A 139,857-nucleotide genomic window follows, 5' to 3' on the forward strand; every position below is an offset into this window, starting at 1 on the left:
CAGCTAGATGTGAAAGGTTACCACCTGTCCAGAATTTCCCTGGATCATCCTGGATTTTGGTAGTTTGTCTAGAATAAAATGCCATTCCATGCCATTCTTTCTATCCAGTCAAACCACTTTTATACAAAGAATGGTTCTGACTGGTTCGGACTACTCTCAGCATAGGGACGACTGTTTGGGAAAGGTGCACTGCTTGGCAAAGGCTGCTTTGTGCGCATAGCCACCCATCCACTGAATTTAGCAAAGATCAAGTGACCAAGTGTCCAGGAATTTTGCAGGTGGCAACTCTGGAAAGTGTGAATAACATTGTAAAGTTATGGAAGCTTCTATATCAATTTCATTTAATTTTTCCCCCGATTTTCTCCCCAATTTAGTCGCCTCCTATTCCACCCACTAGTTAGGACTCCCCCAATCACACAATACCACCAGTGCTAGGAGGGTGAAGGCAAACACAGGCTTCCTCCGAGACCTGTGAAGCCACTCACGCAACGTCATTGGACAGCCGAACGCGCTCGGAGGAAAGCGCCAACCGCCAGATCTGTTACGTCAGCTAACAGACGCCTGCACTGACTAGCATGGGGTTGAGTGATAGGGGGAGAAGAGGGGGCCATCCTACCCACCCAGAGAGCGAGGCGAACTGTGCTCTCTTGGACTCCCAGCCGTAGACGGCTGTAGCATCACCAGGGATCGAACTTGCGATGTCCTGATGATAGGACCAACGCTTAGACGGTTGCGCTACTCGGGAGCCCCTATGCCCAAGAATCATTTACTAGATCATCAATCATTACTAGAGCTAGGCCTCCAGTTTGGTCCATAAATGTCAAACCTCCATTGAAATCAAGGAAAAGGAACAGAAGAACCTCGTGACAATGCTTACGTGCTTCACTGCTTAGCGAACCTGTTCTTTAAGCCGATGTGGTCTACTGTCTCACGGCTGAGATGCTGTCGCTCCTACACACCTCCACTTCACAATAACAGCACTTACAGTTTACTAGGGCAGCTTTAGCACGGCAGAAATGTTTTTAACTGAAAGGTAGCATCCTATTACAGCATCACATTTAAAGTCACTGAGCTATTCAGTACAATCCACTGACCGGCCAGTCATCTGACAAAATCTTAAATGTGACACAAGCACCCTTAAGGGGTTCTAGTAGTATGTATGGGAGTGCTATACTTACAACAATTCACAGGAACATTTTTTGGCCATTCTAGATTACACATGGATATTTGAAGTTTGTAACAGACATTAACATATTGCTGCTTTCAAAACAAAACCTTGTATCTCCATGATGGTCCTTTTTCAGTTTTTGGCATTGTTTAAAAATGCCTGTTGCTCTCTTACATCTTGCATAATCTTTATGATGAATGGACCAAAAGAAATGGTCTAAAATTACTTGAGGATAAGTCTGGTTCCATTAAGTTACATTAAAAGTAAACTATGTTTTTTACTTCCCCTGTAAAGTTATCAAAGTTATCTGATAAAATTACCATCCTGGCATAGAGCTGCTGCTGTTTTCTATTCTTAACATCTGACCGAAATACACCGGTCAGGATACCACTCATTCACAGTCAGTGTAAAAATCTAGGACTTCCAGAAGGCATAAAGTGATGATTATTGTCAAATAATTGGCCCCATATATTAAAATTTAAAATGTAATTTGCTCATTTTACTGTCAGCTCCTTTCTGGTTAATCTGTCACATTTGGCCTTCATTCCAGCTCCTGAAGTCCTAACCAATGATAGAAGAGACTGGAGATAACTGATAGGATCTTTTTCTGTTGGCATTTCATTACCACAATAGTTGCACGGTTTAAATACAACATGCATGTACAACCCTATTTCCAAAAAAGTTGGGACACTGTGCAAAATGTACATAAAAAAACAAAATGCAATGATGTGCAGATCAGTTAACCCCTATATTTCATCAAAATTAGTACAAAGACAACATATCAAATGTTAAAACTGAGAAATTTAATTTCTATTTTTTTTTTTTAAATTAGAATTTGAATTTGATGCCAATTTATTTGAATTTGACACCAACAACACGTTCCACAAAAGTTGGGACGGAGCAACAAAAGGCTAGATTTTTACACTGACTGTGAATGAGTGCATAAAGATTATGCAAGATGTAAGAGAGCAACAGGCATTTTTATTTTATATGGACGAATCAACATGTGAAATTCTTTTTGGAAATCATGGACACTCTGTTCTCTGGGCCAAAGACCACTCAGCTTGTTATCAGTGCACAATTCAAAAGCCAGTATTCTAGTATGATAATGTAGGGGTGCATTAGTTGCACATGGCATGGGTGACACGCACATCTGTGAAGGCATCATTAATGCTGAGTGATATACATATATCATTATATACATGGAGGGCAGCTCACCACTTGAAGCTCAATCCTAGCAAGACTGAGCTACTATTCATCCCTGCAACTACAGGTCCTCATCATGATCTTGCCATCTCATTCGAGAACTCTTTGATTGTTCCGTCAGAAGATGTAAGAAGTCTTGGTGTGATTCCGGATGAACAGTTGTTGTTCTCGGCTCATACTGCAAACGTGACTCGGTAGTGCAGGTTTCTCCTGTACAACATCCGGAGGATCTGACTCTTTCTCACTCGAGAGGCCACCCAGGTGCTCGTTCAGTCTCTAGTCATCTCAAAGCTTGACTACTGCAACTCGCTCTTGGCTGATCTTTCTATGCAGCCATCAGGCCTCTGCAACTCATCCAGAATGCAGCAGCGCGGCTCGTCTTCAATATTTCCTAAGTTCAGTCACATCACTCCACTGCTGCGCTCCCTTCACTGGCTTCCTGTAGCTGCACGCATCAGATTTAAACCCTGATGCTTGTCTTCAAAGCCAAAAACGGACCAGCCCCTCCCTACCTGATGGCAATGGTCAAAACTCAAACTGTACCTTGAACCCTTCGAGCTTCGAGTACAGCTCAGCTCGACCCGCCATCCTTCAAGACGCGTGGAAGACAAACATCAAGACTTTTCTCTGTACTGGAGCCCAGGTGGTGGAACGAACTCCCGCTGGCTGTCCGAACAGCAGAGTCTCTCTTGCGGCCTTCAAACGCAGACTGAAGACACGTCTCTTTATACAGCACTTAAGTGAGCGCTGAGTTAAGTATCTATTGTAATGTATTGTACTGCACTTACTGAAATGTATTGCACTGCGCTGTGTTTAACTCTTTTCTCTGGGTATCAACATGGACTTTTGTTTCTAGCAGTATCTGAGCTCAGGACTAACTTTCTCTCTAACCTATTTGTTACTAGCAAAGATACTTTCTCTAGATAGACAAAGCACTTTTTGTATGTTGTTCTGGATTAGAGCGTCTGCTAAATGCTATAAATGTAAAAATGTACATATTTTGGCAACATATGGTGCCATCCAGACAATGTCTTTTTCAGGGAAGACCTGCTTATTTGAGCACTACAATGCCAAACCACATTCTGCATGTATTACAACAGCACTGCCCCGTATTAAAAGAGTCTGGGTCCTAAACTGGCCTGCCTGCAGTCCAAACCTGTCACCACCGAAAATATTTGGTGCATTATAAAATGAAAAATACAACAAAGGAGACCCCGAACTGTGGAGCAGCTGAAATCTTATATCAAACAGGAATGGGAAAACATATCACTTTTAAAACTACAGTAATTGGTCTCCTCAGTTCCCAAACACTTACATAGTGTTGTTAAAAGAAGAGGTTATGAAAAACAGTGGTAAACACGCCCCCATCCCAACTTTTTTCGAAATTTAAAATGGGCATATAATTTTCAAAAAACAATACAGTTTCTCAATTTCAACATCTGATAAGGTTTAAATGATTTGCACGTCATTGCGTTTTGTTTTAATTTACATTTTGCACGGCATCCTAACCATCCTTTTTTGGAAATGGGGTTGTAAATTAAAATCTATTTAAAATATTGAAATCTATTTCTATTTCAAGGGCCTGAGGGGACCTTTTATTTGGAAGAGTGCATAACAGAGAAGCACATAACCTTTACTAATGCTACTCTGAGCATCAAAGGAGCTGACGTCCTTCACTAAACGTTTTAAGAGCATCTTCATTTGCATCGTATAAGCACACGGAACAAAACAGAGACAGAGAAGTGGTGGAAATAAAACAGATTTGGAAGTGTGTGGGGAAGGTGAGTCAGTGGAAGGGTGTTGGCGTGGCCTCTCATGGCCAAGTCCTCGGCTACAAGTGCCCTTCAATGTACTCTTACTGAAGCTCTAGAGCTTTTTCACTGATTATGGTATGCAGGTGCACTGAAGATCCACTTCATAACCCAGCACTCTGACCTATTACCAAGCACAAAAGCCACAAGGAGAGGGCGGAGCTCACTGCATCATCCAGCTAGCCCTTTCCTGGTCATGAATATGGAATATTGTGCCCATGTGCTGACTTGTGACCATAAACAGTTCAGCAGGTAATACATTAGCATCTCTGATCAGCCATATCACAATATCTCTTCTGCATTATCATGGACTGGGATGGAAACAGACTGACGTACTGAACGCTGGATTAGATCACTACAAAAATAGACTCTAGCACATCACATTAAATGTCACCTTTAATACATGGAGATTTACATTTGTATTGAGTGCATAAAGTAGGAATCACATACCCTTTTTAAAAATAGCCTCATCTCTCAAAATTGACTGGATGTGATCAGAGTTCACCTTCTGCTGAGTATGTAATGAGGGGGGGGCTTTATAAACTTAGTACCACCAATATACACCAATACCTGCATCTTGCAGAGTTTAGCTCCATTCTTAATCTTACATACCCCTAGAGGACTCTACAGAGTGGTATATTCCCAGGGACCAAGATAAGGTGATTATACACACATACATATATATATATATATATATATATATATATATATATATATATATATATATATATATATATATATATATATATATATATACATACACAAACATATACACACACACAGTAAAGCAATAAGCCACGAGAGGCTGCGATTTTGCCACGGGGAAGGGTGTTCTTAGGCATGACGCCAAGCGCTTTATAAGTACTTTTTGGTCACCAAATTACCACCGTGAGTCTTATTTAGCGCCAATCCAGCGGAACCTTCTTCTCACGCTGGGCCTGAATCTCAAATGGTTCCCAGCTCCATACATAGTGCTCTATGTAGGAGTTTAAATATTGCTTCCTGTACCTCAACAGTGCAAAATAGCTAAAAAATAGTCATTTGCGATTCAGCAACATTCATACTCAATAAATGATGCTCTATTTGGCTGTAGAGGAAATAATTTCTAAACTTTCATTGGTAGCACATTTAGGTACAGAGCTGTTTGGGATTCAGCCTGGGTTTGACGCGACTTCTGACTGAAACACGGACATTTGAAGTCATTCAAGTGACATTTTTACTGTTTTATGTTGCTCTTTACATTGAGTCATATCGTAAGCACTTTAATTCAAGCCTGTGATTATAATGATGAAGTTGCTTAGGCTGTTGGCTCTTTTAGCCTGTTAGCTAGCTGACCAGCCTAGTTGTAGTTAAGAAAATAAGGCGCCAGCCGCTCAGTTTAAACAAAAAAAACAGGTTTTTACGTCATCAGTACACTTGGTGGTTCCTTTGAGCAGCATTAGAGTCAAAGATCATTCCATTAACAGCAGAAGGATGTTTCAGGACATGGTGCAGTAATACAGAGTTCAGTTGTGGTCAGAGGTGTGCATATATCATGGATTTTACAAGGGCTTCGAACTCAGCTCAGCCAATCAGATTTTAAGACCGGAACTAGTACTTTCATATATATATATATATATATATATATATATATATATAACTGATAGCCTTTGCATCCACATTCTAAGACTTTAAAGGTGTAGAAAAATATCTTTGCAGATTTCCTTGAAAAGCTGAAAGCAAAGGGTGGACAAACTAAATACTGAAAGATTTTATTTTATATTTAGTTTTTGAGACTTCTGTGTTTTCTGATTTTTTTTCCTAATGCTGAAAAATATATAGCTTGTACTTAACAGTCATTTTGACTGAAAATTTTAAAAATTACTGGACTCCAGTAGTGGTGACTTTTGAAGGGTACTGTATACAGAACAACACAATGTGGAAAAGATGACTAAAAATGATGCGTCACCATGTGCAACACTTTCACTCCTGTTTGGGCAGCTACGGTGACTGAAACGGTAAAAAAACAACACCAATGCTGTTTATTACTCACAAATGTGCCACTGCTGCTGTGATTGTTCATCCTTTTAAAGAACTTAGTAAGGCTGAGAAAACCCAGTGGCTACTGAAGTGAATTATGTTTGGGGAAAAACACATTAGAGGGAACTTTAACACTTAAGAACCTGTTAACACACTGGTTAGTCATCATATCCAGTGTTATAGGGAAACACTGGGCTACATGTCTGATGTACCTCTTTTTTTTGTTTCTTTTTGTTCCAGAACCTCCACCCACTCCTTGAATCCATCACTGCTCGGTGTTACGGGGCCTCAGCATTTACAAATTAAGCCCTGTGCGAAGGATAATTGGCAAGGGTGAGCCGGAGAGGCTGCAGACAGTATGTTGTAGACTGACTGCAGCCAGGCTGGGAGGGACGTCTTTTGTTTTTCAAATCTTGAGTAATCAGCTGGTTTGGGAGTAGATGGTCTCCTGCAACATTTGGGGTCTCTTCCAGATGGAAGAACAGTCTTCTGAGGAGAAGTGCTGTTCCAGTTTATCTCTGTATTTGTGCTTGGCAGCCTTGACTGCCTTGTCAGGTGCACACTGGGCCCTTTTTGTTCAGCGCTCCTCACATGTTGGCATGAACTTGACCACCTATCTTTTGTACACAGCAAATTCAGCAAAGCATTACTACTTGCAAACATAGAAGAAAATCATATGATTGCTGGGCTGTCAAATGAGTCATATTTAATTGTGATTTAATTATATTTTTTCATGTAATCAAAACTGAACACATTTGTCCAGTTTGCTCAGATTTGTCCCTAATGATTTTTTTTCCCTATTTAACCTCTTATTCACCAGGGTAAATTTTGTTTTTTCCATCCGAATGGATCATGACCAAAATTGTAAGGCAAATTATTCAGTAACTGCATGAAATAAATGTACATTTTTATTTTATTTATATATATTTTTTAAAAGTTCCCCTCAAATTAACAGAAAATGTGTTTTATGATCACACATATTGCTATATGCTTACAATTTACTGCTGAAAGCCCAAAATCTTAGACGCTCTTTGTATTATTTTATAAAAATAATGTTTACAGAGCAGATCACTGAAGAGACGCCATCTGTTTATAGTTTATAGCCCAGATTTGTGGAAAAATGTGTCGACTTTCAGTAGAACAAAAAACTGTGAGTTCAGCTTCTTTTATTATAAGGGTTTAAAATGACATCACCCATCTATTTGACTGGAAAGAAGACAGTTACAGCTCTTATACGACCCCCACCTTTTAAATGTAGCTTATGAAATATGAAAGTTATGAAGAATATGACGAAGTGTGTTTTGGAACCACCGGTGGTCTCAAGGAGTTGAAAAGGTTAAAAAGCAGTGCATTTTATATGAATGGCTGCAATCATCATCATCATCAAAATGTTTTTATTACTTTCAATAATGCAATAACCTTATTTTCATCTTGTGAATGCAGGGTTCACATGATTCTGAACATGAAAACCACAATTTCCAGAGAATTAATACAGCAGTTTCCAGTGAGAGCAACAGTGGCTGCATGGTCCAATCTATGTTTATATCATATACTATATCATTATATGTTTCCAACACCTTCAAAATCATAGCTTCTCACTCTCGTTCATACATGTTTTGTATTCTTGTTGCAGTGAAGGCTCTTGAGGGGAACTGTAGTGTTGCACTTAGCTGCTGCTTTTGTCTGTTTACTGCTCATTGATTTATCTACAAGTTTCCCATGAGCATCATCCAGCATATTCTCCTGAAGGTATCGCCTTTAAAAAGCAACATACTAGGAAAATACTTTAACAGTGCTTTTAAAACTAAGTAAATAAAAAATAAAATGTTGCTTTAATAATTTAGCACATTTACATGTTAGTGCGTTAACTTTTACAGCCCCAGTTGATAATATAAGTTTTTGAAAATGGAATAAATCATGGAAGTAATGGAAGTCGCTGCAAAATGTTAACAAGACACTGTTCATAAACCCAGTTGGAAAAGAGGAGGTCATCTGACTGTTCAAGGGTATTTTCCAATTACATTGACAAATTGATAACCTTGTCTTCAATAATTGATTCAAATTTTAATAAACTGCTATCAGCTTAAATTTAATATGTAAATTATACTTAAAATGTGCTTTCTAGGCTAATTATGCTCACATTTATCTTGAAGTCAAAGAGGATAACTCAGCCAAGCCCAGCACCATCTCTGCCAGCGATCAAAGATCAGGTGACAGCAAACCCAAGCCAAGCCTAGTTTACAGCAGATCAGGTCATTCCAACCTAGGGACAGATTTGTGTCCAGATGTTCGACAGTCACAAACTCCATTACGGAGTTAAAAAGTGGTGCTTTAGAGCTTTTATGGCCCTTTAGCACCCATAGAATGACCACTGCTCTTTTGTGTTTCATTAAATATGTACTTATAGGACTTATAGTCTCCCTATGGGCAAAATACTGGGAGAAAATTATTGTAATGAAGCACTTATTCTGATTTACCATTTAACATCTGTGAAAAGCTTGTCTTTTAGTGCTAACATGGCTGCCACCAAACAAACAAACAAAAAAAAGTCTCTTTTTTTTATTTTTATTGAAAAAGACAAAAAATGAATGTGTGTTCAAAGCAAAGTTAAAGCAATCAATTAGATTTTGGAATAAAATCTCTTTACATTAATTTACATTACAATTGAAAAATGTTTTTGCCTTTTCCTGTAAAGTTACTATTTTGAAGATTTTTTAATTTTTTTTTTGGACAGTGATGAAATGCATTTACTTATTTTTGATGGAAAAAAACACACTCTAAGATGTTTTAAACTGCTATTTTCTAATATTTTGGGTTTCGCTTAAATAATGATCTTTTCTTTCGCCAAAAATGTTTAAAGCACATTTATAGCTACTGTCTGCTGCGTCGTTCCTCTTATACGCTCTGGCTACTGGGCACTGTGGTTTGTGTGTGCGCTGTAGCAGAAAAGTCACTTCACAACACAGCAATTCTTTAATGTGCTGTCTGTAACTAAGGCTGCGTTTACACAGCAGGTAAAAGTGGCCCAAATCTGATTTTCTCACCAAATCCGATTTTTTTGTTTGGCTGTTCAGATTATCTTTTAAATGTGATCTGTATGAGACATCAGTCTGAACAGATCAGCTCCTAAACTGACCCACACGCGCAAAAGAACAGAGCTTCACGTGGCGGCTCGTCCAGAGGTAAACAGTCATGAAGGCCAGCGAACGCCAGTCGCTCCCGCAGCTTTCAGTGTTGTCTTCGCCAGCATCACAGGAGCGAGTATAAAGTTCCAGTGGTTGACAGCTGGACTCATCATCCAGAATGTGTTCGAGTTCGCCCTATAAAGGGCGCGTTATTCGGCCTCGGACACTTCTTCGGTTCGAGTCCTCTGATGCTGCAGCCTCGGGCTCCTCTGACCGCGTTCGGCCGTTCCGTTTGAACTCTTCTAATGTTTTGCTACAGAAACATCAGCCTAAATGTTTCTGAGTCTCAGCAGCGTAAAATTATGATAAATGTCAAGTTAGATTGACGTAAAAGTCGCATGAATTCCGATCTGGCTGTTCAGACTGAGTCGCATTGCCGCAGATCGGATACGGACCGGATTTCAGTACCACATATGAAAGCGTCTCAAATCGGAATTGAAAATGTCAGATTCAGTGTGTTTATCTGTTCACACTGACACACAGACTCACATCTGTGTCACATTTGAGGAAAAAAATCGGATTTGGGCCACTTTTACCTGCTGTGTAAACGCAGCCTAAGAGGTTACGCTCAAAATCATAGCTCCCAAACGACCAGTGAAATTAAAAAAAAGAAATTTACAATTTCATGTGGTTTCCAAAAGCACCTGACACAGAACTTCAGCTCATCCCAGCAGCGGAAAATAAATGTTTTTTTTTTTTTTTAATTTTTCAAAAAACAATCAATTTTTCCTCAAATATCTGATGTGCTATGTTGAAATAATGTCTTAATTCTCAAATATCTATTATGTTGGAATAATCACATACTTTCTTGATTAGTAATAACTTTTTTTGTCATTATTTTGACTGATTAAGCGTCGTCAGACTGACAGTAATTAGTGCCTCTCTTAGTAAATCTGAGCCCTAGTCTCTTGAAGACCACTGCTGTACGGGTCAGTCAAGCACAGCTGAACTAGAAAAAGGACCAACATTTACCACTTTTAGTTCCCTGATGTATCTTTCAATGGATGTGAGTGTGAAGAACCTTTTTAAACTTCCACAAAACATAAAAGTTCTACACCAATTAAAGCTTTCCATAGAACCATACATCCAGGCCAAGAACAATTTAGGAACCTTTATTTTTATGAGTGTTGTTAGCAATGTCCCATGCAATGTTTGGTAACCCCTTAAACTGCAAGGGCCTGAATCTGAACCTGTGTCAAACACATGGTCCACGGGCCGAGTCAGGCCCGTGACACAGTCCTAATCAGCCCACGAAATTATTTTATATTCTTATTAGCCCGTTTCACCCTGAGATACACTATAGTCCAGCATGCACTGCAACAGTGTGCGTTCTGACCTTCTTCCCCCACCAACAAGTTATGGCCCAGCGATTACACAAAAAGAAGCCTGGTGTCTACATACACACATACATACATCATCTAAACCGCTTATCCTTCTGGGTTGCGGTGGGGTGCTGGAGCCTATCCCAGCTGTCATTGGGCGAAAGGCAGGATACACCCTGGACAGGTCGCCAGTCCATCGCAGGGCAGGCCTGGTGTCTAGCTCAATTAAAAAAACACCAAAAAACAACTCATTTTTGTTTATTTTTGAATAAGTAGTCAATGCCTATTTTGTTGTTGCAGGTTTGGCATATTTTGAATAAACAATGACCTGTTGTCATGGCAAAATATTAAGTGAAAATGCAATAAAAACACATAAATATATAATAAAAACAAAAAAGCTGGGCCACTGATTTGCTGAGATTTGTCAATATGGCCCTTTTAGTGGTTGAGTTTGACACCCCTGATCTAGGCTATAACTACAGTATTTACACAATCATTTCTTAGCAGTTACCAATTAATTCATCATAGTTGCTCAATTACATGTTCTAAGATTACTAACTGAATAATACGCTTGTGGCTTATTGGCTTAATAAGCAGAGGCAGCACAGATACAGAACACCTTGTTATCATGATTTTCAGGGAACTCCTTAAGAGCCACTGGTCACTTTGAACACTGACCTCTTGTACGCCGAATTCTCCACTTCTGCAATCATATTTTTTAACACATCGACGCAAATGCACTCACGTCTTAGCAAACCACCAATTACTCTCCCCTTTTTCCTTTCATGTTTCTTTCACTCCTTTTTCCCCCCCTCGCTGCACTCCTCCGCACCATTCCTCGTTCGATGGTCGAGATGAACGCGCAGCGACGGCAGAGTTTTTGAGGGATCCGAGTTCATGACGAGAGTAAGAGGCAGGTGATCGTTCAGAGATAATTATGATTATGAACGTGGACTACCTGAGCGTGAAAGACGGAAAGAAAAAGAGAGAGATGCCCAAGAGACAAGCAGCAAATGAATACAAGGTAATACAGTTGCCATGCTGATTAATAGGGCGTGGTGGTGGCCATTAAGGCATAGCAATATAATATGGAAGAAAAAGGGAAAGCAATGAGGGAAGATGGATGGATGCGGCGGAAAAGTGTGGGGGGGACGGAGGACATGGCTGCTCTGTAGTAACAAAACGGGATGGAGGACATTACTTCAGTGCAGGTTCTGTCACTGAAGAAGCATTATTTTACAGTGGCTAATCACGGTCATTAAGTGCTAATGTGAGTCTATAGTATGGTGTGTGAGTCATAATGATTATGATTTATTACACTGACTGATGATTCACTCTTAGGTGCTGATAAGCCAAATAGACTGATACGAACATAATCACATTCTCTGCATGTAGAACTTTAAAGGAGGTAAATTTAACCCACTCTGCCATCCGCAATTACTGGCACTTTCATTTAACCCTTTGAACTGCAAGGGCTTCTATGTGGGTCAACATTCCAGTTTTCCACTCTCACAGCTGCATAATGTTGTAAATTCTCATAGCAATTTGGATCATTTACAGTCAAATTACATGCTTTGTTGATTTTCTGAGCAAAAAATGTACATTTTTGTTTTATTTATTAATTTTTTTATTGGTAAAAGCTCCCCTCAAATTAACAGAAAATGTGTTTTATGATCACACATATTGCTATATGCTTACAATTTACTGCTAAAAGACAAAAATCTTAGACACTCTGTATTATTTTATAAAAATAATTTTTACAGAGCAGATCACTGAAGAGACGCCATCTGTCTATAGTTTATAGCTCAGATTTGTGGAAAAATGGGTCGACTTTCAGTAGAAAAAAAAACTGTAAGTTCAGCTTCTTTTATTATAAGGGTTTAAAATGACATCACCCATCTATTTGACTGGAAAGAAGACAGTTACAGCTCTCATACGACCCCCACCTTTAGAATGTAGCTTATGAAATATGAAAGTTATGAAGAATATGACCAAGTGCGTTTTGGAACCACCGGTGGTTCCAAAGAGTTGAAAAGGTTAATATTAGCTAGTTTCACAATGCGCTGCACTACAGTCCCCAGCATGCACTGCATATTAATACGCACTATTCCAACAACAATCTATGGGACAGCAGTTACAGCTCAGTTCTACACAGCAGTTGTATCACCAAACAACTAACTGCAGTTCAGCCAGTATAAACGTTTAATTTTAATGTTAAGTTAAATTTAGAACATTTCAAGTATTCATGTAATGCAGGGGTGCACAACTCTGGTCCTGGAGGGCCAGTGTCCAGCAAAGTTTGGAGGTTTCCCTACTCAAATACACCCACTTAACCTGGCTATTAACAGATAAGTGTAATCTGTTGTGTTGCAGCAGGTACGTAACAAAACTGTGCTGGACACCAGCCGTCCTGATGTAATATGTCAAGGTCTACATTACAAGAGTCTATATTTTTACTGTAGAAGTTTTTGCGTGTGAATAAACAATGACCAGCTCGGTTTATAGCAAAATGTTAATTAAAAAGGAAAAAAAAACATAGTGTTCTCTGGCCCACGGGTTTGTTGAGATTTTTTAATATGGCCCAGTTAGGGGTTGAGTTTGACACCCCTGCTCTACAGAGAACAGGTAAAAGGGGGCTAACAAAGTATGCAGAGAAACAGATGGACTACAGTCTGTAACTGTAGAACTACAAAGTGCACCTATATAGTAAGTGGAGCTGATAAAATGGACAATGAGCGTAGAAACAAGGAGGTGGTCATAATGTTATGCCTGATGGGTGTAAAATACATTGTATTTGTGGCCATATATGCCATGAAACCTTTTGTTATATTCTGTTGACTCAACACGCTCGCAATCATCAGATTCAGCCAATGTTACAAAATGTTCTTCTGCACATTGTGTGCAATGACACCTTTCCACCAGAGAGGTCTCCAAATTCCCAAAATGTACATAGTGCAGCTTTAAGGCCTTAATATTACAAAGCTGCATAAAAATCACTTTATTTGTCAGAGGTTTACTATAACGCTTACTCTATTTTTGTCAAAAAAGTCAAATGCTTTGATCTGTGGTAAGAATAGATGAAAATAAAAGCCTTCATTTGATTAGAACTGAATAATGTTCTGGGGCTGTTTTTTAGGGTTGGGGAAAGGCCTCTTAGTTCCAGGATAATGAAGGATTATGTTAATGCTACAGCATACAAAGCTATTGTAAACAATTATATGCCTCCAAATTGTGGTATGACTGTCCCCCTGTGCACAAAGCGAGGTCCATAAAGACATGATTTGATGAGTTTGGTGTGGAGGAACTCCACTGGCCTGCACAGAGCCCTGACCTCAGCCCCACCAAACAACTTTGGGTTGAACTGGAATGTAATTGCGAGCCAAGCCTTCTCATCAGATCAGTGCCTGACTTCACAAATGCTCTTTTGACTGACTGAGCACAAATTTCCACAGACACACTCCATTATCTTGTGGAAAGCCTATCAGGAAGATTTGATTCTGTTATAGCCGCAAAAGGAGGGGGCAACACCCTGTTAATGTCTATAGATTTGGAGTGGGATGTCCACCAACCTCAAAGGCGTGGTGGTCATCTGCCTACATACTTTTGGCCATATAGTGTAGCTTGCTGACACTTCAATAGTATTGTTTTCCCTTTCATGGCCTCATCTTTGGAGGGCATTCCAATGGAGGGCATTGTAGCCTGTAGAGAAAAGGTTCTGTGATCTGCTATAACAGACGTGTGTATGTTTTATGTAGCTTCTTCTGAACCGCACAGCACAGCAACAGAGGGAAAACAGTGTGAATGTGCCAGGCTTTGCAAAAGAAAGCATGGTAATGAAAAGGCCTGATGAAAATGATCATATTCATTTTGGATCTTTATGCAACGCACGATGATGATAATGATACAATGCTTGATAAGTGCTATCAAAACTGAAGCCTTCAGGGCTTTTTTCAATCAGACTCAGAGGTCCCTGTTCCTCTTTCTCTTTGGCCGAGTAATTGCAGTAAAGTGATACAGGCTCAGTCAATTTGGTGCTTTTTAAATGTCAAAGACTCCACACACACACGCAACACTGCTAAGTGGAAATAGATTCCCCCGCCCAGCTTGAATTTCATGGTTTGATCTTGTAATGTGCGAAAAGGTTCAAAAAAGGTTTGTACAGCAGCTGTATTCACTCAATCAGCGACGAACAGTACAAAAAGTATTTATCAGTACGATGGTTTACTGTTTACTCGAATTGAAAATAATATTTTTCATGGAATCTCAGTTATGCCGTGTTATCTTGGGTGAATTTATATTGGGGATTAGGTGAAAACATGTGGCCGTTCAATCTTTTTTAAAACCTTTTCGCTTGCTGTAGTTCCAGTGTCGCTTGGTATTGTTATCTGTTCAGTGAATGTGCTGCCTGAGGACCTGATTTGTCAAAGGGAGCGTGAATTTGAGGGGGAAACTGAATCAGATACAGCACCTGTAGCAGCTTTTGATGACAGTTTATTTAAACAGTTTTCTTACCTAATTTTGGAAGATGGCAAAATGTGTGGAGGACTTCCATAAGGTATGTTTCCAAAATGTTGTAAAGCCAAATTGATTTCAACCACAAATGATTTGCAGCGGCTTGAAGAAGAGAGAGCCTGAACTCGCCGGCGAATAGAAATTATCGGTGTCAACAAAAAACTGCTTGCTACTGCTTAGCTGTTTAGGGGGATGAACCGGAAGGTGCAACTGTGATCTATCGCAGCTTCTCTGATGAATAAATTACTCACATAAGCTCTGAGTTTTGCTGACACTGTGTGACGAAACACCACCAACCGAAACACCACCAACCCAAACACAATAGGCATGCAGGGCGGAGAGGTACATATAGGCGTTGTAAGGAAAAAACAGTACCCAGAGAAAACGTTCACTGGTCATTTTGGATAGCAGATAAAATGGTCATATTTCTAGTGCAGACATACGGACGTCTGGTTCCTAGTACTATAATGGTGAACAATTCTGACTGTAAATTTCTCTAGGAAGGCACATTTCACACCGAACCACTCTGAATGACATTGTTTCCATCTAAACCATTAAATGATTAGGTCATTTTGCAAAATCAGTGGATTTTCCCTTTAACTATTTTAGCCTAGCAAGAGGTCTTCACAACTATGCAGCTAGAGAGAGTGGAACACATTACTAATTTCACAGCTTGACTGGTAAAAACACATTTTTATATACAGCTGCAATTACATGGAATAAGCAGCTTCTTTCTCTTCAACAATTACAAGTGGAGTAGCTTTAAATGTGCTTTGAAGAAACGTTTGCTTTTATTTTACAACCCCATTTCCAAAAAAAAGTTGTGCAGAATGTAAATAAAAATAGGATGCAATGATATGCAAATCATGTAAACCATATTTTTAAAGGAAAACACTACAAAGACAACATATCAAATATTGAATTAGAGAAATTTTGTTGTTTTTTTTTAAATATATGCCCATTTTGAATTTGTTGGGACAGGTCTGGACTGCAGGCAGGTCAGCTTAGCACCCGGACTCTTAATTTGAAACAATGTTGTTGTAATACATGCAAAATGTGGTTTGACATCGTTTTGCTGAAATAATCAAGGCCTTCTCCGAAAAAGACGTTGTCACGATGGCAGCATATGTTGCCAAAACATGTATATATTTTTCAGCATTAATGGTGCCTTAACAGATGTGCACGTCATGCATGCCACGTGCACTAATGCACCCTATACCATCATGAATACTGGCTTTTGAACTGTGCTCTGATAACAAGCTGAGTGGTCTTTAGCCTGGAGGGACACAGTGTCCATGATGTCCGAAAAAAATTTCAAATGTTGATTTGTCGGACCACAGGACACTTTTTTCCACTTACCCTCAGTTCATTTTAAATGAGCCCGGGCCCAGAGAAGGTGGCAGCATTTCTGGATCCTGTTTATATTTGGTTTCTTCTTTGCATTTTAGAGTTTTAACTTGCATTTGTGGATGCAGTGATGAGCTGTTTTCATAGACAGTGTTTTTCAGAAGTGTTTCTGAGCCCATGCAGTGATTTCCACTACAGAATCATGTCTGTTTTTAATGCAGTGCCGCCTGAGGGCCCAAAGAACACGGCCAGCAAATATTGGTTTTTGGTCTTGTCCCTTGCATACAGAGATTTCTCCAGATTCTCTGAATCTTTTAATGTTATTATGTACCGTAGATGATGAAAAGGAAAAGTTCTTTGATATTTTACGTTGAGAAACGTTATCCTTGAATTTTTGCTCTATTTGCTCACGCAGTCTTCCACAGAGTGGTGAACCCCTCCTCGTCTTTACTTCTGAAAGACTCCGCCTCTCTGAGATGCTCTTTTTATACCCACTCATGTTACTGACCTGTTGCCAATTAACCACCAGGTGTTTTTATAGCATTACACCACTTTACCAGCCTTTTGTTGCCCCCGTCCCAACTTTTTTGGCCTCAAATTCAAAATTGGCATATATTTTTCAAAAAATAATAAAATTTCTCAGCTTCAACATTTGATATGTTGTCTTTGCACTATTTTGAATTAAATATAGGATTTAAATGATTTGCACTTGATTGCATTTTGTTTTTGTTTACGTTTTGCACAGCGTCCCAACTTTTTTTTGCAAATGGGGTTGTACTGTCATTCAGTGTTTTTTGCTTGACATTTTAACATCTTGATGTCTTTCAGAGGACCACAATGGAGATAATTCCACTTATAAGTTTGTATAATGCAGTCTTATGTATTTTGTATATAATTGTCTAATCTATCTATCTATGAACCCCTGCTCTACAAACTTTTCATCAAGCTGTAATCACTGTAAAACATCTCTTCTAATTACATACACAAATAAGGTACTGATTGAAAGTTAATCTGTACTTCCAACCAAATTTCTCTGCTTTCTCAATAAGCTACAAGTAAGAAATCAATCAAATAAAACAACAACCTGCTGTTGCTATGGCTGAGGATAACTGCAATATCTAAAGGCTAAAGCTAAGGTCACATCCTGACCCAGGAATATCTAACAAAAATGAACGTTGCAATGTTACTTTCAGAAGCTTGGAAGAAAAAGTCAAATGCGTTAGTGAGCACAAGAGAACGGAGAGAATTAATTTCCTCTCACTCACATCTGCATTCTTTAACCACCATCTGTCCAGTTCTTTTGGAATCGCCCTCAGGTGGCACTGACCTCAGGGTGGCATTCTTACAGCCTGTATAAAATATTCTGTATTTAGAAGCCCACATCATAATGGTGGCATGGGGAGCAGAGCTCACCACTTCAAAACTTGTGGCCACATAAGAGGCAACCGGCTCTTAACAACCAAAAGTATTCTAACTTAATTATTCATGCAGCTGTGAAACCTTTAGAGTGGGAGGAAATATCATGTGCCATTTCGAAGGCAATCAGACAAAAGGAGTCAAAGAGCAGAGGCAGTCACTGCTGAGAGAGTTAGCATTCACAGTCAGGGGAAGGGGGAGCGAGAGCACAGGTGAATGAGTAAATGAGCTCGTTTATAGCTTTTAATGGTGTGGCATTTGATGAAGAATGCTTTGCTGCAGCTAACAAACAGTAAAAAGCCCTCCTTCTTTTTTTTGACAGTTGCCAGCACTAGGTTGTCGTCTATTTTTGAGCTTAGAGTGTACATTTCACGTTAACTTTCTAGCTATGGACGTCATGGACACATTAAAATCAATGAAATGATTTCTACCTGAGCCCAAATTCATAACTGCAAATGGTCTGATAGAAGCAGATATATGAGCAGTGCTTAAGACAATTTCAGTTCCAATCCAGTATTCCACTATCAATAAATTACATCAGGCTTATCATGAATCACATATTTCTCTGCTCTAAGACAACAATAAAATGAAAATACAGTTTTCATATGATATATCTGTTCCCTCAGCATGAAATATTCCTTATCCGTCCAAATTAATTTAATAGTCACGGTCAAATGACCCACAGAAACGAGCTGGGGTTTTATCTAGAGAACTCGGTCATGGTGCATCTTCTAAATTGGATGAATTCGGAGCCCCCTGTTTTTTTGGAATATGAATAACTTCTTCATACGTAAAACAAATGTATTATAGTGCTTTGATATTATTGAGTAACTGTGCTTTTTACTGAGCTATTGTAGACATTTCAATTATATCAATCTTTTCATATTAAGGTAATTAAATTAACACTGACATTTTACACTTTGCAGTGATTATTTAATAGAAATTAGGGGAATGGAAAATCCTCAAGTGAAAAAAAAGGTGAGTGGCTGACATCTTCTAATTGTCTAGGCATAACATTATGACCACCTCCTTGTTTCTACACTCATTGTCCATTTTATCAGCTCCACTTACTATATAGGTGCACTTTGTAGTTCTACAGTTACAGACTGTAGTCCATCTGTTTCTCTGCATACTTTGTTAGCCCCCTTTTACCCTGTTCTTCAGTGGTCAGGACCCCCATGGACCCTCACAGAGCAGGTACTATTTGGGTGGTGGATCATTCTCAGCACAGTAACACTGACGTGGTGGTGGTGTGTTAGTGTGTGTTGTGCTGGTCTGAGTGGATCAGACACAGAAGTGCTGCTGGAGTTTTTAAACACCTCAGTGTCACTGCTGGACTGAGAATAGTCCACCAACCAAAAATATCCAGCCAACAGTGTCCTGTGGGCAGCGTCCTGTGACCACTGATGAAGGACTAGAGGATGACCAACACAAACTGTGCAGCAGCAGATGAGCTATCGTGTCTGACTTTACATCTACAAGGTGAACCGACAAGGTAGGAGTGTCTAATAGAGTGGACAGTGAGTGGACACAGTGTTTAAAAACTCCAGCAGCACTGCTGTGTCTGATCCACTCGTACCAGCACAACACACACTAACACACCACCACCACCACGTCAGTGTTACTGCAGTGCTGAGAATGATCCACCACCCAAATAGTACCTGCTCTGTGAGGGTCCATGGGGGTCCTGACCACTGAAGAACAGGGTAAAAGGGGGCTAACAAAGTATCAGAGAAACAGATGGACTACAGTCTGTAACTGTAGAACTACAAAGTGCACCTATGTAGTAAGTGGAGCTGATAAAATGGACACTGAGTGTAGAAACAAGGATAATAATGTTACGCCTGATCGGTGTGTATATACTGGGAGGACTTTAGAACTACTCCTTCACCCAGACTGCTTCAACTGTATGATGTCTAGAAGCTTTCATAGAGGTAAAGCCTGCTTCTGCCTATGGCTGCATTCACAAGGTCATTTTTTGTGTTGATAGATGATGGCAGTGCATGAAAATTACACCCTAACTGCTGAGAAAAGCTGTGTTTAAAATAGCCCATGACACACTGCTCAAGTACTTACTGTGCCTTAAAGCAGTAAGCAGTATGCTGTATATGACCAACATAATTTTTTCCAGTATGCCAAAAATACCCAGATACACTACTCTGGCTTAATATTCCAGCATTTTTCATGATATACTGCATCCAAAAATGCAAAAAGATCATTTCAGGAGGACGTAACCACTGATGTACCCAATTGGTTGGCCCAAACAACAGCCCTGGATTCAGCTGTATGTTATTTTGAGCACAGCCAAAATTAATCAGAGTTGAACTAGACTGAATGTACACTGTGTAATCATGTGTAGCCAATAAGAGACCGCCAGGGCTGGGGCTTCAGTCAGTCACATCAGCGTTGAACAAGATATGGGTGAAACTAATCACTGCTGTCAGCTCTGATCCAGAGCTGTACAATCCAACTCTAAAGATCTATCCAGAGAGTTTACGACACTGTCGGTGAGTGTACAGGACTATTGGGTTACAGATCAAATGCATACATTTTACCTTAAAGTCAACCTGATTGTCAAAACTGACCTTTTTTTACCTTGTTAGTTCATGGCCCTGGTCATATTACGCACAGCTCAGCAGACCATGCCATTTAAAATATAAAATTATGTTTTCATAATCTAATCAGTGAAGCGACTTCGAAAATGTCTCCTGAGTTTTGATTACGTCATCGTGTACCAGTGGGCCGGGACAATAATGTTAACCAGTAATTTGTTTCACCGCCCCCTCCCACAGTATGTGAGCGGAGCGGCAGGAATTTCCTCTCGTCGCTCAAAGAGTGTTGTGTTCACTTCATGAAAATATGCTAGGCTGCGAAGTAATATTACAGTAAACACTACAGTAACATTAATTCACTTTTAGTTTGTTGCTATTGTTTAAAGAAAACCTCGTCTCCAAAATGGGAACTTTACAGGAGAAGGAAAAAACTTGCTTTACTTTTAATGTAAGTCAATGGAACCAGACTTTTTTCCAAGTCATTTTGGCTCATTTCCTTGAGTCCATTCATCATAAAACATATGATGTAAAGAGCAACAGGCATTTTCAAATTATGTCAAAAACTGAAAAACGTCAAAAACAGCAATGTGCATAATTTAACATTCTGGACAGATATGTTTGGATTTTTAAGCTCACTTTTTAGCTTACAGTTCAATATGATTCTATTTTAGTGACAATGTGGCTACCAGTTATTTTAGTATGCAGTGAAATATATGATATGTTCCTGGTAGTACACTATATAAGTTATATATCTATGCTTTTTTGTGGACTACTTTTGTGAAATAACCACTTCACAGTGTCAAGACATCACTATGATTGCACATTGTTGTAATGCATGTGCAGCCAGTCTTTTCTCACGGGTTGGAACGCACTGTTCCTGCTAATGCCAGTTTGAAACCTGAAGCAGCACGACTGCCAATAAAGAATAATGTTTCTGTGATTATTTAGTATTCAATGAAAACTGTGGTGGACGTGTACTTGGTTTTGGATGTATGTCACTAGTGCCAAACAGCAGAAACCAGACTACAATAGATAATCACTCACATTGTTTAGATGCATAGACAACATATACAGGCACCTCAAAGCAGCTCCTGACTGTAAACATTTAAACACCTTTGTTATCTTCTGAAAATGCACTTCACTGGATCAGGTTATTTTAGCCTGGATATTTCCAATTTTCATACTCTAACAGTAAAAATTGACCTTGAATTTATATATTTATATATATATATATATATATATATATATATATATATATATATATAATCTTTAGAAGACAATCTTTTAAAAAAAATGAATAAATAAGAGTGAGAAAAAGTGGGAAAAGTACAAGCAGTCATGGAGCACCTGAGGGATGGCATTCTAATGTCTGGGGGCCAAAGCACTAAAAGATCTGCCCCCTATTCATTCCATTCTGGCCTTAGTGACCACCAGCAGACCCGCAACACAATCTATTTTACCATTCACACAACAAAACAGAAAACATAAAAGTACTTTTTTAAAATATAAGCTGAACTTTGTTTGATCAATTTCCAGTATAGGCCCGCTGTACCACTTCACAGTGCATGTAGGCTGTAGCAGTAGACCTGCCAAATCACACATCAGTGCGGAATAAAGGACTTTAGGCCAGGAATATCAGGTCTTATCCACAAAGAGCCGGTGTGGATGTAGGTTTTATATTACAACAAAGCAGGAGCACGTGAGATCAGATGTTTAAGACTGAGACCAACTGAACAAGTGGAACCAGGTGTGTTTCTGCTTTGTTGGAATGAAAACCTGCAGCCACACCAGCCCTTTGTGGATAAGACTGGACACCTCTGCTTTAGGCTCCACATCACTCAAATACTCTGCCTCCCACCCCCATCTATCATCGAGTGAAATGCTCAGCAAGCTCGGACACCGCCCCGCCGATACACACTTCAATCTGAAATATATCACCGTACAGAAAGGAGGTGATTTCCCATTATCACTGACTTTAAGGAAGCTAACAGCACCACAGCTAGCTCTGATGAAATGGTAAGAACTGTCAAATGAAGCAGTATTGCATATCATAGGCTGGGCCTGGACCCCCAAGTCACCAGGGGGCACCGCAAGGAATATGGAATAATAGTAAAAGCAAGTGGAGCACTTTTCAATGATGTTCCTTTGACTACATCTAATGTTAACTTTCTGACTTGCACACATAGCTAGCCACCGTTTTTAGCCTTAGCTACCTTGGAACTCCTTAAGACTATTAATGTAAGTTGTTTTGATGTGTTTGAGTTCCACCAATTTTTCCTACACAATTCAATGGTTGAGATGTAAACAAAATCATTCAGAGTGATTTGATTTGAGATGCTTCGTTCTGGAGAAACTTACTGAGTCAGAATGTTCACAGTGGTGGTGATAGGAACCAGACGTCTGAAGAGTTTAATGCCTTCAAAAGCTCCCTCACAGACAGTTTGGAGAGAAGGGTGCAGAACCAGAACCTTGTTTCCAAAACACATTTCATGCTGAAGGGGTTCATGCAGGTGTGATGCAAAATAGTTCCCAAAGCAATGACTATTTTTCAAATCTACCACTATTTTACCATTATCAATGTTACGTATAAAATTCAGAAGACGTGTACGTTCAATGAATTAGTCTATTAATATAACTAATATACCACAGCGTGATTCAAAAAGATTCATCCGATTTCAAAATGATTTATTTCACTTGTAAATCATTACAGATCAATGCAGTGAACTGTAAATGGTTTAAATGAGCATAAAGTTTATTATGTAATTGTACAAGGTCTCAGTATGAACCTCCTCCAGCTGTACAGACAACATCAACACCATAGTCAAATTCATCCCATACTGGATTGAGCATGTCGGGTGTCGCTGCACTCACGGCTCTTTCAGTGCGATTTCGGAGATCATCCAGTGTTGTGGAACCAACAACGAACGCTCTGAGCTGTTGGAGCTTCACTGCCCACGAAAATCACACTGCACAGTTATGACGGATTCACTCTTATTGAAGTGGAGAACGCAGAACGCTTTATGCTCAGGGGTCGCATCTCCTCTCAGACTGAAGGGAGCAGTCAGAACCTCTATGACCCCCTCTTTCAATTGGATTGTGATTGGTTCCTAGGCGCCTCACGGTTGTAAAAATATAGCGCTTTGAAATCGGATTAATCTTTTTGAATCACCCTGTATTTCAATAAAATGGTGATACCATTGCAGAGTGATATTTATTGTAGCTTCCTGACCGAAATTCATGTTATTTATATGAAGAAACATCAGCCTAGCAGAAGACACATCCACACTGAAACTGGCCTTTCTCTTATACAGTTAACTCACTCTGGAGGCTCTTCCATTTAAGCAAGAATTCCCATTTGTCAGTCAATCCGGCCAAGGGCTAAACGGAGCAGCCTTTCATTAAGAGGGATGTTGGACAGCGCCTGCGATCTGTGTCCTCCTACATAAATCAAGCCACACATCTTTCAGACTTCTCATTTAAAAAGGCCTGAACTTTTCCATCCTGAAAGAAGCACAACACGGGTTATACGATGGCACGCTGCAAACAAGATGGGATCGAGATGATGTGTCTGTCCACCTGCTGGGAGAGACAAACATTAACGTCAGGCAGCAGGAGGAGAGAAAATGAAACGTTATTGTAGAGCGAGACACATTAGAAGCTTGTCTGCTGAACTGTCCACTGGCTGGACGCATGCCTGGGGCTGTTCAGTCAGTGGAAGCGGCTTTGCTCCGTGATGAGCCTGGCTACAGCTTTTGCCATTAAGCACTTCCTGATGCAAGTCCTTCATTTGCCTCGCTGGATTATCTTTCCTTGTTTGAGGGTCATTAGCGCTTGGACGTCATTACGTGAGCAGACGTTAAAGGCTTATGTCGTCCACTCCACAACTGGAAAAAGCTATTTAGTCATGTTTTTCCTTACATTTGAAGTGGATGGTCAATTTACACATAATGAAAAAGTGATGCACTGAAATTACATTATTTAAATGGGTACATCATTTCCATATAAACATAATATACACAGATCAGGCGTAACATTATGACCACCTCCTTGTTTCTGGACTCAGTGTCCATTTTATCAGCTCCACTTACTGTATAGGTGCACTTTGTAGTTCTACAGTTACAGACTGTAGTCCATCTGTTTCTCTGATACTTTGTTAGCCCCCTTTCACCCTGTTCTTCAGTGGTCAGGACCCCCATGGACCCTCACAGAGCAGGTACTATTTGGGTGGTGGATCATTCTCAGCACTGTAGTAACACTGACGTGGTGGTGGTGTGTTAGTGTGTGTTGTGCTGGTATGAATGGATCAGACACAGCAGTGCTGCTGGAGTTTTTAAACACTGTGTCCACTCACTGTCCACTCTATTAGACACTCCTACCTTGTCAGTCCACCTTGTAGATGTAAAGTCAGAGACGATAGCTCATCTGCTGCTGCACAGTTTGTGTTGGTCATCCTCTAGTCCTTCATCAGTGGTCACAGGACGCTGTTGGCTGGATATTTTTGGTTGGTGGACTATTCTCAGTCCAGCAGTGACACTGAGGTGTTTAAAAACTCCAGCAGCACTGCTGTGTCTGATCCACTCAGACCAGCGCAACACACACTAACACACCACCAGTGTTACTACAGTGCTAGAATGATCCACCACCCAAATAGTACCTGCTCTGTGAGGGTCCATGGGGGTCCTGACCACTGAAGAACAGGGTAAAAGGGGGCTAACAAAGTATCAGAGAAACAGATGGACTACAGTCTGTAACTGTAGAACTACAAAGTGCACCTATATAGTAAGTGGAGCTGATAAAATGGACAATGAGTGTAGAAACGAGGAGGTGGTCATAATGTTATGCCTGATTGATGTACTACATTAATGCAAATTTGTCTTTCAGTTTACTTACTTTTAGCAATAACCGTGTTGATGTAATATGGTTTAGTCATGTGGGAATGATGTGCAGAGTTCAGTACAGTTTTCAGTACATATGATACTATATTTATGTAGGCCTAAACTGTCTGTTCTAATCACGCTGGGAATATCAGGCTTTTTCCTTCAAGAAATAACCTGAAATTTTCCACCACAAATTTCATCTTTTTCAAATTAGCTCCTGCACCTTGATATTGCTACACTTTCCCTTTTGCAGTGACTGGTCCTTAGAGGCAGCTTTGCTCTATCCAGCACCTGATTACTCTCCTAAATCTGCAGCTCCAGTCACAAGTGTCTCTAAGAGCTCTATCACACACCTTGAGTGCTCCTTTCTGTCGTTCTCCAGGCAGATCAGACACATCTATTGTAGCTTCAGATATCTTAACTGGCTTCCTTCTTCACTGTCATCCTAAACTGACTAGGAATTGTGACACACAGTTATCCACCATGAGACCACAAGCAAAAGCTCAAAGAGAATATAGTTTAACAGAGTTTTTGAACAGCCTTAGTAAGAAATTGTTAAGCAGACTAAACTTCTCCAAAAATGAATGGATCTAGAAATGCCGACATGACTTATTTCTGGGTCGTTCTACAGAAACACCCACGCTTCTATCTCTCCATAGGAGTCACTGGTGTTACCGATCCTAATTGGTGTTACACATAAGAAAGGGAACACCAGAGACATTTTAATAAAAATGCATTTTACTAAATGGCTGCTACAGAGCATCCAACCACATGTTGTCAATCATGGAATATCCACTAAAATATATAATTTAATCCATTTGTATTCTATTTTTTTCCCAATTACCTAAGAATGAAGTCGGTCACACCAGTGACTTCAGCTAAAACCTTCATATGAAATCATGAGCTAAATGAGAAAATCTCTGATAACTGAAAGACACAGTGGACTCACCATGAGCTTTTCTTCATAGATCTTCAGAAAATAGGTAAAAGGAAGTCGAGTGATGTCATCAGTGTGATTTTTATTTCAAAATAAGAGATTTTTTGTTACACAGTAACACCAGTGACACGACTCCTGGGGAACTTTCATTATATAATATTTATTTGTTTTCTTTATATCATTTAATTTATATATTCCACACTCATGTATAGATTATTGTAGTTACAATAGCAGAAAACATGTTTTTTTTCTTCAAAATATGGCCTCAGCCTTCACACATGACTGTGAGGACGAGCTCTTCTGTGGTCCTTGGAATTCTATATGATTGATTTAAAAACCAATATTGCTAAATTGGTTCAAGAAGGTGTAATTGTTAAATTAACATTGCTTTATTTAAAAATATAAATAAATCATAACTCTAACATGTTTTTCAAGTGTAATATATCTGTAAACGCTAGGGACGCGAAAAATAGACGTTTCTGTAGAATGACCCTTCTGGATTTTCCTGTATACCGTCTGTGTTTGGATTTTCCGTCTGTGTTTGGTTTTACATAGAAGAAAAAACTGTTTGGTCTTACAAAGAAAGACAGTAGTGTGATCTTATTGAGAGAAGTGGTCTGGTTTTATATAGAAATAAATGCTTTGGTTTTATATAGAAAGAAGTGGACTAGAAAAAATAATCTGGTCTCATATGGAAAGGAATGGCTTGGTCTTACATAGAAATAATTAGTCTGGTCCTATATAGAAAAAAGTGGTTTGGTCTTATATAGATTGAATTATTGGTCACACATAGAAACAAAGGGTCTTAAGTAAACCGAAACAGTCTTTTGTCTTAAATAAAAAGGCTTATACAAAAAGAAATGACACAGTCAGACACAGAAAGAAATGGTCTGGTCTTATATATAAAAAAAAATGTCATGTCACATAGAAAGAAATGGTTTGTTCCTATATAGAATAAAATGATGTGGTCCTTCATAGAAATAAAGGGTCCTAAATAAACAGAGCAGCCAAATAGTACCTGTTCTGTGAGGGTCCATGGGCATCCTGACCACTGAAGAACAGGGTAAAAGGAGGTGGTCATAATGTTATGTCTGATCAGTGTATACAGAAAGTATTAGTCTGGCCACATATAGAAAAAATGGTTTGCATCCATTTCCAACTGCCATGATGCCTTGCTAGACTTCGTTTCCACAGTTTAAATGTTCAGTGCTGATTATAATGGTGCACTGTGTGTAAAATACTCTACAGTAAATAATGTAGTTAATAAATATAATACTTTTATGTAATCAGTAGACGGTTCACGTTTTCAGCCCGAGGCCTCACTCTATCCCCCCGACAGAAACGACTTGGTGACTTGCCAGTAAATGAGCCACTTGGACTAAGTACTTTAGGGGTCAGTAAATGTGTCTCCAAAAAAACATCTAACCCTCTGACACACCCACAATGGCCATCCATTCCACAACTTGACACAATCACTTTTTTGTAACCATATTCAAAACAATGATGGCGTTATCATCTTAAAGCACACAATGGACAAGGCTTTCGGCTCTGAATCTGAATGAGATATCTCAATCAAAGCAATTTGGAATATTGAATTTCGGCTACATAATGACAACGTCTATGAGTCTGGCTTCACACAAAGAGAGCGCAGAGCCCAGCCCCATCCTGGTACATCCAGACTGATTTAATTAGAGATGAGGCACTATAAGGAGATGAAGCTGGCAGCAGAATCCTGAATGCCAGCTCATTCCCATTCGTCCTCCTCTATCCCTCCCACTGCCGGAGCCAACATGCAAACCCATACATACGCACATCACGGACATGATTATCCTCACTGCACAGCTCTAATGATGTCATTTACGGTTCTGTGGGGGCAGAGTTTAGGAGTGGGAAATATGATGTTGTCATTATAGAAATAAATTACGTCACAGTGCATTATTCTGAATATATTAATGGATATCTTTTTAGCATTTCTAGACTGGTTCTCAGCCTGTTAGGCCATTTTCTTATTTTGTGATTTTTTTTTTTTTCTATGCACATTATTCATAAATAAATAAATAAATACATATATTCATACATATATATATATATATATATATATATATATCACTGTATTCATCGTTTGTCCAAGCCTGTTTTTTTTTAAGCGGTTTTACTTTTCTGATTGTGCATTTGTTGGTGTTGACTTGCTCACAAACCTCTTAAAAAAAAAAATACAAATGTGTATTAAAAAAAAGGCTTAAAAAAATTCTTGATCTTTTATTTGTGCCGTATTGTTTGCTGCGGCAGATCCATGGGTGGCGCCACAGGCACACTGGTCCCAGCAAAAATCTGATTGGCTCCTTAAGTGCCCCTTTGCTGTCACTCACCACCTCTGAGACTGTTAATATGCAAACTCCCCTCTTCGTGGTATCTGCCGTTTTGAATGATGACTCACATGAAAGTTTTTATTTTAGATTCCTGCTGTCAACAAGGAAAATTCTGAAAAATATTCCCCCTTTCCAAGCAGATTTTTGTCACTTATATACAAAAAAGTTGGTAATATGGAAATAAAAACAGAAAGCAGTGAATTATAAACTGTCTTTTTATTTAACAATTTACTTAACTGTTTATTTAACTAAAAACAGCATAAACAAATCGAAATTTACTATTTTATTCTGTTTATTGATTTTTGCCAATGTATGCTGATGCCTGTAATGTATCATTGGGATGGATCAGTGTAAGATTGGGATGTTTGTGAAATGATCACGAACACCTGTTCTGGAACTTTCCTCAGGTGATGCTATCATGATTGGGTATAAAAGAAGGACTCAAAAAAAAAACTCTGTCGTCTCTTTATGAAAAACTGTGAGCAAATAGTACAAGTTTAAGTTTACAAGTTTAATAGTACAGTTTAAGAACAACGTTTCTTAACACACGATTGCAAGGAATGCTGTTATGGATCTACAGTCCATAACCTTATTAAAGGATACAGAGAATCTGGAGAAATCGCGGTGCATAAGGCCAAAAACCATTATTGAATGCCTGTGACCTTTGATCCCTCCCTCGATATAATGAACCACATGGGCTTGGAAAAACTTCAGAAATCCCTTGTGAGTAAACACACAGTCACATCACATCCACAAATGCAAGTTAAGACTACATAGAGCGGAAGCCAAATATCAACAACATCCAGAAACGCTGCCAACTTCTCTGGGCTAAAGCTCATCTGAGATGAGCTAATGCAGAGTGGAAACGTGCTGTGGTCTGACCAGTCGACCTTTTAAATTGTTTTTGGAAATAATGGACATCATGTAGATGTGATGTAAATTTCACTTTCACAACTACAACAATGGTCCTCAGTGTCCAAATGATTACTGAACATTGTTAACAGGAAAGGTGTTGTAACATAGTGATAAACATGCCACTGTCCCAACTTGGAACATTTTACAGGCATCAAAATTAGAATAGGTGTGTATATATACACAAAAAAATAATTAATTAAAAGATATAAAAAATCACTGCTGTCTGTTTTTATTAACATTTTAGCTACTGTTCCACATTTTTTGGATTTAGGTTTATACTATTTCATTTTATGACTTATAAAATTTCACAAATTGAGGAAGGAATGAAGACTTACTGGTAGGGCTGTGATAACATTAACTAGGCTAACGTTACTGGAATTCAGTGCCTTAATGGTTCTGATTAATAGAACATTTCAATTTCATGCACATGAAATTATCTTTGCAAACAACACAACCAACTGCTGCTTTGTTTTTGTCTAAAAATGAATATTCTATGACATTTTAATGAACTGTCATAACCGCTATAAGAGCTAAGTATCCATGTATGAATCATGTTACAAGCGGCAATCATGGGGGTCCAAGAATGCTGGTGCCAGTAAAAACCTTTGAGCAGATGGAAAAAGGTTTTGTTTTCTGTTCTCAATTTAGAGTAATTGTTGAACAGGGTTCTCAAAAGGAGATGTAATCTCCCATAAGCTCTGACCTTCTGACCTTGGTATGTTATGTAACAGGTTTTTAATAAATAAGTCAGAATACCTGGACAGGTTTTGACAGGATTTACTGGCATATTTGTTGAACTCAATAATCTAAAGAATTCTACATCAATTACTCAAATCCCTCTTCAGTCAACCACACGTAAAAAAGGATGGGTTTATGTAGAACCATGAACACCCAAAGAACCCTTTGCTTCACAAAAGTGTTCTTCAGATTGATGGAGAATGTGCTGTAGACGGTTCTATATAGTGTCAAAAAGGGTTCTTCTATTGTAACAAGCTTGACACCATAACAATAGAAGAACTCTTTTTGGTGCTATAAAGAACCCTTTTCAAAAGGTTCTAAATAGAACCATCTACAGCACATTCTCCATCAATCTGAAGAACCCTTTCGCAGTGCACAGAACCATTTAATCATGCAATGTTTGAATGAATGTTCATGTTTCTCAACAGAACCCGTTTCAAAAGGTTCTAAATAGAACCATCTACAGCACATTCTCCATCAATCTGAGGAACCCTTTCGCAGTTCACAGAACCCTTTAATCATGCAATGTTTGAATGAATGTTCATGTTTCTAAACAGAACCCTTTTCAAAAGGTTCTAAATAGAACCATCTACAGCACATTCTCCATCGATCTGAAGAACATTTTTGCAGTACAAAGAACCATTTAAACCTGCAAAGGGCTCTTTGAATGTTCATGGTTCTATATAGAACCATTTTCTTTACTAAAGAACCCTTGAAGAACCATCTTTTTGTGTATGCAAAAGTTTGGGCACCCCTGGTCAAATGACATGTTTTGTTTATAGATAGCTTATACACATTCTACAAGGTAAAATAACTAAAATTAATGCACAATTTCGATTTATCTGCTAAGTTTAACAACTGAAGGAAGAGTGTCTTGGACTGGCCGACCCCTGGTCAGTATAGCACCCACTTCAAATGTTTCAGTAGCCCTGTAGAACAAAATAATCCTGTGCCAACCCCGGCCTTGTGACCAGATGTTTCACTATGTCTGCAACGAATGTAAAGGACACTGGATAATATGTGGAATGAGCTGTATCAGTAGTGAGGCTGATGCTTAATAAAGAATTCTCTTTGTAACATATGTGTTTAGAGATGTTGAGATAATTATGGAGTTCTTTGATTTTTGAGGCATTATTATGGTTCCTTTGAAGCTTTGGTCTTTTTTCAGCCCCACAGTTGTCCACTCAATAGAGACCAAGTTATAATAGCCTTTTGACTCTACATAGACAAGTTTACGAGTTTAAATCCGGGGTTCCAAGTGTTGATTTCATGCACAGCCTCTAGACCAGGGGCGCACAACTCCGGTCCTGGAGGGCTGGTGTCCAGCACAGTTTGGTGATTTACCTTATCAACACACCTGATTACACTTATCTGATAATTGCCAGGTTAAGTGGGTGTGTTTAAGCAGGGAAACCTCCAAACTGTGCTGGACACTGGCCCTCCAGGACCGGCTCTAGACACTGCAGGTGTAAACATACTGCCCACAGCAGTGGAATAAGAGCTCCACTCCTGCTGTATATCTGCGTTCCAGACTTTGTGCCAAGTCCAGCGTTTCTGTGAAGCGCTGGGAATAAAACTGGTACACCTGTTCAGGTCGTCAAGGCTGCACGACAATTCCTCTCTGCAAATAAACGTGGAAAAAAAAAGAAGCAGAGCGCAGCCGTCCTTCAACGGCGCTGCGTCACCGCTCAAGGTTTCGGACGCAGCGCGCCTCCTCCTCGCCCGAGAGATATAAAAGCGCGCGCGCTCCAGCTTCTCCAACCCTGAGCGTCTTCAGACGGAGAGTGCAGCCTCCTCCTTCTCCTCCTTCTCCTCCTCCATTGCCCGCGGCTCTCTCTGCTTCTCTTTCAGACTTTTAATCCAAACACATGCGCGCCAGATGCGTCTGGAGCGCAGTCTGCTGACCGGTCGCTCAGCTTGCTGACGAACTGGACGAAGCTGAGCGCCATGGACGCGAACGGAACCCTGACGGAGCGGAACTTCTCCAAGTTGCGCGCCCTGACGCAGCAACTTCTGGCCAACCACTCGGCGCCGTTCCACGCCAACGCTACCGCGCCTCAGGAGGACCTGGACGTGAACACGGATGTGTACTCCAAAGCGCTGGTCACCGTCATCTACGTGCTGCTCTTCGCGGTGGGCTGCCTGGGCAACTCCATCACGCTGTACACGCTGCTGACCAAGAAGTCGCTGCAGAACCTGCAGAGCACCGTGCACTACCACCTGGCCAGCCTGGCCGTGTCCGACCTGCTGATCCTGGTGCTGAGCATGCCCATCGAGCTCTACAACTTCATCTGGGTGCACCACCCGTGGGCGTTCGGCGAGGCCGTGTGCAAAGGCTACTACTTCCTGCGGGACGGCTGCTCGTACGCCACGGCCTTTAACATCGCGAGCCTGAGCGTGGAGCGCTACATGGCCATCTGTCACCCGTTCAAGGCGAAGAGCGCCATGTCGCGCAGCCGCACCAAGAAGCTGATCAGCGGCATGTGGGCAGCCGCCTTCCTGCTGGCCACTCCGATGCTCTTCACCATGGGCGAGCGCACAGTGGACGGAGAGCCCATATGCACCACCATCGTGTCCACGGCAACGGCGAAGAGCGTTCTGCAGGTGAGGCAGGGCTCATAACATTCTCCAGACTTATTAGAATATATCTAACTAGGATTATGGATATTTTATTGATAACTCTATTCGTGTGTTTGTAATATTAAAATGCACTGCATGACTCACTCATCTCACTTTGCACAGTCAACATGAGCGAACTAGTTTAAGAGCTGCAACCTGTTGCTTGTATTTCATGTAGAGGCTGCGGTGCTGTAAATCCAAGACGACGAGCACAATAACGATATGAAGCGCAGAGCTCGATGGAGAGGATTCAGCTCTCCCCAGGATGTTATGCCTGCTTGTATACACCGGTCAGGCATAACATTATGACCACCTCCTTGTTTCTACACTCATTGTCCATTTTATCAGCTCCACTTACTATATAGGTGCACTTTGTAGTTCTACAGTTACAGACTGTAGTCCATCTGTTTCTCTGCACACTTTGTTAGCCCCCTTTTACCCTGTTCTACAGTGGTCAGGACCCCCATGGACCCTCACAGAGCAGGTACTATTTGGGTGGCGGATCATTCTCAGCACTGCAGCAACACTGACGAGGTGGTGTGTTAGTGTGTGTTGTGCTGGTCTGAGTGGATCAGACACAGCAGTGCTGCTGGAGTTTTTAAACACTGTGTCCACTCACTGTCCACTCGATTAGACACTCCTACCTTGTCAGTCCACCTTGTAGATGTAAAGTCAGAGACGATAGCTCATCTGCTGCACAGTTTGTGTCGGTCATCCTCTAGTCCTTCATCAGTGGTCACAGGACGCTGCCCACAGGACGCTGTTGGCTCGATATTTTTGGTTGGTGGACTATTCTCAGTCCAGCAGCGACACTGAGGTGTGTAAAAACTCCTATATAGTAAGTGGAGCTGATAAAATGATCAATGAGCGTAGAAACAAGGAGGTGGTCATAATGCTATGCCTGATCGGTGTATGGGTCTATATAGAGCCTTTTTAAAAATGGTCCTGTATAGCACCACCAAAAAGGGTTCTGCTATGGTGACTACAAGGGTTCTTTAGTAAAGAGCGTAGTTCTATATAGAACCATGACCACTAAAATAACCCTTTGCATGATTAAAGGGTTATTTGCATCATGAAGGGGTTCTTCAGATTGATGGAGAATGCGTTGTATATGGTTCTATATAGAGCCTTTTTGAAATTGATCTGTATAGCACCACCAAAAAGGGTTCTGCTATCTATACACTTAAAAAAGATGATTTTTCAAAGGTTCTTTAGTAAAGAAAGTGGTCATATATAGGACCATGCGTGCTTAAAGAACATGCATGCTTAAATGGTTCCATTGTATATGGTTCTATTTAGTTCTATATATTGCTGCTGTCGTTTTTCAGTTTTTGACATAATTAAAAAAAAATACCTGTTGTCCTTTACATTGTATGTAAATTTCATGATGAATGGACTAAAAGAAACGGCCCACAATGACTGGGAAAAAAGTCTGGTTCCATTGACTTACATTAAAAGTGAAGCATGTTTTTTCCTTCTCCTGTAAAGTTACCATTTTGGACATACAAGGTTTTCTTCCGACAACTGCGATATGTATATGCTGTATATATTGGCCGTATGGTTCTATATAGCTCTATATAGCTATATACTTTTGCTACATACACCAAGAAATGTAAGTTGAATTTTTACAGGGCAGTTGCCACAATTTTGACTTTTGGGTCATGTCCAATCCTGTACATCACTGTCATTGGAACAAAACCTCGTATCTCCAGAATGGTAACTTTACACGAGAAGGAAAAAACCTACTTTACTTTACTTAAGTCATTTTGGGTTGTTTCTGTCGGTCCATTCATCATGAAATTTACACACAATGTAAAGGACAACAGGCATTTTCAAATAATGTCAAAAACTGAAAAATTTGTTTGTTTTGTTTCGACAGCAGTGATATATTCTCTGCCATCTGTTTCCCTCTTTCAGTTGAGTGATATAAGTTGGGAGCACAAATGTCAATCGACAAGATTCATTGCCAACAATTTTTTATCATCATGATGTTGATCTGTTGTTGCAGCCCAAGCACAACATATCACAAATCAAAGCCAAGCTGGGGTGATAAAAGTGTGTGTCAGGATGTTTATAAAAACAGTGAGCTGAAATTAGGCCTCATCCTTAAGAGCTGCCAGTATCACAGCCTTTTAGCTCTGGGCCGCTTATTCCAAATCGTATTAAGCAGGCAATTAGAGAAATAAGTGCATTGCTGGATTAACCTAAGTAATCCTGAATTTTTTCCAGCTGTGTGAGTCACAAATTTTACTGACCCAAACTGTGTTTTCATGTAGAACATTTATAAAAGTTTCATGCTCACTAAGTCTGCTTTATTCTTTGTCACAATTATGACTGATGGGAAACTACAGAGACGAAAGTTGCATCAGTTACTTTATTAGACCAGAGGCAGCATATTTATATAATAATGGAAAGTATATGCAGTCATTATTGGCTATGATTACTAGACAACCAGCACCAGCACCAGCACTGCTCCCAGTGGAACCCTTCTCCACCCCATTAGACCTCACACACCCACAGAACATAAACTGGAATTCATCACCATTTCCTGTGTGCAATATAATAAATACTCCATGTGCAATATTTAAAAAATATCTCTATAGCGTAAAGATTTTTTTCTATTATAATGTTTATATTGTTAACTCCTCACCATCCCATGGGTAACATAAATCAATACGTCATGTGCAAAACTATGTGAAATTTGGGTTAAATATTCCTTACAGTGTAATAATTTTAGCTTTTATTTATTTATAATCCTATATATTATGTTCATTTTTGTGAAGGATAGAGTTTAGGTTTTTATCTTATTTTTTTACTTTTAGTATTGTATATATTGTCTATAAAGTAACAAGTAACAAACTGTAAAAATCTTGTTAAGTAATTAAGGTTAATTATTTGCTTGTTAATTCTCTTCTTGTTACTTCTTTTCTTTTTTTTGAGTGCCTTGCTGTCCCTTTGCTGCTGTAACACTGGCTGTGTTTACATGCAAAGTTTTTTGCCCCTCCGATTGAATACAGTCTGATTACAGATTAAGACTGAGGTGTTTATTCTCACTCTACTCAACAATCTGGAAAACCTCTGTTTACATCCTCACTACAAGTAATCAGATACAAAATGATGCGCATGTGTAGAGAACCACTTAGTGTAGACGTTACCATGACAACCAGCATCAAGTGAGTCCAGTCAGAGTGAGACGAGCAGCAGTGAGCAGTGCTTGTGTTTTTAACTGCTTTAAAATGATGTCAGACTCAGGAAAACGTCCTTCACATGTCCTTATTAAAGAAGGCCGAGAGGAAGACGTCGTGTTCTGAGACACATAAGCTGGACGTCCGTCCCACCGCCGTCTTTTAAAGATCAGAGCATATAACTTCGTCTCCTCTGCAGACCAGTTTCTGCTCCGCCATGTTGAACGTTATATCCTTTCGCTATGGCGCGACGCACATGATCAGAACGGACGTAAACTTTCCGATAGGGAATGTAATCAGATACAGGCGTTTACACGGTTATTATTCTTCTATTCAACGGATTATTTACAGGATTACCCACCTCGATCAATCGGATAGAAATTGTATTCCGAATGGCCTCAATCGGACTAGACTATTCAGATTGAGGTGTTTACATGGACGTATTCTATTCCCGATTGAGCTATTGGTTGGATTATTAATAGGCTGCATGTAAACGTGGCTACTGAGATTTTCCCCGTTGTGGGTCTAATAAAGGATTATCTTAATTTATCTAGACCCTATTGATTAGATATGATAATTCAACGCAAATGTCCCATCAGTCACAATTGTGACTTCACATTTGCCTCTTGAGTAAGCATGATATTAATGTGGCTGTACAATTTTACTGAAAGATCAATAATAGACCCTTTAAGGACGACATATACCAAATATGGTAGTTTTATCTTATTTACAACACATTTTAATATCTTCTATTTGTACAGTTCTGCTACAGACATCATCTTTCTCAGTTGCATACTTAACATAAAAGACTCTGGTCCTATGATCAATTACACCACCTCCATAAAAATGTTCATATGAAACCAAGACAAGCTTTTACTTACAGTCTACACTTCAGCAGACAACACAGTATAAACTCTTTTAGAGCTTTACAAACTGTTAGTTTTCCTAAAACCCCATAAGACTCATGTCATAACTACACAAAACTCCTGTCATAATTGCAAATAATACTTGAGAACAATGTTGAATGCTGAAATTCAGTCAACACAGGAGGTCCCACTGAGAATGGAGTTTACTTTAAAACAGCTGTGCACTTTCAAGAAGAGCATATAGCCAAACATATCGCCGGAAGAAAACCTCGTATCTCCAAAATGGTAATTTTACAGGGGAAGGTTTTTAATTTAATGTAAGTCAATGGAACCAGACTTTTTTCCAAGTGATTTTTGGGTCATTTCTTTTGGTCCATTCTCCATGAAATTTACACACAATGTAAAGCACAACAGGTATTTTCAAATTATGTCTAAAACTGAAAAACGACAAAAATGGAGATACAAGGTTTTCTTCCGACAGCAGCGATATGCAAACAAATACCCTGTCACATGTTATTGTTGCCGGGAACTTTCTCGCACTGGCTAGATCCTGTGCTGTTAGTCTGAGTGTCAGGGTCTTGGTTAACCTTAAACGCTACGGAAAGTTCTGTTCATTTTATTCTCCGAGGTTTTAAGTGCAACATTGTACGGCAACACAAACAGATGAAATGAAAGGAGGCTGTTGCTCGCCATCATTGAAATGCAACGTACACTTTCACAGACAGTGGCACACGCCAGGCAGACTATATGGACAGATAGACTGGCAGACTGATTGGCTGCAGCTGGGCATTAGGCCACCTGAAGGTCAGGGCATAGTGGATGACTAATTGCAGGAGCTCTGGCAGGTGTTGATGGTACCTCTAACCTCAGAGAGAAAAAGCCTGTTGTGGGGCCTAATGTCGCTGGCCTGCCAGCTTGTCCATAAACACCAACATCAGGCATGAAAGGCATTAAAACAAACTGGAGAAGAATATTGAACTAAAGAGGAGACTAGTAGACTAGTAGACTAGTAGACTGTTATTGGGGTGGAAATAGGACAATATTTATTGCTTATTTCTTATAATAAATTATATCAAATCACCTCACAAAATGCATTTCTGAACATATCGTAGACATCAATACTTAAACACTGACCACCTGTATTTATGGATTTAGTGCAATGCAGTTTGTGAAACTTTGAAATAGAAGTCCACACAGTGTCTCCAGTGTGAAGCACTGCTCTAATGAAGCACCAACAGCTACACTGTAAAACCTGATGAGTTAAGTCAACTCAAATGATTTGAGGAAACTGATTACCTCAAATGTTTTAAGTTCAATAACTCAATCAGTAAATTAAGTAAAAACTCCATTTGTTTTGATAATATTATAATAATTGAGTATTTGTGACTTGTGTATAAGCTGTTCTAACTCAATATAATTAACCTCTTCAACTCCTTGAGACCACCGGTGGTTCCAAAACGCACTTCGTCATATTTTTCATAACTTTCATATTTCATAAGCTACATTCTAAAGGTGGGGGTCGTATGAGAGCTGTAACTGTCTTCTTTCCAGTCAAATAGATGGGTGATGTAATTTTAAACCCTTATTATAAAAGAAGCTGAACTTAAAATGTTTTTTTCTACTGAAAGTCGACCCATTTTTCCACAAATCTGGGCTATAAACTATAAACAGATGGCGTCTCTTCAGTGATCTGCTCTGTAAAAATTATTTTTTATAAAATAATACAAAGAGCATCTAAGATTTTTGGCTTTCAGCAGTAAATTGTAAGCATATAGCAATATGCGTATGATCATAAAACACATGTTCTGTTAAATTTAAGGGAACTAGAAAATAAATAAATAAATAAATAAAATAAAATAATTACATTTATTTCATGCAGTTACTGAATAATTTGCCTTACGATTTGGTCATGTAAATTCAGATGGTCAAATTAAATTCACCATTAGGCCATCATTTTGACAAATTCATATTGTATTGCAGAGATATGATCATAGACATTTGTAGCATCTTGTCCATGTTAATATCAGACCACCTCACCAAACTCTGACAGTTCAGTCCAGAGCGCAGATGTAGTTTCTGTTGCATTTAGACACAGCAGAACCACAATCAGCAGAGAGGAACTTAGTAACTCGGCTTCCTCAACAATGATTGTCAATCAGTACTGATCAGCCTGAACCACACAAGTTTATTGATCTAGTCCACACAAGGGAAGGTGGGCTGGGGAGAATGACAACACACAGATGGAGAAGAGACACGCCTAATATGTAAATAAATGGTACTAAGAGCCAATAGGAATGATGTGAGTTTTACTCAAAAAGGTTGCATTGGCCAGATATTTATCAAGTAAAGCTGAGAGTCTAAACTAAATTTTAATAAGTTTATTCAACTCAAAGATCCGTTTGATGGGATCTTTAAGTCTGAACTCATCAAAATAAGCCACACTAAATTTTCAACAGTCTTTAAAAACAACCCATTATTGGCCTGTTTGTATTTGCATGTAAAGTCAAGTTAAATAAAAATAGTGAATATACATACATACATACATCATCTAAACCGCTTATCCTTCTGGGTCGCGGTGGGGTGCTGGAGCCTATCCCAGCTGTCATTGGGCAGAAGGCAGGATACACCCTGGACAGGTTGCCAGTCCATCGCAGGGCAGACAGACAGACATACACATTCACACACACTCACACCTAGGGGCAATTTAGCATGTCCAGTTGGCCTGACTGCATGTTTTTGGACTGTGGGAGGAAACCGGAGTACCCGGAGGAAACCCACGCAGACACGGGGAGAACAGGCAAACTCCACACAGAAACGACCCTGGTCACCCGGCCGGGAATCGAACCCAGGCCATTCTTGCTGTGAGGCGATAGTGAATATAATACATTTAAATAAAGTTACTTTAACTCAAAATATGCTGGAAAAAACCAATCTTACTCAAAATGACTGAGTTACTATCTCAAAAATTCATTTTGGAGTTAATTTTCTGTAGTATTTAAATTGTGTTAACTTAATTCTTTCATTAAGATGCGCAGTGAGTTTTATAGTGTACCTGAGATCTAACAGCACCAGTGTCCAGATTAGTTTTACAGGGGGTTCCAAGCAGGGCACAGATTTAGATGGGGAGCATCTATAAATTGTATTTAAAACTGCGCTACTAGGTAAAAGTTTGGACTCGCCCACTCATAGAAATTTATTTTTTTTTTTTTAATTTATTTCTTATTTTTTTGATACAGGAGCTGCTGGACGATTCACACTGTGAAATGAAACCAGTTAGACCTCATGCTGTAAAACAGGCATGTCAAACTGAGGACCCTCATTGCCAAAGAGCTGCAGAGATTAGCATTTACGCCCATCTAATGCTCTGAATACAGTTCATGAAGGCTTTGCTAATTAGCTGATGAGCTGAATCAGGTGTGTTTAATGAGGCAGTGTGCTGACATCTGCAGTGTTTTGGCCTGCGAGGACTGGAGCCTGACACGTGCTATAAAATGTGAGATATGGAGATATGGGAATGGGTTTCTACAGTTCTATTTGGCACGATCCATGACATTCCTAAAAGTGACAACCATAAACGAGCAACTAAAAAAAATACGAATAAATAAATAAATAAATAAAAGGAAAACTCCGCTGTGCTGCTCTCGGAACTGGAAAAATTGTCCTACTTCAGAAAATCATCCACACATTCATCTCCTGTTTTGTACGAAGCCCCTAAAGGGCCAAGGTTACAAAAAAAAGTTGATGACATTGCGTTCCCTCGCAAATGTTTTGCATTCCCTCACAAAAAATGTGTTCCCTCGCAAAATATATGCTCATCAGACAGCAAGCAAACGTAGGAACCAGAGATGCCGTTGTCGTATCGGGCGGCCCTGGCCTGTATGATGTCTATTTCACATAATGCGTCCATAAATCGAAATCAGTTCAGAGTGTATAATACTATGCATCATAGATGAAGTGATTTCACTACAGTATATTTAAGTAACTGGTGGTCAAGTCATCAGAGCGGACATTCAGATTTGATCATAAGTCAACATTAAACTATTAAATGGTCCTTTTGAAAAAGGACAACCGAACAGTCCAGAATGTCACATTATGCACACAGTGAAATGAATTGATCTGACTGCAGTATTATAACAGCATCATAATTGAACCTATTCTGTGCAGCGTTATTGTACGACAGTGTTTTAGGGCCACTGTTAAAAAAAATGAAATTTATTCTTAAAGTCATAATATTTCGAGATAAAAAGTCGTACGGTGTGATATTTTAAGAATAAAGTCATAATATTTAGAGAATACAGTCGTTTAACGTTACGACGTTAAAGTGGGGTATTACCAGGAAAAGCAGCAATATTGTAGTTAAAGCCTTTACAAAAGGAAAGTAGCAACTTCTTCCTGTTATTAGTATAAGAAACTGTGAACAGGAAACTGTGTTTATTTAGAATAAAGAAACCAGACGGACTCGGAGGAAACTGTCTGCTCTGTTGAAGGAGAATCGCAGGCAGTGACCATAGTAGACCTCCGGTAGTAAGCCTTGTAGATGGCCGTGCCATTCGAAGAGGGCATGTAGTTTCATAGAAGACAATGAGAATGATAATCAAAATGATCGATCCCGATCCCGATCTTCGTCGTCGCTAGTACAGCAACCTGTTTCTCTGCATACTTTGTTAGCCCCCTTTTAACCTGTTCTTCAGTGGTCAGGACCCCCATGGACCCTCACAGAGCAGGTACTATTTGGGTGGTGAATCATTCTCAGCACTGCAGTAACACTGACGTGGTGGTGGTGTGTTAGTGTGTGTTGCACTGGTCTGAGTGGATCAGACACAGCAGTGCTGCTGGAGTTTTTAAACACCTCAGTGTCGCTGCTGGACTGAGAATAGTCCACCAACCCAAAATATCCAACCAACAGCGTCCTGTGGGCAGCGTCCTGTGACCACTGATGAAGGACTAGAGGATGACCGACACAAACTGTGCAGCAGCAGATGAGCTATCGTCTCTGACTTTACATCTACAAGGTGGGCTGACAAGGTAGGAGTGTCTAATAGAGTGGACAGTGAGTGGACACAGTGTTTAGAAACTCCAGCAGCACTGCTGTGTCTGATCCACTCAGACCAGCACAACACACACTAACACACCACCACCACGTCAGCGTTACTGCAGTGCTGAGAATGATCCACCACCCAAATAGTACCTGCTCTGTGAGGGTCCATGGGGATCCTGACCACTGAAGAACAGGTTAAAAGGGGGCTAACAAAGTATGCAGAAAAACAGATGGACTACAGTCTGTAATTCACCTATATAGTAAGTGGAGCTGATAAAATGGACAATGAGCGTAGAAACAAGGAGGTGGTCTTAATGTTATGTCTGATCTGTGTATCTATATATATATATATATATATATATTTTTTTAAACCAACAGGTTTGAACAAAAAAAAAATAAATAAAGTATGCCATATTTATTGTATTATCTTTATATATAATTATTTTTTTTTAAGCTGAGGACTTACTGAGTTATTGGATTTCACTGTGAGGGCTTGTTGAGCCGTCTTCACTTGCACTGAGATTGTAGATATCGTTGTTGGTTGGAATATGAAAGAACTGTTTGGGTTTATATCATTTTCTGCCATTTAACATTACTTTTATTTGGCAAAAGCATTGTGAAACTGGAACGTGTGAAGTAATTGGAGAAACTGGGGAAGAGTAGCAGAGGGGCTGTTGCTTCTCACTCAATTTGGAAGTCTGATTTTTGTGCCTCTCTGCTCTGCTTATTTTCAACCCAGACCTCAATTACATTTCGTCACAGTGACTTGGTATGAATGTTTTTTTAGGAAGGATTGGAATTTGTATAGCATATTGCTTTTGGCTCAGTGTTTTAATCTGCCCTATAGCGCCACATTTAGACAGAGGCATTTCACAAGTTATCACAGAGACCGGTTCACATGGGACCTGTACTCACGTTCAAGACAGAATGAAGGGAATTCGCTCGTCTACCAAAGGTGATTCATTTGCAGTCTCTCTGAATAGAGAGGATGTGAGAAAGATTACAGATAAAGAGAGGAAAACACTGTTAAGTGTTGTCAGTTCCTTTGTGGTGAGTTTGAAATGCGTCCAAACCCGATGGGACCAAACTGCTAAAGTCTGCTTTGAGCATCATTTGAAGAATATGTCAAGGTTTAGGTCGGGGTCATATTTCATGTTTGGGTTCTCAGAGCCTGCCTCTCACTTTAAACAGGTTGTACCGTGCATTTCTCCCTGCTTTTGTTTTTGTTATTCCTCTTTATCCTCCTTTATCCTTCCTCTCTTCATTGCCTTAAATCAGCTTTTTTTTATTTGGCATGATGGAGTTAGCACCAAGATGAGGCCCACACTTGTGAGAAAACAGGTACATGGGAAATAAAACAAACAACAAATTGATTCAGGAGAGGAGCGTACAGTTTAGTACATACATGTATCATATATATATATATATATATATATACACAACCCCATTTCCAAAAAAGTTGGGATGATGTAAAATGCAAAATGTAAATAAAAACAAAAATCAATGATGTGCAAATCATTTAAAACTATATTTCATTGAAAATAGTACAAAGACAACATATCAAATGTTGAAACTGAGAAATTTTGTTTTTTGAAAAATATGTGCCCATTTTGGATTTGATGCCAACAACACGTTCCAAAAAAGTTGGGACGGGGGCCTGTTTACCACTGTGTTTCATCACCTCTTCTTTTAACAACACTCTGTAAGCGTTTGAGAACTGAGTCCAATTGCTGCAGTGAAATGTTTTCCCATTCCCATTCACTAATGCACCCCCATGCCATCTTGAATACTGGCTTTTGAACTGTGCACTAATAACAAGCTGAGTGGTCTTTAGGCCGGAGAACACAGTGTCCATGATTTACAAAAAGAAATTCAAATGTTGATTTGTCGGACCACAGGTCCACTTTTACACTTCCCCTCAGTCCATTTTAAATGAGCTCGGGCCCAGAGAAGGTGGCAGTGTTTCTGGATCCTGTTTATATATGGTTTTTCCTTTGCGTTTTAGAGTTTTAATTAGCATTTATTATAACATCAGACTAAAAATTTTGGGATGATATGTTTTGTTTTTTTTCTCTCCGTGGTGAGTGTCAGCACTTACGAAAAGAAAAATTGAGCTGTGTTTTAAAAAGCTGATTTTAGTTTTCCTGTGTGCTGCAATGCTTTGTACTTATACACAGGTGGGCCTTGGGGTAGAAAAGGTTGAGAACCTCTGATGTAGATAATACTGTTGTTCAATCAACAGTAGAAGCTGATGCCAGAAAAGTGTTCACCTCTGGGTTAGCATTTGCAGAAAGCTTCTGTTTCTTGTAGAAACTTCATGTACTGTAAGGATTTTAGCTGACAACAGTAAAAGAGCCCCCACAGGGACAAGCTGAAGAACTCCAACAAGATCCCACTTGGAGCTTTTCTTCTGTACTGTGGAGCCAAAAGTGAGTGTGGCAAATGCAGTGGGAGGGTAAGTGAGGATATGTCATGCCAGCGTGGGAGGAAAATCCCAGCCCAGACAGACTCCAGCAGGCTGGTACAGTCCACTGATCATTTGGAGGTGCTGGTGCAGAGGAGAATAAAAGAAAAGAGAAAGGTGTCAGAGGGGCTGCCAGGCTGTTCTGCCAAAGTCAGCATTCGTTTAACTTTGTGGTAAAAAGCTGGAGTTTTGAGGTATAAGGACTGAGTTGGAGAAATGTACAGTGTTTCAGTGTGTTTATCTGTGAAAGGAGGGTTGGACTTGATTTAGTAATGAGAAAGTATTGAGAAATCATTCCATATGTTTAAAAGCTGCTGTACTCGGATAAAAAGTAGGTATGTTGCAACTAGTGCTGGGCGATATGACCTCAAATCAATATCTCGATTAATTGAATATTTTACCTCGTTTACAATTAATGAACGATTATTATTTTTTGTTTTGTTTTGTTTTTTTTTGCCCTCATAGTTCACTGACAAGGTTTGTACTGTAAATATGCTCTGCATATCTTAATGTAAATTGTCTCAACAGTCAGATCGGAATTCACACAGCATTTACGTCAATCCAACTCGACATTGGTCATAATTTCGAGCTGCTGAGATAAATAATAAACATTTGGGCTGATATTTCTGTACAAATATTAGAAGAGACTCATCCAAAACCCTCCGCGTTTGAAGAGAACGAGGCTGCGGCGTCAAAGAACAGTTAAAAGTCTGAAAGCAAAGTTTAAAGAATCCGAGGACGCGAACCAAAGAAGTGACCGCGCCCTTTTTACGGCTCGAACACATTCTGGGTGATGAGCCCAGCTGTCAGTCAGTGAAGCTTCATGATGGCTCCTGTGATGCTGGTGAAGATGAAGCTGATCCTCCGGGAGCGACTGGCGTTCGTTGGCGGTCGTGATTGTTGACCTCTGGATGAGCCGTGAAGCAGCGTGACGCTCTGTTCTTTTGTACATGTGGGTCAGTTTAGGAGCTGATCTGTTCAGACTGATGTCACATACAGATCACATTTAAAAGATAATGTGAACAGACAAACAAAACATTGGATTTGGTGAGAAAATCAGATTTGGGCCACTTTTACCTGCTGTGTGAACGTAGCCTTAGCTTCCATGTCGCTGGACGTGTCAGATTCATGTGACTACACTCGCTGTAGTAAGTTTTAAAGGGACAGTGCATGAACACACACAGTGGGGAAAGGATTAACAGAATTTTTTAAAATATCAAAATACCTGACATGGGCAAGATTACGTCAGTTAGATGTTCTGAATGTCAGTTTCGATTACTTTTTGAAAAAAACATACTTTAGAAATGAGGTTTTCTTCCAACAGCAGCAATATTTATATACATTGTGTACATTTAGACCAGTTAGAGCGAAATGGAAAATGATTGATTCTGTTCTGTAGGCCTTATATAATAACATAGGTCATTTGGGAGGCCACTGGACCTGGCAGTTGTGTTTGTATTAATAAGGGTATCGTGTCCACATACACAGGCTATCGAATTTCCAGTTTGTGAATCAGTAAATTGCACTATAAAATAATAATTTGTCAGAGCTTATTATGATCAAAATAAGTCCAAATGCTGTGTTGCAGAATGTCAATAGTCAGCAAATTCACTGTTGAAAAGAAAGCAGAGCCATGCTAACTGAATAAATGTTAATTCGTGTTGAGACATGATACAAACAAATTCATGTACCGAAGAGAACATTTGTTACAGAACAGGAAATTTAGAGCTACTGTCTGTTTAACCGTTTGTGATTTCAGTGATCATCTATGGCCTATGCACAAGCATACCATACAGGTAATAAATAAATCTTGCAAAAGTATACTACGAATGAAATCAGGTGAGATGTGAAAACGTGAAAGTTTGGAAGACCTGAAAAGTTAAAAGACGTTAAAACATCCTCTGCAGGGAACACGCTTAAATACGGCAATTTTCCGTTAATTTTAGAGCACAATTTATATTTTGTGCAGAGTGAAACATTGGGAAAAATGAAATATTAAATAGAAAATGTGCTGTCAAAATGACTTTTTTTGTTTTACTTTTCCCCCAAATATGTTAATATACAGTAACTGTGCACTAAATTGGGCAGCGTGTTCCCTGTAGAGGACGTATTAACTTATTTTTGCTTAGAAAATCAACATAATTTGATCAAGCGCACCTAAACTTCTGCATATAACTGTAGATAATATATAAATCTTGTAAAATGATACACTGAATGAAATGACATGCTGTGATGATCTAAAAAAAACTTGGATATTAAGCTTGTGGGCTTTATGAAATGGAAAAAATGTTATTAAGCAACAACAGGTTTCAAATGAACTTCTAGAACAGTTAATAATGATGACATTATCAGTTGTGTTCTTTTTCCTAGCGAATTAAAGTCCATTCCTGGTTTTCATTTTATTTCCTCGGTGTTCTGGCAGTAACTAGTTGCACTACTCTGTTCTGTGTACAGTTGAATGAAGTACAGTTCTGATGGGTTTGTCTGAGACGTATCGCTGAGTGTTTTCAAACACTTTTATCTATACTGTGGAGTATCTGTGAGAGATGTGATGTGTGAAGTGAGGTCCACTCAGTTACTGACACCAACTCTTTTTGTTTCACTTCTGTCAAGCACAGCCTACACTTGCAGCTTTAGCTTGTCGCTGTGGAGGCAGCAAAGGTCACTTCTTACTGTTATATCAAACAGTGTGGCACTTGGCCAGAACAAACGCCAGCAGGACGCACAGACACTAGTTAAATAACCTTGACCCAGCAGTGTGAAACATGGGGGCTTAGGGTTTATTAAATACCTGCCCCCCAGTTAGATGCCTGTCATTCTGTCCATTATGTGGTCTTAGACTGGCATCTTTTTAATTCTGTCTGCCTATAAAGAAGTTTTTTCTTTTTTTTTTCCTTTTTGGAGAGTTATTACATTTTGAACATATGGAGCAAAGAGCGCAGGGCAGGCACAGCGCCAATATTTTAGCAAGGACTTTTAAAAAAATAAACACTTTATTAAAAAAAAATACTAATCATAATTAAAAAAAAATCACAGCAGAAAAAGTGCTTTCAGAATTGTGTCCACTGTTTTTTTCTGGTTTATTTTCAGTTTTTTTTTCCCAACAAATTTACAAAATGTCCATTTCTCCACAAATAGTCTGTATTTCACCAACCAAATGTGCATTTTCTATTAGTTTACTGAGAAATATTGTTATACCTGTTGAATGTTTTCTATTAATATCAGTTCAGTCTTATCAGTAGAGTTGATTTTACAGCAGACGCTGCCACAAAGTAGCTTCCCAGATGCACAAATTCCTTTCATTCTCTCTTGATCTTTCTTTCTGCCTCTAATATACACTGTGCATATAACTTTGTATCATTTGACCAAAGGAGCTCAGTCCAACAGTAATAAAGAGGGACAATTTCGCGTTATTAGCCCCAAATGTGTTTCTATGAGCCTTTGGGTTTGCTGCGCACAGGAGAGACAGGCTTTAATTAGGGTTTGTGATTGTTCAGGAAGACGCCTGCTGGGCTGGCAGTGATAAGAGCACACAAAGAGAACAAGAGGAGAAAACTGTGTGGAAATGAATGTCCAACAGAGCTGATACAGAACAGAGGAAAGCAGCACTCAGAGAATGAAAGGAGTAACTAATCAAAAACACTTCTTAACAAGCTAGTTGTAACTGTTTTTTTCAGCGTATGCTTTGACCAGCAGGGAAACGAGAGGAATAACGCCTCAAAAGGCTACTAGCAGTGGGCAGTATGGCCTAATCATAGGTATAATCTAGTTCTGTAATGAGTCCTACACCCAAAAAGCTGATGCAGTATCCAAAACGCAGCTCCCTCTGTGTGTTTCAGGTAGAACGCTGTGTTAGCTCTGTCTCACTAGAAACAACTGTATGTCGTGCTGAAAAAAACAAACCAAACAAGAAGTTCAAACCCTTATATCAGCAAAAAATTATATCACATGGTATATAGAGGTATGTATGTAAGTGTGTTTATGCTTGTTAAAGCATCATGCAAGATTAAAATACAGGGTGATTCAAAAAGATTCATCTGATTTCAAAATGATTTATTTCCCTTGTAAATCATTACAGATCAATGCAGTAAACTGTAAATGGTTTAAATGAGCATAAAGTTTATTATGTAATTGTACAAGGTCTCAGTATGAACCTCCTCCAGCTGTACAGACAACATCAACACCATAGTCAAACTCATCCCATACTGGATTGAGCATGTCGGGTGTTGCTGCACTCACAGCTCTTTCAGTGCGATTTCGGAGATCATCCAGTGTTGTGGAACCAACGCCGAACGCTCTGAGCTGTTGGAGCTTCACTGCCCACGAAAATCACACTGCACAGTTATGACGGATTCACTCTTATTGAAGTGGAGAACGCAGAATGCTTTCTGCTCAGGGGTCTCATCTCCTCTCAGACTGAAGGGAGCCATCTTCCACTGACAGTCAGAAACTCCATGACCCCCTCTTTCAGTTGGATTGTGATTGGTTCCTAGGCGCCTCACGGTTGGAAAAATGATGCTTTGAAATTGGATTAATCTTTTTGAATCACCTTGTTTATTTAAACAAACAAAAACAAAAAAGAACAATAATTTTTGTTAGTAGGTGATACCTGCCACCAGAAAGACAATTTCACTAGATAAAATGACACTGGATAAAAAAAAAACTGAAATAAGCTGAATAACCTTATAATATTCTTACAACAATCCTGAAATAGGAATTATGACATATACTGACTAAGGCTACGTTCACACAGCAGGTAAAAGTGGCCCAAATCTGATTTGCTCACCAAATCCGATTTTTTCTTTGGCTGTTCACATTATATTTTAAATGTGATCTGTATGTGACATCAGTCTGAACAGATCAGCTCCTAAACTGACCCACATGTACAAAAGAACAGAGCGTCACGCTGCTTCACGGCTCATCCAGAGGTAAACAATCACGACCGCCAACGAACGCCAGTCGCTCCCGGAGGATCAGCTTCATCTTCACCAGCATCACAGGAGCCATCATGAAGCTTCACTGACTGACAGCTGGGCTCATCACCCAGAATGTGTTCGAGCCGTAAAAAGGGCGCGGTCACTTCTTCGGTTCGCGTCCTCGGATTCTTTACACTTTGCTTTCAGACTTTTAACTGTTGTTTGACGCTGCAGCCTCGTTCTCCTGCGGCCGCGTTCGGACATTTCTTTCAAAATCTCTTCGAACATGGAGGGTTTCGGATGAGTCTCTTCTAATTTTTGTACAGAAATATCAGCCCAAATGTTTGAGATCTCAGCAGCACGAAATTATGATGGAGCTGGACTGACATAAATAGATTTCAGTACCACATATGAAAACATTTCAAATCAGAATTAAAAATGTCAGATTCAGTGTGTTTATCTGTTCACACTGACACACAGACACACATCTGTGTCACATATAAAGAAAAAGATCAGATTACGGCCACTTTTACCTGCTGTGTGAACGAAGCCTAAATGTTTTCATTTGCCAAGACATCTTTTTTGCCATGTTGTGACAATATCAGATGCAAAAGACAATATACAAATCTGATTTAAACTGAGTGGTGAGCTGTTTTCACTATTTAGACAGAATTACACCACCTAGAGGACACCTTTAAGAATCACCCACATTAGCAGGGCAGTTTGCAGTCTGCAAAGATTTTGAGTTGTTTAGCTAGTTGTTTAGAATGTGCCTGAATTCATGTCTATGAGAACATGCCACGGTTTCCGGAGTCTGAGAGGAATACAATAAAAAGAGAAAGAACATACTCACAAAAATAGCTTGGCGAAAATAATAAAAGCTTGAGTGTTGAAGCGCACTGCGCTCAAGGAGAGAGTGTTTCTCGAGCGATGATAACTGAACACCACAACTATAACCTTGAGTCCTGAGTCTAAGTGAGGACAACTGCGTTTAAATTGTACTGCACCAGAATTCAAAGGCATTCAGGCATTCAAATCAACAGTTTCTCCTTTTCTTTGTGGAAAATTATTTCTTGAATGCACTTGTTTCTCAGTTGACCTCTCTACTGTGCTTCAGTTTAAACACACTTTTGTGTGCGCAATAAAACAAATACTGGGAATAAAAGGCTTCCTAATCCGCACACTTAATAATGGAAATGTTTCAATTAAGAACATGCAGAAGATCCACAAAGCACACGACACCTCACAGACTGGGTTAAGACCAAACAGCCAGGAGCAAACAGCATAGTTAAATGTTTTAAGACTCGCTCAGGCATGAATGCATAGAAAATTACAGGCTGTTACATTGAAAGTTGATTTAATTCAATTGAAAGGTTGACAGGGTTCCTCTGAGGTGCCAGTTCACCAGGTACACTTACTTTGTATCTATACTTACTCGCCGTTTTATCATGTACACTTATTGGTAACATTGCACAGGGGGATTCACTCGAAAGAGGCCCCGAATATTCTGTAATAACTCTCACTAGGACGAAGCAATCTGAACAAAACAATGTGCGATAAGCTCCTCTGTATATGGAGCTTTGAACAAGCTGGGATGCCCGTGCGTCGGAGCGATGAGGTAGGGGCCGGACAGCCGTCACAACGTTTAACTTCCGTTTGCAACTCCCGGGTGCATACCCCCCGTACCCCTTCATGTGTCTGGTAGAAAACAGAGATCACTTCCAGCATTGCATGCAATGCAATCGATTACACGTACGTCAAGGTATGTAACGTACACCGATCAGGCATAACATTGTGACCACCTCCTTGTTTCATTGTCCATTTTATCAGCTCCACTTACTATATAGGTGCACTTTGTAGTTCTACAGTTACAGACTGTAGTCCATCTGTTTCTCTGATACTTTGTTAGCCCCCTTTTACCCTGTTCTTCAGTGGTCAGGACCCCCATGGACCCTCACAGAGCAGGTACTGTTTGGGTGGTGAATCATTCTCAGCACTGCAGTAACACTGACGTGGTGGTGGTGTGTTAGTGTGTGTTGTGCTGGTCTGAGTGGATCAGACACAGCAGTGCTGCTGGAGTTTTTAAACACTGTGTCCACTCACTGTCCACTCTATTAGACACTCCTACCTTGTCCGTCCACCTTGTAGATGTAAAGTCAGAGACGATAGCTCATCTGCTGCTGCACAGTTTGTGTTGGTCATCCTCTAGTCCTTCATCAGTGGTCACAGGACGCTGCCCACAGGACGCTGTTGGCTGGATATTTTTGGTTGGTGGACTATTCTCAGTCCAGCAGTGACACTGAGGTGTTTAAAAACTCCAGCAGCACTGCTGTGTCTGATCCACTCAGACCAGCACAACACACACTAACACACCACCACCACGTCAGTGTTACTGCAGTGCTGAGAATGATTCACCACCCAAACAGTACCTGCTCTGTGAGGGTCCATGGGGGTCCTGACCACTGAAGACCAGGGTAAACGGGGGCTAACAAAGTATCAGAGAAACAGATGGACTACAGTCTGTAACTGTAGAACTACAAAGTGCACCTATATAGTAAGTGGAGCTGATAAAATGGACAATGAGCGTAGAAACAAGGAGGTGGTCATAATGTGAGCATATCGTCAGTACTTAACGAAGACTGATGTAATGTTAGTCCAACTAACCAGACACTCACAGATGTAAAAGGTCAAAAAGGATTTATAAACAAAGAACGACGTAACAAAAGGGGTGTCTAAGCCAGACCAAAAGATAATGCTAAACAAAATAAGGTCAAACACATGAGTGGGTCAAAGCCAAAACAGCAATCAGTTTGAGACAAACAACACCAAAAAAGGAAATCCAAAGACACAAAACAAGAACGAGTAAAAGGTCACAAACACAGGAAGATCAGAGAAATGGCCGCTCGGTTCGCAGCGAATTAGGTTGGCAGGTTATTGGTGAGCCGAGCCAATTGATCTGACTGCCCAAAAAGCGATGGCAGGAATGCCCAATGCTAAGCTGCTGCACAGTTTGTTAGGCCCTGTTTGCCCCTTCCAACAATGGGACCACCACAAGGCCATCACTCACCAGAAATTTGGGTGGTGAACCATTCTCAGCCGAACACTGACACGAAAACGGTGGTGGCATGTTAGTGTGTGTGGCTCTACTACAAGTGCAGTGATGTTGCTGGGGTTGTACACCAACCTCAGAGTCACAGCTGCATTAAGAGCTGTACACCAGCCACAAATATCCCACCAACGATGAATGGCTAAACTGCACACCCATGTTTGTGTATGTCACTATGGGCCTGTTTACACATTGCATCAACATGGGTTTTCAGTGGATTACCATCAGGTAACTTTGGTCAGAGGCGGCATTCAACACGAGTGTAAATGGAATGTGTTTTCGTTATCCATATACAATTATGTGAGCAGACGTCTGTCGAGTGCTGACAAGCCGGTGAGAGGATAAACAATGAAATGAAAGATGGATATGTGAGGCTAAAATTAGCCCCAATTCAAGAGGCTTCACGCGCACCAAGCCAAGCTTATCGTAACAGGGAAAAGAGTAAACAAAACTAAAATGGAAACAACAAATCAGATCTCATCTGGCTACACTGGGGACACGTCTTAGTGAAAAGCACAACTGGAACCCAGTTTACCCCTTTTACCCTGTTCTTTATTGGTCAGGACCCCCATGGAAATAAAAGGGGGCTAACAAAGTATGCAGAGAAACAGATGGACTACAGTCTGTAACTGTAGAACTACAAAGTGCACCTATATAGTAAGTGGAGCTGATAAAATGGACAATGAGCATAGAAACAAGGAGGTGGTCATAATATTATGCCTGATTGGTGTAAGTGTTTCTGATAAAATGGCCTGTGTAAGCAGTCCAAGGTAGGTGTACCTAATAAACTGGAAACTCAGTGTTCAATTTTATTTTTATTGTTTTTTTTTTTGGTCTTAAATCTAGTCTTAATCTTTGCCTTGAAGTGTTATGGTTAAAGCAGCCATGATGGGCAGTTGGCTGGCCTCCGGCTCATTAGTCCCTCATTTAGCTTCAGTTGCACCTGCCAACCTTCGCTCGTTAACAGGAACCAATCAAAGAGGACATGCCCTCCCAGGGTGCGTTCTGGACGGCGTTCATGACCTTCCTCATTAAGTCCTGACATTCTTTCACCTTTCGGTTTCTTTAGAGCCAGGAGAAAAAAATGTGCTTTTCCAGCAGACCTCCTTTTGACTCGCCTCTATTTGGGAAACAGTGAATATGACTCTTGAGCCGGAGTCATTTATGGAGCACTGATGCGAAAAGACTGTTTGAACCATCGGCCTGTCTGCTCGAATCAGCAGCTGGGAGCATTTGGCTCGCCTTGTCCAAGTCTGAGTTTTCAGCGGAGGGTAGATGTCAGAAGGGACAGTCTAAGCCTGTTTTGGCAACAGGTGTAACAAAAGAGGAAGAGAACAGCACAGCTGGTGAAATGTCTGCCAGCGGGGCTGTCGTGATATGACCTGTTAAAGATAGTCCAAAAAGTCCCCAACACTTTGCATCAGTGAGATGATGATATTTGCTGGGGGTGGGGGCAGTTCGGAGTGCTGTGAAGGCCTTAGTAATCGCCCCAAAATGTCTGTTCGTCATAAATTAGGCTGTTTTTACACCTAGTTTGTGTTTTCGTGACACTGTTTTTCATTTGGTTCAGTTGGTTTTACACTGCAATGACTAAAGCCATCGTTGAGTGGTCAGGAATTTGGCTGGGATACAGGTGCCCTTTTACATTAGAGCCAAAAACCCTGCCTATTACTGTATATAATCCAGATCTGTGCCTCGCATATTTTTTTGAAATAAATATATTACCCTACCCTACTTTGTAGTAATATAGAGACACTTAACATACATCAATGACAAAGCAATTAAAAAAAAAAAAACATCTTTATGACTGAATTTAATTTCTTGATTTAACCAATCAAGTCACTGGTGCTTGGGTTAAATACCGCAAAGTGGTGGTTCTCCCAAGAAACGCATACAAGTCGAGGTTCTGGTCCATACTCAGGTTTATTTGGATTTCAGTGTTAAAACAGAGCACAGACCAAAAGGAAAAACACACTACTGTACTAGCTCTCACTGTTTGCTGGCTACAACAACCACCAACGTCAAAACCTAGACCCACCCTTTAAAATAAAAGTTCCTGCAAACAAACTGAGCGTAAGATGCTAACTTACTATGCTAACATACTTACTAAAACATAACATAGACGTCCTCTAACATGTACAGTACGTTCCGTGATTTACGTGCCAAAATCAATTGCACTGCTTTGATTTTTATGGCTCATCTGAAGTTATTAGCAGTAGCTTGCTCTAATGTTTAATTCCTTAATTTAGGTCAGCAAATCCAAGGCTCACTTGGATGATTTTTGGCAGACCATGGCTACGTTCACACAGCAGGTAAAAGTGGCCCAAATCTGATTTTCTCACCAAATCTGATTTTTTGTTTGGCTGTTCACAATGTCTTTTGAATGTGATTTGTATGCGACATCAGTCTGAACAGATCAGCTCCTAAACTGACCCACATGCACAAAAGAATAATGTGTCACGTGGCTCATGCAGACGTAAACAATCATGACTATGAATGAACGCCAGTCGCTCCCGGAGGTTCAGCTTCATCTTCACCAGCATCACAGGAGCCATCAAGAAGCTTCACTGACTGACAGCTGGGCTCATCACCCAGAATGTGTTCGAGCCGTAAAAAGGGCGCGGTCACTTCTTTGGTTTGCGTCCTCGGATTCTCTAAACTTTGCTTTCAGACTTTTAACTGTTGTTTGACGCTGCAGCCTCGTTCTCCTGCGGCCGCGTTCGGACATTTCTTTAGAAATCTCTTGAATAAATCTCTATTTTTTTGTGCTGAAATATCAGCCCAAATGTTTATAAGGTGTCAGCAGCGCAAAATTATGACAAATGTGGAGTCGAATTGACGTAAAGGCTGCATGAATTCCGATCTGGCTGTTCAGACTGAGTCGCATTACCGCAAATCGGATACGTGTCGGATTTCAGTACCACATATGAAAGCACCTCAAATCGGAATTGAAAATGTCAGATTCAGTGTGTTTTTTGCTGTTCACATTGACACACAGACACACATCTGCGTCACATACGAAGAGGAAGATCGGATTTGGGCCACTTTTACCTGCTGAGTGAACAAAGCCCCTGATTCAGTTTGTCAAAATACAGGCCCACAGGTCAGAGTCGAAATCAGTGTGATTTACATTTTGTTAGCATAGTTTTTAGAATACAGTTACTTTAGAAATAAAATTAGGTTTAGACAACATTCAGAATATATACTCACTAAATAAGAAATAAGGACGACTCCTACTTGTCTCTGCAACAGCGGTGTGATCTATGGGCTGGTCTCACTGCTGCCAAGTAAATGCTGGCCTTTAAGTGGCGACCTCCACACTGTTTCGCTTGGCGGCAGTGGGCCAACTCTTTCCTTGAAATTGTGCTGATGGACTCTTCGGATATGGGATGTGGCGTAAAATGCAGTTAGAGAGTGCAGTGTAATTAAAGTTTTTTTTGAGAAAGAGAGAGAGAGAGATCTGGAATGGGGGTGTGTATGGGTCGCCATGGGGAGGGTGAGGAGGGGGATATAGGGGTTTGATGGATATATATCACTTTTAGCCCCATTTGAGGAATGTGCTTCACTCTGTTTCAATGAACATAAATAAATAAAACAGGTCAGATAAAATTAATTTTAGTTTAAAAACTAAAACTTAGTTTAAAAAATTCTCTTCATTTAAAACACCCCCCCCCCATAAAACACCTACTTAGTCTAGTTTGTCAACCACAGTTTATTTTTTATTTTATTTGTGAATATAATTTTACAGATATATGCATTCTTCAATTGACTGAATTCTTATATTTTGTTTATTAATCATTACGAGCCACATTTGCATAAGTACCCACCTATCGCTGTGCCTTACGATGTCTTGAGACATTTTTTAATGTTAAGATGTCTCAAGAAATCTTAAGAATTATGAGACATCACTCTGCCTTAAGACAGAGACTCCCAGACTACAGTTGTAGACTATTACAGAACTGTGTACAGTAGCAAAACAAAAATGTTAACTGCAAAACCATTTACATTACTTGAAAATGTTCAAACTCATTTTCTTATATATATAATTTAAGTTCACTGTAAAATTAATAATAATGGTATCATTTATCTTCATTGGAAAATGTCAATCACTGTCAGTCACAGCCTTTTGCTCATTTGCAGAAAACATGCCATAATTAATCCAGAGTTGCTCTTTGATCTATTTTCAAATCTACAGCTGTAACCAGAGACAACAAGCCTGTGTCTTTGTTTCTCAAGACTAGCCCTAATATGTCTTCATAAGCGTGTCTTCAGAAGTGTCTTCAGAGTTCCCAAGACCTGTTAGTAGCTGGGTATGTAACACTGGCATTAAAGTGTACTATATTAATAAAAATAAGAAGTTGTTATGAAATGAAGTGAACAGCACTTACCTATAATTACACATTATATCTACCCCACTTCCAAAAAAGTTGGGATGCTGTGCAAAATGTAAATAAAAACAAAATGCAATGATGTGCAAATCATTTAAACCCTGTATTTAATTAAAAATAGTACAAAGACAGTATACCAAATGTTGAAACTGAGAAATTTTATTGTTTTTTGAAAAATATTTGCCCATTTTAATTTGATGCCAATAACACATTCCAAAAAAGTTGGGATGGGGGCAACAAAAGGCTGGTAAAGTTGTGTAATGCTGAAAAAATACCTGGTGGTTGATTGGCAACAGGTCAATAACATGATTGGGTATAAAAAAGCATCTCAGAGAGGCGGAGTCTTTCAGAAGTAAAGATGAGGAGGGGTTAGAGCTGGGCGATATGGCCAAAAATGTTATCATGATAAACAAAATTCATATCGTTCGATATCGATACATACTGCGATAAATGTCAAATCATTATTTCTTTCAAGTTTGAAGGCTGATTTTTGGTCCTGGTCCTTTTATGGTCGGAACACGACAAACACTCGGCAAACAGTGGAACATTTCACAGATCTGTCACGGGAGAGTGGGAGAAAGTGTCTGCTGAGCTGTTTTACCAGCTGGAAAAGCATGGCTATTTTGTAATAGTCATAATTTAAGAAAGAAAACAGATTATTTTTAGCTGGTGCCAAGCGCTTGGCTACCCCGCTACAAATGACATCACAGTATTCAGACACCAGCTAGACGACTGGATTTCTCTATACTATCGTAGTAGTTTAAGTGGTAAATCTCAATATATCAACACCAGACAAACAGAGTCCTCTTTTTAGGTACGTTTAAACTGAAAGTGGTGCTTTTGTGTCTTGTTTGATCTACAGTATCATTAATTTGCCGTGTTGTGGAGTGACTGAGCTGCTTCAATTAGCCAGCTGCTAAAAACAGCTAGTCTGGAAAGCTAGCGCTCTCCCACTCTCCAACGCCTCACAGCTTCCTCAGCTTACTTTCATTTAGATCAGGGCTGTAATTTACATGAACCGACATCTTTCTTTCACTTTCGTTGCTTGTGAACGCACTAATACTAAATTATGACTGTCCGAGAGCTGTAACAGTGCTGTAGTTGTGAGGATTGTGATTGTGATTTAACGCTGCTAAAGCTTGTTAGGATGTACAGAAAGAGGTGAGTTCACTGTAGGACAGTATAGTTACACCACTGATCTCGTCAGTCACACTCGGTCACAGGACAGCAGATCGCCGGTGGCTCTGCTCTAACAGGGAATGCGTAACTCCGCGTTTCAGGCGTTGCTAAAGACTCATCTTATTCGTGGCCCCCTCCCTCTCTAATCATGTAGAAAAACTCGGAAGTGCGCCCTCTCCTGGTGACAGCAGAGTAGTGTCGCTTTCCTTGAAGTAGAAAACGCCACCAATGCTTTCGCTGCGCTCTATCGAGGAAAAGTTATATCGTGATAATTATCGTTATCGTTTTATCGCCCAGCCCTAGGAGGGGTTCACCACTCTGTGAAGGACTGCACCATCAAAAGTGCAATTCAAGAATAACACTTCTCAACGTTGCTTTTCATCATCTACGGTACATAATAGCATTAAAAGATTCAGAGAATCTGGAGAAATCTCTGTATGCAAGGGACAAGACCAAAAAACAATATTTGCTGGCCGTGATCTTTGGGCCCTCAGGCGACGCTGCATTAAAAACAGACATGATTCTGTAGTGGAAATCACTGCATGGGCTCAGGAACACTTCTGAAAACCACTGTCTGTGAAATGCAAGTTAAAACTCTAAAACGCAAAGAACAAACCATATAGAAATTGGATCCAGAAATGCTGCCACCTTCTCTGGGCCCATGCTCAATTAAAATGGACTGAGGCGAAGTGGAAAAGTGTCCTGTGGTCTGATGAATCAACATTTGAAATTCTTCTTGGAAATCACGGACGCTGTGCCCTCCAGGCTAAAGACCACTCAGCTTGTTATCAGCTTACAGTTCAAAAGCCTTATTCATGATGGTACAGGAGTGCATTAGTGCACATGGCATGCATGACATGCACATCTCTGAAGGCACCATTAATGCTGAACAATATATACAGGTTTTGGCAACATATGCTGCCATCCAGACGACGTCTTTTTCAGGGAATGTCTTGCTTATTTCAGCAAGACAATCCCAAACCACTTTCTGCATGCATTACAACAGCATTGCTCCGTATTAAAAACTCCAGGAATAAACTGGCCTGCCTCCAGTCCAGACCTGTCACAACTGATAACATTTGGAGCATTATTAAATGAAAAATATGACAAATGGGCCCCCTGAACTGTTGAGCAGCTGAAATCCTATATCAAACAAGAATGAGAAACCAGTTCACTTTCAAAACTACAGCAATTGGTCTCCTCAGTTCCCAAACATTAGAGTGTTGATAAAAGAAGATTTGATGAAACACAGCGGTAAACAGGCCCCCGTCCCAACTTTTTTGGAACATGTTGTTGGCATTAAATTCAAAATGGGCATATATTTTTCAAAAAACAATCAAATTTCCCAGTTTCAACATTTGATATGTTGTCTTTGTAGTATTTTGTTTTAAGAATATGGTTTACATGATTTGCACATCATTGCATCCTGTTTTTATTTACATTCTGCACAGCGTTCCAACTTCTTTGGAAATTGAGTTGTATATTTACTATTATAACTGCCTTCTTGACAGTGCAACATATTGAATAAGTACTTTGTGCCATGGCTCAACACCGGTACACTGAAGACTCATTGAAGAAGAGCTTGTGTTTGGACACCAAGGTCAGCTTTAGTCAGTAGCACTGGCCAAAAGTTTGCATGTATTCCTAGAGTGATGTTTATTGCTTACACTATAACAACCCCCTGTTCCACTCTGACATCAGGGCCAATGTCTGAAATCCCATTAGAGTGTAGAGTGCTCTGTTTGAGCTCCAGGGGCCAGAAGCTTGCCTGCTTTTCCTCTTCACTCCCATGTGGTCGTGCGTTATCACACACGTCAGGGTGCTGCTGGCTGATGCTAATGATGATGCTAATGATGGCGCGATCCTCTGGGTCCACTGCTCTTTCACATTTCATATTCCGTATTCCATTAACACGGCGCTTCTCTACTGCGCATCAAGCAATGGCATCCATGCTCCCAAAATAGCAGAGCATATCCAACCTTCACACAAAACAGCCCCCAAAACATGGATTTGACTCGAGTCAGTTATCACTGGCAATGAAACAAAAGCATGTTGTAATTAGAAATAATTTCTCACTTAAAGTTCATAGAAAGAAGCAGAGAAATTCAAAAGGATGGACTCTAAACTTTCAACCAATAACACGTTTTCCTAGGTTTATAAGCACAGCCTGTAACCTTCTCCGCTTTCTTTTAGCATCATTTGTCTGACTCTGGATAGAGTCAGACAAAACTCATAAGGCTTTTTATGTTATGTAGCAATGAGAATAAAAGTTTACTTCCAGATCAGTTTGCTGCTATAGAATCTGGTTATACAGAACAGCAGGTTCTTCAGGAAAACGCTGCAGATCTCAGCTCTGCCAGAAAAAATAAAACAATGGTCTACAGATTAACCAAATAAAATACAGTAACCTTGGGAAGGCTTATTCTTCAGACCTCTGTGCTGGCAGCAGCCCCCACTTCTTCACTTCACTTCACTTCTTCACACACACACATATATGAATAGAGAGAGATACACAAACACACACACTAACAAGTACAACTCCCACACAAACTTTTATAACATTTTTCGTAATGTTTTTGTGACGTTATTCTCCCAAACGATGACCCACACTGACATTGTTCATGCTGGACATGCAGTAGAGTATTATGATTTGAATTTGGTGAAAATGTATTGTTGTTCATAAGGCTTTGTTTTATATTTTTGCCAAACAAATACATTTACACGATGTAAATTGAACATTAATGTAATTGTGCGCTTCACCAGGTAATTAAATATGTAATTTGAAAAGTAAGGCAAAATAAAAGTAGTGACTCAATAAGAGTTAACCCCCTTAAAATCCCAGGCTTATTACATACTAAGGCTTATTATTCAGTAACTACAGGGACTTCAGCGCAAATTGGTTGAGCTATTCTCAGGTTATAGAAGTGTGTAATAAAGCTTTGGGCCTGCTGGTGGGCCCTGGCCTTTTAAGGGGTTAAAGAAATTATTGTTGGTTTATTATTGCTTCACGTTTGCTTCTTTTTCTAATTTTCTTTGTTTATTGATACCCACCCAGAGCAGTTATGTAAATATGACAGCTGGGGTTTTCGATATAAAGGCCTGTCTGTGGGTTTTAAACCCATTATCATAAGCCTGTTAAAAGAACAGCTCCACAGCACTTGCTACTCAGGTGTCTTGTGCTGATTACGCTGTTGACTAATGGAAGCTTTCACTCTGCAGACTGATGGTTGGACTCCTGCTGTCAGCTCAAAGGTTGGGACAAACGACTGGTAGAAGAAATAAATGACAACATTCGAGCAAGTAACAGCCTGAGGGTTTTTAAAGAGAAGTGATACGCTAGCACAGCTAACAACAAGTGAAGGACTTGATGTAGTTTGGAACCATAGATATGTATACCTAGATGCTGCGTGATATGTCTGCGCGTCCGCCATGTTGAAGAGGTCAGGATCCGCTTGCGAACAGATTCACTTGTATTGAGAGACGATGAGTCTTAGGATTAAATCAGCCACAGCTTCCTTATTACTCAACCAATTTTCACCACATTAATTTTGTTATAATCCTCAGACGTAGATTAATCTACACTGCACGGATCTGCTCTCGGTAGCTTTGATTACTTTAATAACTGATCAAGATAAATTCGCCGTCTGGACCAGCTGGAAAGTATTCAGTCTGCACCGGACGTTAAAAACCGAGTTCAGCGCGATGTAGAAACACAATCAGACCCATCAGCAAATCCATCACTGTGTGAATCACTTCTAATCTTAATACACATAGAAATAAAATAAACCCCCAAAACACAGTAAGAAGGACGAAGCTAAAGTTGGCTTCCTATACGCCAGCTTCTTGTTCGAGTTTTCCCGTTCCACCTTAAATGGTGCAGCGCCAGGTACTGGAAAGTGACTGCTGCACCATTTAAGGTGGAACGGGACAATTTAAACAAGATGCTGGTAAATAAGAAGCTAATTTCAGCTTCGTTTAAGAAGGTTCTAACGTTAATCTATTATGAATATCTACACGGATTAAGGAATGCTGTAACTTACTGAGCTACAAAGCTTTAACCATCACTGTAAATAAATAACTACTACATAAAGTTAAGATCCCCTGAATAGACTATTAAATGAAATAAGCTTCATATAAAACCAGAGGAAAAACAATCACATCAACAGGTTCTCTGTGCTTCACCAACCACACGGCCATATCTACATAAACATCACACAAACAATACACATCACACAGACAGGAATGTGGATCACTGCGTTCCCTCCGGTATATAATCCTGTCCCACTTTCTGAGTGTGATATTCTTGAAACAGTGTAATTTTGGACAGTATCTTCATTAAACTGCCGCTCTGTAATGGTACTGAATGCAGTCCAGCAGCGATGTTGACCTCCCCAAAATGGTGGCGCCATTGATGGTGGGGACCACTTGTATGATCTCATTTGTAGCTTATAATGCTTACTGGGCATTCTGATTTGTTATTAGCATTGTCAGCATTTTTAGGTGAAGGACTCATTTAGGATTCATATAAAAAAGTAGCATAAATAGGCCTAAAACTTTCACCTCTTTCTCTCAGTGGAGTTCTGTATATTCAAGAGAAGCTTATTCGGTTCAAATATTGAACCGTAAGTGTGTATTATTGTATAATCCCACACAATATGAACATGAGTATATGAATAGTGATGTTAGTTAGCTAGACTTAGCAGCACATTCATAATTGTTCTTTGGGACTCATCCTGCCCCTAGACGCTGAATCAAATCCGAAAATGGGAGAGAGGGAACAATCACTCTGGTAATTATTTCCATTCACATAGTAGCAGCCGTGCAGAGTGTGCTTGAAATAGCAATGAAACAGAGATGACGACATTGTACGGTGTGTGTCTGATAGAGGGAATGACTGAATGAGCAAAATAATTATTGAATGAGTGAAGGAATGAGACAGACTGTGTGTTTGTGTGTGAATGTGTGTGCTCTAGAGAATATATGTCAGTTCTGAAGGGCTAAACTGGAGATAACTAAATTAGGTGAAGTCATTTGAATGGAAGGCACGTCACTGTGGCCCTGGGCCTCTGGGGCTGATACATAGAGACCTTGACTAATTGGAGCCGGAAACCACCTCACACTCTCTCACTAACACACACACACGCACACACACACACACACACACACACACACACACACACACACACACACACGTCGGCCCACAAATCACTAAATTCATTTCCGCTCCAATGACTAAAACTAATGTCCTCTGCTGCTCTTCCCTCCAAGTTCCTATGTACATGTGAAATAGACCTCTGAATTCATGTTGTCATTCTGTAGTCAGGGTCAGGCCCATATGAGGAACTCCAGGCCTAAACAGTATTACCTTTATGGGAAAAACTTATTTCTTTAATAACTGATCGTGATAATTCGCCGTCCGGACCAGCAGGAAAGTATTCAGTCTGCACCTGACGTTAAAAACCGAGTTCAGCGCGATGTAGAAACACAAATTCACACACATCAGTAGATCCATCAATGTGTGAATCACTTCTAATCTTAATCCACATAGAAATAAAATAAACCCCCAAAACACAGTGAGAAGGACGAAGCTAAAGTTGGCTTCCTATTCGCCAGCTTCTTGTTCAAGTCTTCCCGTTCCACCTTAAATGGTGCAGCTTCAGGTACTGGAAAGTGACTGCTGCACCATTTAAGGTGGAACGGGACAATTTGAACAAGATGCTGGCAAATAAGACGCTAACTTCAGCTTCGTGTAAGAAGGTTCTAACGTTAATCTGTTATGAATATCTACACGGATTAAGGAATGCTATAATTTACCGAGCTACAGATCTTTAACCATCACTGTAAATAAATATGAGGAACTCCAGGCCTAAACAGTTTTACCTTTATGGGAAAAATGAATGGCGTTTTCATTTTCCATCTGGATCCTCTGAATTACAAGGTTGGTAAGGAGTGAAAATATACCTGTCACTGCTGTATCTCCATCACCTCGTATCTCCATTTTTGCCGTTTTTCAGTTTTTGACATAATTTGAAAATACCTGTTGCTCTTTACATTGTTTGTAAATTTCATGAAGAATAGACCAAAAGAAACGACCCAAAATGACTTGGAAAAAAGTCTGGTTCCATTGACTTACATTAAAAGTAAAGTAGGTTTTTTCCTTCTCCTGTAAAGTTACCGAGGTTTTTTTCCGACAACAGTGATATGCAAGTTAACACTGCTGTGCAATGATCTGACATGGCCAAAACTGCTGGCTTTACCTAATAAGTCATATAAGCAGCCGCTTAGGGCCCTGCAGCCACCAGGGGGCCCACAAACAAATTCTGGGATATTACTGTACCATTATGTTGTCCCGAGTAACTGGATAACGACCATCCAATAATACACAAATTAGCCAGTTATAAATTTCTATCATGTAGACGGCTTTGCGGTAATTGCTATCAGTTAGCCTCTGGAGGAAAATAGAGCCGATCCTCTGTGTCACCTTTAAAAGACGCATGTCAATCAAAACTAACAAGAAATATATAATACCTGGAACTCTGAGGCAACTAATAGAGTTGGGGGCACAAATGTTCCAAAGCCCACCGATGGCAATAGACAGGCTTGTAATAGGATCTCTGCATTCTCTCAGAATTAAATTAGCATGTTGTGACCCTCACAGATGTGTGTATAGAGATTTACAAATCTGGAATTGTTGTATCCAGGAACTCCTGAACTGTGGAAAACATTGAGGTCTACAGTTTGTTGCCAACTGTTGCTAACTATTATAAACACAGTAGTGAATCCATAATGGTATGGGAAGAGATCTTGTTGAGGTTTGAATACAAGAATGCAGCCAGTACCTTCTACAGCCTCCTCAGTCACCAGATCTAAACATCACTGAACCTTTAGAAGATGTTCTGGAGCGTGAAGCGAATTTCCACCTCATTCATTCCTTTTTTCCCCAAGAATAGACTAGTGTCCCAGTACATACCAGTTCAGAACTTGCAAGGCAGCATTGCAGGAAGGACTGAAGCTGCTCTGAATTTGAAGGACAAAGGGTGACCTTATTCTTTATTCAATGCGTCATAATTAGTGGGTTAGGTTTCCATTATTATGTCCAAACCCAAGTCAAAATAAAAGCAGGTGAGATACCACTAACCTGTAAAATAATAATTGCTCTTATAAAGCAACAACTGAAGTGAAAGGAAAAAAAAAACAAATACAAACATAAACACACTGAAGAGACGCCACATTAGGAATGCAGTCTTCTGCAGAGGTGTCACTGAACTCATTAGAGAGGTCAGGCCATGTTTTTCCTGCTGTAGTTTATGCCATTCGTGTGTGCAGCAGGTCATTTCACTGCAGTTCTACAAAGCACTAATTTCATGCATGGTTCATTCTTGAGCTACTTTTAATGAGTGCATCGATCGTGACTTAATAATTCCAGACACTCATAAAAGATCATCCGCTGATCATCAGAGCATAAGCAGATTTTAATTCAAGAGACTTATTGTGATGTCCAGTGTTTCACAAAATCAATAGGAAAAATAAAATAAAGTCTGATAAATATGTCCCATGCTTTTTGAAATTGACAGACCTCTGAGGTCATGCATCATTCTGTATTTTTATTAATGGTCAAATCTCAGTTTCTGCTGTTATTGTTTGCTGTCTGGAGTCGACCAGAGGAGGATGGGTTCCCTTTTTGAGTCTTGGTTCCTCTCAAGGTTTTGTCCTCTTGCTCTTAAGGAGTTTTTCCTTACCTCTGTCTCCACTGGTGATGCTCATGGGGGCTCGGACCCGGATTTTTTTTCTGTAAAGTTCCTTTTGATGGAAAAAGCGCTATATAAATAAACTTTGACTTGACTTGATTAGTTTGCAAGAAGCCCAAATTAGTCCTTGCCCCTTATCACCTCTAGTGGTAAGCAAAATTTTTACATGCTGGTTGAACGTCACCATGTCCTCTGAATTACAAAGTCAACCGGTAGCTAAAATTGCTACATATATGCCACAAATAAGCTAATATTCCTGTGCATTTAACTGACAATTAAGTTATACGAAAGTATTTCTACATCTAGTAGTGCTGCTGTTAACACCATTAATGTAATGGTGGCAGACGGAACCGGACGAGGCTTGAGTTATGAAGTTTAATAGCAAAGGGTTGATGGGTCATTCCACAGAAACGTCCACTTTTCTATCTATCCATAGGAGTCACTGGTGTTACTGATCCTCATTGGTGTTACACATAAGAAAGGGAACACCAGAGACATTTTTAATGAACAATGCATTTTACAAAATAATTTTACAGACCATCAAACCACATGTTGTCAATCATGGAATATCCACTAAAATATGTAATTTAATCCATTTGTATTCTGTTTATTCACAATTACCTCAGAATAAAGTCGGTCACACCAGTGACTTCAGCTAAAAGCTTCATATGAAATCATGAGCTAAATGAGAAAATCTCTGATAACTGAAAGACACAGTGGACTCACCATGTGCTTTTCTTCATAGATCCTCAGAAAACAGGTAAAAGGAAGTCGAGTGATGTCATCAGTGTGATTTTTATTTCAAAATAAAAGATTTTTGTTATGCAGTAACACCAGTGACATGACTCCTGGGGAACTTTCATTATATATTTTATAATATTTATTTGGCGTTTGCTTTCTCTGTGTCATTTAATTTATATATTCCATAGTCATATATAGATTTCATAAGATTTTTTATAGATTACAGTTAAAATAGCAGAAAAACATGTTTTTTACTTCAAAATATGGCCTCAGCCTTTACACATGACTGTGAGGACGAGCTCTTCTGTGGTGCTTGGAATTCTATATGACTGATTTAAAAACCAGTATTGCTAAATTGACGACTCAAGAAGGTATAATTGTTAAAATAACTTATTGTTTTATTTTAAAATATAATTAAATTGTAACCCCAACATGTTTTTCAAGTGTAATATATCTGTAAATGCTAGGGACACTAAAATGGAAGTTTCTGTAGAATTGACCCTGATCCAAAAGCACAGTCGAAAACCAGAGATTTAAACATAGACAAAAGCGCAAGGCAAACATCAAGATCATAAACAAGATACGGGTCATAAACATGAGACATGAGAAGCGCAGATAGGTGGACTGGTGAGAGTCCATAGTCATCTGATGCAGCAAGGAGTTCTGGGAATTGGAGTCCCTGGTGGCCCCGTTGCCTGTAGTTTCAGCCAGGCCGAAGGAGGCATGACCACTAACAACACCAGTTACTCAGCCTGCCTACTACCACCACACTCGACAAGGCTATCCAGTTTGTGTTTTGCTAAGTTTGCCAGTTTTATGTTGTCAGTTCAATGCGCAAGAGTGTTAGTGTGCATGCAACGCGTACGTAGCATTATTACTATTTCCTACTTTTTTACCTCATAATTCAAATAACACAGTGATATTCGGGGGGAAATTGCATGCAGGATTTAATGCAAAGACTTTTGAACTTGTCAGTTAACCACAGAGCACCATAGAACAAAAAAACAAAAACTCAGAGAAAAAGGGCCTAAACCATGTGTCAATATGGTTTATTGTATTTTCCACAATTTTAGAAGTGTACAGGCTGGAATATGGGACATATATGCTAATACATTTTTCCCTTATAAACCTTGGCTAAAGTTCAGTAACTCTGGCGTACCCAGATTTGTTTTTCACTGTCTGATTTTATACAACATACTAGCCTAGGTTTTGTGCTCAGAATGCAGTGCAGACATGCTGATTTGTGAGCAGCTGTATCACTGCACGTACACTGCATACAGACAAAACATATCAACATGCGAGAAACGAGATAAGCTGCTGTGCTGGAATGCAAAAGCTAATGATAATAATGGTTCTGAACTTTATAATTATTTGAGCCGAATCGTTTCCCTCTCCAACTGCTGACCGCTTTGGGGGTACAGTACTACAGTAGTACTAACACAAGCAGACCGACGTGCAGAGAGAGAGAGAAAGTATAGGTATTATAGGCCGACCTTCGGCCCTCAAGTGGCCTAATTTTGTTTTTACAACTTCAAGAAAATAAAAATCATCTAATGTAGCAAAAGATGTTAATTAACCGTTATATCTCCCGCTCAGTGTGCGTTCCACTGTTAAATCTCACTATGGGAGAGACATTTGTGTAACACTTGTTTACTGCACCACATAATTGGCTTAATCACTTATTTGCATAGAAAATATATATAAGTATATATATGTGTGTGTGTGTGTGTGTGTGTGTGTGTGTGTGTGTGTGTATAGTTGTTGCTGCTGTAAAAAAATACTAATTATTTTGCATGGCATAGTTTACATCACATATGCTAGTTAAAATTTCAGCACCCCCAGTGTAAAACATTCTCCCACGTCTCTGGTGGAACATAAACAAGCATAAGAACCTGCTGAGCACTAGGTTATCAGCAATGTGAAGGGAACAAACAGTGTCACAAAGAAGTTTCTGATTCTGTATAAGTAGTATCGCACACACACACACACACACACACACACACACACATTTTCTGAACCACTTGTCCTTCTGGGTCGTGGGGCATGGGGGTGGGGGTTGGATTGGATCTCCACGGTCATTGAGCGGAAGGCAGGATATACCCTGGACAGGTTGCCAGTCCATCGCAGGGCAGACAGACAGACACATACATCCCCACACACACACACACACACACACACACACTCACACACACACACTCACATCAAGAGGCAATGTACCATCTCCAAATGGCCTGACCGTATGTCTTTGGACTGTGGGAGGAAACCCACGCAGACAAAAGGAGAACATGCAAACAGAACATGCAAATATGCCTGACCACATGTCTTTGGACTGTGGGAGGAAAATTAAAATGAGTTGTTGCTGCTATTGATTTTAATATTGGAAACCATACAGGTATCAGTGAATGTATAGTGTATATACATACAAAATGTATACAAAGATTGACACTTACATTAGACCCACGTCCTTAGAGCTCTAAGAAACCATATTCTCGCACTCTTGTCCCTTATCCTTTATTCTCAGTATATCTCTCTCTCTCTCTCTGTCTCTCTCTCTCTCTCTCTCCACCAGGTGAATGCATTTCTGTCCTTCATTGCTCCCATGGTGCTGATTTCAGTGTTGAACGGCATCATTGCCAGTCAGCTACTGCGCATGTTCAGAGAAGCTGCCCAGGACAACCGCATCTGTGTCGTCGGGGGCAACGCCACCATGCTTAGTGTTGCCGTGGAGCCCAACCGCGCCCAGTCCCTGCGCCATGGTGTTATGGTGTTGCGTGAGTACCAGTCCAGTAGTTAAACATCTGGGTATGGTTTAACCCTTTTACTGTCAGTGTACTATTTGGGTGGTGGATCATACTGCAGCAACACACACTAACACACCACCACCACGTCAGTGTTACTGCAGTGCTGAGAATGATCCACCACCCAAATAGTACCTGCTCTGTGAGGGTCCATGGGGGTCCTGACCACTGAAGAACAGGGTAAAAGGGGGCAGCAATGCTATAAAGACGATGGGCTGTCTGATCGCATCATTGTAGACAGGTAAAGGCAAACAGATCAGTCTTCACACTGCTGATGGCCTCCCCTGATTAATGGCAAACACAATCATGACAGAAGCCATATATGCACACACACAAGTAAATCAGTGGCACACAGTTACAGATATGGATGTCATGGATGTGGGCAGTTTTAGGACTTTCGTCTACCTGTCCATCAGCCACATAAGCAAATTCTCTTCACCTTTTCACACCACTGAGTGTTCCGGCTTCATCCATGCAGCAACAGTTTTCATCCCAGACGGCTTCTTATCTGAGAGGGACAGAGTGGCCCCTGGTGCCATGAGGGTCAGAGAGATATGCCCAGTTGAGAGCCCTGCTCTTATAGCCTACATGAGTCACTGTTTCCATTAACTTCCTTTTAGCAGACCAAACCCCATCCAGACACCCAATTATTCAGAGTCCGCTTCATCTAAACTGGGCAAACAAAACCTTTCAGGTCAGAACAATGGGCAGGTGACAATCCTCCTTTTTGAAACGGAGAAAGAGAAAAATGTTGGCCCTGCAAGTGTGTAGTAACACCACTCATATGAATGGAGAGTTGCATTTTTAACCTGACAGCAAACGAACAGAAAAGACTGGGGATGCGCTGAAGTTTTGGTCACCAAAACATTACAGCTGAAAACGGTCAAAAGTGGCCCTTTCGGTTTTAGTCTGAAAGAGAAAAAGGACAAAAATTTTGGCAGGAAAAATGATAGTGAAAACAAGAATTACTGGTTAAAAGACTGAAGAGTTTTACTGTCACATGCACAGTAAAACAGGTGGTTACACTGTACACTGAAATTTTCTTACTCAGTCGTCCTCTGTTGACAAAAAACCCCACGTAAATAAAGAGGTAGAGTTAGTATTTAAAATGACTTGTGCGGTATTGTGCAAAGAACAGAGAGCAGCGGTGATAAAGGTGACATAAGACAGCAGACATAAAGTGCACCGTGCATTATTGCCAATAATAATGGAATGATAGCAGCAATAAACGCATGAACGTGTGTAGACTTCAGTACAGTTCGGTAAATAGTGTGTGTGTTTGTGTTTGTGTGTCAGCCAAAAGCGCAAAAGAACAGAAGCAGAAAAGAAAAGGGCCTGAAAGCTCACCCACCCTGTAGTTTGTATGTGTAATGCATATATTCAAATGTCTGAATAAAACAAACAATTTAAATTTGTTTCTTTGCTGATGGAGAGATATTTTTGGAATAAGTGATACTGCACAACATGACAAATAACATTAAACTCCCCATGTTGATGGCAGGTTTTAGGCTGGATTGTTCTTTAAACCTGGATAATTTAAAATGACAAATCATTGAACATCAGCATATTTCTGATTGCACTATTTCTTGCAGGGCCCACTAGTAGCAGGGGGTCCTGAGCTGCAGCCCCTAAAGCCCACTAGCTTAATACAGCCCTGAAAACTAGATTTAAAGGAGCCTAATAGGTCCATAGACTCCATATGTTTTAATGAGCATCTCTGTTTTTAAGATGAATGATCCATCAGGAGACTTCAGAAAGCAAATTTTGAAAATTCAGCAATATACGCCATACACTGCATTTTAATCAAATCCACGGGTGCACAGTAATCCTTGTTCAGACTACCGAATGCTTTGGTCACTCCAACATGTGACCCCTGCTGGCCCTGTAAGAGCAATAAAAATATGTACTTGAGTCCCTTTGCAAACACAAAAGGCCTTTTAGAAACCATTTACGTCCCAGCTGGCCCCTCGTAACAGGTGCAGCAGTTTCTTCGGTTCGTGGGAGATGCAGTAGGTGCGCAGGGCTCTGGAGGGGTCCCCTGCGCCGGTTTGTTTTGCCAACAGTCTGTAACCTCCATTAGAAGAGAAGGATGCCTGTGACAAGCTCTACGCTGTTCTTCCACATGCTTTCAACACCGCGGGAGACAACATTTATTTAAGACCCTGCTGTTAACGCCGCTCACCCAGAGAAAGGAACTTGAAGTAATGCGCTTTTGTTTTCTCTGTTATTTGCAATGCTCGTCTGGGTACTGTGAGCCCATGCGCTTGAATTATTCATAAGGCATTTATGTAATGGCAGCAGTGCAGGGCTCAACTGTGTGCGGTCTGTGTTTGTGCGTGTGAATGAGACTATGTTTATTTTTGTACTGTCTCAGGATAAAAATGTCCTAATAATATGGGAAAAAAAAAACTTTTTTAAAAAGCTGTGTGTTTCAAACTAAAAGGACAAAATCTTTTCCTTAGCCTTTTCAACTCCTTGAGATCACCGGTGGTTCCAAAACGCACTTGGTCATATTCTTCATAACCTTCATATTTCATAAGCTACATTCTAAAGGTGGGGGTCGTATGAGAGCTGTAACTGTCTTCTTTCCAGTCAAATAGATGGGTGATGTAATTTTAAACCCTTATAATAAAAGAAGCTGAACTCACATTTTTTTTTCTACTAAAAGTCGACCCATTTTTCCACAAATCTGAGCTATAAACTATAAACAGATGGCGTCTCTTCAGTGATCTGCTCTGTAAACATTATTTTTATAAAATAATACAAAGAGCGTCTAAGATTTTTGGTGTTCAGCAGTAAATTGTAAGCATATAGCAATATGTGTGATCATAAAACACATGTTCTGTTAATTTGAGGGGAGCTTTTACCAAAAAAAAAAAAAATAAAATAAAAATGTACATTTATTTCATGCACTGAATAATTTGCCTTACGATTTGGTCATGTTAATTCAGATGGACAAACCAAAATATACCCTGGTCAATAAGAGGTTAGGTAAGGTTTGGCTTAGAAGATGGTTGATAGTTACATATCATCACTAGGGCTGTAATCTTAGGTGACGATTAATTGTCATATAAACAATATTTCTTGTAAATTGTTTGCAGCTGTTAAAACAGGCATCCCCTGACCTGGGCTTGTGGGGCTACAGCCCTGAACAAGCCCTGAACTTCATAACCGTAACATCTCACGTTTTAACGTGGCTCGTTCACACATCACTTTCATCATCTCTCGTTTCATTCAGGGGCACGTTCACCCACTCCTCAAACTCCACTCCGAACGCAGTTACAGACTATAAAGTTAGGAGAGAGACAAGAGTGTGTGAGAGATGAGTGCAAAACAAACTGCATGAGAGCATAAAACAAATCTACACATAAAAGCCAAGCTCAAGCATGATTTTGTACATAAGGGTGGGCAATCTGATGATATTTTTCTGTTATCATGATAAATTGTCACATTATGCATTTCTGAGCATATTGAGGGTATCGTCAGTACTTAACCAACACTGACCAACTACATATTCCTTTACAAAGTCAGTATAATTATGTCTATTTAATTGGAATCATTGCAGGTGTAGCTGTATTATCATGATAGTCTACTACAGGTTCTATTTTGTTGGTTCCAACGTATTAAATCTTAGAAAAACAAAATGATTGACTTATATGACGTATGGTGAAAATGTCTTGAAGTACTGTGATATAAGTTTTTGCCTTATTGTCCATCCCTGTTTGTATGAGAAAAATTGGCCTGACATTTTGTGTCTGCGCTCCGCTGTTCAGGTGGTGTGTATGCGTGTCTCTTCACCTTTTTCTCTGCTCTTCCAGCTCTCTGATTGGCTGTTGTCTGAATCATTCATTGAGTAAATCTCTGACCTTCTCATACGGCAAAACTCATGAATGTTTAATCTTAAATTTCAAACATACTTGATAATATCGGAGGGCCTCTGATCACTTCAGAGTTCGATTGGAAGGCTAAAGATTCACTTGTTTCTCTTCTAACACTAACAGATAATCCGCTCTGTCGGTCACTTCTGAGTTCCCAAACTGGAAAATCTATTCAGATTGTGAAAATCTGCTGCAAGTGACAAATCAGGTTTAAAATCGGGCAAACAAATAGTGTAGTATAGCCACGGCCTAAGGAACAACTGCTCTTCACATGAACATGACAGTCATAAAATATCGATGTCAGTCACTGAGTGCCACTGTGTAACTGTATCATGCAGTTATCACAGATTTACTACTTTGCTCATGTGTAGCAGCCACTTGTGCAGAGTGAGCAGTTTAGAGTCTTATCAGCACAAAATCTTGTAAGACAAGTACTGCTAGATCTGCCCAGGTCAACTGTAAGTGCTATTGTGCAGTGGTGGGCGAAGTACACAAACCCTGTACTTGAGTTAAAGTAGAGATACCCAAGGTAAAATATTACTACAGTAAAAGTAGAAGTTCCTCCCTTTAGACCTCCACTTGAGTAAAAGTACTAAAGTATTTACCTTCAAATGTACTTAAGTATCAAGTCCTAAAAGATTAATTATGGCTCTGATGTCTTATTATCATTTTTGTAACAAGTCTCTGCTTCATCAACTCATTTTAGGTGAAAATACTGCAGTGTCTCTCTTGGTAAACCAGTCTTTTAATAGAATGTCATTAATTAGTGACGCTGATGTCTATTAAAATTATCATAAGCACAAAACACTGAAGGCAAACAGTTTCCATCAGGTAGAACTGAGTGGCTCTGAAATCACTTTTTGCAAACAAGCAAAGTTTCAGTTTAAGATTTATTTGCAACTTAGTTACAAGTTTAAGTTTAATAAAAACTTTAAACTCAGATTCACAAATGAGTTTCCTTTACTAAACTGCATCTGTAGGTCTCTGTTCATAAACATAAACTAGACAAAACTAATTTACTATAAAATGAAATATTGTTTGTATAAATTCAGAAAAAAGACACGTCAGTCACAACTGCATATGAGTACATATTTCTATATTGTGGTCTGTTTACACAAAGTTAGGTTAGTTCATCATTTATGTTGAATAGACTCTCCCAAAATTTTACACTGCTGCACTGATGTTGAACCGTGTGCTGCACTGGGTCGGTATGACCAACAGGTCAAAACAAGCTCAAAACAAAGTGACCGCTGTGCCCTGATTGGTGTTCTTGCTTTGCGCTTCTTTCGTTGCGACACGTTACGTTTTTATACACACATAAACCAAAAGGAATGACAGATTTCTCATAATGTAGTGGAGTAAAAAATGAGATATTTGACTTTGAAATGTAGAGGAGTGAAAGTAAAAAAGTCGCCCAAAATGGAAAAACTTCAGTAAAGTACAGATACACAAAAAAACTACTTAAGTACAGCAACAAATTACATTTCCTTCGTTACTGTCCACCACTGCTATTGTGAAAGAGAAGCATCTAGAAGCAACATCTTAACCATGAAGTGGTAGACCACAGAAACTCAGATTTTAGCACATTAAAATCACTTACTGTCTGTTGAATCACTTACTACAGAGGTCCAGCTTGCCTCTGGAAACAACATCAGCACAAGACCTGTCTGTCGGGAGCTTTATGAAATGCACTTCCATGGCAGAGCAGCTCTGCACAAGCTTATATGCAGTGCCAAGCATGGGCTGGAATGGTGTAAAGCGAACTGCAACTTCGAGCAGTGGAAACATGACCTCTAGAGTGATGAATCACGCTTCACTATCTGGCATTCTGAAGGATGAATGTGGGTTTGGTGGACGCCAGGAGAACAATACCTACTGAACTGCATAGTGCCAACAGTTTGTTGGAGGAGGGATAATGGGCTGCAGCTACAAGGGTGATGTTAATGTTAATGTTATGGCATAAAGACATTTTAGACAATTACATGCTTAACAGGGAAGGCCCTGTCCTGTTCCAGCATGACTGACCCCCTGTGCACAAAGCAATGTCCATAAAGACATGATTTGGCAAGTTTGATGTGGAGGAACCATGTTGATTACACCATGGTGACTTTGGCCCAATCCCATTTCTTCTTTTTATCCCTATCCCTTGTTTTCGAGTGTCACCCTAACCCCTTGGAACTGAGTTATAAGGGGTAGTGGTTAAAATCTTGCCCTCAGACCTTAAACATCCCTGTCAGTCCAAATGGCTCAATAAAAAGCAATTGGAAAGTTCATGAACAAAAGATTTCCCTCATATTAATGATAGAAAAGAGTAAAGCCAGCAGTCGTTTAAGGATGACCTGAAAGTCAAGTCAAATTTATTTATATGGCGCCTTTTGCAACAGATGTTGTCACAAAGCAGCTTTACAGAGAATCCGGGTCCACGCCCCCAGTGAGCAAGCCTTGGCGACAGTGGCAAGGAAAAACTCCCTCAACAGGAGGAAGAAACCTTGAGAGGAACCAGACTCAAAAGGGGAACCCATCCTCCTCTGGTCGACACCGGATAACAGCACAGACACAAAACAGTATAAGTGGATACAGTTTTACACCACTGTGCAGAGCGCCGGCCACATCGCCACATCTCAGGTCAGACCCTCTTAGGACAGGCAGCCGCTCAGCTCAGGGAAAGGGGGGGGGGGGAGAGGGGGGAATAAGGGGGACAGATAGTTAGTTCAGTACCAACATTCCCAGATTATCGTAGGACAGATCTGCACCTTATTCTAACAGGAAAACAAATTAACCAAAGGCTCGACTAAACAGGTAAGTTTTTAGCCTAGACTTAAAGATGGAGGCTGTGTCTGAGTCCCGAACACAGACTGGTAGGTTGCTCCAAAGCTGGGGGGCTTTGTATGAAAAGGCTCCTCCCCCTGACGTAACTTTATTAATACTAGGTACTAATAATGAGCAGCACCTTGTGATCTAAGTGGGCGTGTCGGTTGATAGTAGGAAATAAGGTCACTGAGGTAGTGAGGATCAAGGCCATTCAGAGCTTTATACGAATCTTGTACTCAATGCAGAATTTAACTGGCAACCAGTGTAAGGTACACAAAATTGGGCTAATGTGGTCAAATTTCCTGGTTTTGCTGAGAACTCTGGCTGCAGCGTTCTGGACTAACTGAAGCTTGTTAAGGTTTTGGCTGGAACAACCAGAAAGCAGAGCGTTACAGTAATCTAACCTGGACGTGATGAAGGCGTGAACTAACGTTTCTGCACCCTGTAGCGACAGTGCATTTCTTAATTTAGCGATGTTACGCAGGTGGAGGAAAGCTATTCTGGTAATATTGGTAATATGCTCATCGAAGGCCAGACTGGGATCAATCGTGACACCAAGACTTTTTACAGATGTGCCTGGTGCAATTGAGAAACTATCGAGATTAAGAGTAAACGTAGGCAGATTATCCCTAGCAGCTTTTGGACCAAGAAGAAGGACTTCGGTTTTGTCCGAGTTTAGTAAGAGGAAGTTACTTGACATCCAGTCTTTAATGTCTTTTACACAGTCCTCTACCTGAAAGCAGCAAAATCCCATCCTACAGAAAAATCCTCTGCTAAAATAGACACAAAGATGTGCGTCTAAAATTTGCAGATGTGAATTCTTTTGGAATAATTCACTCTGGTTAGACATAACAAAAAAGGATTCTTGGGAAATAATTCAGCTCATCATGTTTGGAGAAAGAAGGGTGTGTATGACCCCAAGAACACCACGCCCCCCGGTGAGGTACGGAGGAGGGAGCATCGTGATATGCAGCTGCTTGTCTGCAAACAATACATGAATAGAGGACAAATCAGAGGAGAATTTGTCCAAGAAACCCAATCTGGGGAGAAGATGGACTTACCTAATGACCCCAACCATACAAAACAACTCAGGTCTGGTTTCTGAAGAAGGTGAAAGTGCTTGATTTGAATGCCATTGAAAATTTAATGAAAGATTTTGAAATTTTGAAGGGGCCCATTACCTTGAGGGAACTAAAGACAGTCTGCCAAGAGGAATGGGCCAAAATGAAACCACAATGCTTCTAAAAGCAAATTAATTCTTACAGTAGAAACTGCCAGTGTCTTTTCAACAATATACTAATGTCTTAGTTTGTGGCGTCTGCATACCGTCCCCCAATCATGTTCATTTTTTTTTATAACATGTCTTTGTTTATACCTATAAAACACACAGTCAAAGTACTAAGTCAAAAGACTGTGTGTAAACCTGAGTGGATATGTACAGTGGAAGTATATTAAATAACACAAACAAGTGTCTGAATTCTTGTTTACCCTCACTGTACTGCTCTGCACACACGTAACAACCACTTGCACAACAGTACGGCTTTCTGTATGTTGATTACAACCTTCTGACTTTATTAATTATTTTGTATACAACATTTTATTACATAGTAATAATCTTTAACGGTTTATTTAACCACATTCTTTTTAAAGAATGCCCTGGTTAATACAGATTTTTCAGAAAAATGTTCATTTTTTAATGACATTTGGGTTTTTTTTGGGCAGTTTTGGAGCTACACCACATTTCACACTTTAAGCCTAAAAAAAATCTCTCAAAATGTATTTAATTTAGAAATTTTAAAGGTGCCCTTCATTGATGGATTCATTTACTATGAGTCATTCGCTATGAAATGCACTGCATTATACACGCACACAAGCTGTTGACTGGAGCGTCAGTTCAATTTTCCCAGAAACTGACTTTCTACATTCTTCGCTCTGCACTCTAATGCTCAGTGGTGGTGACTAAGCGCCGGGCAGTTTCCAGTTAAAACCCTCCCCCGTCTATCAGAGCCATGCTGTGGTCCTCAAGTGTCCAGAAATCTCTCTCAAACACTCAAACACACACACACACACACACACAGACTCTTCCCCCACTTTGATATATTCCGTCTTTTAGCAAAGTCAACCAAAAGCAATGTAAACTGAGAGAGAGTGTGTCACAGATTCTAATTAGAGGAAATCTACAGAGAGGACGACAGTCCACTACAACTGTGCAGGGTCACAAAGTGCCCGAGACGATGGTCATCCTTCTCCATTTATTTAATGCCTGCTTTGCTTTTTGTGTCTCCACAAATTGAATTTATATGAAGCACCACAACAAGCAGAGTCCTCTGATGGGACAGGCCGAGCGAGCGGCTTTCTGGAGAATGATTCGCTCTCAAAGTTGAATTTGCTCCAAAGTAGGCACTTAATGAAAAGTCTGCAAGAGTTCACGTCAGTAAATCTGAATTAAAGCTTTAGTGATTGAAGTGAGCACACTGTGTGTGTATGTGTGTGTGTGAGTGTGTGCGTGTGTGTGTGTGTGTGTGTGTGTGCGAGCATGTGTGTGTAAGGGAGAGCAAGAGCATTTTAAACAACCTTTATCACAAATATAATATTTGTGAATGTAATTATTCTATAAGAAAAATTTAATAAACCACAACTTTCCGTTCTCACTACTGAAGGGCCCGAAAACTAAGCATATTCTTATTTACACCTATTCTTATGTCATATTTTAAGTCATAAAGATTGTTTCAGTCTGGAACGCTTTTTAAATGAGGCACAACACAGGTGCATGTAAACTTCTGAGCCGGCAGCACCAGCACTAGAAACGCTGAAGCACAAATTGAAATACTGTAGCATTAAAAAAAAAGTCCATGATAACAGTCAATTAATAGCAGATAAAAGTGTTACAATTGGTAGCCCGGAAAAGGATGGTATGCCCACTCCAGGTAGGGGGGAAAGGACTTGCCCCAGGTGGAGGAGTTTAAGTATCTCGGGGTCTTGTTCACGAGTGATGGGAAGAAGGATCGTGAGATCGACCGCAGGCTGGGACAAGCGGCAGCAGTAATGCGGTCGCTGTACCGGACTGTAGTGGTGAAGAGGGATCTGTTTACCGATCGGTCTACATCCCGACCCTCACCTATGGTCATGAGCTGTGGGTAATGACCGAAAGAATGAGATCGCGAATACAAGCGGCGGAAATGAGCTTTCTTCGCAGGGTGGCGGGCTACACTCTATTTGATAGGGTGAGGAACTCGGCCATCCGGGAGGAGCTCGGAGTAGAGCCGCTACTCCTCCGCATTGAGAGGAGCCAGCTGAGGTGGTTCGGGCATCTGATCCGGATGCCCCCGGGACGCCTCCCGGTGGGGGTGTACCAGGCACGGCCTACCGGAATAAGACCCCGGGGTCGTCCTAGGACCCGCTGGAGGGATTATATCTCCAAGTTGGCCTGGGAGCGGCTTGGGGTCCCCGGGAATGAGCTGGAGGAAGTTGCGGGGGACAGGGTCACCTGGGATTCTCTGCTCTCCCAACTGCTACCGCGACCCTATCTGGACTAAGCGGTTAACGATGATGATGATGACAATTGGTCACTAACATAGGATTGGGATGTCAGAGTGAATGATTATGCATAGACTAAATACACTAAAGTACAGAACTGTGAAGAAACTCTCACACAAAGTATGAGTTGTGACCTCAGCAACATCAGGACCTTTCAGTTACAGCTAATTACACTTCTGCAACACTAAGAAAGACCAGGGTTAATTATAATATTTTCTCATTAACCCACAGAAGAGTTATTATAATGGTTGCGCATTGCAAAGCACTATATAGTTCTTTGCTTTATATTATTCCGCGTAACCCGCCCCGCAGTTTGAGATATCAACACTGTTCCAACTCCAGATTGTCCAGTCTGATTGTGTGATTCAAGCTTGTATACAACTTTTTGGTCAGATGCTGTGTAGCAATGGAAGTCTGTAGATTTGAGTGCAAAAGTTTTGGCACCTTTCTTGTGTCACAATGATACAAATACACTAACACACAGAGTCAACACACAACACACACACAAAATGCACACACACATTTTTAAGGTAGCAGTAGATTTTAGGTAGCACTGTATTTAAGGAGGCACTGGATTTAAAGTAGCAGATTTATGGTGGAAGGAGATGATTTAAGGTAGCAGCGAAGTCTGCAAAACCTCAGAAGCCACCATAGAAACAAGCAACGAGTGAAAACCAATTAAGCTGCACAAACATTCTGTGTTTGCTTCAGAAAATGCATGTTTCTATTTACTACTTATTTTACCATCTTTCTATTACTAGTAGTGGTCAGTTTATCAGTGTTGCCAACTTTGGAGATTTTCAGGAGGTTGGAATGAGACTGGAGAGATATTCAAATGTTGCATGCACAAGTGTGTATCCACTGTTACTCTGCTCAAAACACTAATTTGAACCATAGCTCACAGTCATTAGCCAGTCCACATTGCTCTAACGCAGCTCCAGACACCTAAACAAAGCCATTAAAAACATGAAATATCTAGTGCAGATATGTTTCAAGCTGGATTACAGTAAAATGTATTTGAAGCTGTTTTTGAACAGTTTCTACTGGCCATTTTCTGTGTTTTCAAACAGCCTCAGCCGTTCCTAATTTTAATGAAGTATAACTGCCTGTTATGTTCAAAGGCAGGGATAATCAAATGGTGTTCACTGTGATTGTGCTTATTTCTTATAAAGCACTGAAATGAATTTTCTCTTTTGCTGTCCAGCTGGTACAGATTTATGTGTCCTCTTTTTCAATGATGTGGATGTGTGCAGCATTGAAAGAGAGGAAACCCAGCAGGTTGTCAGGAATGAACAATTTCGAAAAGAGAAGCAAAATAACTCATTTCCTAAAGGAGTTATGTTATTAAATGTAATGTAATATTTGATTTTTAATGCAATCAGTCACTTCTACAAAGGGATGTAGGTCAATAGCAGAAAAAGCAGTAAGCACAGCAGAGGGCAATATCTTTCAGCAGGCAAACAGGAAACACTCTGACAAGCTGCTGTGTGCCAGAGAGGCACAACACCAGAGGTACTGGACAACCCGTTCTTGTGGTTATTAACCTAGAACTGTTTTAACCCCCTGTTCAAAAGTCCTTCTGTAGTTTCCTGTCTACCCAAAGAACTACAATAACCACAAATACCAGAACTTAGCCTGCTTTGCAGTTTGCAGTAATGCCTGTGCTTGCAAAGATGGCTTGGGGAGTTACTAACTACAGCGAGCATAAACACTGTATAATGACAAAGTATATGGATGGAGATGCTACACATGAACACAAAGCTCAAACCTTTTTTGTATTCAAACAGGATTCATTCCTCAAGGTACCTGCTTCAGCACTGTCACACTGAACTGCCCTGCGATACTGAGCAGCCAGTCAGGACAGATTTTATTAACATATATCAGTCTTAAATGCAAAACAGCCCCATTTATTCTAAGGGGAACAGAGAGGTTGAAAAATGGTCAAGCAAAAATTAAATGAGACTGTTTTTGGTACAGAAACCCACACAGGTGTAATAAGTCGACCTCAGGGGGGGAAAATCTAAAGCCACAAGATAAAAGCAGGATGTGGGCCTTTTTAACAGTGGTTAGAAGTTGCCCTCATTCAGAATAAAGGGTCACCTTCTCAAACTCACCTCCTACTCCTACTCAGTACTACAGAAGCTTTTAGCAGGATTTTCAACACCGAGAACACTTTGCAGTCTTGACCCGTCTTCAACATCTGTTACCCACCGTAACGTACTGACATTTTTAAGACGAAGCTGATCTGCTGCCAATTGATGGGAGAAAAGAAAGGAAAAAGGAAAATGAACGCCCAAATAGAAAAGATACATCCCAAAGGAACGGAGAAAACAAAGAAAATGAGAGACGGAGAGGGAGAGAAGGGGAGAGAGAGATGGAGAGAGAGAAAACAGAGAGGAACAGACAGATAGACGGGGTGTGAGAGAGAGAGAGATGGAGACAAGGAGGGAGAGAGAAAGAGAGAATCACAGAAGGGGAGAGAGAGATGGAGACAGAGAGAGAAAGAGAACACGGAGGAAGAGAGACAGAGAGATAAAATGGAGAGAGAAAGAAAGAAAGAAAGAACAGAGAGATTGAGAGAGATAAAACGGAGAGGGACTGACATAGACTGGGAGAGACAAAAGAAAGACAGGAAGGGAGAGAGCGGGCGAGCGACAGAGAAAGGGAGCGAGAGACAATGATTGAGATGGAGAGGGAGAGATGGAGAAAGAGAGTGAAAAGAGAGAGAGAGAGATAAAATGGAAACAGAGAGAGAGAGAGACAGAGAGAGAGAGACAGAGAGAGAGACAGAGAGAGAGAGAGAATCAGAGAGGCAGAGAGAGAGACAGAAGTCATGTTGTGCAGGCAGTTGTGTCTCTAAAGTGCTGTTCGAGGTGGATTAGTTTTAGGGCCGGTAATGTAATCTGTGTGATTCGACTGGCCAATTCGTAGAGGATGAATGATCTGTGTAATTTCCCCAACTTGCCCCAAATAGCCCGGGTCGAAATGTCATTGCGCGGACATTCACGTCAGAGCTATGCGACGGGCAAACACCAACACCGCCCAAAAAGACAGAAATCACGCTGCCTTTGAGATTTTATCCTCTTCTCCTTGTAATTCAAGCATCAATAAACATGTTGGAGATTTTAGTAATCTTTGGCTTAAGGAATGGAGTCAAATCGAGCTCCACTTTAGCAGTTAGCCGTGTCTTCAGGTCATAGGGAAGAAAAAAAAAATGGAGAAGCCGTTTCCAATTACCTGGTTTAGTTATTACACTACTGTGAACCTGTGGCGTCTCTACATTAAGAGCCTGGCCCCACCAGATGTCGCTGTGGAGCAGTGCACAACATTATCAGTAATTCAGTATAACAACTAATTTTTCTTCGTAACAAACATTGTTGTATGACAGTGGCAGGGCTGTCCGATACATTCCAAATATCTACCTGTTCCTGTTGTGTAAACACCAGTATTCTACCTGTTTCTCCTAGCAGTCTTGGTTTGGTGAGCGTGGGGCCCGTCAGCGCTCGTCTAACCAAGTGAGCAGTTATAAACACTCTGCATGTTCAACACACTTTAGTAACCAGCTGTAGGGCACCATCATGTTTCTGAGAGCAGCCGATAAAAATAATACATTTACATCTGTCCAGATGTTTAGTAAAAACATTGTTTGGAAAGTCTGGAAAGGACAAAAACTGCTCCTTCAGTCCAGAGAGGTTCAAGAGAAAAACATGGCTAACTGTGAGTGTAGCTAAAAACACTCTTCTGCTTTCCTCGCCTGTTCTTGTTATGGTATCGCTTGAATTCATTAATGGCTTGGTGGACTTTCAGAGAAGTTATTGACGAGTTTGCTCAGATGAAAGATCGTCGTGCATCTTTTCTTTTCGATCAGTGAACATCACCCGTGAGTCATTAAAAATAATAAAAAAAATAAAATAATCCTCCTTTACAGTAAAATAAAGCTCTGCTGATCGTTCAACACAGTTTAACAGTAAATGGTCTTAAATGCTGGAGTTAATGTAGAACTGCTAATTCACCCTTTAACCCTGAAGATTAGCACACAGACTCCTGGTCACTGCAACACAGATAACAGTGTTGCCTAGCTAGTAGGTAACGAAAAGGCAAAGAGAAAGACTGAAGACGAACATCGATAGTTTAGTGACTTATAGACTTATTTGAGTTTATAATCATGTTTAGTAAAAACATTGTTTACGGTATGGACGTGGCTATGGAGCTAGCCATTGTTCCTCATCAGCTGTGGCAGCTACTCATAATAGCGATGCAACATAATGAATCGAGAATGTAGTAAAAGTTAAATTTGGTACCCTGTCATTAGGGCAGAAATTAGAGATTAAACGTTTGGGACACACCAGCCGGAGGATTTCAACATCATTCAGTCTGGAAAGGACAAAAACTGCCCCTTCAGTCCAGAGAGGTTCAAGAGAAAAACATGGCTAACTGTGAGTGTAGCTAAAAACACTCTCCTGCTTTCCTCGCCTGTTCTTGTTATGGTATCGCTTGAATTCATTCATGGCTTGGTGGACTTTGAGAGAAGTTATTGACGAGTTTGCTCAGATGAAAGATCGTCGTGCATCTTTTCTTTTCGATCAGTGAACATCACCCGTGAGTCATTCTGCATTACTACAGGTCGTGTTATTCCTAAAGCCTGAAAAGTATGTCCCCTACTCTGATATGTCACTTTGGATATGTAGCTGCAGACCACAGTGATTAGGTAAATAACTTTGGATTTGTAATGCGACGCTGCATAACAAGGATTTGTGAGATCTAACGTCGTCATCATATCACTCATATTCCTGTCTCCACTCCCACCAACTCCTGCACCATGTTAGGTTAATTTGTGAATCTGTGATTTCTGATTAGTGTGTTTGTGTTTGGATCAGGTTTGTGCGTAGTTTCATTGACGAGTCGCTGCTGCCCCTACAGTTTATTGTGCCCCACCAGCCTTGCTGGACAGGATAACTGTTACTGAGGGGGGCTCCAAGTTTAGCGAATCATAAAAGGTAATTTGATTTATAATTATTATTACTTAGCAGATTTGTAAAAACTATGGATTTCACACATTGGATTAAAATCACAGATCTTCTCACTAATCACTCAAATTACAGTAGCTACTCAGGTAAAAACTAATCCAGCTCCAATAGGGCTTTACGCTGAGCATGATAGGGAGGTATGAAGGACCACACACATACAAAAACCACATTGAATAAAGCAGAGAGCGAGAGAGAGCGAGTGAGCGGGCGAGAGAGATGTCTCTGGTTCCTTTCAAATGCTAATAAAGCTGTAAGAGAAAAAATCCATCATATTATTCTGAAGATTCTTGTTCTCCGTCTACCAGAAATGTAATTCAGCAGTGCTTTGTGTTTTATTCCAGTCCAGCTGTTTAACAGCAACCAAGCGTATTGAATTAGTACGATCCTGAAGTACACAAATGAATGACAGCGATTTAAATAGACCTAGCACTGAAACAAGACAGCCTCTCTTCTCAAATAATGACAGTAATTACACAACATGAAGATATAATAATGACGGAAAAAGTGTCTCATCAGTTTGAAGCATATGGCAATATAGATTCAATGACTACCTATGGCCAGTATGGTCCACTGTTCCATATAATAAGCAAGTTCCTGTATAACGTTTTCCATTTCCCACATACTGAGGATGAACCATGTTATTTCAAAAGTGGTGAAGAAGCAAAGATGGACCTCACTTAAGCTTCCAAGGACATAGAGTGGACAGCCAACAATCATCTAAAGCAGGTGTTCCCAGTTCCACTGGTCAGCAACACGCGGCTCTTTTACTGCCCTGTTGTGGCTCCACAGCTAAATTAGATTTGTAGGTAATAATAAAATAATCCTCCTTTACAGTAAAATAAAGCTCTGCTGATCGTTCAACACAGTTTAACAATTATTGGTCTTAAACGCTGGAGTTAATGTAGAACTGCTAATTCACGCTTTAACCCTGAAGGTTGACGCTCAGACTGCTGGTCACTGCAACACAGATAACAGTGTTGCCTAGCTAGTAGGTAACGAAAAGGCAAAGAGAAAGACTGAAGACGAACATCGATAGTTTAGTGACTTATAGACTTATTTGCATTTATAATCACTCCAGCTGGTTTCCTGTTACGTTTAATCTGCAATGAGAAACTGACAAACACTAAAAAGTCACGGGCTGAAGTCGCTTCTCAGTCGGCAGCTTCTTGTTTAAATTTTCCCGTTCCACCTTAAATGGTGCAACAGTTACATTCTGGCACCTCAGGCACCATTTAAGGTGGAACGGGAAGATTTGAACAATAAGTCGGCGAATGAGAAGCGACTTCAGACTTGTAAAAAGTCGAATGTTAAGAGACATAAGAGAAAAGTTTCCTGCCAGAGATGCGAAAAAAGCAGCTATAGCTGAGCTGAAGCTTAAAGCAGAGCAAAGTAAGTCATTTATATTATGTTTTTAGCCTATAATAGTGCATCAGCACATACTGAGACATATTTACAGCCAAGATGTAAAATGGACATTAAATGTTGTGGCTCCCAAGGTGGTTTGATTGTGGTTGAAAGAACCAAAATAGCTCTTCTTAACGTTTGGGTTGCGACCCCTGCCCTACACTATGCACATTTTAGTGCTTTGTCTCATCTAGCACACCTTTTAAACTAATTAACAAGCTGATCGTTGGCTGGGTCGGGGAAAACACAAAGATGTGCAGAGCATGGGGTCACCAGCACTGGGATTAAGAACCTCAGATGTAAGCTTTACTTTAAGGTATACTTAAAATATCAAAATTATCCTAAATATATGTGACTTGATATTAATTAACCAAAACCAGTGTTTATTTTCTCCAGCACAGCAGGCTCTGTAGTGTTTCTGGAGAAAGCTGTATATTGATTAAGAGGATCCTCAGTGTGTCAGTGTAAGGAGGAGCCTGCAGTCTGTTTTTACAGCTCTTTTCTGCGCACTCAGATGAGGTGCTGATGGTATGGAAAAGCACTTCAAGCACGATCCGACGATGGTATATTACATGCAAAATCAAAAGCCTGTCACACATGTAAGACTGTGCTATGCAGAAGTATCTCAATCATTATTTATTCATTCAGTACTGTTCAGTATGTTTGGTGTGTTGTGTCATACATAGGTATACATACCTAGATGTTGCGTTGGGTCCAGCCAGGCACATCAACAGCGCCGCCATTTTGGGGAAGTCAACATCGCTGCTGGACTGCATTCAGTACCATTACAGAGTGGCAGTTTAAGAAAGATACTGTCCAAAATTACACTATTTCCAGAATATTACACTCAGAAAGTGGGATAGGATTATATAAAGGAGGGAACGCAGTGATCCACACTCATGTCTGTGTGATGTGTATTGTTTGTGTGATGTTTATGTAGATGTGGCCGTGTGGTTGGTGAAGCACAGAGAACCTGTTGATGTGATTGTTTTTCCTCTGGTTTTATATGAAGCTTATTTCCTTTAATAGTCTATTCAGAGGATCTTAACTCTATGTAGTAGTTATTTATTTACAGTGATGGTTAAAGCTTTGATGTTACATGATGTCACAGTATTCCTTAATCCGCGTAGATACGAAAAATAGATTAACTTTAGCGCCTTCTTACCCGAAGCCTATATTTGCCAGCTTCTTGTTCAAATTTTCCCGTTCCACCTTAAACGGTGCAGCTTCAGGCACCAGAAAGTGACTGCTGCACCATTTAAGGTGGAACGGGAAAACTCAAACACAAAGCTGGCGAATAGGAAGCCAACTTTAGCTTCGTCCTTCTTACTTTGTTTTGGAGATTTATTTTCTTTTTATGTGTATTAAGATTAGAATCCCCTGATTCTCACACTGATGGATTTGCGGATATGTGTGTGGTTGTGTTTCTCATGCTAAACTCACAATCAGTTATTAAAGTAATCAAAGCTACTGAGAGCAGATCCGTGCAGCCCAGATTAATCTATGTCTGAAAACAAATGTGGTGAAAATCGGTTGAGTAATAAGGAAGTTGTGGCTGATTTAATCCTGAGACTCATCGACTCTCAATACAAGTGAACCTGTTCACAAGTGGATCTTGACCTCTCCAACATGGAAGAGAACAACAGACAACGCTGCATCTTAAAATGTCTTAAATGTCTTAAATATGTATCGTTAGAGTGCAGATTCTCACTGATGCTCATGGATTGATGAAAATGTGGTTTATTTGCCAATATTGATGACCACTGGAGGGGACAGTCTGACGAAGCAGAATATCTTCTGGTGACTGAACAACAAGCACAGGATTTTATACAGCTCTCACAAAGGCTTTGTGGTCAGGAATAAAGTCGAGCCCCAGACTGTCTAGATGACTCAGTTTTAAATGTGGAATGAAGGAGCTGCAATTTGAGGACAAATGGTCGACTTACAAAAGGCCGCTGACGCTATTAGAATTACAAGATAGCAGACTTCTAAACAAAATACACTGAATGAGCCCAAAAACACAGAATCTTAACAGCATCATGGCAGCACACTGCTGCATGTGTATGTAAAGGTTACAGGTATGACTGTGTGTGTGTGTATGAGTGAGTGGTGGTAGGAATGCATTTTATTATTTTTTATATTTTATTTTATTCACTAAATGTAAATGTCTGATACTCTGCACTGTGAGCTCCTGTAACCAAAACCAAATTCCTTGTATGTGTAAGCAAACCTGGCCAATAAAGCTTGATTCTGATTCTCATATGGAGAGAGGAGGGTACCCAGTAGGACGTTTAATATCTGAGGGGTACTGAACTATAAAAAGTGTAGGAACCACTGATTTACACCAGTACAGAACAAACACTTTGTATTTTTACACCCCAGATGGAAATTTCTGCTTTTCTCAAAACGTGAGTCGTGACACGAAACAGATACAGTAACACCTGCGAGCCAAGCTTGCAAACTATTTAGCTGCTGTAAACAACTTTTTAATGAAATAATTATTTAAAGTGCAGCATAAATGAGTGTGCATGCACTTTGTGTTTGTATTCTGTTTCTGTTACTATAGTGATAATGCCACCCCCCCCAATCCCCATCCCCTAGGAACATCTCAGTTGATCATTCATGGGTTTTCCTCCCATAATGGATGCTACATGCCAACACTGCTGTACTAAGAGAAAAGCTAGATCGGTTGGATTCTCAGAGCAGTCCACTTAAAATGCTCAAACACACACAGTCATTCATTCATATGTAAACTAATCATGCAAACCATGTATCCCTAATAGATTCCAGTCACTTCTCATTAAAGTCGTGTAGCATGTCGGAACAAAACCCCATTGTTTGAAAGCTCCAGCCGCCAATTACAATGTCTTCGATGTTTGATTTTAACATGAATGAAAACACAGAAATGCTCCAAAATTAGCTGCAAAAATCTTGGTTTATTGACTTTCATTTAAAAGTTACAATTTTAGAGATACAAGGTTTTATTTACTCTGATAGCTACGATATGTTTGCGCGAGAAAGCTGGAGATTCTGCTAACTGATCGAGACTCAATATAACCTCTAAATTTATAACGTCAAACTTGATCAGTAAGGTTGGGACCACTATTGATTAGAAGTGCACCATATTTAGCAATCCAACAGATGGTTTAGCTGAAAGTGCTCTCATTTAAAAACCTTGTAAATAGGCTTGAGCTGGTTGATGACAGTATTATGACTTGCTGATAGATTTCTTCCATCGTGATGGCCAATCAAGTTGGATGATTTCAGATGTCAGAAAGTCATGTGCTGTAATCTGTGTTTACATTGTTTACTGTGTTTACATATTGAAGCCTGTCTTCTTCAGTATGTTTATTTAATGTGTAGTCCATGTTTATATCAGTCCTAACACACTATATGGACAAAAGTATTGGGACACACACCTGTTAATCATTGAATTCAGGAGTATCATTCAGTCCCATTGCCACAGGTGTATATAATCAAGCACCTAGCCATGCAACCTTTACTAACGTTTGTGAAAGATTGGGTCATTCTAAAGAGCTCACTGAATACGAGTGTGGTGCTGTAATAGGATGCCACCATTGCAACAAGTCAGTTTGCGAAATTTCTTCCCTTCTAGATGTTCCATGATCAACTGTGAGTGGTGTTATGGAACACTGGAAGTGTTTAGGAACCACAGCAACTCAGCCACGAAGTGTCAGACCATGTAAAGTTACAGAGCGGGTTGCCGAGTGCTGAGGAGCACAGAGCATAAAAGTCACCAACGCTCTGCTGATCAATAACTGCAGAGTTCAAACCTCCTCTGGCTTTAAAATCAGCACCAAAACTGTGCACCAGCATCTTCATGTCAGCGTTTCCGTAGCTGAGCACCAAGCACAATGCCAATCGTTGGATGGAGTGGTGTAAAGTGCCACCACTGGACTCCAGAGCAGTGGAAATTCATTGTGTGGAGTGATGAATCACACTTCTCTATCTGTCAGTCTGATGGACGAGTCTGGGTTTGGTGAATGTCAGGAGAACGTTACCTGCCTGACTGCACTGTGCCAGCTGTAAAGTTTGGTGGAGGAGGGATGATGATATGGGGTTCTTTTTCAGGGGTTGATCTAGAACCCTTAGTTCCAGTGAAGGGAAATCTTAATGCTTCAGCAGAACAAGACATTTTGTACACTTCCAACTTTGTGGGAACAGTTTGGGGAAGAACCTTTCCTGTTCCAGCATGACTGAGACCCAGTCCATAAAGACATGGCTGGGTGAGTTTGGTGTGGAAGAACTTGACTGACCCTCTCAGAGCCCTGACCTCAACCCCATCCAACACCTTTGGGATGAACTAGAACAGAGACTGTGAGCCAGACCCTCTCGTCCAACATCAGTGTCTGACCTCACAAATGCCCTTCTGGATAAATGGGCAAAAATTCCCACAGACTCTCTCCAACAAGCTTCCCAGAAGTATGGAAGCTGTTAGAGCTGCAAAGGAGGACCAACTCACCATTAATGCCTATGGATTTAGAGTGGGATGTCATAAAAGCTTCTGTAGGTGTAACATGTATGTGTCCCAACACGTTTGTCAATGTCGTCTATGTTGTCTAGTTTCAGATCATTCTTTTCTGGCTTCAGAACAAGTCAGCCCTACCACCACCCCCTAAACGCCACCGCGTCTCAACAAAGGCGGGTGATTGGCAAGGGATGAAAGTAATAGAAAACAGTCCCTCTTGAAGAGCCCTCAACCCAGGCTAGCCCACTTCATATCTCTGGGAGGTTGTTCTTTTTCCTGGAAGCCACTAAGGCCTGTCATCATGCTAGCGTGTGCTTGCGGACATCACATTCATTTTATCTGCTGCTTCCATAGTGGCAGAGACTGTATTCATTCTAGCAGTGAGTGGTTTCTCTGGTCTGGAGTACGACCTCTGGGTCACGTTGAGCAAGCAACTATTAACCCAGATTACATCACGGCTGCATGAACAACAGGGGCAACCCATCATTTCACCTACTAATTTGTTTCTTGGAAAGAAATGCACTCTCCCTAACCACACAAACCACTGACCTACAGGCACAAACTCACTGGAAAACCAGTGAAAATCTCCATTTCAGCTTTGTAGGCTGTCAGGCTGTTTGATTCCACAAATTCTGGTTGATTCCAAGATTCGTTGCCACTTAATATTTTTCTCAATTTCCAAAATCAACATATAACCCCATTTCTGCATGCATGAATTGAACAGGTAGGAGTTAACCCCCTGTAATAACAGGCTTATTACATACTAAGCCTTATTATTCAGTAATTACAGGGACTCCACTGCAAACTGGCTGAGTTATTTTTAGGTTATAGAAGTGTGGAATACATTTTTGGGCCCACCGGCTGGTCCTGGACATTAAAGGGGTTAAAAGGGAGGTTTGAGGCGAAATTCTCAGTTCGAGAGAAATATACTGAGTCAGAATCATTCACAGTGGTTTTGATGGGAACCAGACGTCTGAAGAGTTTAATGCCTCTAAAAGCTGTTATGACATGAAATTGTTAGACATTTGCTGCCTGATGTCATACATTTTTTTTTGTTTTATGACAGTTTTTGAGATAAAGTTTGGCTTAAAATGTATTTTAATCCATTTGTTTTAATCTAGTCACGGTGGAGGGATACATGCAGGGTGTTGTAAGGCAAAAAAGTCCCCAAAGAAAGAAAGCAAACTTATTTTGTCAGATTTTCTACTATTTTACCAGCATCAACACTGTATATAAAAATTCACACATGAAGGTTCACTGGTGGTGCTGGATAGTAAATAAAACGGCTGTATGTGTGTTGTAGACATCAGGACCCCTGGTTCCCATCACCTCCACTGTAAAGAAATCTGAGCCTGTAAGTTTCTCCACAATGTATGACTTCACAGACTGACTCTGTTCACATCTCAATGATTGAATTATTCAGAAATTTTGGAAAACTGGTGGAATTCCCCTTTGTGTGTGAACACAAGCCAGAGTCAAAATGCAGTTAAGCTCAACCTCAACGCAGCAGTTTATCTACACAAAACCTAGTACAGATCCCAAGAAATGACCATGTGAACAAAAGCTGATACTATACCAGGAAACACAGTGACCTCTTGATTACAGTCGGCAAAGGTGAATGTGTCTGCGATGCTTTTGTTTTCAGGTTTCGTGAGGGAAAAACATCTGTTTTGTGCATGACTGTAGTGACATTTTGCTCAAGAGAAGTAACTTTTGCGAGTGGCTGCCACTGTGCAAAAGCGACACAGCATGACTGCCAAAGAGAAACGTTTCTAAAACTAATGTTTTTACTGTGCAAACACAAGGAAAAGCATATCGACATTCACTGTAAGCCACTCTGTTACAAACTACTGTTACATTTTACTCTGTTTTCTGCCTAAATGAATCAAATACAACCAATCCATTGACGTTTGCTGTGAAAGAATGCACCCCCCCCACAAAGATTCGCACCATACTATGAAATTTTATAGGGAAATTTACAAAATGAAAATATTTCTACTAAGAAATTAAGTTAAGCTAGAACCTGACATTCTTCAGAGATGTTAACAAAGTTATCTATCCAAGCAGAACCTAGTGAACCCTGTCGGGTCAAAACAAACACCGACACCATTAATGAAAAAGTTGCTGTGACAGTACATCATAGCTATGAGCTACACACTTAAAAAGATAGTTGTTCAAGGGTTCTTTAGCGAAGAAAATGGTTCTGTATAGAAACATGAACATTTACAGAAGGCTTTGCATGATTACAGAGTTCTTTGCATCACTAAAGTGTTCTTCAGATTGATGGAGAGTGTTTTATATGGGTTTTCTATAGAACCTTTTTAAAAAAGGGTTCTATCTAGCTCCAAAAAGGGTTCTTCTATTGTTACAGGCTTGCCATCGTAACAATAGAAGAACCATTTTTGGAGCCAGATAGAACCCTTTTCAGAAAAGTTCTATATAGAACCATCTACAGCACATTCTCCATCAGTATGAAGAACACTTTAACGATGCAAAGAACCCTTGAATCATGCAAAGCCTTCTTTAAAATGCTCACGTTTCTATACAGAACCATCTCTTTACTGAACTCCTTAAGAACCATTGTTTTTAGGGGTGTAGGCCCACCACTTCTGGACGTGTGATCTGCATCTTGAGAAGGTAATTAAGGCAGGTGAAGGTTTAATGACACACATAGACTCTTGTTGTCAAGGTCAAAGAGCACCTAAATATACAAGAACACTCATATTGGTTTGTTCATCAAGGCAAAGAATAACCTGAGTTTTCAAATTATGGAAAAAAGGATGCAAAGTTTGTATCAGTATTATATATACATCCATACAAAGGCCGCTCTACTCCTATGATGTCTATCTATCTGTGCCTCTCTCAGGAAAATCAGTTTGCACAGAGTGTATTATTAATTGCTGACCCGATCATTCAGTCAGTCTGAATGTTCGGACATCATTAGTCTGACCAGTTCGCTTCATTAGCCTTCTACGGGCAAAATTCATCTGCTTTGCATAAAACACTGCCCATTACTGCAAATGTCTGCAAGGAATGAGAAAGGCACACAAAGTGGCTTGGTTAGGCAGATGGACACAACATGACAAAATTAATTTACCATTCCTGATTGTTTCTATTATTCTATAACAATCATCACAGTGAGTAAATACACCAATCAGGCATAACATGATGACCACCTCCTCGTTTCTACGCTCATTGTCCATTTTATCAGCTCCACTTACTATATAGGTGCACTTTGTAGTTCTACAGTTACAGACTGTAGTCCATCTGTTTCTCTGATACTTTGTTAGCCCCCTTTTACCCTGTTCTTAGTGGTCAGGACCCCCATGGACCCTCACAGTGCAGGTACTATTTGGGTGGTGGATCATTCTCAGCACTGCAGTAACACTGATGTGGTGGTGGTGTGTTAGTGTGTGTTGTGCTGGTCTGAGTGGATCAGACACAGAAGTGCTGCTGGAGTTTTTAAACACCTCAGTGTCACTGCTGGACTGAGAATAGTCCACCAACCCAAAATATCCAGCCAACAGCGTACCAACAAGGTAAAAGAGTGGACAGTAAGTGGACACAGTGTACAACACGCACTAACACACCACCACCATGTCAGTGTTACTGCAGTGCTGAGAATGATCCACCACCCAAATAGTACCTGCTCTGTGAGGGTCCATGGGGGTCCTGACCACTGAAGAACAGGGTAAAAGCAGGCTAACAAAGTATCAGAGAAACAGATGGACTACAGTCTGTAACTGTAGAACTACAAAGTGCACCTATGTAGTAAGTGGAGCTGATAAAATGGACAATGAGCGCAGAAACAAGGAGGTGGTCATAATGTTATGCCTGGTCGGTGTATATATATATATATATATATATATATATATATATATATATATGCACACCCTTTTCCCAGCGCTAGCAAAGAAATGGATGTCTTTATCACTATGTTCAGTTGTTCCTTTTCTCTTTCCAGGCGCTGTGGTTATTGCCTTTGTGGTCTGCTGGCTGCCCTATCACGCCCGACGACTGATGTACTGTTATGTCACCGATTGGACAGAGTGAGTATTTTTAGAACCTATCACAGGCCCAGCACCGCAGAACATCCACTCACAACAGCCTCTTCGTCATTATGACTCAACCAGCATTGTAAGCCGCAATTATGGCAATAAACTTCGAGTCAGTGTGACCACATTGATGTGTTCAAGCTTCAGTTCCTGAGGCTGAAGAGTTGTTTGTACATAACTAGTGTAGCAAATCAAAACAGTACAAAAGAGTGTCATTTTTGGGCTGAAGCCTGTGGTGAACTCAAAGTGCCAGGGAAAGTGGCTTCTTCAAAGCGACTGGAAACAGAACAGTCAAATCAGAAAACTGCTTTAGTGCAAAAGCTGTGTTTGAGGGAAAGTAGTAGGGACAAAGATTACAACTAGGGGGGGCAGAGCGCACTATATGGGGGTAGCAGTGAAAGAGGCTGGGCTACCACCACACGTAGTGTTTTATGTAGTGGTAGCACACTTTAAATCTTCCCAAGCACTTTAAAGCACTTTAAGTCTTAGGTGTAAACCGCGTCAGTCATTTTCTGGGTCGAGTGAGAGGCATAACGTTAGCCGCTGCGGTCACCGTGTTCACGGGTAAACAGAAACTGCTATAGATCCCACTGCATAAGCGCAGTATGGATGTCATCACACAAATGGCTTAGCTCGCTGTCTTGGACAACAAGCAGCCGGAACGGCTGTTCTTGTGCGAAATAGATGCGTCGAAATGCCCGTGAAATCGCTACTCTGGACGGCTCCAACATCAGTGATGCCGAGGATATTGTGAACCTTCTGAAACCTCTGAAAACAGCCACCACCGTGCTGTCCGTCAAAAAAAACTCCAGTGTCACTCAGTGTCGCAATTTTCGCATTTCCTTGTAAATTTCTTTTAACTGCAGGAGGGTAAAGTTTTTTTTTTAATTAAATACAAATTTGTTTCATTTTACACATTATTTGAATTGTTAATCTTCAGAAAAAAGGAATGTTTTCACTTTGATCTGATATTTAATACAGGCTGAAGCTACAACAGAATATTTTGTTTACAGATTTTAAGCTCTGTTCCTAGTAATTTCCTTTAACTGCAGGGGACCAGAGTTTTTGGTTTAAAAACGTTTACAAGCAAATGCATTATTCTGCACCGTTTACACTTCAGAAACAAAAAAGGGAATGTCATTCATAATTTTTGTTCATTCAAATTTTCTTTAAATATCGTAAGAACATCGAATCGTGAACTTAGTATCATGAATTGAATCATGGGCAGAGTGCATCGTTACACCCCTAATTACAGAGGCTGTGTTCTTGAATGAGAATGTGGACGACTCCCTTTATGTCCTCAGTAAGGTATGTAGAAAATCTTTGATCTTGCCATGGAAGACATTTAGAAATAATGGCTTATTCTGAGCTCTGCACACCTGCCAATCTTCACCCCAATCTAAAGAGGATCAGACATACCACTTTTATACCTGGCCATCAACCCCCCTTCAGGACCCCTGGTACCATCATAAAACTGAAGTCTCAGCTCTTAGATCCTGTCGTGAAAACCTTACTGTTGAAAAACGACCAGAGTTGTTGATGTAAACTGAGTGCTCTGCCCCTGGAAATCCTCCTTAGGGAGTGTTGTAAGGCCATTCACTGTAGCTGTTCAACCTATGGGAACAGAAATGGAGGTGGCTTCTTAAACCATTCTGCATTAATACTGTTTAACGAAAAATAACAACTTAAAGCAAAAGAAGAAATTAAATCAAAGTAAAACAATTCCTAACAGGTATTTAACTAATTTATCAAAGACAGATGTTTAGTGTAGCCGTTTTATTTTCAGAGAGGAGCAAACTTGACAAGGGCTACAAGCTTTTCTTTGAGAAGTACCTATTTGATTTCGAAGGTAAGGACCTCATGACAAATTACCCACTGAGCTCAGCTAACGCTAACTGTCAAATTGCTAGAAAACCAGAGTTTGGGAGTAAAGGTTGCGAAGGTTGGGAGTAAAGTTAAAGTACTCAGTTATACTTTAATTGTCTTTTGGTCATATTATGTGATTTAACTTGACATTTTTAGATTTTTCCATGTCTAATGTTAATGTTGGACATTGGTGCTATAAATGCCCAGATCATGTCTGTATTCCTATTTAAGCCGATCGACATGACGTTTACATTAACATATATCCTACAAAAGTGTCAAAACATACAGGGCCCGGTTTCCCAAAAGCATTGTACCTCAAAGATGATTCTTAAATGGTGGAACGAGCATCACGCTGACCACTATCTCTAACAGTGAAGATGATCTTGACATAAAGATGTTTTTGGGGAACAGGGCCCAGAACATAGTCACCACAGGTAACCTGAAACTATAAAAGAATGCATTTATGGGCGAAGCTATTAGCAGAGCTTTACTCATAACATCAGACATTCAGAGCCATATTTTACTAGTGTATCAAGCACCATGAGGCTCTGCAGGCTTCCAGATATATGGGTTTTCGGAATCTCTCCTATTATCTCCAGCAGACGACGGCCTCCGAGCTGTGAACTGACTGCATTCTGGCTTTCTTATGACAAGCAGCGCCGGCTGTGGATTAATGGAGTGGGAGTTAATGGGTATGGGGAGTTTTCCCCTCAGTGTTTAGTAACTGGACTATAAATCCCCCATGTTCTCCAACCTTTCACCCATCTATCGCTGCACAGCTCCAGCACAGAGAGGCTGGGCACCACAGCGCCCTATATATCACAACAGACCTCCCCCAGTCCAAACTAATCTGGATCATTTGGTGTAATGAAGTGAAAATGAGCCCATTTTTATCAATGGCAGAGTGCGTCTGGATTTATGGTGACACTGGCACAGAGCAGTTTTCATCACCCTCAGTGCGATTAGGCTGCAGATTTTCTGATGAGGGGTTTGAGGAGAAGAGTTTTTAAGAGATGTAAAGACAGCAAATGGCACACGCTTGAAAAGACCTCCATGTAAGATGAACAAGGGAAGACAGAATGTATTAGAATGAGGTATAAAACCTTGATCACAGTAATAGTTTAAAACAGGATGTAATACAACACTCTCTGAATGAGGGCCCTGGGGCACCATAAGGGGTGGGGGTTATTAGAATGATTCCAAGGCCCAATCCCATTTCACCCCTCCCCGGTTCCGACATTAAACTAAGATGATATAATGGTTATTGTAATGGTTATTGTAATTTAAAAAATAATTTAAAATTTAAAAAATGTTTAAAGATACTTACATTCGTGGGTTTCTTTGGTCTCTTGTTCAGCCATTTTGCTGGTTTTTCGGCAAAATGGCTGAACAAGAGACCAAAGAAACCCACGAATGTAAGTATCTTTAAAAAATTTTTAAATTACAATAACCATTATATCATCTTAGTTTAATGTCTTCAGTGTATTTTGGTCGTTTTCTTCATAACAAGCATAAACAATTTGCTAATAGCATGCTAATGTTTCGGTAGCTAGCTAGCTAACTTTCCCGTCCCACCTTAAACTATTTAAGTAAAAATTCGAACAGGAAGCTGGTGAATATCTGACTTCAGCTTTGTATCACCAAGGAAGTAGCGGTGGGTAATAATAAATAATTGCCCCCCTCTTCGAAGGCATGTGATGCCCTAAATGTAACTAAAGCCCAGCAGTGAGGAGCTGAACTTTACCCTCCTCTGCTGTCACTGCAGACTGGCAGGGTCGCCTACAGAGCAGCGCTGGTAGCTGTTAATGAAGTGATGTTTTTTTTTGTTTTTTTTTTTTAGGGATTAGAGTGACACTCGAAACCAAGGGGTAGGGGTAAAAAGAAGAAATGGGACTGGGTCTAAGTGACTGATTAACCTTTTTTTTGTGTGCGTGTGTTTTTTGTTTGTTTATTATTGTTGTTTCCCCCCATGTGACATACTGAAAGATAAGCTTTCATTCTGATTTGATGGGGAGTCAATTCCAAGAGTCGATTCTTTGATTCCAAAACGTCTGGGAGTCGGCCTCGATTCTTGGCCAATGACTAAATGTCTTTGATTCTGTCAGCCGTTTTTCATTGTAATTGGCTTGAGGGACATATATAGTAAGTGGAGCTGATAAAAAGGACAATGAGGGTAGAAACAAGGAGGTGGTCATAATGTTGTGCCTGATCAACATATATATATATATATATATATATATATATATATATATATATACATTAATTATAATTATGTATAATTTTAATGTATATAATTATACATACATTAAAAACACATAAGTATAACTACAAATAATATTAATTCAATAAGTAGTGATTTTATGCGGGTTGGTGTGTTTGTTTTTTCTGAACTTTTCCTTGTGGCAACTAGATATTAATTGTAATTATGCTTCAGCCAATCAATGCTTTTTTATGTTAAACCAGGTGTGCTGGTGATGGAATTTAACAAATCCATGCGATGGCGGGGGGGAACCGAGGAGAACCTGGAACCAAACTTTGTTTTTCAGTCTAGCTTACAAGAAATCACATCACTTTTCACTGTCTAAGTTTATTTCTATTCATTCCAATCATTTATGGTGATTCTACAAGCAAATACACCCTAATTGCCAAGATAAATCATCATATGCTGCTTAAAAATTTCAGCACCTCCCCCCAAACCTAAAAACAAATTCCCAGACCCCATTCAGAACAGCCCTTGTTATAAGACTGTGATCTATGTACTAAAAGATAAAGGTTCTGAAGAACATTTCAAAAGATTTTGTTAAAGGAAACACTTAATTGAAAGTACCTTTAAAGAACCAAAAGAGTTCTTCTATACAAAGCTCCAAAGAACCTCTTTTTCCGGTGGTTATTTTTAAGAGTGTGTAGTATCTGCACTGTTTAGTCCAAGGTTTTAACATGTTTTTGGGTCAGATAAGGTATATTGGAGCCATGCTGGTCTTAATTCAGTCTGACATGGTGTTTTGAAACGAATCTCACTTTGGGATCAAATGGCTTGGAATCAAACACGTTGGTGCTCCTTCCAGCTCAAGCAGCAGGGAGATCGTTTGGCAGAGCTGTTTCCTGATATATGTTCATTAGTGCGAGTTACTAGAGTGGAAAGACAGAATTGTATTCTAATAACACAAACACAAGAAACGCTGTATGCCAGTTGTAGACTAAAGCTAGAAATGCGCTAGTATAGGAGATCATTTGGGACCATTGACGGTACAGTGTTAAAATAAAGGTTCTATGTAGATACATTTTTCGTTCTTTAAGGTACAAACAGTGTAAACGTTCCCTCAAAGGTACAACAGTGGTTTTAAGGTCTGATTGTGAACCTTAAATAAGTTTTTCCAGGTGAAAAGTTCGTATTTGTATCTTTTCATAACCAAATGTTTACAGAACAGTAAAATAAAAGCCTGGAGACGAGACGGGGTGTGTGGAGTCAGTACAGCTTAGAACATATCATTTCAGTGGATTATGGTTCAGTTATGTTCCCTGACTAAAGGTACTGAGATGGACCCCTGAGGGAACCACCCCAGTGACAAGAGGGGCACTGCCCCAATGACCGTTTAGTACCTTTATTTCTGAGAGTGTAGCATGCAGAACTACTGATGGATGGTTTCTGTTTTTTAAAAGGCTTTTTGCTGCGAACAAGGCAAAGTATTACTTCTGATGTTTTGATAAAGAAGCTTGTTTAGCCAGAGAATGAGAGAGATAGTGGCAGAAATATATGGGTGTAAAGGAAAGAGAGAGAACGAGACAGGCTGTTATGATGACAGTGAGAAATGAGAGGACTTAAAGCCTTAAAAGGTTAACACCTAGGGGAAAAAAACAAGCCAGCAGCTAATTAAGCATTTGCCATATCAGAATACAAACAGCAACTCCCTGTAATGTCTCGAAGACAGGGCTAGGTGGCGCCACTCAAACTAAACATGTTTCAGCACAAGCTAAAAAAAATGTCCAAACTTTATATTGTTTTAAAAATAAATAAATAATAAAATTAAATTCTTGCAGCCTGCAGAAGATGATTTACTTGCTTAGACCACGTAAACACATTTATTAGGACATTTGAGTAATAGTGAAGAGAGACAATCATGATGTGTTCTAAAACCTCTGTACAATAATAGTCAGGTTTCGTCCAGCTATTGTATTAAGCACAGAGGTTTTAGGCAGCTGAGAAAACTATAATAAAAAGCTGTTTAACCTCTTATTGACCAGGATATATTATGGTTTTTCCATCTGAATGTACATGACCAAATCGTAAGGCAAATTATTCAGTAACTGCATGAAATAAATGTACATTTTTATTTTATTTATTCATTTATTTTTTGTAAAAACTCCCCACAATTTAACAGAACATGTGTTTTATGATCACACATATTGCTATATGCTTACAATTTACTGCTGAAAGCCAAAAATCTTTGTATTATTTTATAAAAATAATGTTTACAGAGCAGATCACTGAAGAGACGCCGTCTGTTTATAGTTTGTAGCTCAGATTTGTGGAAAAATGGGTCGACTTTCAGTAGAAAAAAAAATTGTGAGTTCAGCTTCTTTTATTATAAGGGTTTAAAATGACATCACCCATCTATTTGACTGGAAAGAAGACAGTTGCAGCTCTCATACGACCCCCACCTTTAGAATGTAGCTTATGAAATATGAAAGTTATGAAGAATATGACAAAGTGCGTTTTGGAACCACCGGTGGTCTCAAGGAGTTGAAAAGGTTAACTGGGCAGTAAACATCTAGCCTCATTAAAACACTAACATTAAAACAAACCCAACAATTACTAATACATTAAGTAGAGATTGTGTATTACAGTGTGTTTAACCGTTTTCAAATCTCTGCTCAAGGAAGCCCAGTATTATTTGTAGTTATCATCCAGTATCTTTTTTAATTAAATTAAACTTATGCATAATTCAATCATCAAGACGTTAACAGTCATTCAAAGCGGTCTGATATGAAATAAGCTTACCAAGTCAGAATGGTTCACCATGGTGGTGATAGGAACCAGATGTCTGAAGAGTTTAATGCAACTAAAAGCTCCCTCACAGACTTATTACATAAAGCGGTTATGAATATGCTCCCTGGTGTCAGATATTGTTTTATGGTAGTTTTATTAAAAGCATTTGGTCTCTAAAACACAGTTTTTAAAAACATTAATGGCCCAGATATAAATGTAGAGTGTTAAGGAAAATAGCCCCCAAAAGAAAACTTCTTTTTTCATATTTAGAGCTATTTTACTATTATCAGCACTACACATAAAAACTTAGGAACCAGGGGTCACAAATATTTACAGTGCAAATATAACCATTTTATTTATTAAACAAATCCACCAGCGAACCTCCATGTGTATTCTATCACCACCACTGTAATGAAATCTGAGTTTTCACTACAGTGAACCATTTCATATGAAACCGCTCTCAATGACTTTGTTTACAACTCAAACCTTATGCCAGCATAATTAGTAAGCTATCAGGTGACCAGTTTTAAGGCCAGACTGATTTGTAGCCTACTAGAGCACCAGTTTTCTAGTCCAATTTGGAGTTTGGACCTGGCATAAACCAAAGTGGCCAGTGACCAGAAAGAATTGAGAGAATGGATAGCTACATGTAGCACGGTCAGCTTTTGTTCGTACTCTTCTGTTAAATACAGTGGTGGACAGTAACGAAGTAAATGTAATTTGTTTCTGTACTTAAGTAGTCTTTTCGTGTATCTGTACTTTACTGAAGCTTTTCCATTTTTGGTGACTTTTTACTTTCACTCCTCTACATTTCAGAGTCAAATATCTCACTTTTTACTCCACCACATTATGAGAAATCTGTCGCTCCTTTTGGTTTCTGTGTGTATAAAAACACAACATGTCAAAACGAAAGAAGTGCAAAGCAGAACACCAATCAGGGCACAGCGGTCACTTTGTTTTGAGCTTGTTTTGACCTGTTGGTCATACCGACCCAGTGCAGCACACGGTTCAACATCAGCGCAGCAGTGTAAAATTGTGGGAGAGTCTATTCAACATAAATGATGAACTAACCTAACTTTGTGTAAACAGACCACAATATAGAAATATGTACTCATATGCAGTTGTGACTGACGTGTCTTTTTTCTGAATTTATACAAACAATATTTCATTTTATAGTAAATTAGTTTTGTCTAGTTTATGTTTATGAACAGAGACCTACAGATGCAGTTTAGTAAAGGAAACTCATTTGTGAATCTGAGTTTAAAGTTTTTATTCAACTTAAACTTGTAATTAAGTTGCAAATAAATCTTAAACTGAAACTTTGCTTGTTTGTAAGAAGTGATTTCAGAGCCTCTCAGTTCTACCTGATGGAAACTGTTTGCCTTCAGTGTTTTGTGCTTATGATAATTTTAATAGCGTCAGACTAATTAATGACATTCTATTAATATACTGGTGACACAAGACTGACACTGGAGTATTTTCACCTAAAATTAGATAAAGCAAGAGTCATGTTACAAAAATGATAATAGGACATCAGAGTCATAATTAATCTTTTACTACTTTTACTTTCGATACTTAAGTCCATTTGAAGGCAAATACTTTTGTACTTTTACTCAAGTGGAGGTCTAAAGGGAGGAACTTCTACTTTTACTGAAGTAATATTTTACCTTGGGTGTCTCTACTTTAACTCAAGTACAGGGTTTGTGTACTTCGTCCACCACTGGTTAAATGTTAATTCGTCAGTGAATTGAGCTGCATCCAATCAGATTCTCTGGAAATGTGTCAGTGAATACCATCTTTACAAAAACCAAAACAGAATCCTACTTTTGTTTTAAAAAGGAAGTACATTTCACAGCTTTCATGCAGAGCACATGAGCAGCAATGACGCTGGAAATTGAAGGATGAGTCACTTGTAGTAATTACCTGAGATCATGCGTGTGCCTGTGCGCGCGTGCATGAGCACTTTTCATAAAAGCATTCTTGCTTTGAGGAGAGGGGATAATAAGGGCCCTGAACGGTTTTGAATGTATTTCAGGACTGGCACTGAAAGGCCAAATAAGAAGAGAGAACAGAGTGGAGAACAAAAAGAGCAGAAAAAGTCAGTTACTTCTGTTATACTGTCTTAAGTAGACACAGTGAAATGCATTAACATACAGTCAGTCTTTTTAATTTGTGTGTTTCCATGCATTTATTATTACAAATAAACAAGAAAGGACATTTTTGATGCAGTACACTCTCAGAAATAAACTGTAAACTGTCTCTGGGTCAGTTCCCCTCTTGTCACTGGGGTGGGACCCTCAAGGGTCCATCTCAGTACCTTTAGTCAGGGAACATAACTGAACCATAATCCACTGAAATGATATGTTCTAAGCTGTACTGACTCCACACACCCCGTCTCGTCTCCAGGCTTTTATTTTACTGTTCTGTTTTAAAACATTCGGTTATGAAAAGGTACAAATACGAACTTTTCACCTGGAAAAACATATTTAAGGTTCACAATCAGACCTTAAAACCACTGTTGGAGCTTTGAGGGAACATTTACATTGTTTGTACCTTGAAGAATGAAACACGTACCTGCACAGAACCTTTATTTCTAACAGTGTATGGTTAACAGTCCATTGTACAGCAACTAACAGAGGCAAAAAAAGACTGTTTTAATGTGGCACAGATCTTAGTTATTCAGTTGAGTATTCTGTCTTAAGCTCTGTTTGAGCTGGATTAGTTTTACCAAAAGAGGTCTGGATATGTAATTTGTAAGTGATTTGACGGGTTGATTTGTACGGAATCTGTGTAATTTCCCAAAATTACCCCAGGTAGGCCGGATCGAAACATCACAGCCTGTTTACTTTAGTGTTAAGATTAGAATTTAACAGATCCAAACAAACAACACAATCAAGCTTCCAGTTAATACCAGGTAGAACAGCACCAGGCTTGTACAGGGGGCTCATTTAGCTTAAAGAATGCCACCTAACAGGGCAGAAATCGCTCTGCCTTGTGAAAGACAGATATTTAGAGATTTGATTTCATTCTCCTTCCAATTAGATCATCACCAAAAGTGTTGTAGATCACTGTAGTCCTGTGTTGAACTTTATAAGGGAACTGTTCCAAGAGCTCCATTTACCGTTACTGCAAGATAACTAAGATTGACGACTTATAGCAGGTAATTTGCTCCAGAATTATACCTGAGCAGACTTGTAAAAACTACAAACACTAAAGATTCATACTGGATTAAAATCATTGCTGCATGACCAGCAAAGAGTGTATACATAAGAAATCGCTGTTGTCAGAAGAAAACCTTGTACCCTTTACATTGTATGAACATTTTATGACCAATGGATGTAAAGAAATGACCTAAAATGACTGGTTCAATTGACTTACATTGAAAGTAAAGTAGGTTTTTTGCTTCTCCTGTAAAGTTACCATTTTGGAGATACGAGGGGAAAAAAATAAAAGACATTATATTTGGCTCTACCATTTTTTGAAGTGTGACACCACCCCTGCTTTCTTGACATTTTTCCTTCTTAAAAATGATCTTAAGTGAAGTGATCTTGCCCCACTGGCAGATATTCTTAGTTCCGTTCAGCATTATTTCTTAAAACAAGTTATCTGCCAGTGCAGGAAGATACTTTCATGTGATCCATAAAAAAACAGTTAAAACAAGAAAAAAAGGTCTAGTAATATGTTAAAATCTCATAATGTTCTTGGAAATCTCATAGTGAGAAATATTAGATACACTGTGTGGCCAGAAGTATGTGGACACTTCTTATTATTGAGTTCAGGTGTTTCAGCCACACTTATTGCTAACAGGTGTATAAAATCAAGCACACAGCCATGCAAACTCCATAGACAGACACTGGAAGCAGAATGGGTGGTACTGAAGAGCTCAGTGACTTCTGCCCTGGTCAACTGTAAGTGCTACTATTGTGAAATGGAAGAGTCTACAAGCAATTACGCGCAGTGCCAAGCGCTGACTGGAGTGGTGTAAAGCACGCCGCCACTAGACTCTGAAACATGTTCTGGAGTGATTAATCACACTTCACAATTTGGAAGTCTGACTGATGAATCAGGGCATGGCAGCTGTCCATGGGTGTGATGGTCAGGTGTCCACATACTTTTGGCCATATAGTGTAAGTTGCCTATATTTAAGATGCTTTGACTTACCGAGATATCATAGTTTTCTCAGATGTTTCTAGTTTAGCAGCAATAAATAAATATTAATATTACACTACGTAGCACAAACAAACACTAAGATTAACTTTTCTTTCTCTCTCTTTTCTCTTCTCTCCTCTCCAGCACGCTCTATGACTTCTACCACTACTTCTACATGGTCACTAATGTGCTGTTCTATGTCAGCTCAGCTATAAACCCTGTCCTGTACAACCTGGTCTCAGCCAACTACCGGCAGATCTTCTTCTCCACGCTCAGCTACTTCTGTCTACCATGCCGGCGTAAGAAGCAAACGCGCATGCTCACCAGGCACTCCATCAGCATCTGCAGCAACCAGACCTTCTCCACCAATATCGTCAAAGAGACCGTCTACTGACCAGTAACAGCACTCCAGCGCTCAGACCCTCTGGTCCACTGCAGTGGAGCCGATAAGTACCTGTATGAAATGAGAGAATGTGTCCATGTGGGATTCTCACTCCTCCTTATGTCTGTAACTGGAATTCTCCCCATAGACAGGCATTGCAGACTAGCTGTGAAAGACACAGTGACAACGTGCAAGAGAAACGGCCAAGATGTAGCCTTGCTGCAGAGCTTAATATACAATGTGATGAGAGGAAACCGACAGTTTAAATGATGGTGTAAATAGTGTACATATAATATTTTGAATGTACATTCAGATTTATATATATATATATATATATATCTTAACACATGAAATTATTACACAAATGAAGAAATTATGAAAGGACAATCAGTAGGGTATTACTGACAGTTATAAACTGTGGCTGTTATACATAAAGACATTTATACAAAACAATCATGCAAAATTACTGTTTATTTGCTGAATTTAACATATTGGGGGGAAAAATGTGGCTTGTGCAAAGGTTATGCCACATTTTACACTGCATATTAGTTTTTTAACCCCCCAATATGTTAAACTTGGCAAACAAATAGACATCGTGCACCAAAATTTGCAGAAAAATGCATTAAGTGTATGAAAATGTGCAGTTATTTTCACTCACAAAATCAACAGAACATGTAATTCGACCAAAGTGTTCTAACTTTTGCATACGACTGTATATAAACATATTTCAGCATTTCAGGCAAAAGTCCTTTCAGTCACATCAGCTGTGCTTAACTGATGAAATATTTCTGATTCAAAGGACTTGAAGGACATAGGCGATCGTGAGAGACGTGCACAGATGCAGAAAAGGAAATGAAAGCTATAGAGTTTATGTGGAGTCACTGAGTCATTCACTGCCTCACACCGGGCGACTGTGAGCACATGGAAATGGCCCATTAGGAATTCTTTCCCAACTGACAAAGCACAACAGGGACACCGAAGGCAGACTCTGCCGCATTGTCCGATAATCGTTTTCCTGGCGACGCTTTGCGGCATTGTTTCTTGCCATGATGTCGCCGTGGCAACGCTGCGAGGTTAACAAGGCAGCGTTTGACTGTTCAAAGCGAGAGCAGAGGGAGGAAAGGCCAGCCGTGGGTTTGCACACAGCAGATCTCTCGCTTCTAGTCACTTTCCCACAACAAAGTCTTGGGTGACTTTCTCTCTGCAGTGCACCGATTGCCAGGGCAATGATGAGCGAGCAACAGTTATTAACACTGGGTGAGGGAGTTCCCACTCCGTTCACTGCTCTGCTGCGTGTGGCTGTCATGATAGAAAACAAAGAAAAAGAACACGAAGGACAATGAAGATCGCTCACAAAAGCTGCTCATCAGTGAGAAACCCAGGCGTGGGCAAAGCTGAGAGGAACTCCAGCTTAAAGAACAGCAAACTTTGAGATACAGGGTAATCAGCAGAGCACAGACGATAAAAAGAAAGAAATTACAGAGCTTGCTGATTGGATGAGGAGTCCTAAATGAGGCTGGAGGGCTTTTATGATTCAGATAATACACTTTTGATCACTGTGGAAAGAAAAATGCGTGGCTGTTTGATTCAAATGGAGATGCATCCTGCAGAAATTTGACCAACTTTGACCATGCCTGGATTGGCCCCATAACTCAAACGATCTCATGCAGCAGTCCATAGGCCTCGTGTTGATTAATGGCCCCCATCCTTTGGCCTGTAACGCAGCAGAGAGGCTTTAGCTGGCCCCAGAAGTGTAAAACACGCCATTACGATTCTCTCACAGCCTGCAGCGCTCGCTCATATCCATCTGGATAAAATAATGTAGGATTATTCCTCTAATAGACAAGCGAGATATGCGCAGAGGCCAGTTAACACTGAAGGCGAGTGGATGTGTAGCCTTGCGAGGAAGTGTTTTCCATTAGAGGAACAGTGTGTGCAGTGGTGCGGGTTAACTGAGAGGTGTGATAAGAGCTGAGAGAGTGCAGGGTGAGAGCACAACTACCGAGAGAAAGAAAGAACAAGAGGCCCATATACAGTGAGGGTGGTAGCAGTGTTTTCAGTGCTGGCACTTTGTAGCTCAGTCAAACAGAAGTGAGTGGCCAGATGGAGGAGAACATGATGTGAGAGGTTGTACACGACTGCTGCCTGCTTTTTCTTCTCAGTGTGTCTGTCTGTCTTTGTACTGAACAAGGTGTGCGTTAGAGGTCTGTACAGTAGGGCTGAAAAAGTCATCTTTTTACATCAAAATTACATTTAAACAGGGTTCAAATCACAAGAGCTGCATATTTAATCATAGTCTACATTATCAACAACACTGAGTGCGTTTACATGCACTTAATAATCCGATAACTGCAGAAAATCAGATTGTGTCAGTAATCCAGTCAACACGTTTACATGTGAGTAATCAGGCAACAGGGAAACTCCGGGTCAGGCAGTAATCAGATTTCTGTTGTACAACCAGCCAATAAACTCACAGAAGACGACGTGATGTAAACGTAAGGTAAACCTCAAACTTCATGCCACGACTTTTTTTTAAAAGCACAACTTTACTCGAAAATATGAACTTATATCATCTAGAATATTTAAATTCTTTCACTACGTTTGGTTTCAGCACCGCTTTTCGGTCTGTTTCCGCACATGTGCAGACTGAGAAATCCGAAAGAAATCAGAGTAAGAGTTTACATGCACTGAGAAATCTGATAACTGAGCTAAAATCCAGTCTCTTTATCGTATTGTGCTGTTTACATGACCATTTGAATAATCGGATAACTGCAGAAATCAGATTATGATTGGATTATTGGATGCATGTGAACGCATTCGTTATCTTAAGTTTTAAACAGCTCTAAATACTTCTAAACCTGGCAGTTAGATTGAGTTGAATCAGGTGTGTTTGAGTAGAAAAATCACAAAACTGCCCTGGACTCCGGCCCTCCAGGACTGGAGATCGACACCCCTGAGTTGGACCAAACACCAGTGATACACATTCCAGCTCTTTTCAGTGAGTCAGGGGCCTGCCTCACAAAGCAAGTTTAACTTGGACTTAGGGTTCCTGACTAAGTTTCAGCTTCTCAAAACATAACAAACGGAAAATTTTACAAAGACGTTTAACAACTTTCTCTATGAATCCAGGTTTAGATGATAAAGTTAGATTATCTAGATAATCCTTGTGCATGTGCACACGAAAGCGTGACGTTTATGACGAACAGCAAACTGAATCAAACATGAGGCCTTTTTTTTTACCCCCAAAGAAGGAAAAAAAATGTAAATGTGGAGAGAAAAATAATAATTAGTCAAATTTGTTAACATCTATATAGTTTGATTTGCATCCTCTGATTAAAAGTGATATTCCTCACACGATTAACGCCATAAATGTCACAAGGATGGATAAATAAGTAAGTAAATAATAAATATAAGAAAAGAAACAAATCACCGGAGAGGTCCACCAGTCAGAACCCAGATCAGCTGGTTCAGCTCAGCTTCTTTGTTCCCAAAATTAGCCAAGTTAGCAATTTTATCTATTTTTTTCAATAAAACCTTAGCAGTCTATTAAAAAAATTGCATTGTTTATTTTTTTAAAAAATCGACCAAATCTGATGTGATGTAGTTTCACTGGATGAACTTCAAGTAAATGTGCACAATGGAGACAAATCCAACAACCAGGCATCAACAAACAAGGTAAAAGTCAGCGATCAGAAGATCCAACAAGCACACCTGGAAACACGGCTCAGAATTACATGAACAAAACCAGAGACAAACTAATACAACAGGCAGTAAGTCTGGGGGTAATGAGGCAGTGGAGCCATAATGCTAGATGGAGATTCAAAAAGGGGGTCCTGTGGTCGAGGTACAGCATCATAAGATCTACTCTTTTGTTTTACTATTAATTTACTAAATAAATAAAATTGTCTCTTCAGTGAGTCAGCTCTCAGCATTTATGCAGGAGTTGACTTAAGCCGGGGTTACACTACACGACTTTTACCCCTATTTTAGCCCCTATTTTCAGTCTGGCTGAGTCTGAGCTGGTCGGCTCTAGTCTGCGTTTCAGACCAGTTGGAATTTATCAAACGACCCGACTCTGAGTGAAATCTAGTGTAAACTGATCAATGAATCAATCTGAACGGATTCCTGCAACAGCCAATGAAAACAGAGCAAGAAAAGAAGAAAATACAGCAAGTAAACAAATAAAAACAGAAAAGTCTCTCACGTGTGGAGCGAAGCGTTTTAATGAGCTGAGTTTAAGGCACGAGTACAATTGAGTTCATATACATCTAAAAATCTAAAAAAAAATAATAAATAAAAAAATAAAAAATGCCACGATCCTCACTTAAACATGTTTACCTGCTGCTTCTTTACTGTTTCAGCACAAAAGGCAGAGAAAACAGCAGCAGCAGCTCCACATTTGTTCATTTGTGTCTCCTAGTAATGAGAGAACGTGAGAGTTCGGCGAGTTCAGTGAGTCCGTTTGGTTCAGCAGCAGCTGAAAAGTTCAGTAGTGTGTGATCCCTAATCGTTTAGTGTGTGATCCCCAATATTTCAGTTGCCCAAAAAATATGCAAAAACCACTCTGACAGTCTTTTATAATCTGTTCAGACTTTAAAAGTCGTGAAGTGACCCGAAGGCTTTAAATAGCCAAACGACATCACTACCAAACCCCCACATTATAAAGACAACCATAACTAGCTGAGCTCTGAAGGTGGCAGCCCTGTAAATGAGACACAGCCATAGACATTAAAAAGAGAGAGAGAGCAAGAGAGAAAATGCTTCAGCACACGTGAAACTGACAGGCATATGTCCTCCAGTAAAACCCGTCTTCTAATCTAAAGTTCTAATTAATAGCACTCAGAAAACAAACTCAAGCCTGACTCAATGTTATCTGTGGAAAACTGGCCCAAAACACTGTTTTGTTGGACCCTGTCAGGTTTGGGTCCAGCGGCATTCTGCTATCGTTCGTGTCTGTCAATCTCTGTAATGGATTTTTGTGTGTGTGTGTGTGTGTGTGTGTGTGTGTGTGTGTGTGTGTGTGTGTGTGTGTATTACATTGCATTATGTAATATTACGGTGAGAAAACGGTAAAACTGTACAGGCACAGTGAGTCAGAGCCAAACTTTTTGAACTCACTTCTGTGCTGAGTGGTGATTCAGCCCAGTCACTTTGAGATAGATTTGTATCTCTCTGTCTTTTACAAATCCACATCACTGTCTGACAGGCAGTTTTCTCCTTCACACCACAAGCTAATCACGATTCATAGCCTTTATTCCTTTTTCTACCAAAGACTGTTACACCTGCAGCAAAGCAAGTGCGATAAGCTACCAGTAGCTGTCCAAGGTGAACAATATGGAGCCTCTGAAGTTTCATACACCATTCTTATCAGTCATTAGCTTGCTGGTTTAAACCTGTTGGATTATAACAGCGTTAGAAAATGAATAGTTTAAAAAAAATCTACATCACTAAAAAAAAAGTTTACAGATGTCAAGAATAACATTTAATGGCAGAGGAATGTATATTTGCCTTTGTTTATAGTGTTTAGATGATCTCTGTGTGAAGCCTTGAGTTGTATTATCGTTTCTACTGTGCTAAAAAAACAATTTCAAGTAAATATATCACAGCTGTGGGAAGAAAACCTCATTTTTGTTGGTTTTCAGTTCTTGACATATTTTGAAAATACCTGTTGTCTTTTACATTGTGTGTAAATTACATGATGAATGGACCAAAAGAAACGGCCCAAAATGACTTGGAAAAAAGTCTGGTTCCATTGACTTACATTAAAAGTAGAGTAGGTTTTTTCCTTCTCCTGTTAGCATTTTGGAGATATGAGGTTTTCTTTGACAACTAATTAGCAATTAAAGCCAAAAGTTGGCTGCATTTTCTACGATCTTCAGCTGCTGCACTGCACTTCCCAGCGATCGTCATTACAGAATCACCAAATCATTAACTTTAAAATGCTTTCATTTATACAAATTAAACTTAGTCAAGGAGATCAGATCCATTAAGCAGACAAGCCTAATGTCATTAATTGATTTCAGTTCCCATTTAAATGAGTAGCCAATGATTTAGCATCAACTAAATCGTAGCATTCTTATCATTGTGCTCTGGATGGTGAATCTGTCTGTAATGTGGTTGGGTTTCTGTGAGTACGTTGTACTTCAGTTGTAATGTAATCTACACTGGTGGTGACCGTTGGGGAGAGATGGGCACACATTTGCTGAATCACCATAATCACCAATCATCATTATTTATATAACCTGCACATCTCTGCTAAAAACAAAACAAACTCTGTTTCCAGCACGTATCATTTATGACCAATTCAGCCAAAAAAAAACAAGTGCAAATGTTAATTAACTCCACAGGTGGGCTTAAGGGTAACAGACTGAGGGGCAAGTTGTAGCCCCTCAATGATAAATGCAATAATTTCAAACTGGTTCCATAAACACACAGAAATATGCACCAAAATAAATGATTAGGATCAAAATATCAGTAGAGTAAAAATATATAGAAATATATTTTATTTACATGACATCTGTAGGATGTTTGATTAATCTGTGAATACAACATCTGAAGTGATCTGTTTTGAATTAATATGCATTTAAATGGATCTCTACTCTTGTTTTTCTTGGGTGGCATAGTTGTTTAAACTAACCACATCAATGTACTTTAGCCTGGCTAGCTCCCACTGAGAGCTGATTACATTGATGATTCAAACTGAGCTATATTAGCGCCACCAAGAGGGGGATTAAAGTTTTACAGGTATGAAATTCAGTAATCGAAAAACTACTTTCATGATTCAGTCTTGAAAAATATCGTTTTAGCTGCTCTGAAAATGCAAAGAGGACAATGTGATGAGAATACAGGTGATTCAAAAAGATTAATCCGATTTCAAAATGATTTATTTCACTTGTAAATCATCACAGATCAATGCAGTAAACTGTAAATGGTTTAAATGAGCGTAAAGTTTATTATGTAATTGTACAAGGTCTCAATATGAACCTCCTCCAGCTGTACGGACAACATCAACACCATAGTCAAACTCATCCCATACTGGATTGAGCATGTCGGGTGTCGCTGCACTCACGGCTCTTTCAGTGCGATTTCGGAGATCATCCAGTGTTGTGGAACCAACAACGAACGCTCTGAGCTGTTGGAGGTTCACTGCCCACGAAAATCAGTTATGACGGATTCACTCTTATTGAAGTGGAGAACACAGAACGCTTTCTGCTCAGGGGTCGCATCTCCTCTCAGACTGAAGGGAGCCATCTTCCACTGACAGTCAGAACCTCTTAAGACCCCCTCTTTCAATTGGATTGTGATTGGTTCCTAGGCGCCTCACGGTTATAAAAACATGAAGCTTTGGAATCGGATGAATCTTTTTGAATCACCCTGTCCAATATGCTAAGAAAATGCATGTTCAACAAATATATTTTCTCTCACATTGGCTGGTGCCCCACCCTCCCCTGCTGTATTGCATTAATGACAGCTTATGCGTGTACAATGGTTTATTTCTATGGGAACAGCTTTGTATTTTCATAAAATGACCAGTATGCTTTTTGTCTTTGTGCTATGCTGCAATTTTCTGTGCTTTTGTATTTCTTCTCCATATTGTTTCTGTACTCTGCTGCTATTAAAGTACACATGCCCTATGTTGGTAAACTGACAGTGATACAGTCTCTGTTGTTCTGTCTCTGAAATCCAACACATTGGATTTGAAATGAAAAAAATGACTATAAGGTTAAAGCTTAAAAAATAATCTTTGAATTTGCTTTGACTGGATAAATACATCTATTTTGGCTGGATCATTTAGGAATCACTGGCCTTTTACATGCAGTCCCCACTTTTTTTTTTCAGTGGAACAAAAGAAATTCAACAAAATAAAGTGCTTGGTTGCAAATAGTTGGGCCTGAGCTGTAAAGATGCTTCCATCATCAGCATGATGCAACTATCATCAGCCACATGATCAATAACCAGTCACGATCAGAAAAGCTTCCCCCCATTTTCTCTGCACTTTCCTCAAGCTTAATCTTCACCTGAAGACCCAGAACTCTGCACCCTTTAAAAGTACTTTAAAGTTCTGGAAGCTGAGCTTTGAGTTCCTGACGTTTCACAGTGATTTGCATCTTCTCTGAGGTTATGCTGAAAGCTTTCTTCTCCTTCCACTACTGTGGTCTTCTGTCTGCTCATCAGCGTGTTCTTCTTTCTTAAAGATGTACCACCTGGTTTTGATATGCCTACTGTTTCGACTAAGCGTCTGATTTATTCTGATTTTTTAACCTCACAGTGGCCTGCTTTACTGCCACCAACACTTCTTTAGTCCTCCTATTGAAAGACAACAGCAACAAACCCCCAGATTCAAACTCCACGTGCAGAATCACTTATTTGATTAGTTATTATCCTTGAGATAATCCTAATGATACAGAAACAGAGCCAAGTAACAACCAAGCAGCCAAATGTCTAATTACTTAATGACTATCATGCCTATGAGGTCTATGCATGAAAAGGCCTGTGACTCTGGATTAGCCCATACAGATGTAAACACCCTCCAATTTGAAGCTAACAAAGCTTTTGAACCTCCTAGTCATTATTTTCAAATCCAGTGAAACCTCAGAAGTTCTGTCTCTGTTCAAGTATTTACTTACTGCATTGTAAGTTTGGAAAAAATAAATAAATGTCATTTTGTTTCATTCGTAATCAAATCTGTCTTATAGAAAATCAATAAAAGAGTTAATATATATTACACTACATTCAACCAGTGAATATTTTTTCGGATATTTCTCGTCATCTTGAACTCACCAGTGCTGCATTTGTGTTAATCTGTCTCTAATTCTAAAAAATTGTCCACACAGCCTATTAAGGCATCAGTAGATTGATAGAGAACCCGTCAATAATAGTACAGTCAGCAAATCTGAAATACGATTTTGAAAAAACATCTAGATAAATCATAATAGATCACCATATTTAGTGTTATTGTGATAAATATTACACCGTAATAAGGCGTAATAGCATAATTTGCCCTGTCTAATAGGATTTAGTTCAGTGAACAGATTAGCACAGTGCTAAATAAATAATAATCATCTGGTAGTTTTGATAGCATTTCTAAATATGCTACAGCTGGTTCATTGTTATCTGTTCCAACTCAACAAAACACTTGGATTACCTTATTATCTGATTTTCCCTCTCAACATCCAGAAAATCACATCAGAGAATCTCCTCTCCATAATGTAGATTAATGCTTGTACCTTGTTCACAGCACTCTGTCTTTGCGCGGTAGTGTCCTCACATAATATGGAATAGCCCATTATAACCTTGGCTGAGAGGTTAGGCTACACTGAAATTACTGAAAATCACTACAATCACAAATAACAGCTTTTTAAAATATGTTGGAATAAGTTGCTTAACATCACCACATACAATAAACCTAATTTGTATTTTCATGGTGCCCTTGGCTCATCAGTGCCCTAGGCGGCTGCCTGCCTTTGCCCAGAGTGAAGACCGCCCCTGAATGTGATTATGATGTGATGTGTGATCAGAAAACCAACTAACCTCTCCTTTATGCAAATTACAACCCACAAAGTTACAAAAGCACCATTCACTATTGTAGAAAATAAAAAGAAATGAAATATTAACAGCTACTTACAACAAAAATGAATGTAAAGGCTGAGACTCACTCAGCATAACCTCAACAGCTTTTACTATAAAGGCTACAAAAAGAAATATATTTTGTTACACAGCAACACAAGAATATATCGCTGCGGTCAGAACAAAATCTCATATCTCCATTTTTTCATTTTTTCAGTTTTTGACATCATTTAAAAACGCCTGTTGTCCTTTACATTGTGTGTAAATTTCATGAATCAACCAAAATAAATTGCTTAAAACTACTTAGAAAACACTCTGGTTCCATTGACTTCCATTAAAAGTAAAGTATGTTTTTTCCTTCTCCTGTAAAGTTACCATTTTGGAGATTTGAGATTTTGTGTCTGACCTTTATCATGGTGTCTAAACAAACCAGTCCCTGCTCTTTGTTTGGAGCCTGTAGAGTGATGGATGTACGTCTCAAGGAACTGGGAGTGTCTACATGCCAGGAGCATCCTCACAGCTGATACAGCTGACTGCTCAGTAAAACAGTCAGCTATTCAGCCATGTTCGAAGAGAAACTCCACAAGTGTCGCACAAGCCCACGCCAAGAACGCCTGACGTCTCCGTCAGGTCTAATCGCAATAACAATGGCACGAGTTCGAAGAGGCCGCGGGGTAAGTTCACAATTGATGACTTGAAACTAAACAACAAAGGTCCTTTGTTGGCGGAAGCCCACGGCTGGCAACATGTATGATGTGCCAAACTCCAGAGGGTCTAAACTTTAAGTTAAGAACTCATAATCTCTGACGTTGTGTAACTGAAGCTTCCGCTTTCATTCACTCTCCCACTCTCTCATCCATAGTTATGCACCTTTTGGATACAGAATTGTCGTCATGTTTAAAGTGCGCAATGGTTTCCCACTCATTATTATAAGCACCTTTACCTGAACCTTAAGGACCTATCTACACAACAACCCATTATACATAAACGTCCTGTTATTTTGCAGCCCAGCTCTTCTCTTCAAACACATCCCACATAGCAATCAATCATAATCCGAAAGCCTTTCCTTCAGCAGCAGGCGAAGCATAATCCCTGTACATTTATGCATGCACTTAGTTACACGCCCACCAACTCAGTCTACAAGTGCAAAGAGCCAGCCGAACCATGTCTGCTGCTCTGAAATACTGCATGTGTTAATCTCTGCCGCTGCTGTACGCTCACAAACAATCACTGCTCTAAGCCAGTGACATCACTGCCTGGCCAATTTCAATTTCTGGCCAATTCCACCAATTTCTGAATTATTCAGTCACTGAGATGCAAACAAAGTCATTCAGAGCTGTTTGAAGTTCCTTATAGAGAAACTTACAGACTCTTTTCTTTACAGTGGTGGTGATAGGAACCAGGGGTTGCCATGTCTACAACACAAATATAACCACTAGTGAACCTACACATCACTTCTAAGCTTTTTTTTTATTTAGTGTTAATGGTAAAATAGTCATAAATCTAAAAAATACATTTTTTTGGGGACTATTTTATCTTAGAACACCCTGCATGTATCCCTCCTCCATTAATGCATTTAAATAAATGGATAAAAAAAAATTTAAGGCAAAACTTTATCACAAAACTATCATGTGTCAGACATGAGGTGGCATATATTTAACCATTTCATGTAAAAACTTTGTGAAGGAGCTTTCAGAGGTGGACATCTGGTTCCTATCACCACTACAGTGAACAAGTCTGAGTAGGTAAGTTTCTCTAGAATGGAGCATTTTACGGCAAAACACTCTGTATGACATTGTTTACATCTTTACCATTTAATTATAAGGAATTTTGGAAAAATCAATGGGGTTCACCTATAATGTCATAGCTTTCCTCTTTCTTAGGAATAAAACATTATTAAATATTAAATGACAGTCATAAAACTATGTATAATAATGGTATATATAACATTAAAGCGTTCAAATAACTGTAATAACTAATAACCAAATAATAACTAATAACCAAATAACTAATATACTTTGCAAACTGTGAAAGTTTTCATACATGTAAACTGAGGGGAACCGTCATGGCCCTCTATGCCCTCAGAGAGGCCCAAGATATTCTAAACGTAATATTTTGACAATCAGCATCTAAACAAATCTAAGCAAATAAATCCTTCAAACCTGCCTATTCAATTTGAACTGGAACGCAAAAGGTTAAATTAGAGAAGCCCCTTTGTCTCCCCCTATCAGAATTTTGCTGTATCTGCTGCGGCGCGCAAGAATGTTGGTGATTGGTGGTCCGGCTATAAATTTACAGAGGGCCAAGCAATAGTAATTCAATGAGAGACCAGTTTCAAATGACACTAAAATTGACCAATCATATGCTGTTGTTGGAAGAAAATCGTATCTCCAAAATGGTAACTTTACAGGAGAAGGAAAAAACACACTGTGCTTTTAATGTAAGTCAATGGAACCAGAGTTTTTTCCAAGTCATTTTGGGCCGTTTCTTTTGGTCCATTCATCATAAAATTTACACACAATGTAAAGAGCAACAGGTATTTTCAAATTATGTCAAAAACTGAAAAACGACAAAAATGGAGATGCGAGGTTTTCTTCAGACAGCAGCGCATATCTTCCCTCTACGGGGTGGGCTTTGTTATCTCTAACTTTATGACAAGTGCTGCCCACTGTGAGGAAATGAAGATAGCAAAAAAAATCTAGCAAGCTTGTTGGTTAATGACGGAAGCCGAGCGTAACATTACTGCAAGTGAGCAGGACATTGTTGCGAATTTATTATCCATGCCGTTCTCTAGATTAACTTTACATGAAAACTTGGAGTTAATTAGTAAAGGGTGTAATGTGTAGTAATGTGTCTGAATCTCATGGCTGCTTGGCCGTGTGTGCGCTGTTGTGATGTGAAGGCTTGTATGAAATGTTGGTTGTGTGTGGTGGCCTGTGTGTGAACCCTGGCCCATCATCTACATATTCATAAATGGAGCTTGTATGATGATGCGATTATTTGTTAGCAGGATTTGCATTTTTCCTAAGAATTTAACTATTTTTATTTACCCTCTCTGAGCTGTTTCCTCGTTAAATTTCTAGGGCTGAAACAGTGTCTTAATTTTTGTTTCTTAACTTTTGCACTACTTTAGGAGGGGACACAGTAAACTAGGCCGAGATTTAAGAGTCACTGTGTTTAAAACTTCAAATAAAAGTTCAAAAACGTCAAAAAAAAGGTCAAAACTTCAAAAGAAAAATTCAAAAACTTCAACAAAAAAATTCAAAAACATTCAAAAAAAAAATTTTAAACTTTCAAAAAAGTTCAAAAACTTCAAAAAAAAAGTTCAAAACCTTCAACAGAAAAAAAGTTAAGAAACCTTCAAAAAAATTCAAAAACCTTCAAAAAAAATTCAAAAACCTTCAAAAAAAGTTCAAAAACTTCAAAAACCTCAAAAAAAGTTCAAGAACTTCAAAAGAAAAATTCAAAAACTTCAACAAAAATTCAAAAACTTCAAAAAAATGAAAAAAAAGTTCAAAAACCTTCAAAAAAAAGTTTAAAAACTTTAAAAAAAGTTCAAAAATTTCAAAAGAAAAATTCAAAAACTTCAACAAAAAAAAAATTCAAAAACCTTCAAAAAAAAAATTCAAAAACTTCAAAAAAAAAGTTCAAAAACCTTAAAAAAAGTTCAAAAACCTTAATAAAAAGTTCAAAAACTTGTGCATCCAGTCAGGTAACATTGTTCCTAGGAGAAAACGTTGGGGACTATCATGATATTCTGGTCCACTCTGAGTTGCAGGGGTAACTGCTGGGGAATTATTCAGTTCATAGAGCTTAATGTTTTCATCAATTTCAGACACAAACTAAATAAAAGCTTTTGTCTTTGCTGCCAACAATAAACACATGTTGACCTTTTCTCACACACCATTTGAAACTACTGAAGAAAGAAATGTGAATACAAGAAAATTAAACCAACTTCACTGCTCAGCAAATGTGGCTCTCAAGCTTTAGTAAAAATGAAAACAGACATACCCGTCCAAATGCATCCTGTGCTGTAATAAAAGCACAGTTTATTAGACGTAGTGAGGCAGATTAGTCAGAGTTTACAGGGCACATAGCAGAGGTTTGATGCTGGGTGATGGGGTTCTGAGCATAACACTCCTCTCCTGTGCTCTGAACTGTGAAAAAGCAAAGTAGTGTTTTGATTGTTTTTGCTCTTGGAGCATATGAAATTGATCTGGTCTGATGGCATCCTTCGTCCGTGTAAGTGTGTATATTAAGCATTTTTCACATAACTGGTTATGTCAAAAAGCCATCAGCCCCTTCAGATTCATTCTCTGAGATGAGTCTGAGGCAACGGGACAATGAGAAGAGAAAACATGATTTAAAGTGAAAAATGAGTGTGTGAAGTGTGAAGATATCCAGTATCAGATACAATGAGCAAAAGATCTATGGTCAAAATTAGCGCATGCATTTCTATGTAAAGATGAAATGTGTTACTAGCAACCCAGCCAAATCTGAGTAATCAAAATAAATAAATAAATAAATAAAATAAAATCACCAAGTGAATAAAATTAGGATTCAGAATCATGAAAAAAATAAACAGTATTCTCTGCTCTGAAACGCTGTGGGTGTCTCCACTGAAGGCACTAAAACCACACCCAAGACTGCATCTTCATGACCGCATTTAAGGTGGAACAGAACAACTGGAATAGAAAGCTGATCTAAGCATTGCGTTCACCAGAATGTAACTGCTGCCTCATTTAAGGTGGAATGGGGACCACTGATGCTAATGCTCTGCAGTTTTAATACTGTTACGGTGTAAAAAGAGGGCTCATGCTAAATGTGGCTCCACTGGGTCATCGAGCGGTGATTTTAGGCCTGGCAAAAAAGTCCTGAACACGGAAATGATGACGGTTCAACAGTCTAACTCTACTATTCATTACTACATAATACTACATAACACAGTCTTTTTCTAACATGTATATGTAAACATTGGAAGTAAATCTTTGATTGTTTATGAATACATGCATGTACAATTAAATCATATCACTGCTTGGAAGAAAACCTCATATCTCCTTTTTTTTATTATAATTTTTTGGAGCTGCTGTCGGATCGAAACCTTGCAACTCCAAAATAATAACTTTACAAGAGGAAAAAAAAAAAAAACTACTTTACTTTTAATGCAAGTCAATTGAACCAGACATTTTTCCATATCATTTTGGGCCGTTTCCTTTGGGCCACTTATCATGAATAAGAAGTGTCTATCATGGATATATGAGGTTTTGTTCCAAAAGCAGTGATACGCATACATATACACACACACACACACACACACACACACACCAAACGGGGACAGTCGAGTTTAAGTGGCCATTAACAACATAGTTGAGATTTATTATGACAGTCTTCCTGTTAATGTTCGGGACTCAGACACAGCCTCAGTGTTTAAGTCTAAGCTAAAAACTTACTTGTATAGTCGAGCCTTTGGTAATTAGTTGTCCCTGTTAGTTCTATACCTGCCAGAGTCTCTGCTAACACTGTAATTTGTGATCGGTCACCCATTACAGAACTGACTCTCTGTGTGTTTTCCTTTCTTTTCTTCGCCGAGTTGAACAGCTGCCCATCCTGTGCGTCTGATGCTGCTGCCTCTTCTGCCGTGATCGGGTGCCACTGCTCACCAGCCCTCTGGACCGGCTTACCAACATTGAGCCTCCTGCTGTACAACGCCGTGCAAACCTCACCTTCACAACCTGACCCCACTGATACTACTGCTGTTGCTACATGAACTAATAAAAATTATTAATTTGAACTAATCAATCATTTAAACTGATCAAATTAATCAATCACCCATTACAGAACTGACTCTGTGTTTTTCCTTTCTTTCCTTTGCCGAGTTGAACAGCTGCCCATCCAGTGCGTCTGATGCTGCTGCCTCTTCTGCCTTGATCGGGTGCCACTGTTCGCCGTGCAAACCTCACCCCCACAACCTGACCCCACTGATGCTGCTGCTGCATAAACTAACCTAATCAAATTAATCGTTTGCTCCACCGTTTCCCTGTTTTTGTACTACAATACTTTCTACTAACAATGTTTACTATCCGGTGTCGACCAGAGGAGGATGGGTTCCCCTTCTGAGTCTTGGTTCCTCTCAAGGTTTCTTCCTGTTTCTCTTATGGAGCTTTTCCTTGCCACTGTCGCCACTGGCGATGCTCATGGGGTCTGGACCCGGATTTCTTTCTGTAATGCTGATTTCCTTGTAAAGCTGCTTGGTGACAACACCTGTTGTAAAAAGCACTATATAAATAAACTTTACTTACTTACTTACTTACTAACTGTCAGATTCACAGCAGAAAGAACTGAGTTTATCAAACTTATCAAACAGTACATTTTTGGATTAATGACTGAACAAAAGCCTGCAGTTAGGAGTTAACTTTTCAGTTGCGACACTGACAGTGAGTGAGAGTCCTTACTGGTAGTGTTTTTGGAGGAAATGGGAAACAGATTGCATTGCTGCAGTTTTTATCCCCCAGACTTCCCTGTTAAATTGGTTTAGTTAAGAGGCAAAAGCTTAGTGCAGAGTCACAGAGCCAGAGGCAGCTCATTCTCTCCGCATGTGGGAGTCAATGTGGGGGTATTTGTTCCCTTCTTGTGAGTTGTGGTGTCCCGACGAAGCAATCTGTCAACATGAGTCGATGATGCACCGACTTTAACACCTGCATTGCAATCCGAACACTAAAGCTCCTAAACAGCAAAGCCCCGTCAATACCTCTTTCCTCTCTTCCACTCCATGAACAAGCCTGCTGGCTTTCATGCTGGTTTATCAGCTGCGTTCCCTCTTTAAAACATCTATAGGCCTTTTCTGTTTACCAGCATGAACAACAGGCTCTTTCATCATTACCATTTGAAGCAGATGATTTTTTTTTAAAGCTAAATAAATTAGCTTTAAATTAAGAGACTGATTGTCAATTACTTGATTATATCTGTCTTATTCCATCATCTTTAATATGGTACCGTCACTCTCATCTCCACATGCTAATAATTTAATGCAATCATCCACTGAATCTCCAAGTGTTTCTTTACTGACCTCAGCAATGAATGTAGAATCCATAAATTGTCTACATTAATCTCTCTTTTTCAATTACATTATGCAAATGTGTGGAATGGGATTCCATCTCATGCGCAATGATCTGCACGGCGCAATCTGGGCTAATCCGCTTCATGCTGAGTGTCACCTGCATTCAGCAATTCACCGATCATTATGTCCATCATTCGGGTCTTCATCCAGCGGTTCTGCATATGGCTTGTTATGCGCTGCTCATTAGAGCTCCACTAATGCTGGTTCGACAGGGAGCCAAATTCCACAATGATATTCATGAACATTGTACGAATGAAGGAACGACTGACCGAATAAATGGACGGTTGTCCTTCTTCTGCTCAGTTACACAGACACTATCAGTCCTACACAACCCTCAGAGTTTACTGAAATATTTGGTGTGACATTTAAAGAGTCCCAGTGCTTGAATTTGACCTTTCTACAGCAGGACAATGCGTTTAGCATAGCCTAATCGTTTTAAAGGCTAAAGATCTGCATCACAATCACCTGAGTACTAAATACATGCACCTGTGTTTGTTGTCATATGACTCATTTAGTATAGTTTATAAGCCCGGGCTTTAGTCTTAGTCGTTGCGAGGTATTTGAACTTGCTGAGCGTTTCTATGATCTATTTGCGACTGCCTGTTATGACCTCCATTTTGTTTAACTGACCTTGATTTTTGCCTGTCCCTTCTTGTACCTTTGCTGACTGTTTTTGGATCTGTGTTTTGACCTTTTGGTCTGGTTTTTTGACTATGATATCGGATCACTCCCTTGGTGTTGTTTGCTTTTGGTTATGATCACTTCGGTGATATTTTGCTGCTTTCTGGTTACGACCCACGCATGTTTTTTGACCACGCCTTTGTCGAACGTGAATAAAGCCCTGTTTACATTTTTCATCCGCGAGCGTCTGAATTCTGTTGCATCGTCACAATTCTATTATTTTTAACTAATATAATCGCTTTTGTCAGAAGAAAACCTTGTATATCCAAAATGGTAACTTTACAGGAAAGGGAAAAAACCTACTTTACTTTGAATGAAAGTCAATGGAACCAGACTTTTTTCTAAGTCATTTTGGGTCGTTTCTTTTGGTCAATTCATCATGAAGTTTACACACAACGTAAAGGACAGAAGACACTTTCAAATTATGTCAAAAACTGAAAAACAACAAAAATGGAGATACAATGTTTTCTTCCGAAAGCAGCGATAGGCTTATATTCAACTATAATTTGACAGCATAGACTTTTATTCTACTACATGTAGGTTAAGGCTACAGGCTCCTGTTCTGCTATATAACTTGAGAATATAAGCTTATATTCCACTACCTATGACTTCGGAGGGTAGGTTTCTATTCCACTGCATTTAACTAAAAAATATATGCTTATATTTCACCACATATAACTTAAGAAAATAGGCTTCTATTCCACTATTTAATAATATATGATTCATTTAAACCTTTGTTTTCTTGGAAGTAATAATTAATCATATCCTTCACAAGCCTATGAAATGCAAACAGAAAGAGAATAAAAATCATAAATATTTTAAGGCAGCCAAATACATAGATAATAAGCAATAAAAAATCAGCGTTAGCGGTGCTTTCTGCATCCGGTCATGGAGGAGCACTTATACTGGAAGGTTCTGGATTTTCCCTGCACTTGAGTTCCATCATTAATGATGAAGTCCCTCATGAGATGACTGTGGCTGAGAAATCCCACTCTAGACTCCAGAGTAATCCTCCTCCTACTCTTTCTGCACGTGTTACAACAGCATGGCCACGTAATCAGAAAGTGCGGGTGCTGGACTGACCTGCCTGCAGTCCAGAACTGTCTGCCACTGAAAATGCGTATCTTATTAAACTCGAAATGCAACAACAAAGACGCCTGCACAGCTGCACAGCTGAAGACTTGTATAACAGAAGAATGGCAAAAAAATCCACATTCAAAACATCAACTGCTGCCTTCCCAAGCATCTATTAAGTGTTGTTGAAAGGAAAGATGTGCTCTCATCCCAACTTTCTCAGAACATGTTGCAGGCATCAAATTTGGAATGGGTTAACATTTACAATAAACAGTGAAGTTTGTAAAGTAAAACATAAAATACTGTGTTTTTGTATTACTTTCAATTTAATACAGATCAAACAATTTTATGAATCAATTCTGTCAATTGTCTGAAAAAAGGTCACATAATATTTAATTTTTTAGGTTCATATTGGACAAATTTTGGACAAAATCTGTAACAGACCTAAGAGGTGAATGTTCTACTTGCTCAAACGTTAAATTATAAACATTTCACTTGTGACCATGGTGACCACAGGCTAAGCTGGGGGGCATTCACTATATGGCCAACAGAAAGTATTCAACATCCCCTAGCTCTTCATGAGTGATGAGTTTTCAACCACAGGACTTCTCTAGGTTGAGAAATGTTAAAATAATATTGGGTCAACAGAGACCCAGTGGTCACAAACTGACCAATGAAGAATGACAATGTAGCAGAAATTGTCCATGACAACAAATGGGCTACAATTGCGCACACATATACCTTTGTATACTGACTGGCCATTTTATTAGGTTTACCCAACTTCACCTATCTACACTATTTGGCCATTTTATCAGCTCCACTTACTATATAGGTGCCTTTTGTAGTTCTACAACTACAGACTGTAGTCCATCTGTTTCTCTGCATACTTTGTTAGCCCCCTTTTACCCTGTTCTTCAGTGGTCAGGACCCCCATGGACCCTCACAGAGCAGGTGTTATTTCAGTGGTGGATCATTCTCAGCACTGCAGTGACACTCACATGGTGGTGGTAGTGTTAGTGGTTCAAGTGGAGCAGACGGCAGTGTTGCTGCAGTTATTAAACACTGTATATACACACTTTCCATTCTACTAGACTTACCTACCTTACTAGTCCACTTTGAGAAGAGTAGTGTTAGAGATGACAGCTCATGCACTGCAGCACAGTTTGTTTTGGTCATCTTCTAATCCACAAGTTCCCAACCCAGGTCCTGGAGTACCACCGGCCCTGGACATTTCAATCGGTGTGTTTACTTGCACTCAATAATCAGATTGTAATCAGATTTCTGCAGTTATCCCATTATTAAAATGGTCATGTAAACACCATACTCCAATCTAGAAATCCAATCAAGAAAACTGATAAAGAGACTGGATTTTAGCTCAGTAATGAGATTTCTCAGTGCATGTGAACTCTTACTCTGATTTCTTTCGGATTTCTCAGTCTGCACATGTGCAGAACAGACGGCTGTATGGAAATAAGCGAACAGCGTCATCGCAAACGCTGCAAAACACTTTTGGAGTGGCGCTGAAACCAAATACGAAATAAGGGATTTAAATATTCTTCATCTTGTAGATGATGTATGTTCATATTTTCAGGTAAAGTGGCGCATTGTTTACAAAAAAAAAAAAGCCATGGTATGAAGGTTGAGTTTAACGTTAGGTTTACGTCACGTCTTCTTCTGTGAGTTTATTGGCTGGTTGCAAAGCAAAAGTCCGATTACTGTCTGAGTCACGTAGACCCGGAGTTTCCTCATTATCTGATTACTCAAGTGCATGTAAACGTGGTGATTTGATTATTAACAAAATTGGATTTTCTGTAAACGCACTCAATGTCTTCTCCACTCCCAACACGCTCACTTCAAGTCATCAACAACATATCATGAGCTCATTTGTTGGATCAGGTGTATTGGGAGCAGGGGAAACGCCAAAATGTGAGGTATAGGGGACACTCCAGGACCAGGGTTGGGAACCACTGCTTTAATCCTTCAACACTGGTCAATTTCTGGCCACAGGACGCTGTAGGTTGGTGGATTATTCTCAGTCCAGCAATGACAATGATGTGTTTAAAATCTCCAGCAGCACTGCTGTAAGTGATCCACTCTGTGCAGCACAGACACCTGCATGTGTCTGCATGATCCACCACTCAACTACTACCTGCTCTGAGCTGCTCCTGACCACTGATGCACGGAGTGAAAAGGCAGCCAACAAGTTATGCAGAGAAGTGGACAATAGTCTTTAACTGTTGAACTTATAAAATGCCCCATCTGGTCAACGGACAATAACTGCACACAATGGGTCGATTAGTCTTACCAAGATTGACAGTTTAACTAAGCTATGATCATGTACGGATCGGCTGTCACAGTATGATGTTATGATTTCAGTACAATTCTTCGCAGACCTTTGCTTGGCCCAGGGGTCGGCGGCATGCGGCTCTTTTACTACCCTGTTGCGGCTCCACAGTAGAATGAGATTTGTAGGTAAAAATAAAATAATATCCCTTTGCAGTAAAACAGTGCTCTGCTGACTGTTCTAACAGTTTTAACAATGGTCTTGTTGGAGTAGGAGTACGTGTAACTGCTAATTCACTGATCTTTAACCTGACTTTAACCGCCGATCAGTAGCCAACGAAAAGGCATAGAGAAAAATTCAAGAAAATCAATAAGACGCATAGAGAAGCACTCCAGTTGGTTTCCTGATACGTTTAATCTGCAACGAGGAACTGTCAAACACTAAAAAGTCATGAAGCTGTAGTCAGCTGCTCGTTCCCCAGCTTCGCTTGAATTTTCCCGTTTCACCTTAAATGGTGCAGCAGTTACATTTTGGCCTCAGGCACCATTTAAGGTGGAAGGGGAAATGCGAACGAGAGGCTGCAGATGAGATGACTTCGTCCCTGTATGAAGTCGAACATTATGAGACATTTTACAAGAAACTGTTCTACTTTGTGGAAAAGTTTCCTGCTAGAGATGCAAGAAAAGCTGAGCTAAAGCTTAAAGCAGAGCAAAGCAAAGCCTATACTAGTCCATTAGCACATACTGTGACATATTTACAGCCAAGATGGTAAAATGGACATAAAATGTGGCTCCTAAGGTAGTTATATTTTTTGTTGAAAGGACAAAATGGCTCTTCTTAACATCTGACTTAGCAGACTTAGCCTCATTAAATCATACGGTCCAATTTGATTTCGGCTGTATTGTTCAAGATAGTGTTACATGTGCAATTCTTAGATCTTACCACCGACTCGCACATGGAACTTTTGCAACTTTTTGCAGCTTTTACAGCAGTAACACAGCTGTTTGACAAGAAAACAAATAAGTAACAAAAGGTGAAAGGGATCAGACTTCTGTGGAGAGGAAGAGATGTACCTCATGTCAGAAATTCTGTCTGAAATAAATAGAAACACAAACATTTTTAACAGTGGGAAACTCAAACCGAGGTGCATCGTGAAGGGGGCGTTCAAGTCAAACTCTACCATGTAAACAGGACAACAAATGGACCAGTCTTTTATACAACTCTTGTAAAGTTCTTGGTTTGGTCCATATGGCATGGGCTTGTCCCCCAGGCCCTGATAATGGCCGTAAGAGCCGGCAGGAAGATGGGGCCCAAACTTCGAGCGGGGAGGAAGCCCAGTGAGGACAGCGGGGAAAGGAGAAACACGAGTGAGTGGGGGATGGAGCACAAATTCTAAACACCGCCCAGGGACACAAGAAGAGGACGTCTGCCGTCAGAGAGGGGATGACAACGATGAAGGCCATGAGAGGCACGAAGGCAGGAAGCGCCTCCTGTTCCCCAGGAAGGCCGCTCCACCCCACCTTAGATTCGACCCAGGTGGCCGACCTGCCTTTCAAAAACAGCAGAGAGGGAACAGAGACGGAGGGACGAGCAGCAGCAACAGCAGATTGAAGAGCTGGAAAGCCCAGTTGGAGAAAAGAACTGAAAAGTCTGGCTTTGGAGAAATAGGACTGAAAAGTCTGTAGTTCTGAAGCCACTGAAAAGTGGCCAGCTAAGTTTTGGTTTGGTCTGGTTTGTTTTTTTGGTTGTTTGGTGAGAAAAATAAAATAAAATGATGACTGCGACCCTGAACCCTGCCTCCAGCGTCCTTCCTGAGCCCGGGGTAGCACATGACGTGGTACAGTCCAGTTTTTTAGACTAACTAAGAACCTAGTCGGTCTATTGTGTGCATGCAAATGTACTAATAGTCAACCTGCAACCTGCATAAAATGAATTCAATGTAGGAGTCACTACACAGGACACACCTCCTCACATCACAGCATCATGCTTATGGTGTATAACCGCCTTTTTGTGAGACAGTGAAGTGAGTGTAATGACATTTGAGAGACATTAGAGAGACGGAATAAAGACAAACCAAAGCGAATTGCTCGGAAGACGTCAGTGTTGGAGGGAGGGCCGCCTTCACCCTGCAGAAACAACTACGTTTGTTTTCGTGTTTTATTGAACTTCCCACCAAACTGGAGGTCTCAAAGTACCCGCAAAGAGGAAATCGATAGGCTGAGCCCAAATTGAAATTGATGAAAGCATTTCATAAGGAGAATCAAAATTCAGGGGGAAGAATGAAGGTGTGCCTCTCTTCTGTTTTCTGCTCCTTGTCCTTTAGCTGAAAAAGATTAAATGGCACCTCTCTCTCTCCTCACACGGCAGGTAATCTATTCCCGAGGAGAGCAGCTCAGGCACTCAATGAAACACCCAGCAGAAGAAATTAAACACCACGTCTGCACTGAGCTAAGCAGAGCAGCCCACAAGACCAGTCTGTTTGCAGATCCTCCCCACAGGCCTCAGATTTATCAAACTGTGACTGGCTGCTCCAAGTATCTGCATTGCAAAAACACTGCTGTGGCGTTTTATTTGTGGATTTATTCACACATTAATTCTCTGTCTTGATAAAAGCTTCCTGGGGTACCTACCCCACCCTCAGTCCCACAGGAACACATTTACATGGGGGCTAATTCATATGAATTTGCCTGAGTGTTGCAAACATTTCAGATGAGGCCTGCGGGGACATGCAGAGATGGTAGTTGTTTCTTATTGGGTTCTTACGAAATTCTATGAAATTTGAATATCGTTGAGACCGAAATAATAATATTCAGAAAAGTGATTTTACTAATCACTCCAATGTTGAGTAGAGCTTGTAACATACACAGTCCATTCTGGAGTACTGGACAAACTCCAAGCTCATCAGTAGTTTCCCCACAGTGGAGCAGCTAGGATCTTAAAACCTAATGCGCCCGTATGAAAATTACTTACAATGATTTAAAGAAAAGGAAAATGTAATTTGCCTGTTCTGACTGCCATATTGGGACCAAATTTCTGGCTTGGCTGTGCAACATGAACAAAACTACTTGTGACTGATGGCTAAAATTAGTCATCTTATTTTGAAAGAGAATAAATGGTACCTTGACAAAGTCAAAACTGGCTGTGATCCTTATGCACTTTCCCAGGGGTAACAGCATATAGCAGGGTTGTCCATCCTTTTTCAAAGAGGGCCAGATTGTGCTGAGTCAAAATATTTGAGCTTTCTGTGAGCTCAAATATGTGTGTGTGTTTCCTATCACTGTATAAAAGATGCATGAGGCTTCTTTTACTGTTGGATTGTTCCTCCAGGACAGTTTGGATCGATAAGCGCTTATAATAAATAATTAAATTTAAGAGAGTTACAGTACAACGTCTGATGTATTAATCTTATTCCTATTCATGTGTTTACTTGTTGAAAAATATACTTTGTGAGACAAACTAAACAAAAATCTATACATTTTTGGTTTTGTTAGATTATGTTCTTTACATATCAAATAAACACAGCGTAGCCACGTTGTTGTTCAACCTTAAAGGGTTAATATTTACTGAACTACTGAATTTGCTCTGATAAGAAGTTTTCCATCTCACCGAGATCGCCAGCTCTCAGTGTTTAGTTTGAGCTTTATGTCTGTAGTCTTGACTAAATGTAGTTCAGTAAATGAAGCTGCAGGTCTGGTCAGCTGCCACCATCAGGTGAAAGGGAGAACTGCAATGTACTGGCTGGCAGGCCGCTTAAAATACACTGTAAAACAGAAGCCAGGGGCCAATTCAAATCTGTCTGTGGGCCGCATTTGGCCCTGGGGCCAGACTTTGGACACCCCTGGCATACGGGGTACAAGAAATAAAAAGACATATAAATGATGGCTAAAATTACTTACCTTACTTTGAAAGAGAAAAAACGGTACCTTGACAACGTCGATAAAAACAGACTGCAATTCTTATGTACGTCCCTGGGGTAACTGCATTCTGTAGACTGGCGTGTTATGCCACTTTTACGAACAGAAATGGTGTTTAACATGCCACTGGCATATGATGGTCTCAGGGATGTTCCAAAATTTTGGCCACCTGCCAAAAAAAGAAAAATAATAGTAAATATAACAAAACATTAAATATACCAGTCTGTCAAAATATGAAGCTAGAAATACAACCCCATTTCCAAAACATGGAACACTGTACAAAATGTAAAAAAAAAATAAATGCAATGATGTGCAAATATTTAAACCCTATATTTCATTGAAAATACTACAAAGGCAACATATCAAATATTAAAACAAATTTTATTATTTTTTGAAAAATATATGCCAATTTTGAATTTGATGCCAACAACACGTTCCAAAAAAGTTGGGACAGGGGCAACAAAAGGCTGGTAAAGTTGACCTGGTGGTTTATTGGCAACAGGTCAATGACATGATTGGGTATAAAGAGCATCCCAGAGAGGCGGAGTCTTTCAGAAGTAAAGATGAGGAGGGGTTCACCACTCTGTGAAAGTCTGCACGATCAAATAGTGCAACAATTCAAGAATAACGTTTCTCAATGTAAAATAGCAAAGAACTTTTGCTTTTCATCATTTACAGTACATAATATCATTAAAAGATTCAGAGAATCTGGAGAAATGGCCAAAAACCAGTATTTGCTGGATGTGATCTTTGGGCCCTCAGGCAGCACTGCATTAAAAACAGACATGATTCTGTAGAGGAAATCACTGCATGGAAAAGGGTAAGATGAGAATATAATAAGAATAAGAAACGGGATCGGGCCTAAAGAACACTTAAAATAGCATCACACTGCCCTGATGTTGGGCAGCTCTGTTGTGTCCACTAACTGCATCTGCTAAGAATACTTAGCTAACTAGCTGCATATCTTCATCAGTCAGTGAGACAAAAACAGACAGTATTCACATTTAACGTCCAGCACTCTGGCAGTTTCTCTACAGATTGTTACTGGAAGGGTCATAGATATCCTTCCTTTTCTCCACTTCACGGAGGAGTTTTTCTCATGCAGCAGGTCAAAAATAGAAGTGAGGTGTCCATCAAAAATGGTGAGTCACTTTACACTGCATCACTCTCTGACCCTCATAGCTGGTGTGGACAGTTTTAATGATGATCGCAGGAGTGTTCTGGATTGGTTGTTGACATTGCTTGATTTCAGGACATGGTTCATGGTCTGACTACAGCATAGCAGTGTAACTACCTAGGTGACATTCCTAAAGGGGAACGGTCACGTTTGGCTATTTTATTTATTTTTTTTTTTTTTTCTCATGCCAGACAGTTGAAAAACATGTTTTTTGCTATCAAAGCCATTTCAGAGAAAACAGGGAGGAAAAAGTGCACCAGGGATGTCGTTGAGCATGTTTCAAATGGCGTGTAGGCTGTAGGCAGGTCAAATTATGCAGTTAAATTGGATTAAGATTCATCCGAATAAATAGAAGAAGGAGGCGGCTTATCATGAAAAGCCAGATAGTTCTAGGACTTAGCTGAAGCTTATTCTGAACATATTTTGCAGCTGAATACATGAGAGATGGGAACAAAATTCATAGGCAGTTATAATCTATGACTTCCTGATTACTGAAGCCATCTTGTATGCTAGTGATCTCAATGGCAGCGATTATACAGTGTGAAACGTGACACTTGCTAGATCTCAACTAGCCGCAGCTGTAATGAAGGCCAATAGACAAGCTTTAAGGTTTTCAAAGCAAAACTGCAAAAACAACACTACAAGAGATCCAACAGAGATATTTGGGGGTGTGGATGCCTTGGCCCCTGGTGCCACAGGGCCCACTGCCAGCGCTTATGCCACTGGTTCTTGCCACTTACATTACTATTATCTTAGTGATGCTATTAACAGTTATGGACAAGCTATTAATTACCACATAGTATATTCCACCAATTATTCACTCGCATTCTCCAAGTACTGGGTTTGAGAGAGAGAGAGAGAGAGAAAGAAAAAGAAAGCAAGAAAGAAAGAAAGAGAGAGAGAGGGAGAGAGAGAGAGAGAGAGAAAGAAAAAGAAAGCAAGAAAGAAAGTGAGAGAGAGAGAGAGAGAGAGAAAGAAAAAGAAAGCAAGAAAGAAAGAAAGAGAGAGAGAGAGAGAGGGAGAGAGAGAGAGAGAGAGAGAGAAAAAGAAAGCAAGAAAGAAAGTGAGAGAGAGAGAGAGAGAGAGAGAGAGAGAGAGAGAGAGAGAGAAAGAAAAAGAAAGCAAGAAAGAAAGCAAGAAAGAAAGAAAGAGAGAGAGAGTGAGAGAGAGAGAGAGAGAGAGAGAGAGAGAGAGAGAGAGAGAAAGAAAAAGAAAGCAAGAAAGAAAGAAAGAGAGAGAGAGAGAGATTGAATTTTAAAAGGCCTTTAGGAACAAAAGGACATCAAAATGACAGACTCTCATTAAAAAACACACACTGTCCCTTCAAAATAGCACAGACATCCCACTGGTGGTGGCCGCTGGAGTCAAGGCTAGATACGCTTTTTAAAACACAGTTTTCTGTTCCATCCCATTTTTTCCCCCCAAACATGCTGGAGATGGAACTTTTATGATACAAATATTGAAACTTTGAGGACTGGCCAATACTGATCTGATGTGTTACTTGAAATGGCCATGGAAAAGCACCACTCTCAAACTGTTTTTCTCAAACTACAAAAATTAAATTAATTAATTAATTAATTAATTAAAAAAAAAAACAAAGAACACACACTACTACTACCCTACAGGAACAAATACAGAGAAATAATACAGAAATAATTAGTGAATAAATGCATAGCCAATGACACAACTTGCGAACTGCAGCACTTTCCAAAGGGAAAACAATAACAAAGACTTAAAATAAAGTGAAACTGTAATATATTCTAACATAATACTTATTAGGAATGCACAGTTCATTAATTTTTATGTCTGATTCAGAGTTATTTACAGGATGATTTTCGAACAATTACCCTTTTTTTAATATCCAAAGCTTACACTGTGAACGAAACACTACAAGCATTATTTGCTCTTGAACTGGAAAAACTGGCATTTTTAAATCAGCTGCTCAACATCAATCAAATAATGTGCTGCATCAAATGTAAGAGGCAACTGGCTATTTAGCGCAATCAGTCATGCATAACATTTTGGTACAGATGTAGCAGCAACATTCATATACAGAGCGACTGCACTTACCTGTCTCACGTTATCTACATCACTCTCCAACATTCTCTGCTGGTATCGGATCAGTGCCACCTGTAGAACATACACATTCTAAGTGCCTTTTGATGTGACTAAAGACATTCTGCTGTGATGTATGATTTTAGTCTCCAGCCTTTGAGACTCCAGCCAGTGAGAACAGTAGCCAAACAGCTGTGTTTACCTTACAAATGATTATGTTGGCAAAAACACCAGGCAATTACTCAGTATAAATAATTGAATGGAGCCGAGAAACAAATGCCTCCAAAGTTACTGCAATATCTAAGACCTTCTACTCATATTCCCCAGACTGTATGGGCAAATAAGTAAGGCCCAATCCCATTTCACCCCTCGCCCCTACCACTTAGCCCTTAATCCTCTTTTGCGCGTTCACATCTAGGGGTAGGGAGTCCCAATTTTTGTTGAGATAGTGGGGTAGGGAGCGAAGTGTTGGGGCTACATGGCCCTCCAAACAGAGGTTTTTCAGAGACTCCAAACAGAGTGATATGAGAATAAAAGAAAAACCGGTAAGACGGCTGAACAAGAGACCAAAGAAACCCATAAATGTGAGAATTTCCCCTGTTAAAAATTTAAATATCTATTGTTTTATCTTAGTTTAATGTAATTTCAGTGTGTTATGGTCCTTTACTTCATAACAAGCATAAAAAATCACTAATAGCATGCTAATGTTTCGGTAGCTATCTAGCTAACTTCCCGTTCCACCTTAAATAGTCCAGCAGTTCTGACGCCTGAAGCGCCAGAAGGTAACTGCTGCACCATTTAAGGTGGAACGGGAAAATTCGATTAAGAAGCTGGTGAATATCTGACTTCAGCTTCATATCACTGAAGAATTAGGGGTGGGTGATAATAAATAATTGCCCCCCTCTTAGAAGTCATATGATGCCCTAAATGTAACTAAAGCCCAGCAGTGAGGAGCTGAACTTTACCCTCCTCTGCTGTCACTGCAGACGGGCAGGGTCGCCTACAGAGCAGCGCTGGTAGCTGTTAATGAAGTAATGCTCTTTTTATTTGAGGGTCCCATTTTGTAGGGCAAGATTTCAACGTCTTCCCCTTGTAACTCAGTTCCAAGGGGTTAGGGTGACACTCGAAAACAAGGGGTAGGGGTAAAAAGAAGAAATGGGATTGGGCCTAAGTAAAATCCAACTCCGTTGCCCTGCAGGTGCCTCAGAAAGTTTGGATTTTACAAAAGCTCTGTGAAATTCTCTCCATAGACAGAGAGAAAAGTATAAGGTAACACTTTATTTGGATGGTCCACTGTAGATGCTTTGTAGATGCTCAGTCTGTCTTTAACTAACATTCAAATAAACATATACATACAAAATATACCCCTAATCCTAATCCTAATCCTAACCTCAAGGCAAAACCTACATCTACTCCTAAACCTAACCCTAACCTTAATGTTGTTGATAATCAACTGAACATCACCAGAAAGTTTGTTAATGATTTAATTATCTGTAGATCATCTATAGGGGACCATCCAAATAAAGTGTGACCAAGTATAAGTAAGGCTACAAGAGGTTAGAAGAGGTATGGGTGTGCGTGTGATTGACTGCCCTCAGCCCAAAACTCTCAACTCTCACATATTTTGAGCATGTGGCACTGGTGCAAGCTGCAAGTGCTGTGGCACACATTTTTGTTTATGTAATTGGAACAAATTCAGTTTAACTGTGAAAAAATAGAAGCATTGCATTAAAAGGGTTATATTTTAATGCTCACTTTGCACAACGTACAGAGAATTCATTTTCCCTGAATGATTCAGATTCCCCTCAAGGGGGCGTTATTAGCAGTTATGTAGTGTTTTTTTTTTTTTCCCCCTCCATCTTTGAGAGCAAGGAAACCCCCACCAGCAGTAATGCATGTATGGTGGGAGTCCTAAATTAGGCAAATTGGAGTTTATTGCCTGAAGATAAGACTCACTGTTATTTAACTGTGATTTTTGATCATGTCAGCTTATACTTATGAAACTAAAGTAATAGAGAGATGGTATAGAAACATAAGACAGTGAAGGCAGTAGGAACAGCAGGGGGCGCCTCGGCTTCTAATTCCAGAGACACATTTGGGAGAACTTATAGCAGGCAAACTAAAATCTCAAATCATTGCTGACTTTAAAATGTGACATTACAGGCCCAAATTAAACAAGTGAGTATTGTGTACAGGGCGGCATGGTGGCGCAGTGGGTAGCTCTGTCGCCTCACAGCAAGAATGGCCTGGGTTCAATTCCCGGCCGGGTGACCAGGGTCGTTTCTGTGTGGAGTTTGCCTGTTCTCCCCGTGTCTGCGTGGGTTTCCTCCGGGTACTCCGGTTTCCTCCCACAGTCCAAAGACATGCAGTCAGGCTGACATGCTAAAATTGCCCCTAGGTGTGAATGTGTGTGTGACTGTGTATGTCTGTCTGTCTGCCCTGCGATGGACTGCCGACCTGTCCAGGGTGTATCCTGCCTTCCGCCCAATGACAGCTGGGATAGGCTCCAGCACCCCACCGCGACCCAGAAGGATAAGCGGTTTAGATGATGGATGGAGTATTGTGTACATCTTCATTTACACACATCTAGATTTGTGTTCTCTACTGTCCACATTACCTGATGGACTACAACTACCATAAATATTAGAATTTGAGTCACAGCTCAATGACATCGGGTATAAGACTCGGGCAAAGAGCCAGGAAGTCAGAATAGCTGAACGAAAAACTGACCATGAATAACAGCTTCAGTTAGCATTTGGACATGACATGAAAATGTACACAAGTACGCACACTGGTGTCTTTTAGATTAATTTCTCCTAGTACGTGCGACAATATTGTGCATATGGTCATATTGTCAGCAGAACTAAACACAACAGTGCAAGTGAAGTGGGGGAAATGACCCTGTCTGCCAGTGATGTGAAAATAACACTATCCAAAAGTATCCAGACATCCCTTCTACTTGAGATCAGCTACTTTAAGGTGCACCCATTTGTTTGTTTATATGATCTCTACAGAAAAGCATTACTCATAGAACGAAACCCCCTGGAGCAGCTGCACATGAGCCTAAGATCTCCATGCCCAAAACTCTGGAGTGACAGAGCTCCATCCAACAGCTTTGGGACGAGATGAAGTTATGTTTGAGATCCTAATCCAAATCATCCATCATCAGTATCTGACCTCACTAGACTCCCGTGACTCAATTCAGTCAGTTCCTCATAGCAGTGTGCTCTACCGCATGTCTCACTCTCAAATAGTACAGAAGAGAAACAAACCCTCGATTAATGCCGCTGCTTTCATAACGAATGCTGGACGAACAATCTTTTCTTTTGTGGCGTATTAGTGAATGAGTGATTCTCTCAGTGAAGGTCAATATATGCAGCAGAGTGGGAGGAGCAGAAGGTCAGAGACATGCCGTGATTGATACACAAAGTCGTAGCCCACATTAATAAATATATTAATAAATCCTAATGTGCGTGTAGTGAATAGAAATCCATAGATGGATAGGCAGGACCATACTGGGCTAAAGCTTGGCATACATAACTGTCAGTCTTCACTGTGACACTGTTTACTTAGTTTACCTGCTTTTGGCAATAATTGTTTTATTTTTCATTCATGTGAAAATTATGTCCACTTTTTAATGATGTAAATTCACTGTATATTTTTCCAGTTGTCTTCATTCTCTCTACCATGTCTTAACCACCTTTTCAGGTCCTGCTTACAGTTCTTTACCTCTAATTTAGCTCCAAACGCCCCAGGGAACCTAAATCCATGTTTAAAGTGGGTTAATCTTGCTCGTGTGGGAACACGATAAACATGTACAAAGCATGTGCTATTAATATCTTTCCAATGCCCACTGAATGGCAGATTTCTCACAGGTAGAGTGGCCTGATATTCTAACAAGCACGCATGATTACCATCCCTCAGCCCAACACTTACAGCCTGCTACGGCTCCAAACATCGTGAGCCAAGCGAGTGAAATGGGCTCTGAGCGCTTCCCCTACAATAATATAGCTCACGTGCTCCTCGATTTGGATGCAGTACAGACATTAGAGTGTAACTGTTTGCTTCCGAGCTCTTTTTATGTGGTATTTGGATAAAATCTATTTTATTTCTAAATCCTTATTTCTAAATAAAGTTTAAAGATGCACTAAATTCAAATTTCTATTCCACATCTAATCAGACAAATAAAAACCTTCCATCCATTTATATTTTAGAGGGGCTGATTGGTGGTGGGGCAGCACGGTGGTGCAGTGGGTAGCGCTGTCACTTCACAGCAAGAAGGGCCTGGGTTCGATTCCCGGCCGGGTGACCAGGGTCGTTTCTGTGTGGAGTTTCCTCCGGGTCCTGCATGGGTTTCCTCCTACAGTCCAAAGACATGCAGTCAGGCCAACTGGACATGCTAAATTGCCCCTAGGTGTGAGTGAATGTGCATGTCTGTCTGTCTGTCCTGCGATGGACTGGCGACCTGTCCAGGGTGTATCCTGCCTTCCGCCCCATGACAGCTGGGATAGGCTCCAGCACCCCACCGCAACCCAGGAGGATAAGCGGTTTAGATGATGGATGGATGGATGGATGATTGGTGGTGTAGGAGCTCATTAATAGATGGCGATGATAGAGGAGAAAAAACAGAGCCAGGAAAAACCTCAGAAAGAATGACAGCAACTCGGCGATGGCTAAGCTGCACACACACACACATAACAAAAACATGTTCAGCTTTCACCCGAAAGGCCGTAAAATCAAATCAATCACAATGCAAATAAACGACACAAATGTAAAATACTGTGAAGATTTTTCGCACCATAATAATGTACAATATATACAGGGTGATTCAAAAAGATTCTTCCGATCTCAAAATGATTTATTTCACTTGTAAATCATTACAGATCAATGCAGTAAACTGTAAATGGTTTAATGAGCGTAAAGTTTATTATGTAATTGTACAAGGTCTCAGTATGAACCTCCTCCAGCTGTACAGACAACATCAACACCATAGTCAAATTCATCCCATACTGGATTGAGCATGTCGGGTGTCGCTGCACTCACAGCTCTTTCAGTGCGATTTCGGAGATCATCCAGTGTTGTGGAACCAACGACGAACGCTCTGAGCTGTTGGAGCTTCACTGCCCACGAAAATCACACTGCACAGTTATGACGGATTCACTCTTATTGAAGTGGAGAACGCAGAACGCTTTCTGCTCAGGGGTCTCCATCTCCTCTCAGACTGAAGGGAGCCATCTTCCACTGACAGTCAGAAACTCTATGACCCCCTCTTTCAGTTGGATTGTGATTGGTTCCTAGGCGCCTCACGCTTGGAAAAATATGGCGCTTTGAAATCGAATCTTTCAGAATCACCCCATATATTGGACACAATTTTTTGGAATTTCCTTATGCCAACTGCACTGTGAAAAAGCAAGCAGAACACCCCTCAAAAAGATAGTCTGACATTGTGAAGGAGGCTTTCCACTTGAGTGAAAGGAGAATGGCGTGAGTCTCTGCCTCATTCAGGAGCTAAAACATTATGAGTGTTTTGCACACATGTATATACAACTCCGTTTGAACTGCTTATGGAGACAAGGCGACACACAAGGCAAAAAACAAAACCAATGGGTCAAATGTCTTCAAACACAAAACAGCCTTAGCTCCTTACAGAAGAAGCAAACAGTGACAATGAGCTACTTTCATTTTGCAAGAGTGAAGGCAGCACAGAGCTTCATGTCTTTCAGCAGCTAAAACTTTAGAAGAACTCTTCTTCCACATATAATGAGCCTCGTTTAAGCTGCTGATCCTTGTAACGTCTGCAAAAAAGTTCTGGGATAGTCATCTTGGGTGTCGCCATGTCAACCAACCCAGATAGCAAGAGGATAACAGGCCACTGCTGCCCCGCTGATGGCAAAGCTGGTAGCCCACTGGCTTTTTGCTCAGCATTTTTTGGGCACCCCCCTGGTGGTTGGAGTAAGAGTTGAGAGTTAAGTGTTAGACAA

At 40.0% G+C, this 139,857-nt stretch overlaps 1 protein-coding gene across 1 annotated transcript; it reads left to right on the top strand.

The window, feature by feature from the left end:
* Nucleotides 1–31,875: 31,875 nt before the first annotated feature.
* Nucleotides 31,876–108,689, top strand: ntsr1 (neurotensin receptor 1 (high affinity)). The gene is made up of 4 exons (XM_036592363.1): nt 31,876–32,978; nt 69,194–69,395; nt 94,533–94,617; nt 105,770–108,689. Exons 1-4 carry the CDS (start codon nt 32,322–32,324, stop codon nt 106,017–106,019), a joined length of 1,194 nt encoding a protein of 397 aa, XP_036448256.1. The 5' UTR covers nt 31,876–32,321; the 3' UTR covers nt 106,020–108,689.
* Nucleotides 108,690–139,857: the final 31,168 nt, after the last annotated feature.

Source organism: Colossoma macropomum, unplaced genomic scaffold, assembly GCF_904425465.1.
Source record: "Colossoma macropomum unplaced genomic scaffold, Colossoma_macropomum, whole genome shotgun sequence".
In the NCBI taxonomy this organism is placed as follows: domain Eukaryota; kingdom Metazoa; phylum Chordata; class Actinopteri; order Characiformes; family Serrasalmidae; genus Colossoma; species Colossoma macropomum.

What these genes read in the sequence shown, in the direction of transcription:
- ntsr1 (XM_036592363.1), top strand. Translation starts at nt 32,322, where the DNA reads ATGGACGCGAACGGAACCCTGACGGAGCGGAACTTCTCCAAGTTGCGC. An exon ending in CGGCGAAGAGCGTTCTGCAG is followed by an intron (nt 32,979 to 69,193) that starts GTGAGGCAGGGC and finishes TCTCTCCACCAG; the next exon opens with GTGAATGCATTTCTGTCCTT. An exon ending in CCATGGTGTTATGGTGTTGC is followed by an intron (nt 69,396 to 94,532) that starts GTGAGTACCAGT and finishes TTCTCTTTCCAG; the next exon opens with GCGCTGTGGTTATTGCCTTT.